Source organism: Falco cherrug, chromosome 12, assembly GCF_023634085.1.
Source record: "Falco cherrug isolate bFalChe1 chromosome 12, bFalChe1.pri, whole genome shotgun sequence".
NCBI classification, from domain to species: Eukaryota; Metazoa; Chordata; class Aves; order Falconiformes; family Falconidae; genus Falco; species Falco cherrug.
This window is the reverse complement of record NC_073708.1, coordinates 35,815,146-35,955,221: the sequence shown is the minus strand read 5'-3', so window position 1 is coordinate 35,955,221 and position 140,076 is coordinate 35,815,146. Positions and strand designations below refer to the sequence as shown.

At 50.0% G+C, this 140,076-nt stretch overlaps 3 protein-coding genes and 1 pseudogene across 3 annotated transcripts; 3 read left to right on the top strand and 1 right to left on the bottom strand.

Moving 5' to 3' along the window:
* The first annotated feature begins 222 nt into the window (after window positions 1-222).
* On the top strand, window positions 223-5,483 carry LOC129737234 (E3 ubiquitin-protein ligase RBBP6-like). The gene is made up of 3 exons (XM_055725314.1): window positions 223-552; window positions 2,783-2,882; window positions 5,426-5,483. Exons 1-3 carry the CDS (start codon window positions 387-389, stop codon window positions 5,481-5,483), a joined length of 324 nt encoding a protein of 107 aa, XP_055581289.1. The 5' UTR covers window positions 223-386.
* Window positions 5,484-46,845: 41,362 nt separating this feature from the next.
* LOC129737201 (hydrocephalus-inducing protein homolog) lies at window positions 46,846-114,672 on the top strand (annotated as a pseudogene).
* Window positions 114,673-118,906: 4,234 nt separating this feature from the next.
* Window positions 118,907-123,872, bottom strand: LOC129737200 (T-cell activation Rho GTPase-activating protein-like). Its single transcript, XM_055724973.1, has 9 exons — window positions 123,754-123,872; window positions 122,813-122,932; window positions 122,092-122,112; window positions 121,815-121,899; window positions 120,692-120,748; window positions 120,299-120,460; window positions 120,105-120,214; window positions 119,700-119,895; window positions 118,907-118,921 (listed from the first exon to the last, which is right to left on the bottom strand). Exons 1-9 carry the CDS (start codon window positions 123,870-123,872, stop codon window positions 118,907-118,909), a joined length of 885 nt encoding a protein of 294 aa, XP_055580948.1.
* Window positions 123,873-130,377: 6,505 nt separating this feature from the next.
* Window positions 130,378-133,157, top strand: LOC129737199 (E3 ubiquitin-protein ligase RBBP6-like). The gene is made up of 3 exons (XM_055724972.1): window positions 130,378-130,707; window positions 132,940-133,039; window positions 133,148-133,157. Exons 1-3 carry the CDS (start codon window positions 130,542-130,544, stop codon window positions 133,155-133,157), a joined length of 276 nt encoding a protein of 91 aa, XP_055580947.1. The 5' UTR covers window positions 130,378-130,541.
* The last annotated feature ends 6,919 nt before the right edge of the window (window positions 133,158-140,076 follow it).

The following is a 140,076-nucleotide window of genomic DNA, read 5'->3' as shown; positions in this document are numbered from 1 at the left end:
CAGGCCGTGACAGCCTGGGGGGTGACAGGGCACGGGGCGGTGACAGGCTGGGGGACAGCAGGGACACCGGCGGCCCAGGCGGGGCTGATGAAGGCCCCTCCCCCAGGGGCGCTGAGTGGCCCCCTGAGCCCCTCTGTCACAATGCGGAGCCGCCTGGGTTGCCATAGCGAGCAGCTTGGCCTGGCAGCGCTGGTGCGAGGAGGGAGCGGAGGCCGAGCCAGGGCCTGTCCCCATCGTCCTCCCACCGGGGCTGCGAGGAGGAGCCGGCGGGCTCAGCCCGCGCTGCTGGCCCCAGCCCCTCGGTGGGCCCTGACCTGCTGTGGGGGCCGCGAGGCCAGCTGCTGCGTGAGGTGCCATCGCGGAGCGGGCACCGCCTGGCCCCGGCCATGTCGTGTGTCCACTACAAGTTCTCCTCCAGGCTGAACTCCGATGTGGTCACCTTTCACGGCCCCCACATCTCCCTGCGCGACCTCAGGCGCCAGATCATGGGCCGCGAGAGGCTGAAGGCGACCCACTGCGACCTGCAGGTCACCAACGCCCAGACCATGGAAGGTGCGTGGGGGCGGCGGGCGCGGGGACCGGGGACCGGCCGGCTGGCGATGGCGCAGGCGGCCAGTGAGGCGGTTGGGCCACGGCCGGCAGCGGTGACTTGTGCTGGGGCCTCAGAGCTGCTCTTCCGTGGATGTGCGCTGGCAGCTGCCGTCAGGGCTGTGTGCGCAGCCAGGCACAGCAGCGTACGGGGTCCGTGTGCGACACCGCGCGTGGAAGAGGTTTGGTTTCTGGGAACCCTTCTAGGTAAAACGATAAGGGAATGTGGGACAATGCCTTGTCATCACAGACCTGCCAGATTTCTTTGAAAGCCGGCAGAGAAGGCTGAACATGATAGAAAAGGAGTGGGTGGCTAATTTAAAGGGGAAAAAAAAGTGGGTTTGGTGACTGAAATTTGTCTTCAGCTACTTTTACTCCACCGCATTGGAAAAGCGGTGCTTGGCTGCTGCAGAAACTGCTCAGTAGCAACGTTTTGGATCAAGGGTGTATCTGTGAGTGAGAATCTATGCAGACCCTGGAAAGCCATCTTGTAGACGAGTGTTCTGTCTAAAGTATACTTGGCATTTCTTGCTAATACAGCTTCTTTGCTGCACCATGCTACACATTCATTCAGATGCTGTTGAGCATCATTTCTTCATTTCTTTCAAACGGTGCATTTTTGTCGTGGTACTGCGTGTTAAACGGTGTCAGGGCAGTACTGAAGTTTTATGGCAGATCAGTTATGGTGAATATACCTAGAAATGTTCTTAGAGAAACCCTAAGTTCTTTTGAATCTGAGAAATGGTGCTTGATTCTCAGAGACGGTAATGGTTTTGTATTACTTAGTGTGCTGTTTCAGTTTGGTAATCTACCGTCTGGCAAAGCTTGCATGTGATTAAAGACTTTGGAATATGACTTGTCAGAAATACAAAGACTTGGAAACCATCTCCATTCCTTAAACATTCAAATTTTATCGGTTGGGGTTTTTTTTCTTTTTTCCTGTGGTTCTGTGACATTCCCACAACAGTCTTGTCTTTACAATGTGTACTCATAGGATTTTTTCCTCTTCCTCTTTGATGTATTAAAACTTAAACAGAATAACATGCCTGCTGCGGTAACTGTAACTTTGGCCCCAGCCTTTCAAGTGGTTGGACCTAAAGACACTGTTTACCTACAGATAGGTAAAGTAGGTTCAGGAGAGTATCTGTGAGCAGACTTAACAGCACGGTGTTAGGGGTCTTGGGGGTGTTACGGGATCGCGTGTCATATACAGCAGTAGAGACAAACATGCAGGTAGAGGCAGACGTACAGGTTGTGACACAGATGCTTACTGGAACTTTTGTAAGGGTGTTTTCCCCGTGAAAATGCAAAAATTCCCCAGCGGTTGTCAGAGCAAAGCTAAGGAATACATTTCGGTGTCATTTATGTGTATGCCAGATTTTGGGGTTTTATACATAACCGTGACTCTCCGTTTTTATTGGACAGCATCTACGTGCTTAAAGTCACCTTCAGAAGATGAAGGAAAGAACTAGGCCTGGATGTCCTGCCTAAAGGGGGTTCTTGGAGATCCTCCCTGTGGAGATATGGTAGTGGGTTTTATAACTTTGTGCAGGAGTCCTGACTAAATGTTGGCATGATCTTGGAAAGACCCTTCAGTGAACCTTGAGTGAAGATGGCCAACTTGTTCAGAGTTTTCCGAGCCGCGTGATCACGGAAATCTCGTAATAGAAGCAATGCTAATAGAAGCTAAAAGTAAACAGGATTTTACACATCACTGGGGGGAAAAAAAAGAGATGGTGGACTCTTTTTGAAGATGGTGGGAAGGCAAAATGGATGGTTGGGATGTGTTTTAAAAGGTGGGAGGCGGGGTGGGGGTGTCCTCTTCCGTGCTCGCTATTATAGAGACATGTTCTAGGGTTTTGTAAGCTAACAGGAGCAAAAGCAATGAAAGTTAGATCAGGAAAGAGCCTCATGTTTTAGCAGACTCTGCTTTAGTGACTTTAGAGACCATTTTGCTGTTGGCATTGAAACGATTCAAAACAAATGGAAAAGATTTTGCTGCTTGTGTTTGACTATCAGACCTAAAGATTTCTGGAAAGGTACCGTGAGTGTGTGGACATGATAAAAGCATGACGCTGTGTGTAAAATGTTGCTTTTCTATCCGTAAAGGGTTCCCTGAAGTGCTATGTCATGACATATTAATATCACTCTTACGAACTGACTGATGCTTTCTCTGTATTGATGTTGTTTTCAGAATACACAGATGACAATGCCCTGATTCCAAGGCACTCATCGGTAACTGTTAGGAGAGTCCCTGTTAGAGGAGTTAAAGCTACCGGCAAGACAGACCTTGGGTAAGTAGCCATAACGCGTTGTGTTCTTTGGGAGGGGTTTCAGTGTGTTCACCTTCTTTGTGGCTGTTGGTTTACGGAGGCATTCCGGTTGTCTCTTTCTTGTTAAAGCTGCTGTTAAATTGTGTTGTGACAGGGCAGATTTGAATGTATCTGTCCCAAAGCAGACTTAGATTTTTCAGCCCGCTGGGACGTGGCATTCAAAGTCCAACAGTGGTAGCTGTTCAGACGTTTGAATTGGGTTTGTTCTTGGGGTTGGTTTTTCTGAGAGTCAAGTTCTCCATCCTGTTTCCTCTATGCAGAGAGATTCCTTATTTTATGCTTTTGCTTGTATTGCTTTTAGAGTAAACGGAGAGACACATTGCAGTGTGAACTGGTAATTGGTTCCCATCTGCCAGCAGTCCGAGTCCCAGTGTTTGACTGCTTCCTTTGTTTGGGGGCGGGGGGGCAGGGTATTCTTACACCCCAGAGGGGTGGGGGTGGCGGGGCTGCATGCTGTCTCCAGAGGAAAGACTGAGAGTGGCCAGCTGGCAAACCGTGCGAACAAGAAGTTTCATTCTTAAGTGATTCCTATTAGTTTCCTAAAGACAGTGCCTGTGTCGGGCAAGAGAAAAAGAGCAACGTCCTAGAGCGTATTGCCTTTTGTGCCAGGACGGTGAAGGAGCAGTTGATCTTTTCCAAACCTGAAGCTCAGAAAGCAGTTGGGCACATTCCCAAATGTTGGTAGTTACCTTTCTAAGTTTGATTTCACCCTAAGCTGCTCTCTGTGCTCCAGGTATTACTGCTGTATTCCTCAGATTTATGGAGGACAGAGATCTGATTACAATTGCAGATATTCAAATGTAAGCCTGACTACAGCATTGTTGCTGTCATCGATGTATTCGTCCAGTCCAGTTCTGTATCAGCTGCATCAGCATGGTTTGAATGGTCATGTTTTCCAGCCTTCTTCAAGACAGACCTCTCCTCCACCATTAGTAGATATTATTGACTTGTGGTTATGCCGTGTCTTTCTAATGTTAGTTCTCAATAAATAAAGTATACCGGCGAGTTTCAGCGTGTCTCAAACAAACAGTACAGCAGCATCCTAGTACCCATGAAGCATCTGCAAGCAAACCCCCCTGAATTTATGTGGCTCTCCTGTAAGCTTTGGGCATATTAGTGCTTTCAGGCACTACCAAGAGTTTCTGGATGCCACAGCGCTGTGCTGCTAAGCATGGCCTTGTTTGGGGGGTTAATTTAGATCGGGATGCTTAGTGCTGTCTTGTCAATATAGCCTCCATTTCTGGTTGGATGACACCCTCTCCTGGTGTTGGAATGCTGCCCTAAAATGAGAGGCTAGGTGCCACTAGCATCAAAGATCCAAGAAGCACCTGCACGTGGGGATAAGGGATGAATGCCGCTGCTCTGCTAAAGTTGCAAATGGATCAGGCAGGTCAGCTTTCTATTCCTTCAGCTGGAACCATTGTGGAAACAACTGGTAGAGTTGTTAATGTTTGGGAATGGTGAATGCATGCTGTCATGGTGGAGAGGCCTTCAGGAATGCGTTAGTCACCTTGTAGTATCTTCCTCAAGGCAAGTGGATGAAGAAACCATGGTGTGGTAATCTAAAGCTTTTCCTCGCGCTTCCTCATCTTCAGGAGGTACGTGGCTGTACTTGCGAGCCTGGTGGTGGTGTAGCAGTGGCAGGAAGTATGAGCCTTTCTATTTGTGCAGGACTTGCACAGCAGCCTTTGGGTTGCCTCTGCTCGTGGGACGCTTTGGATGAGGTATGAATTGTTTGTTAACTAGATGGGCGGTTGCATGTTTGATTCATGAGTAGCATGCAGGTACAGACCAACGAGTATGTGGAATCTCGGCAAGGGCTTGTGTGTCATAAGTGTTCCCTAAAATATTGTAGCATGTTCAAGATGATCTTAAAGGAAGTTCTGGTAATCAAGACTTTTTTTCTTATTTTTTTAACACAGGCCTCCTCGATCTCAGAAAATCCTAGGAACTGCTTTCAGGTGATGTTTCTACTGCTATTTGTAGTCACTTTAGGCTAAGTATGGTAGGTACCTGAACACAGTGCTTGGGCTTCCACCAAGAAACACTTTTCTACAGACAACTGTTCTCGTTTTGTCAGAGGAGTGTAGAAACCAAAGTGCTCTATCTGGTACCTATTTGTGGTAGTGGGGCTATACAGATTGCCTGAAGGTGCCTTCGTATTTGGATGGCTGACTATTTAAGAACAGAAAAATGTAGCACAGTCTTCACAGTTTTGGTACTTAGAGAGCAGAAAGAAAATATCTGAGGACTTCTTCTTGCACTGCTGTATTCTGTATCTTAGAGTCATTGGGGGCAAAGAAGGAATGGGATTTTGGGTTTTATTTCAATTGCACTGAATGCACCAGGAGAGCACACTTTATGTATAGAAATAAATTTCCGTATTCATAAGACTGCCAGTACACAATGTTTTGATGTTCAGGTTTTATAAACTGTTTTCCCTGCTTTATGTTGGTTACGAGTGCTTTATTTTAAGTTCTGATCATCTTTCTTTCTTCTTCTAGAAGTCGAACTGGGCCAGCGAGTAGAACATCAAAAGAGGTATGTAAAAACACAAGCTGAAACTTTTTTCTACATGCTGCACCTAAGTCTAAGAAATGTAGCCTCGTACTAATTTTTTAATATATATAAAAATATATAAAATATATATGGTTTATATATAATATTTATAATATATATATCTCAAACATATTTTCCAGTGAAACATAGTGTATGCTGTAAATCCAATGTATTTGATTCAGCATAGTGAAAACTGAGCAATGCCAACATTTGCGCGGTTCTAATGTGAATAATGGTATTTGTGCCTAGTAACGCATTGCATTTCGTACTGAATAGGCTAGAATATTTCTTGTGTGACTGTGTGTTGTACCGATAATGTATGCTCATTTTTAGAGCTTGTAGGTTCAAGGTTTGCACCACTGAACTTGGTGCCACTCTTCAGTACGCCACCACTTTGAATTTACATTTGGAAAAGGGGCAGCATTTTTCTTCCGGTCAGAAAACACTGTTGTTCTGCTGCTAAGACATGAATAAGTAACTCGAGGAGACACTTGACTAGTAATGGCCTAGATCTCCACTTGGCCCTTGGGGGGTATGCTACGTGCAACGATGCATTTCAAAATAGCCCTCATAGTACAAACATTACTTTGTGGTGGTGGTTGGTTTTCATCTGTAAGTATAACTGCTTGTTCTTCACTAGAATGGAGTGAGGCATTACATGAGCTCTAGGTCACTGGATCTGATCACTTTGTAAGCTCTTAGGATAACTTAATCGAGAAATTCGTGAACTTGGGGTCTAATTAAAGTAAATGAAAGACAGCGCAAAAACTATACTGCATTCATGAATCATACTTGTGTGCATTTAGTAAATGATGAGCTATTAACTGATTAATTTATAAACTGCACTGACAATGTTTCCTGTAGTGACACTTCCTACTCAAATAAACGGAAATAATTTTTTTAGATCCTTTCGAGCTGCAAATGGACAGCTTCCTTAACCCTCCGTCTTTTAAGCAGTTGTGAGCATTTGACAAGGGTCCCCCTCTGAGGTATTCTGAGCAATAGGTTGATCTCAGGAGGGGTTGGTTGCTTTAGTTTCTTCTCATTAACAACGTAGGCATACTTAAGCTGTTTAAGGTTTGGACTTTGTTTTGAACAAGTATAAATTCCACTGGCTTGGAGGTGGCTCTTCCAGTGACACTCAGAGGATATAGCGCAGGCTTTCATACAGCAGTAGGGGTGAACTATTGCTCTGTTTTGATTGTAGAACTTGAGTATGTGTTTAATTTTTCTGAATAGATTGGCGACCCTTCCGCACCTCTTTCTCTGGCCCAGCTTATTAAGGTATGCTTAGATGTACTTGCTTGTGAAATCGTGTTAAAAAGAAAGGGGTGGGTGTGGGTGTGTATCCTTGTATTTTCAAACCTTACACTGTGCTCTCTAGCTGGATAACTGCTGTAATATGAGCAAAACATTAATTGTTAATAATTCAGAGTGTTTCTCCTAACTTTAAAATATTACTTTGATACTATCCTGTAGAGAGTAGTTCCCAGCTTGGGAAGATGGAAGGGGAGCACCTTATTGGCCTCAGTGTAATGCTGCAGTGTTACTCATCTGCAAGACACAAAGAAGCAGCACTTCAGAAGCTGTTTACCATTTTTCATACGTCCCGCTCATTGTTCATTGGAAACTAACACCATTTTTACAGCAGGATTTAATTGGCTGTAAGTCATGGACATTTCTAGGGCCTTTGCAACAGCCGGAACAGACGTGTTTCTGGAACATGGACGATTGCATGGCTGTTTTTGAAGTTTTAGTCATTACAGTTACAGATCCATTCTTTGAATGGTGCGGGACTGCTTGAATTGTGGCATACAGATAGAGGACGACGCAACCTAGTTTGTTTACATGCAGACTGTGAAAAGTGTGCAAGTGCACCTAATTGTTGATAGGACTGTGCCAGTGTTTATGCGAGGCACATCAGCAGACGTGAGCGCCTGAAAGCATATTTTGTAATGGAACTGCTTGTATTTTGTGCTCAGCAACGTGTAACGTTGTCTGGGGAAACACTAGTGATTGCACTTGGTGAAGAGGCGTAGTGCTAGCCACAGAAGTGATTAAAAGCATAGTCTTTAAAGTTACAAAGACTAGAGAAGGCAGGGCCTAACGCAGAGGAGCTAGTTCTTTCCTCTGAAAATGAAGGCCAGAGCTCATGTCCAAGAGAAAGAAATCCTTCCCACTGGGAACGTCTTCCCTCGCTCGCTGCATTTATTTATTTTCTTAATAAATTTAATTGTGTTAATTAACATTTTGCGGCAGGGTGGGGGTGGGGGTGGAGGTGTGTGCAGAATTAGTTTGGGAAGCAGCCACCAAAAGACATTGGTCTCCCTCAGGGCTGTCCCTTGGTTCTGTAAAGTCATGTGAAATTTACTCTAAAATGTGGAAAACTGTCCAAGCTTTTGAGAAATTCAAAGATTTCAGAAATACGGAGATAGGTAACAAAGCAGCTCCGAACTGTTACCCTAGCCTCTTTAGTGCAGGCTGGCACAGGAGGCAATGTGTAGTAAGAACTTTTCTGCTTTGTTATGACTATGTATTGAATGCCATATTTGAATGGTGGTCTGTTCCTAGAAATGTGTTGTGGGTTTTGGATGTGTTTTGTAAACCATTTGGGTTCAGACAAATCAGTCAAGTGTCTATAAAAGTTCTCTGCAAATGTTACTGGAAATGATTTCATAGATGGAGATCTGGATTATGTTCCTGCGTATATGGAACAGCTAGATGAAGTAACATGTGGAAACTAGTTGGTTGCTTTCGTGAGTGAATGCATGTAAAAAGGAAAACATGAGCAGTTGGTCTGTAGGATAGGTGCTTGAAGTTCCAAATAATTTACAGTCACCCCCTTTGACCCTGCTTGTATCTGGACTAGTGTGTAATAGAAACATTTGAAGAAGTACTGTGTAAAAAAAACCATCTGGCTTCCATAGTTCGAAGATCTAGTTCTGCGTAAGGTTTATATTACAATTTGCGTGTTAAAAGGACAGTGCCAACTGGAAAAAAATTGTAGTTCAGTCACTTCCTATGAAGAAGCGAGTGGCGGTGGGGGAGGGGGCGGAACCGTGCGGTTTGGACTGCCTACAGCACATGATGGTCAGATGTCTGCTGAAAAGAATCTTTTCTCTTGCTGAGGGATTATAGAAAGCTTGATTCCTTTTAATGCTTCTGGGTCTGAAGCTGAATTTCAGCAAGCAAAACCAACTGCCACGACTCTGAAGTTGTGTGTCCTTTTGACACTGCAGAATGTAAATACTGCTACTTGCACACATCTTTCTCAGTTAAATGTACCGTGGCTAGCTTCTTTGACTAGTCTGGAGCTTAAAGACCAGCTTCAAAATGCTGGCTGGTGGGCTTTTTTCTACACATAGCTTCAGTCCGCTTGGACAAAACTTGGATTGGCTTCACAAGTCTTTATGTAAGGTACAAAGAGAGCCTATTTGTAGCCTAATGTGTGTGTCAAATAACCATTACCTGTTAAACAGACTGCCAACCTGGCTGAAGCCAATGCTTCCGAAGAGGATAAGATAAAGGCGATGATGATACAGTCCTGCCATGAATACGATCCATCCAAGTAAGTATCAAATGTGATCTTCAAAGGTTATGGAAGAAGTATGGAGATGTTTCTTTTAAGAAGAGAGACACATGCATACCTTTTCCTTTTTTTCCCCAAACCTTCTAGTTACTTGAGGGAACCCTTGGATCTGCCTCCACCATCATCCAGTTGCTATTGCTGTGGAAAACCTGGCCACTATGCCAAGAACTGCCCGGTAAATAGGGTAAGATTGGGGCAGGCCTCTGGTGTTACCGAGCTTTTAGGGTTTTTTACCTTGGCATTTATGTGACAAAGACATGAACACTCCCAGTAAGAATTGTTTCTCTCGGGGCGAAATGTTACATGGCAATGTTGCAAAGCCCTCCCAAATTCAAGGGAAACTTGGAATTCTAAATGTGAAACTTTTTTTTTCTCTAGGTCACAGACATTAAAGATGTCCATAGATCTTTCTCAGTGAACTTTCATACATATTTGTATCTATTTCAATAGTACTGGAAATGTTCCTGGTTCTAACTCTTTCTAATGACAGTTCAAAGTTGTTGGTATTTCCTCTAAAAACAAGAGGTTTCTGTCGACCCCGTCTATTGAGTATCTGTCAGTTTTAACTACAGAAGCCTCTGGCTGAATATTCATGCCGTTTAACATCAGTCCCTGAATGTACGTGCAGGAGGGATGAATTCAGCCTTCCTATATAGATGTGAATGTAAGTTTCCATGGGGGCTGATTTGGAGACCCTGAATTAAGCTCTCACACGTTGCCCAGGGGCTTTGGAGGGGGAACAGGTTTGTGTCTCTGCTCTGAGCGGACGGTGAGCAAAGGGCTGTTTCACCCTGAAGGGTCCTGAAGTTAAGCCAAAGAATGACGACTGGGTTCAAAACTCTGCTCAAACCTGTGGTACGTCCTGGCTATGCTCGTTGGGGAAAGCAGGAGTTTGAGTCGAGCAGCCATTATGTTAGGTAAAAGGAGGGGATTAAAGGCTTTCGCTGCTTAAAATTATCTCTGAAACGTCATTTTAAGTGTGCGTCTGAAGAGGAGAGATGTCTGCATTTCTGTTCTCAACAGGACAAAAATGTGGAGCCTGTTTGCAGAATTAAAAGGAGCACCGGAATTCCAAGGAGTTTCCTGGTGGAGGTGAAGGATCCCAACACAAAAGGTGCCATGCTGACAAAGGCTGGGAAATATGCAATACCAACTATTAATGCGTAAGTATGGAATTAATCGGACCGACCAAAATGCGAATGAGAGCAACCATGCGTAAATGTCTGAGTGGCAATGCAGCCGAGGTGGCCAGCCTCTAATTACGAGGGAGGAAGCACTACCGTCGTATCTTAACCTTAAAATCTGCAATACTTTCCCATATTGAAATAGAGTAGTCCTACTGTTCATGCCCCGGGAAGCTGGCTGACCTTGGGGTATGCTAAGAACCTGTATTTCTGCAAGGCATTTCAGTAGTGTTTCCAGCTGGCATCATTCTCTCTGAATGCTCATTTTGCTTCTGGTTTATGTTTCAAAGGCTTCTTGCAAAATTTAACAAATAGCCCTTGGACTGAGATTTCCTCCTCCTCTGACTTTTAACAAATCTCATGTGTGAAACGGGCTGAAGTGTTCCTGTTGCTATAAACTAAGAAATTACTGCTGTGTGCTGACAGGAGTGGCTGTTGGAAAGTGCACTCGGTAGCACTTCCCTTTTTCTGTCATGGATCTCCTGTTGTAGAAGCTGTAGCACAGACTTCTTTCATTTACAAAATGAAATTACTTGGGGACGAACTTTACCCTGATCCAGCAATTTGCACTTACCCTCTGGCAAAGGAGAGGTGGGATTCCTTTCCCCTGCTCTCTAGCTGTCAAGCAATTATTTTTCTAGTCTGAGCTCATTTCGTAGTTGATCCAACGGATGGGAGAGTTCTGCAGAAGGAAAAATGTTCCCCCCTCCTTCTTCTTCTGATAGTGTGGCTCTAGAGAAGTCATTTAGCGTAAATGCCTACGTTGTAGAAAGCCAATGTGGAGTGAGAAGACTTCCATCTATTACCTTTGTTTGATAAAATCCAAAGCTTGGAAAATTTTTCCTTTCCCATCTTTCACTTTTTTCTTTTTCCTTCCCCACCTGCCCTCCAGGGAAGCTTATGCTAGAGAGAAAAAGGAAAAGCCACCCTTTTTACCAGAGGAGCCCTCCTCCTCCTCCGCAGACAGGCCTGTTCCAAACGAGTTGTTATGTCCCATTTGTAAAGATCCAGTGACGGATGCAGCGCTTATTCCATGCTGTGGAGCAAGTTATTGTGACGAATGTAAGTGCGTAATGTAATGTAAGGAGTAAACTCCCCTCCCGTGTTTTTTAATCCAAAACACCACATCAGATCTTCTGAAAGCAGGAATAGGAGATCACCTGTGCTACCAGGTCTATTTCATACTTCAGTACGCCCGGAGTAGGAAAGGCCTCTTCTCCTTAATGGGGGGGGAAAAAAAAAACAAACCCAAAGGCCAAAGAGCTTTTTTCCCTTTCTGTGTATCTAATCAAATCTTCTTCACATGCGGAAGGTCGAGTACGAGAAGAGTGCATAATTGTGCAGGTGAATACAGTATTAGATATGGAATGCACGTAGTTTGTCCACAGCTCTTTCTCTCATACACAACTATAGAGCCAGCTCTGGTGACTGACTCTGGTCCGCCACAAACAGGCAGTCGGGCATTTAATCTACATTCTTTGCCACAGGAGTTGGTTAAACCTTCAAAACTCGAACCGACTCATGGCTTTTTGAGATGTGCTTTGTTCATTAGCCTTGATGTTGGTGGCTTCTTGCTGTACTCGGTAGTAGAAAAAAGACTAGTCCAAACATCAGGACACAGCCCACTCTATGGTCTTCAGCTGTTACAACAGGGAAATGTCAAAACTGTATAGCGATTTGCTGCATACTGGGCATTTTTTACACTAATGAACATTTATAGCTTCATGCTCTCCATTCAAGACCATATCCAGCCATTAATCGTCTGTGTGTTCTTATAATTGATGAGAACCCCAAAGAGTTCCCTACTTTGGCTGAAACCTATTTTGACGCTTCTAATTACACACAGGTATTAGAACAGCTTTACTGGAATCGGAGGAACATACTTGCCCGGCGTGTCATCAGACAGGTGTTTCTCCTGACACTTTAGTTGCCAACAACTTCCTGCGCCAGGTAACGTGGTGACTTTTTCATCAACTGTTTGTAAGGAAAGTCTGTTTGTAAAAAGCTGAAAGGGAGGAAATTATTGACATCTCCTTAAAGAAGGATAAACTGAATAAGGCTGCATTTACTTTTCAAATGCATTGTCTGTTGTTACAGAAGCTGACAACTCTTTAGAGATAATCAGGCAAACTCAGGTCAAACTTTTGTCTAAACATGCTTGCCTGCCTCTCAGATTCGCTGTTAACACTGAAGTCCTTTAACTACAGATACTCTGAGCTACCAGTCCTTAATAGCAGTGTTTCATGTGATGTGTTCCTATCTCTGTGTGCTGCTTTACTCTAGGCTTGATAGCATGTACAGGACTGTACAAGTCATTTTACCCTGTGGAGGCTTTTCTTCATCTATTGTCATCATAATCTGACACTTTGATCTTTTTGTCCATGTTCTTCTGCCTCTAGGCTGTGAACAACTTCCACAATGGAACCGGCTACACAACAGGGCTCCATAAGGAGATTCAGCAGCAGCAGCGACAGCCGCCGTCACCGCCTGCACGACCACTTGTGACTGTGACACCTGCTGCTCAGGTGACTGCCACCAAACTTTCTAAATCTTCCTCTCTGTCAGTCAGCGGTCTGTTAAGTTTTATTTCAACATATGCTTTTGAAATACAGTATTTATTAGAGCTTATTTTCCAACTGTTTGCATTTATTCACAAGGGCTTTCCGGTTCCTGTAGCAAGACAACCGGCAGTGCCATGTCTTCTGGGCCCCCAAGAGCTAAAAATACCCACACCTGGTGAGTGACCGTAACTTTAGAATTTCTTCTAAAAAAATTATCTTCAGATGAACTGAATGGGATTTATTTCTTTTTCCTCTCCCCACTCCAAAAGGTCATCCGATGAGAGCCAGTGCGGTTCGCTCAGCAGGTGGCAGACCAGGCTGGGGACTGTAAGTATTTCACAGAAATTCAGTCTCTGACGACTTGTAACCTGTTAAACCAGGCTGTAACACCTACATTACTTCTACAGTAGCTGATTTATAATGAAATGCGTATGCACAGATAGCTGTGGAGAATACAAGTGGCAATTCATTTTTAAGTGGCTCAGCTTGAGTTGGCTCTAACAAAGGGGATCTGTGCTTGCAGTAAAACGATTACAAATAAAACTCCAGTATGTGACCCAAAAGTAGACTCTGAAAAAGAAACGCTTTTGGAGGAAACCGTAAGTATATATCAAAATTAAACATAACGACAGGATGAGGTGCAAAGCCACCCTTTCGAATTACTTACTGGCTGGATAGGGCTGAAGAAACTGATTTCCCAATTGAAGTCAGCCTCCAACATTTGATTCTTAATGACTTAGTGATGGAGCAAATTGTTGGAAGAGTCAGTGCTGTTTTTTTATGACCATTTTGAATTTCTTTAGTCTAGTCATCTCAAATAGTCAAGCTGCTTTCTCTCCGTTGGAGAGAGAGGAATCTGTTTTTGCTGTTATTGCCCTACCAGTTAGTTCTTCCTTTTGGTATGTATTTGTTATGGATAGATTATAAGTGTGCATCGTGTTTATAAAATCTTAAAGATAAATCAAAAGAAAACACAGCAATCCGTCCCAGAGATACCTAAAATTCTCAGGTTCAGTAAGCAAGGAAAGAACAGTTCAGGGACAAGACCAGGCCAAACAGATCATCACGAGGCAACAACCTAGGTAGTTTGTGGGGAAGAACTGAAAGGAAGTTGGAGAGAAGCTTGGTTAATATCTGTGCAGTACTTTGAAGCTCGGAAGTGTGAAGTAGGAGGTGTATCGAGGAGTGGCAGAGGAGCCGTGGGCACCTGGCACCTGGGAGATAGGAGTCTCCTTTAAGCATGGGCAGCCTCTGCCCACAGTCACAAAGCTGAATGTAGGGGGAGAAGCCTGAGGCAACTACTTGGGGTGAGGATGTGGAAGGCAAGTGTGAGGATCCAGAAATGAGGGTAGGCTCAAATGGACAGGAAGCTGCCAGAAAAATGCTCAGGTTGAGAACAAGAAGGGCTCGCCACCGTGCTCCCGCTTCATTCACATTCCTCTTTAAAATCAGGGCAGAGTGTGACAGTGACACGCGGGTTTGGGTTTCTCTGGGAGTTCAAATGGAGGACATCCACGTAGCACACGTACCCAGAGGACTCAGGCCCCGACACTGCCATCATCAACAGCAGCCTCTGTACCTGTGCCTCCACCTCCCTTGCATCCTCCCCCACCCCAGGCGCTTCCTTTCCCGCTGGCGGTACCACCACCACCACTACCTCCTCAGTGTCCACCTGGTCAGCCTCCATCTGCTGGGTATACCCCCGCCCCGCTCCAGAATATCCCCCAGCTCCTGCAAACATGTCATCAGCCAACAGCACGGCCAGCGACTCATTCAAATACCCTCCCAGCGACACCAGCACTTTCTTTATAGAATCACAGGGTCATTTAGGTTTAGTTGGAAAAGACCTTTAAGATCATTGAGTCCAGCAGTTAACCTAAACCTACAAAGTCTGCCATTACAGCAGGTCCCTAAGCGCCACCTCTACATTTCTTTTAATACACCCAGGGATGGTGACCCAACCGCTTCCTTGGGCAGCCTGTTCCAACGCTTGACAAACCTTTTGGTGAAGGAATTTTCCCGAATATCCCATCTCAAGCTCCTGTGGCGCAACTTGAGGCCATTTCCTTTCCTCCTATCAATTGTTACCTGGGAAAAAAAGAGACCGACCCCCACCTCACTACAGCTGCCTCTCAGGTAGTTGCAGGGAGCAGTGAGGTCTCCCCTCAGCCTCCTTTTCTCCAGGTTAACCAACCCCAGTTCCCTCAGCTGCTCCTCACAGGACTTGTGCTCCAGAGCCTTCAGCAGCTTTGTTGCTCTTCTCTGGACACGCTGCAGCACCTCAGTGTCTTTCTTGTAGTGAGGGGCCCAAAACCGAACACAGTGTTGGAGGTGCAGCCTCACCAGGGCTGAGTACAGAGGGACAATCCCTTCCCTGGTCCTGCTGGCCACCGTATTTCAGGCAGAAGCCAGGATGCCGTTGGCCTCCCTTGTCTAGGGAGGAGTTTTACGGGAACAATGGAGACTTCAAAAGGAGTAAGTGTTTGGCTCCAGGAAGTTGCACGGGTTTGCGCTTTGGTATTTCGTTAGCACCTTGGACTGCAGTTACACTAAAGTGCATCTGGCAGAAGCAAAAATGGCATCGTGTTTTATCCAACAGACCTTTTCATTGCAGATGGTAAATGTGCAAAACTCAAGCAAGACAAATGGAGTTGTAGAACTTTCCCTGAATCCTGGGGGAATTCTAAACTCGTTTTGCTTGACTAGGATGTTCGTGTTTGGCATTACATGCAGTAAACATTTTCTCATCTTGGCCGTGTTTTGTATTTTGGTGTCTGTTTGGAATAAATATCCAACTATAATTGTAATAATGGTCAAACTGATTTTAACAGGGAAGAGAAAAAGCCCAGACCCGAAGTGTTCACAAACACTTCTTCTATGGAATTGGTGGCACGTGAGGAGTTTCAGGAGGAGCGCAGGCATTCATTTCCCAGGTAATTGCGTTGCATGTCCCTAACGGAGAAGCAGATTGTCTAGAAGAATCAGGAGGAGTTCCAGTCCACCTCTCTATCCTGAGGTGGGTTGGATGGTTCAAGGGACGAGCAGTGATGGGAGCTCCACATGTAGGTCACTAGCTCAAAGATGGCAGGGATTACAGGAGACTGATAGTTATAACTGGGCAGCAGTTGAGAAGGAACGGGTGTCTCTTTTGCCAAAGCTTCTCTGTAGTGACATCCTTCGCCTCCTGACAGCCCTGAGGAGGCTAGAAACTGGACAGGTGTGGATTCCTGTGCCTCCGTGCTCTGACTGTAACTGTTACCTCAAAGCACTTTGGAGGAGATACGTGAGAGGAATTGCCTTTGTTGCCTCTGTCGTCTAATCTCGCACAGACGGATTGCAACCTGGACTGCAAACTGGCGCCTTTTGCTCAGATTCTGCTGACATCCTTAAATTTTTCTTACAAATTAAAAGATCAGACTTGCGTAAGGAAATCTTAAGTTGGAGGAGGAATGAACATACGTGGAATAACTCGTGAAGAAAAATCTAAAGATAGCTGCTGTCTTCTGTCCTTAAAAAGCCCTTGGGCAGGAATCTGAAGAGCTCTCTGTAGTAATGCTGTCAGTATCTTTCCCAGAGTAGTGGCATTCCGTCAGCTTACTGGAGACTGAGTTTAGAAGCTTTTAGCTAGGATTTTTCTTGAAATGCAGTCACCGGCCTTGGTTGGAGCTAGAGGTATGTGCAGAATTTGGCTACCACTGGCTAGAAGTGGGGCATTTTGCATGCTGTACAAATTGCCAAATACGTAGTGAAGTTAAATAGACTAAGCTGGCATTTTCAAATGGAGCTTTACTGCCTCCAGGCTAAACCCTGCTTTTCTGACAGTTGATACTGCGCTGTAGCCATTAAGACTCACTTGTTTTGCATCTTACGGCAGCAAGAGTGATTTGCGCTGCAGGTGGATGCTGGGTAGTGAGACATCTGCATGTCCATGTACCAGCAGAGACCAGTAGACACCCCTGAAATCCATCCATAGCTAGGGCAGTCCATGCGATAGAAGTGAGTGGGAACAGACCCTTCCTGCGTGTTTTTACACTACCACAGCAGCAGCCGTTCTGGCTCGTAAGCAGAAACCTTTACACGCCGCCATGCTCTTCGGTTTGCAGCAGCAGTATATCAGCAGCTGAAAGAAGCTTTGACATAAGCGTATGGAGAGGAAAAAACCCCAAACCCAAACAAATTTGGGAGAAAAAAAAATGGTGTGAGTGACTGTTTTGAATTAACTTCATTCATTTCCTTTGTGTTGCGTTTTGTTTTTTAAGGTCCAGGTCTCCCTATGCCAGTTCTTCTCGCTCTAGAAGTTCGCATACCTACTGCAAGTCAAGATCAGGTCCTTCCCACCCTCGCTGCTGCTCTCAATCATCTAGTCATGCCCCCTCTCATTCCTACCCACGATCAGCACCATATCCAAGAAGAGGCAGAGAGAAGAGTCGGGGCTGTCATTCTAGGTCAAGGTCACGTGGTTATCCCCGCTCAAGGTCAAGGTCACATGGCTCTCCCCGCTCGTGCTAGTGGACTCACCCTTTCTCTCGTCTTCCTTAACTGAACATTTTTGGAAAAAATACTGCAGATACAGAATTTAAATAAAAGCTATTTTATGAAGCATTACAAAAGATGACAGTGTGCACCGCGCCCGTTGCGACTGGACTGCGCCCTTTTTTCCTCTTGGCACTGGTTCTACCAGAGGAAGCCCCGTCAGACAGAGTGAATAAAAGCCAGTTACAAAAGGAACCATCATTAATACCATGGAGGAGTACAACAAGGACAACACTGCGACACCCTGAGATGTCCCCTTCCTGCGCTGTCCCTGCGGTGCAGGCAGCCAAGTGCCACTCGGCAGAGCCCCAGCATCTCCCCCAGGCTGCCTTGGGACAGGAGGGGACAGCAGGTGGGGACAGCCTGGGTGTGACAAGAGGGGACAGCTGGTAGTAACAGGCCTGGGGGGTGACAGGAGAGACAGCTGGTGGGGACAGCCTGGTGGGTGACAGGAGGGGACAACTGTTGGGGACAGCCTGGGGGTGACGGGAAGGGTCAGCGGCTGGGGACAGCTTGGGGGTGACAGGAGGGGACAGCAGGCAGTAGCAGCATGGGGGTGACAGGAGGGGACAGCAGGCCATGACAGCCTGGGGGGTGACAGGACGGGACAGCAGGCTTTGACAGCCTAGGGGGTGACAGGAGGGAACAGCAGGCCTTGACAGCCTGGGGGGTGACAGGAGGGGACAACAGGCAGTGACAGCCTGGGGGGTGACAGGAGGGGACAGCAGGCCGTGACAGCCTGGGGGTTACAGGAGGGGACAGCAGGCCGTGACAGCCTGGGGGTTACAGGAGGGGACAGCAAGCCGTGACAGCCTGGGGGGTGACAGGGCACGGGGCGGTGATGTGCCCAGGGCTGTTGGGAGAGCCCCCACAGGCGCAAGGGCTGACAGGTGACGCAGGATGGTGAAGGCCCCAGGGGGTGACAGCAGGGACACCGCAGCCCTGGGGGGTGACAGGGCACGGGGCGGTGACAGGCTGGGGGACAGCAGGGACACCGGCGGCCCAGGCGGGGCTGATGAAGGCCCCTCCCCCAGGGGCGCTGAGTGGCCCCCTGAGCCCCTCTGTCACAATGCGGAGCCGCCTGGGTTGCCATAGCGAGCAGCTTGGCCTGGCAGCGCTGGTGCGAGGAGGGAGCGGAGGCCGAGCCAGGGCCTGTCCCCATCGTCCTCCCACCGGGGCTGCGAGGAGGAGCCGGCGGGCTCAGCCCGCGCTGCTGGCCCCAGCCCCTCGGTGGGCCCTGACCTGCTGTGGGGGCCGCGAGGCCAGCTGCTGCGTGAGGTGCCATCGCGGAGCGGGCACCGCCTGGCCCCGGCCATGTCGTGTGTCCACTACAAGTTCTCCTCCAGGCTGAACTCCGATGTGGTCACCTTTCACGGCCCCCACATCTCCCTGCGCGACCTCAGGCGCCAGATCATGGGCCGCGAGAGGCTGAAGGCGACCCACTGCGACCTGCAGGTCACCAACGCCCAGACCATGGAAGGTGCGTGGGGGCGGCGGGCGCGGGGACCGGGGACCGGCCGGCTGGCGATGGCGCAGGCGGCCAGTGAGGCGGTTGGGCCACGGCCGGCAGCGGTGACTTGTGCTGGGGCCTCAGAGCTGCTCTTCCGTGGATGTGCGCTGGCAGCTGCCGTCAGGGCTGTGTGCGCAGCCAGGCACAGCAGCGTACGGGGTCCGTGTGCGACACCGCGCGTGGAAGAGGTTTGGTTTCTGGGAACCCTTCTAGGTAAAACGATAAGGGAATGTGGGACAATGCCTTGTCATCACAGACCTGCCAGATTTCTTTGAAAGCCGGCAGAGAAGGCTGAACATGATAGAAAAGGAGTGGGTGGCTAATTTAAAGGGGAAAAAAAAGTGGGTTTGGTGACTGAAATTTGTCTTCAGCTACTTTTACTCCACCGCATTGGAAAAGCGGTGCTTGGCTGCTGCAGAAACTGCTCAGTAGCAACGTTTTGGATCAAGGGTGTATCTGTGAGTGAGAATCTATGCAGACCCTGGAAAGCCATCTTGTAGACGAGTGTTCTGTCTAAAGTATACTTGGCATTTCTTGCTAATACAGCTTCTTTGCTGCACCATGCTACACATTCATTCAGATGCTGTTGAGCATCATTTCTTCATTTCTTTCAAACGGTGCATTTTTGTCGTGGTACTGCGTGTTAAACGGTGTCAGGGCAGTACTGAAGTTTTATGGCAGATCAGTTATGGTGAATATACCTAGAAATGTTCTTAGAGAAACCCTAAGTTCTTTTGAATCTGAGAAATGGTGCTTGATTCTCAGAGACGGTAATGGTTTTGTATTACTTAGTGTGCTGTTTCAGTTTGGTAATCTACCGTCTGGCAAAGCTTGCATGTGATTAAAGACTTTGGAATATGACTTGTCAGAAATACAAAGACTTGGAAACCATCTCCATTCCTTAAACATTCAAATTTTATCGGTTGGGGTTTTTTTTCTTTTTTCCTGTGGTTCTGTGACATTCCCACAACAGTCTTGTCTTTACAATGTGTACTCATAGGATTTTTTCCTCTTCCTCTTTGATGTATTAAAACTTAAACAGAATAACATGCCTGCTGCGGTAACTGTAACTTTGGCCCCAGCCTTTCAAGTGGTTGGACCTAAAGACACTGTTTACCTACAGATAGGTAAAGTAGGTTCAGGAGAGTATCTGTGAGCAGACTTAACAGCACGGTGTTAGGGGTCTTGGGGGTGTTACGGGATCGCGTGTCATATACAGCAGTAGAGACAAACATGCAGGTAGAGGCAGACGTACAGGTTGTGACACAGATGCTTACTGGAACTTTTGTAAGGGTGTTTTCCCCGTGAAAATGCAAAAATTCCCCAGCGGTTGTCAGAGCAAAGCTAAGGAATACATTTCGGTGTCATTTATGTGTATGCCAGATTTTGGGGTTTTATACATAACCGTGACTCTCCGTTTTTATTGGACAGCATCTACGTGCTTAAAGTCACCTTCAGAAGATGAAGGAAAGAACTAGGCCTGGATGTCCTGCCTAAAGGGGGTTCTTGGAGATCCTCCCTGTGGAGATATGGTAGTGGGTTTTATAACTTTGTGCAGGAGTCCTGACTAAATGTTGGCATGATCTTGGAAAGACCCTTCAGTGAACCTTGAGTGAAGATGGCCAACTTGTTCAGAGTTTTCCGAGCCGCGTGATCACGGAAATCTCGTAATAGAAGCAATGCTAATAGAAGCTAAAAGTAAACAGGATTTTACACATCACTGGGGGGAAAAAAAAGAGATGGTGGACTCTTTTTGAAGATGGTGGGAAGGCAAAATGGATGGTTGGGATGTGTTTTAAAAGGTGGGAGGCGGGGTGGGGGTGTCCTCTTCCGTGCTCGCTATTATAGAGACATGTTCTAGGGTTTTGTAAGCTAACAGGAGCAAAAGCAATGAAAGTTAGATCAGGAAAGAGCCTCATGTTTTAGCAGACTCTGCTTTAGTGACTTTAGAGACCATTTTGCTGTTGGCATTGAAACGATTCAAAACAAATGGAAAAGATTTTGCTGCTTGTGTTTGACTATCAGACCTAAAGATTTCTGGAAAGGTACCGTGAGTGTGTGGACATGATAAAAGCATGACGCTGTGTGTAAAATGTTGCTTTTCTATCCGTAAAGGGTTCCCTGAAGTGCTATGTCATGACATACTAATATCACTCTTACGAACTGACTGATGCTTTCTCTGTATTGATGTTGTTTTCAGAATACACAGATGACAATGCCCTGATTCCAAGGCACTCATCGGTAACTGTTAGGAGAGTCCCTGTTAGAGGAGTTAAAGCTACCGGCAAGACAGACCTTGGGTAAGTAGCCATAACGCGTTGTGTTCTTTGGGAGGGGTTTCAGTGTGTTCACCTTCTTTGTGGCTGTTGGTTTACGGAGGCATTCCGGTTGTCTCTTTCTTGTTAAAGCTGCTGTTAAATTGTGTTGTGACAGGGCAGATTTGAATGTATCTGTCCCAAAGCAGACTTAGATTTTTCAGCCCGCTGGGACGTGGCATTCAAAGTCCAACAGTGGTAGCTGTTCAGACGTTTGAATTGGGTTTGTTCTTGGGGTTGGTTTTTCTGAGAGTCAAGTTCTCCATCCTGTTTCCTCTATGCAGAGAGATTCCTTATTTTATGCTTTTGCTTGTATTGCTTTTAGAGTAAACGGAGAGACACATTGCAGTGTGAACTGGTAATTGGTTCCCATCTGCCAGCAGTCCGAGTCCCAGTGTTTGACTGCTTCCTTTGTTTGGGGGCGGGGGGGCAGGGTATTCTTACACCCCAGAGGGGTGGGGGTGGCGGGGCTGCATGCTGTCTCCAGAGGAAAGACTGAGAGTGGCCAGCTGGCAAACCGTGCGAACAAGAAGTTTCATTCTTAAGTGATTCCTATTAGTTTCCTAAAGACAGTGCCTGTGTCGGGCAAGAGAAAAAGAGCAACGTCCTAGAGCGTATTGCCTTTTGTGCCAGGACGGTGAAGGAGCAGTTGATCTTTTCCAAACCTGAAGCTCAGAAAGCAGTTGGGCACATTCCCAAATGTTGGTAGTTACCTTTCTAAGTTTGATTTCACCCTAAGCTGCTCTCTGTGCTCCAGGTATTACTGCTGTATTCCTCAGATTTATGGAGGACAGAGAATCTGATTACAATTGCAGATATTCAAATGTAAGCCTGACTACAGCATTGTTGCTGTCATCGATGTATTCGTCCAGTCCAGTTCTGTATCAGCTGCGTCAGCATGGTTTGAATGGTCATGTTTTCCAGCCTTCTTCAAGACAGACCTCTCCTCCACCATTAGTAGATATTATTGACTTGTGGTTTTGCCGTGTCTTTCTAATGTTAGTTCTCAATAAATAAAGTATACTGGCGAGTTACAGCGTGTCTCTAAGACTTATCTCTAAGACTTAACCTTGAGACATAACCATAAGTCTTAACCTAAAGACCTAACCTTAAGACTTAACCCTAAGACTCAACCCTAAGACCTAATGGGTAGAAGCTCCTGATCTGGCTCCGGTCAATCTGGGATCATCACTGGGAACCACGGAACTTGGCCAGCACAAGGTCTGTGAGGTAGCAGGTTAAATGAGGCAGAGGAGAAGCCCACCACTCTGATGAGCTGGGTTCTTGGCACCAAGGTACCTCTGTGACATTTTCACTGTGCTGCAGTGTAAAGACGGCCTGTGATTTTCAAAAACTGAAGATCAGTCTTTAAAATGCAATTCCTTTATAGAACTCCTTAGACTACTCCTTTTTTTATAAAAATGAGAAATCAGGGGTTAGTCATGCTTTTTATGCTATCTAAAGGCTTTAATCAGCAGTGCCTCCCCTGTCCATGCAGAGGAGGTCATGTCCATCTTTTTTCAGATTTTCTGTAGCTGGAAGAAGTGTTTTTGCCAGCCACCACAGACAAGTTTTCCTAAAAGGCATAATCTGTCCATTTAAGTGTTCCTTCAGCCTGATAATGATTTAAAAACTGTGCCTGCTGGTCTGAACCTGGATTTCATGTTCTAGTTCCCTCCTAACCAAATAAATAGAATGTTCTTTGCTGTAGATGCCCCATTGCAACGGGGTCTTCAGGAAGGGATTCTGCATCCAGCCCATCATAAATAATCACGCAGAATTCCAGAGAATATTTTAAGACCAACACGCTCTGCACTGATATACGTCTTCACCACTGTCATCTACAGTGGTGAAGATGACAATGAGGAGTACAATGAAGAGGAAGAGAAATGTAAACAGTTTTTTTCTCTTTTTTTGCAAGGAAGAAGAATGAGGGGCTTTTCAACGCTTGCAATGCACTGCGTGAACGATTTCTTAGAAAGAGCATTACAATTCTAGGAAAGACTTGTCAACAAGTTTTTTGAAATAGTTTCCTAATCTTCAAAATATTGGAGCTGGTAGTCACCAGCTGTGGCTGACGCACCATTTTCTGACTCCTGTGAAATGCCTAACTGTCTGTTTCCATAGTGGTATCATTCCCATACCTCCTTTTCCTTAAATAGAGTTTAAAATGGGGTCCACAAATCAGATGATGCGGTCCACAATTCAGATGGCCATCAAAGAGTCTTCAAAATTTCTCAAAATTCAGGTACTTCTTTTCTGGGAAACATACTCTTTGCGACTTTAACAGAACGTGTATGTGTATGTATGTGTAGGTATTTACAAAGAGGCATTTTGTAAAACATTAGTTAAAACGTTGACTGTCTCTCACTTAGAGGTGAGAGATTCCGGGGGAAGGAATGGATTGCACATTCCCAGCGAGTGAAAGCGAGAGAACACCTTGCTCCCGCGCGTTCCCTCCGTAAATGCCTGTGCTAGTTCTCAGGCGGCCCCAAGCTGCTTTTCACATCCCCCCTGCCCTTCAGGCTGGCTGGCAGGGCTGCCGGTTAGCGCTCCCTCACCGCCTTTCAGGCTGAGCACGCCTGTCAACAAGACAAACAGGAGGGCTTTGCTAACCTTAGTATCCTCAACGGAGACGGGGAAGGAGCACTCGCGTCACCAGCTCTGCTGGCAGGCATCACAGGGCAGCAGGTCTGGGCAGAGGTTTTGTGTCGAGCCCTCCCTGGGGACACGTTGATCCCAAAGGTTTCCTTTTGGGTGTCAAAGGGCGATTGTTTTGAAAAGGAGTGCTGAGGATGGTTTTGGAATCATTTAAGATCAACAAAGAGCAGCTTCTGAGTACGTGTTGGACCTGCAGTTCCACTGCACTTGGCAATAGCTGCTGTTAAGGACTCCTTTTCCTGGCCAGGAGCAGAGCTTGTGGGCAGACAAAAACCAACAGAAAATCCAGTACCAACAGAAAATCCTTAAATCCCTTGCTAAGGGATTATCAAAAGCTTGATTCCTTTTAGTGCTTCTGGGTCTGAAGCTGAATTTCAGCAAGCAAAAGCATCTGCCACAACTCTTAAGTTGTGTGTCCTTTTAATGCCGCAAAACATAACTAATGCTACTTGCATGCATCCCAGTTAAATGTACCGTGGCTAGCTTCTTCAACCAGTCTGGAGCTTAAAGGCCAGCTTCAAAATGCTGGTGGTGTGCTTTTTTCTACACATAGCTTCAGTCCGCTTGGAAGAAAACTGGATTGGTTAAACAAGTCTTTATGTAAGGTACAAAGAGAGCCTATTTGTAGCCTAACATGAGTGTCAAATAATCAGTACCTGTTAAACAGACTGACAACCTGGCTGAAGACAGTGCTACCAAAGAGGATAAGGTACAGGCTATGATGGTACAGTCTTGCTGTGAATACAACCCAGTCAAGGAAGTGTCAGGTATGTTCCTTGAAGGTTATGGGAACATTGTAGAGATGTTTGTTTTAAGAAGAGAGATGCATGCATACCTTTTCCTTTTTTTTTTTTTCTTTTTCAAAAAACTTCTAGTTACATGAAAGACCCCTGGGATCCACCTCCACCATAGTACATTTGCTTTCGTTTTGGAAAACCTGGCCACCATAAGGTTAAGTCTTAGGTTGAAGTCTCATTGTTGAGACCTAGGCATAAGTCTTGGAGCTAAGTCTTAATGTTAGAGTCTTAGGGTTAAGTCCTAAGTTTAAGTCTCAGGGTTAATTCTTAAGTTTAAGCCTTACGGATTGAGTCCTAGGGTTAAGTCTTAAGTTTAAGTCTTAAGTTTAGGTCTAAGGGTTAAGCCTTAGGGTCAAGTCTTGGGGATAAGTCTCAGGGTTATGTCTTAGAGTTAAGTCTCAGTGTTAAGTCTTATGGATAAGACTTAGGGTTAATTTGTAGGGTTAAGTTTTAGTGTTAAGCCTTAGGGTTAAATCTTATTGTTAAGCCTTAAGGTTAATTCTTAGGGTTAAGTCTCAGGGTTAAGATTTAGGGTTAAGTCTTAAAGGTTAAATCTCACAGTTAAGTCTCAAGGTTAATTCTTAAGGTTAAATCTTATGGTTAAGTCTTAGGGTTAAGTATTAAGGTTAAAACTTAAGGTTAAATCTTAGGGTTAAGTTTAGGGTTAAGTCTTAGGGATAACTGTTAGGGTTAAGTCTTAGGGCTAAGTCTTAGGGTTAACTGTTAGGGTTAAGACACAGGGTTAAGTCCCATGGTTATATCTTAGTGTTAAGTCTTAGGGTTAAATCTTACCTTTAAGTCTCAGGGTTAAGTCTTAAGGTTAAATCTTAATTTAAGTCTTAGTGTAAAGTCTCAGGGTTGAGTCTTAAGGTTAAGTCATAAGGTTAAATCTTAAGGTTAAGTCTTTGGTTTAAGTTTTACGGTTAAGTCATAGGGTTAAGTCTTATACTTTAAATCTCACGGTTAATTCTCAAGGTTAACTTATAAGGTTAAGTCTTAGGGTTAATTCTTGTAGTTAAGTCTGGGGATAAGTCTAAGGGTTAAGTCTCAAGGTTAAGTCAGGTTTAAGTCTCAGTGTTAAGTCTTAGGTTTAAGTTTTAGGGTTAAATATTAAGGTGAAGTCTTAAATGTAAGTGTTAGTGTTAAGTCTAAGGGTTAAGTCTTAAGGTTAAGTTTTAAATTTAACTCTTAAGGTTAAGTCTTAAGGTTAAATCTTAAGGTTAAGTCTTAGGGTTAAGTCTCAGGGTTAAGTCTTAAGGTTAAATCTTTAAGGTTAACTATTCAGGTTAATACTTACGGTTAAATCTTAAGGTAAAATCTTAAGGACAAGTTTTAGGGTTAAATCTTAGGGTTAACTCTCAGAGTTAAGACTTAACATTAAGTCTTAAGTTTGAGCCTTATGAATAAGTCTTAGGGCTAAGTCTGAACGGTGAGCCTTAGGGTTAAGTCTTAGGGTTCAGTATTAAGATTAAGTCTGAAGGTTAAGTCTTAGGGTTCACTCTTATGGTTCAGTCTTAGGGTTAAGTCTGAAGGCAAAATCTTAAAGGTTAAATCTCAGGGTTAAGTTTTGCGGTTAAGTCATAGGATTACATCTTATGGTAAAGTCTCACGGTTAAGTCTCATGGTTAACTCTTAAGGTTAAGTTTTAGGATTAAGTCTTAGGGATAAGTCTTAGGGTTAAGTCTCAGAGTTAAGTCTCAAGGATAAGTTCCAGGGTTATGTCTTAGGGTTAAGTCTCAGGGTTAAGTCTTAAGATTAAGTCCTAGGCTTAAGTCTTAAGTTTATGTCTTAAGGTTAAGTCTTGGGTTAAGTCATAGGGTTCAGACGTAGGGTTGAGTCTTAAGTTTCATCCTTTAAGGTTAACCCTTCACCTTAATTCTTAAGGTTAAATCTTAAGGTTAAGTTTTAGGGTTAAGTCTTAGGGTTAATTCTCAGGCTTAAGTCTTAAAGTTAAGTCTTAAGGTTGAGCCATAAGTATAAATCATAGGGTTAAGTCTTAAGGTTAAGTCTATAGGGTTAAGTCTTTAGTGTATATCTTATGGATTGAGACTCAGGGTTAAGTCTTTAGGTTAAGTCTTAAGTTTAAGTCTTATGGATGAGTCTTAGGGTTAAGTCAAAAGTTTAATTCTTAAGTTTAAGTGTTAGGGTTAACTCTTAGAGTTAAGTCTTGGGGATAAGTCTTAGGGTTAAGTCTTAAAGTTAAGTCTTAAGGTTGAGTCCTAGGGTTAAAACTTAATGTTAAGTCTTGGGTTCAGTATTAGGGTTAAGTTTTACGGTTAAGTCTTAGGGTTAAGTAGTCTTAAAGGTTATATCTCAGGGTTAAGTCTTAGGGTTAAGTTTTAAGGTTAGATCTTAGGGTTAAATCTTAGGATAGAGCCTTAAGGTTGAGTCTTAAGGTTAAATCTTAAAGATAAGTCTTAGGGTTAATACCCAGGGTTAAGTCTAAACGTTATATCTTTAAGTTTGAGCCTTAAGGTTAGGTCTTAGGGTTAAATCTTAGGTTTAAGTCTTAAAGGTTGAGTCTTAGGGTTAAGTCTTAGGCATATAGTCTTAGGTCTCAGTCTTAAGGTTAAGTCTTAAATTAAAGTCTTAAGGTTACGTCCTAGGGTTAAGTCTTAGTGTTAAGTCTTAGGGTAAAGTCTTAACATTAAGTTTTAAATTTAAGTCTTAAGGTTAAGTCTCAGGGTTAAGTCATAGGTTAATACTTAGTGGTAAGTCTTAGGGTTATGTTTTAAGGTTAAGTCTTAGGGTGAAGTCTCGGTGTTGAGTCTTAGGGTTAAGTCCTAAATTTAAGTCTTAGGGTTAAGACTTAAGGTTAAGTCTTAAGGTTGAGTCTTAGGGTTAAGTCTTAGGGTTACTATTATTACCGGGAACAGAGGTGTATTTCTCAAGTTCTTGCAACTTAGTCTTCTGCAAGATTGATCGATAGATAGATAGTCAGACGGACAGAAAAATTACGCAATAGCTGCCGTAAATGGTTCAGAGATTTGTTTCCATCAGGGTAGGGCGCAGAACTTCCTACAGTGGTTATCTACTTCCTCATGCGGCCAAGAACTCCATCGTGTTTGCCATCACTGCTACCAGTTGCTCTGTTCCTTGCTTCTTTGGGCAACTTTGGAGCCTTTGCTGTGGAAACAGGCTGGTGTGATGAAATTTAGCACATAGGAATACTTCATGGTTTGCTGGCTCTTCAGCAGGGGTTTCCTTCCTCCACTCCCTGCCCAGCTCCACCCCTGTTCTCTTCATTCCTCTGTCCCTCTCCTGTCCCTCTCCTGCCACCACACCGCCCCATCTCACCCCCCTCTGCTGCTCGAAATATTAAGGGAACTAGACCTGTATTGAAAAAAGTGGGGTTTCTCTTTCCTCTCCTGAGGATTTACCACCCAGAGCAGGCTCAGGTTCTGATCCTGCCAACTGCTCCCCAGCGCCTGGATGCTTGCTCTGGGAAACAAGGACAGCTGCTCTAATTCTTTTGCAGGCACAATCTTTGTTTAAATTCTAGTTGAAATGAAATAAAGAGCTGTCATCAGTCCCACCTGTGGCACAGAGAGACACCTGTGTTTCATGCACATGTCTGCACAGAAACACACACAGAGGGAAAAAAGCCCAGAACCGCTTTGTGCAAGGAAGTACGTAAACTCTCCCTATCAGCATTGCTGCTTTGAGCAATTGAATTGTTCTACAGTCAACTGACAAGCCGACACGCTGCCCATCAAATGAGAACCAGAATGTATGCCATTTGCAAGATGGGGCAGCAATAAGCTTTCGACCACTTTCCAGCAAGATCATGTCAAGCAAGGTGGTGTACTCATGGATTTTCTCCTCTGCAAAGCCATGAAGAAAACATGAACCGCACTCCCCAAAGGCAAAGGAGCAAACTGAGGGAGAGCAGCTCATCGGTGCCTTTCAGAGCTTCAACAGTCTGGAGAAATGGGAAAAAAACCCCATACAAAGAGAAACAGCAGCCAAGAAGCACTTTTATAAAATGCATATTGGGGCCTGTTCCAGACCTCAGAATGACTTTCAATGTTGCTTTGCATGACTATTAGACCAAGGCCTAAAGTGGAGTGATAGCTTCTGCTTGCTGGGGCATGAGAAGATCACTCAAATGAGCGACACAGTAACAAGTAAACACCAAAGGCAACAGCGGAGCTTACCATTTCCCTCCACTGGCGACCAGCTGTGCAGTAAACCAGCTTAACCAGCCTCCCTAAGGATGGCTCTAAAGTCACTGAAAAGGAAAAAAAGAAGGTAAGTTCCTAGCCTGGAATGCAAAGGCACCATCTTGGCTCCCAGGCAGGTGGCACTGATGGCCCAGCAGGGTCATGTCCCCACGTTCCAGGAAAGATAAAAAAAGTGCAGTGTTGCCTTCACAGGCACACGGTGACCTGGGTCAGGAACGGCACGGCGGCCGACCCCTGGCCGCGCGGTCCATTAGCTCACAGACACCAATGTGGTGGATGGCAAATGGCGTTTATTGCTGAACAGCGTGACACTATATAGCCTAGTTTTACACTGTCACTTCCGTTTGCTTACATCATAAACTAAAGCTGTTGGCTACATGGAGGGGGGCCCTGTGTTTCCGTACAGCGCGAGATCTTCTGGTCGCCAGGCCCTACCTAGCAACAGTGCAGGACGTGTTTGTGGGGTGGGTTTGATGCATCCTTTCCGTTTGGTGAAAGCCTGAGGAAGGATGTACCCCACGGTAGGACCGGTGGCACTTTAGACCTGAGGTTAAAAAAGTGCTGCACATCAGTGACACTGCCCAAGCTGCTTTCACCACCAAACAATAAAAGATTTGCTTTCTCCAGTATGGTGGGAATGATGCCATAAAGTCGGTCATGGAGAGAAACCCTCTAAGCCTTGCTTGCAAGTTTCAGAAGGCAGGCATTCTTTATGGCAGTGCTGGGAGCACGGGGGAATGTTTCCTCTGAGCGTGCTCACCCAGTTACTCGAGGGCACGCGCTATGGACAGCAGAGCACTTGCACACTCATAGCGCATTACACATGCATTTTCAGTCAGGCACAGGATGGGTTACAAGTTTCTTGCTTTAATACAAACAAGCACACACCCTCAGACAGCACTGCTGAGGTTTTTTACTAGCTCCCCATGCTCCCCAAGCGGGGCCTTGCCCTCTCTCGGGGGCTATCTGAGTCAGAGGTCGCGATCTCCCCCCACAACAATTACCTCTGCCCGACTTCCAACCAACATTCTGCGGATCGCAGCACTCTATCGGCTTGTCTCCTCCTGTGGCCACAACGTCCTCACCCGGAGGCTCTTTCTGCATCACTGAAGAGAACGGAGATCTTTTCCCCATCCATTCTTTGTTCCCCATCCTTCCCAAGGCTGACTCCCTGGATGAGAGGTCCCTTAATTTGTCACTTCTAACAGCTTTAGAGAGTCAGCTTGGCCTAACCTTTGTGCGCAGGTGTGTTTAACGTAGAGCTAAACACACCAAATCAGTGTGGTAACTGGGGAGCTCAGACATCTTGTCCCTTTGCCGAGCCAGCAGCCTTCCCTTAACAGAATCCCTGGACATAAACGTATATACAGTGGAATCTATACGGTGGCATCAAACGTCCGCCCAGACACCACATCCGTCCCTAAAATCCTTCCCCCCAAACAACCCTGAAAGACTTCCCTTGACCCCCTCCTCCACCCTGGCTGTTCCTGAAGTCATCCCCCACCTCCACCTCCCCGCCCTGTCCCTAAAACCTTTTCCCCCAGACCCTGGTCCAGCCCTCCCCCACCCTCGGCCCGTCCCTAAAATCCTTCCCCCAACCCCCCGGTTCTTCCCTAAAGGCCTCCATCAACCCCCCGTCCGTCCCTAAAACCCTTCCCCCAGGCCCCCCAATCTGTTCTCTAAATAACACACACCCTCACCCCCCCCCACGCCCCCCACCCCCGGTTTATCAATACACACACCCCCACCTCCCCCCACCCCCCACCCCCCCCACACCCACTCCCACAAACACACATCCTTGCCCCACCCCCACACACCCCGCTCCATCCCTAAACACCTTCATCCATTCCCACCCGTCCGTCCCTAAACCCCTTCCCCCCGCCCCCTCCCCTGCCCCCGTCCCTCTGTCCCTGGCACGGCCCAACTGCCCAGCACCACCAGACCACTCTGGCCCAAACACCGTAAGGCAATGGTTCCCACCTGCCAATAGCAAGTCGAGGAACATTTTTTCTTCTTAAATAGAGAGAGTTTTACTTCATACGATGCCGACTACGCCAGATTATGTTTTGCTGACTGACTGGATACACAGCAAAGCTGAACTCTACATCAAATATAATCAAATCTATCAAATATATCAAATGATGGAATATATCAAACGCAGTTTCTTATATTACAATAAAAGAAAATAGCATGCAATATGATAAAAGGAACCAGTAGCAGTTACTGTGAGCAATATGAGAAAAGAGCAACAGAAGCGAAACATCCAATTGTTATTCCAAAGTGTTAACATGCCTAAGGAAAGGAGACATCACCAATTCCCACCCCAATTCCCTTCGGCTGGGAGCCCCCTTGCAGCTGGTGCCAGGAGTCTCTCGGGAACTGGGAAATTCCCCTGGAGAAGGTGCCAGGCAGGAATTCTCTTGCTGCTTCCCACCGTGCATGGTAGCCATGTGAGGCACAGCGCAAGGGTTCTGCTCCCTGCTTTCTGTGGTGAGAAAATTGACACAGCACTTTAGAACTCATACAGAAGCAAAAAACATGGCTTGGGAAAGTGCAGTGCTGCTCCCCTGGAGAGGGTTCCAGGCAGGAATTCTCTTGCTGCTTCTCACCCTGCCCTGGCAGCCATGTGAGGCACAGCACAAAAGTTCTGCTCCCTGCTTTGCGTGGTGAGAAAACTGACCTCTCACATTTGCAATCATGCAGAGCCGAAAAAACCCTCACTGTGGGTAAAGTGCAGCACGGCTCCCCTGGAGAAGGTGCCAGGAAGGAATTCTCTTGCTGCTTCTCACTCTGTCCTTGCAGCCATGTGAGGCACAGCACAAATGTTCTGCTCCCTAATTTCTGTGATCTGAAAATTAACCCCTCACATTTTCAATCATATAGAGCCAAAAAACCCTCACCTTGACAAGTGCAGCACGGCTCCCCTGGAGAAGGTGCCAGGCAGGAATTCTCTTGCTGTTTGTCACCCTGCCCTGGCAGCCATGTGAGGCACAGCACAAAAGTGCTGCTCCCTGCTTTCTAAAGTCAGCAAAATTGACCGTTCACAGTTGTACTCGTGTTGAGACAAGACTTTCTTACTCAAAAGCAAAACCCAAGAAACCACGTACCCCTGGGAACCCCCTTGTCCTTCCGTGTGGCTGGTGACTTCCCATGGCTCTTCCGCAAGGCAGGACAGATAACCACGAATTTGGAAGCCCACGTTAGTTCAAGTACACTTAGTCCTCTGACAGTCACTACTTAGGGGCCAGCGGTCCTCTCACCCCTCCACAGATCTGCCTGTTAGTCCTCTAGCAGTCATTCTCCATGGAGGGACCACAAGTCCTCCACACCTACCCACCAGCTCACCAGAAATGAGTCAGACCACGCCAGAAGTGACACTGCCTGACCTGCAGGAGATCTATTAGACCAGTATCGATGGTTTCAAGACAGAAAAGCCCACCACCATCCACCAGCACAGCAGAAAAACCACCAGAAGAAACATCATACACAAACCAAAGGCCCCCATCCAAACCCCACAAAGGCAAAATAGCTGAAAAAAGGCACTCTCCACAAAAAAAAACCCACCACACAGATCACAAGATAAGATAAAAATGCCATAACCCCAGGAACACAGGGCCAACAAACACAGATTCTGTCCATAACAGTAACACACTTTGACACTAACTCGCTTGACCTCTGACATACTTGACCTTGTTGCCCCCAAACCACAGCACATCGTAGCCCTAAGGCAAGACAAAACGGAGCACAAAGTCCCTGAAGATCTCCGCCAGGGCAAAAGCAAAGCACAGAGCCACACAGGAGGGTGGGGTTGGAAGGGACCCGTGGAGGTCCTCTGGGCCAAGCCCTCTGCTCCAGCACGCTCGCCTCGAGCAGGTTGCTGAGAACTGTGTGCCCTTGGCCTTTGAAGATCCCCAAGGACAGAGACTGCACAACCTCCTTGGGCAACCTCTGCCAGCATTTGATCGCCCCGAGGGGGAAAATTTGCCATTTCTATCTCTCCTTTCACTGTACCACATTCCAGAACAGCCATGAGATGACAAGCTCAGGCTTGAAAGCCAGTGCTGTGGCTGGCCTGAAATTCTGTCCCCCTTTTTTTCATCCACTAGTAGCTAAAGGAGGACAAAGAAGGATTTCTTTCAAAGGAGAACTTCTCTTTTCCTCTGTCCTTCTTCTCTACCAGTGATCTGGATTCTGAGTGCTGTGCCACTGTCCTAATGGCTGGGATAGGGATACTTCTTGTAGGACAGGGAGGAGGTGACAGTGGAGATGATCAGGCTGGGGAAGCTGAAGGAAAACGCAAGCAACTGGAGTTGCCTGGAGCAAGAGTGGCCAGCTTCCGAGCTAGGTCACCTCGTGTCCTCAGCTCCCATGCAGGAGCTGAACCACACACATGGACTGCAAAGCAGTGTGACCCATAGAAAAAAGTTTGCTTGGCTCGGGATCGCCCAGGGGCATTTAACTGCAATTCCGCCCTTGTCAGCAGGAAGGAAACATGCCCTGCAAGCACACACTGAGGCACGACACCTTGCCCGGGGCTAAAGGGTACCTCAGGAGACCTACATGGGACCCCCCAGCACCTGGATTGCTGGCTGGAGGATGGGTAGGTCAAAGGACCCTGATGGGAGCCCTGCAGGCTCTCATACATTGGACCAACGGGCACCTTCCCTTGTCATACAGAGCATCCTCTCAGATGCTCTGGACAGTTTCTGGTAGATCTCTGGAGAAGAGCTTCTCCCCAGGCCTCTCCCATGGGCTTGCTCACCCCCGGAGCCCTTCCCAAGCACAGCCCCAGCAGGTGGATGCAACCGGCGTTGCAGGGAAGAACAAGCAGCAGGCACCACAGTCAGCACTGCGGGAAAGCTGGGACCCCAGACACCCACCCAGGCTCTCCAATCCCAGCCTGGCCCACAAGAGTGCCTTTATCTCCCTTTCCCAGAAGTGCTGAATTCCCCTTCCAGCATTAGCCACTGGACCCACGCTGCTTCTTGCTGCAGTGTACAACAGCCACAAGAGAATTTGCTAGATGTCTCTGATTTCCTGCATTTTTCCTGAACAGGGCGGGTGTGTAACTCTCTGAATCACTTCTGTTTGAAGCAAGGCATTGCTTAGGGTCAACAGTGAAACGAGACACGGGCCATCAAAAGCTGACTACTTTTCCCCTTCTTTGCCATGGTCACGGCCTACCCCACAGACTCGCCCCTGGCCGTGTCGGCCACCGGCTGGGTGAAGGTCATGGCTAACCGGGCAGGGGCTCCTGTGTGGCGCTCATCCAGCCCTGATTGCCAAGGGTGAAGCCTTAGCACCCAGGTGGAATAAAGCCTTCCCAAGCAAGGGTGGTGCTCCAGGGGCACCACAATTCCTGCCGAAGCTCACCACACATTTCATTTCCCTGTGGCGCCTGGCAGGACACGAGCGGCTCTTGACTGCTGCTAGTCCCCCCGTCTTTTGGTAAAAATGGAAGTTTTTCCTCCTGCTGGGCCTGCTCCAGTTCCAGCGCCTTGGGGCCTGAGGCCTGGCACGGCCTGTGTGCCAGAGGCCTTCCGACCGCTAGGCCGGCCTCCACCAAGAGGAGTCTGCCTCAGGCCACAACGGTCACCTCTAGGAAAAACGGCTTCTTTTATCGAGCAGGACCCTGTCCAAACCCCAGGGCAAAGCGCTGGCCGCAGGCGCAGGGAGGTGGCCCTTGCCCCCTGCCCTGTCCTGCGCGGGGCTCCCCGGGGCGAGGCAGGCCCGGCCATACTGGAGAGGGCCCCAGCCCCGCCCCGCAGGCCCCGCCCACTTTCCGTTGGGCTCAGACCGTTGGTCACGGGGAGCCCACGGCCACCACAGGCAGCAGGGCAGAGCCGTGCTGGCACGCAGCGGCGCTGGCAGGAGGCAGCCTCTGGCCCAGCAGCGCTGCCACAGCACCAGCACCCCGCTTCCCAGCCTCGCCGTCGCCGGCTGGGCCCCCTCCTCGCTGCACGGCCAGGGCCCTCCTCTCCCGGGCAGGATGGGCCAGGCCAGCTGCTGCTGCGGCTCCAGGTGGGCTCCCCCCGGGCTCGGGGACACGCGGGCACAGCTGGGCCACGCAGCACTGGCGTTGCTCACGCCCGCCGCTCTCTGCTCTGCAGGGAGGCTCTCAGCGATGCCGAGCCGGTGCTGAGCGCGGACGTGCGGCTGACGCGGGGCCGCAAGAGGAGCGAGAGGCGCCTTCTGCTCCTCCACGAGGAACTGGTGGTCGCCAAGTTGCGGTAAGACCCTCAGAGCCCAGATCCTTGCCCCCAGCCCCGGCCCAGGGACACCCTGGCACCAGCCCCAGGCCCCGGCCCCTCGGTGCTGGAGGCACCAATGTCCGTCCCAAGGGCAGGTGGGGGACAGGGCTCTGCGCGTGGGGACCCAGCCCAAGGAGCCCCCCTCCAGCTCAGTGCCCGCCTCTGCTCTCTGCAGACATGGCACCAGCCTGCGCCCACAGCTCCGCCTGGCGCTGGACCAGCTGTGGGTGCTCAGCAGCGGGAAGGAGGCTGCGGGGCAGGATGGACAGGAGGAGGAGGAAGGCACCGATGAGGACAGCACCTCTGTCATCCTCGCCTGGCCCACCGGCTCCTGCATCGCCACTTTTGGGTGAGTCGTGGTCGGGCAGCAGAGGTTCCCAGCCGTGCCCACGCCATCCCATGAACACAGGCCTCTGCCTTGCGTGCAGAGCTGGGCAGGGAGCAGGCAGCCCGGTGGCAGGGAGGGAGGGATGTGGGATGTTTCCCCATCCTGCATCCCCTGGTCACCTTTTGGTCCCCAGAAGGGAAGGGCAAATGCAGCCGCTCAGGCAGGACAGAGCGACCCAGGGCTTGGACAGCACCTCTATCCTGCCCCACAGCACAGGGCTGTGCAGGCACCCACCTTTGCCCAGGGCTGGGGGCAGCACGGCCTGACGCTCTCTCTCCTCTCTATCTGCAGATCCCAGGCACTGAAGGAGCTGTGGGTGGCCACGCTGCTGGGGTAAGCCGGGGGGATGCTCCAGGAGAAGCTGGATGGACGGGGGAACACAGCCCCCAGCTGGGGAAGGTGCCCCCGTGGCTGCGAGCAGCTCTCGGGCACAGCTGCCTGACAAGAGACAAGAGACGGCTTGGGGCTCACCCAGCTCTCTCCCTCTCCCTTCCCGGTGCACAGGACACCAGAAGGACGCAAGGGAGCCCGCGTCACCCATCTGACATCCATCAAGCTCCTGGAGAGGGAGCTGAGCCGCCGCCACGCCGTGAGTGTCTCTCTGCTCTGGGCCCTGTCCCCAAGCACTGCTCCTGCAGCCGAGCAGCAGAGCCATGGCTGCTCACCTTCTTCCCCTCCTTCTCTCCTGCCCAGTGGAGGACACTGTGCACCAGGAGCCTGGAGAGGCTGATGGAGGCACAGGCAGAGGTGAGAATGGCTGCCTTGCACCTGCCTCTGGCTGCGCCGGGATGCGCAGGGACTGGGGTGAGCTTGTGCGGGAGGGACAGAGGGTCTGATGGTGCCACTCAGGGAGCAGAGAGTTTTGGGAAGCCAGCAGCACGCCAGCACGTTCTGACTGGTGACACTGGGAGGAACCCTGCCACATGGGGAAGAGAGCCCGGGAGGGCAGAGGGTCCCAGCTCTGCCGCGCTCAGGCTGCTGGTGGCCCTTTCTGCTGCGGGGCTGCTCTCCAAGCACAGCCCGATTCTTGGTTCTTGCAGGCTCATCCCAAGCAAGGGCCTGCGACGGCCCCATCTGCAAACGCAGGGGGACTTTGCCCCACACCAGGTGAGTTTGGGAAAGCAAGGCAACCTCCTGCAATGCTGTGCTCACTTGTCCCGAGTGTCGCCATGCAGGCTGGGCAGCCCACGGAAGGACGTCACCTGGACGGACAAGGACAACTGCTGGGCAGTGCCTGCTGGATATGCTTCTGCGGGGACACGGAGCCTCTGCTGCTGCCCGCAGCTTGCAGGAGGGCAGGGCGAAGGCTGGCACAGGCTGACCCCGTGGCACGATGGCTCTCAAGAGCCTCTAAGTCAACACCTCCGAGCCACAGCCGCGGTTCCAGCTGCTGCCTCCCTGCCCATCCTGCCGCACCACACAGCACCGTGCTGCCGGCAGGGCAGCGCAGGGCAGGGCAGGCGCTGGGACCGCTGGCCTGGGGTCTCCATTGGTGGTGTCTTACTCTGTTTTCCTCTGCAGCAGGAGGGAGCAGCAGCGGGAGCAGCACCAGCCGGAGGAGGATGGGGCTGCCCTGGCCCTTCGCCCTGCGGCGCACCCCGGCCGCTACCCAGGCGCCAGGGCAGGCGGGCTCCAGCTGCAGCAGGGTGCTCTTTGGGCAGCCCCTGGCAGCCCTCTGTGGGGAGGACAACACGCTGCCCCGGCCCATCCAGGTAAGCCAGCCTGGACAGACAGGGTCCCCAGCCCTCCCTCCGGCTGCTCTGGAGAGGGCCTGCGTGTCCCCAGCAGCTGCGGGGACAGGGCACTGGGCTCTGCACCCCCAGAACCTGCTTCTGGTCCCAGACCCTTTGTGGCGCTTAGGCAACCACGTCTGGGGCAGAGCTCTGGTCCTTGCCACCGCTTGGTTCTTCAGCCAAGCAAGTGGCCTCCTGCCTCTCCTGCAGGAGCTGCTGGCTGTCCTGCGCCAGCAAGGACCAGCAACGGAGGGGATATTCCGCAGAGCTGCCGGTGGGACAGAACTTCGGCAGCTGCGCGAGGCCCTGGACCGCGGCAAGGACATCGACGTAGGAAGCCAGCCTGCGCTGCTGCTGGCCGTCATCTTGAAGGTGAGCACTTCTGACGTGCAGCTGGAGGAGCTCCTGGCTGGCCTGCAGCGTTCAAAGGCTCACCTGCAGCCCTTGGCATTGCAGGACTTCCTGCGAAGCATCCCCACCAAGCTCCTCGTCGTCGACCTCTACGAGGACTGGATGGCAGCCATGGAGAGGGCCAGCAAGCAGGCCAAGGTGGAGGAGCTGAAAGCGTAAGTGTGGGCAGCAGCCTGCCTGGTGAGCAGGGACCGGGAGAGTTCTGGGACCTGCCTGCAAAGGCACGGGCTCCTCAGAAAGCTGTCTTTTCGGGCAGCTGCAAAGCTGTGCAACACGGCCGCTGGCTCCCACCCGCCTGGGGCCAGCTGCAGGGACGGCTGTGGGCACCCTCTGCTTCATCAGCCTTGTCTTCCTCTTCCCTCAGGGTGGCCAACAAGTTGCCTGCGGCCAACCTCCTCCTCCTGAAGCGGCTGATGGCCCTGCTGCAGCACATCGGCCACAACGCAGCCACCAGCAGAATGAGCTGCAGCAACCTGGCCATCTGCGTCGGGCCCAACCTGCTGAGCCCACCCAACGAGGACCTGCTCCCGCTGCAGGCCATGCTGGCGGTGACCGAGAAGGTACGCCCTACCCAGCAGCCAGTGCTGCCTTCCCGGCCCATCGGAGCTTGGCTGTTGCGAGGTCCCTGGCTGCCTCCTCCCTTGGGCCAGTGCTGGTGGGCTGGGTGCCTGGAAGAGCAACCCCCAGCCGCAGCCGCCTGCGCAGGCGAAGGGTCAGCAGTGGGAAAGGCTGCTTGACACGTCTGCAGGCACCTGGCTTGAGACCAAGGCTTTGATGTCTGCAGGTGAACGTGCTGGTGGAGTTCCTCATTGAAAACTGCGGGGACATCTTTGGGGAGGAGGTGGCCGGCCTCTCCCCTCCATCAGCCGAGGAGGTGCCAGCACCCATGGACCGGGGCACAGGTAGGAGGCGGGACTGAGGCTTGTCACAGACACTGGGGCTTGGGATGCCAGAAACCTCAACGCTGACGAGACAAGTGGTGTAGGGCTCGGCTGGGCTTTGCTTAGGTGTTCTTGACTTCCAAGAAGTCGCGCTGCTGCACATGCTTTTGCTTTCCAGAGCTGCGGTGCGAAGAGCAAAGTGGCCCTGCAGGCACAGCAGAGACCCAGCGTCCAGCAAAAGCCTTTCTGGATGCAGCCGCCTCTCTGCTGGGCATCGACAGCGGAGCTGGGGGAGACACAGGGGCAGGGCCCAAAGCGGCAGAGGTACGGCAGCTCCACAGACGCTGGGGCAACATGTCTCAGGTGGGACAGTAATTTCCCAGGAGGCCAAGCAGCCGCTGGGCCTCCTCCTGGCAGCCGCTCTCTTGTGCCTTTGGGGTTCCTCCTCTTCCCCCAGAGTGGTGCGTGTTAAGGAAAACTGGAAAGGCTGTTTCTGGAATGCACTTCATTAAGTGTGATCTGCTTCATCAAACAAAACATAGCTACAAAATACCCACAAAAGGACAGAAAGGAGTAGCTGCCACCTTGAGAGGGCTTTTGCTCAAATCCTACTCCGTCGCAGCTTCATCAAGTCTAGGCTGCGTTGGCTGGACTGTGCAAAATGTGCACGATGCAAACCAGCATCTCCTCTGTAGAGCTCATACAGCAATTTGGCAGTCAGGCCCTCACTACCCCAGGCTGTCACTTGCCACCCGTTACCTCCCAAGTTTCTGGTTTAGGCACCTCCAGATTTGCCTCCAGGCACCCCCGAGGGCACGGCAGAGTCCCTGGCACGCCTGCCACAACTGACCAGCCTGCCCCAGGAAACCAGGTAGGAAGAGCTCCCCTTGCCTGACCTGAGAGCTCGCTGCAGGGGCTTGGGGCTTTCCCCATCTCATCACGCTGTGGGACGGAAAGGTTTGCAGGCTCCCAGCAGGAGAAGGAAAAGTCAAGGAAAAGGAAGAGAAAAGAAGCCTGGGCAGAGGAGAGGGACAGCCAAGCACAAATAAAAAGGAGAAGAGAGGAAATGACTTTGTGGACCCAAACCTGAGAAAATGCAGGAAGCTGCAGCACGTCAGGAAGGCCAGGTGCGTACCACGCGCTGCTGCCCATCTTTCCCAGCCCTGAACACGGCCCTAAGTCAGCCCAGCTGGCTGGCAAGGGCCGGCGAGGGCTGGTGCTGAGCAGGGTTTGGGATGAGCCCCACGGCAGCTCCCCGGGGGCTCCCCGTCGAGCCCTGCTGCGCGGCACAGGGGCACTGTCAGCATCCCTGCGCACGCACAGCTCCCTAGGGACATCACCCCTGGGGAGAAGGCACCGGAGCCGGCCTCGAGTGGAGGCCAGCAAGAGCTGTCCCTTCTGGGCCATGAGGAATTCCTCGGAAACAGCGTCCCCCAAAGAGGGGGGAACCAAATCCTGCCTCTTCCTGCCTCTGGGGGCTTATCAGAGCTTTCTGACTCTGTCGTTGCAGGTGCCGACTGATTTTCACCGGCTGCACAGCTGTGACTCCTGGGCCCCTGCAGCTGCTGTTGACAATAAAAGAATCTTTTCCCTCTCCTGACTGTGTCTGCCATAGGGTCTTGTGGAGTGGGGAGCGCTTGTGCTGGGGTGGACCCTCGGGGAGGAGATTGGGATGGTCCCTTGCCCCAGCACCCTTTCCAGCGGGCATCGGGGCTGAGCTGAGGGGCTTTAGGAGGAAAAGCAAAGCACAGAGCCACACAGGAGGGGGGGTTGGAAGGGACCCGTGGAGGTCCTCTGGGCCAAGCCCTCTGCTCCAGCACGCTCGCCTCGAGCAGGTTGCTGAGAACTGTGTGCCCTTGGCCTTTGAAGATCCCCAAGGACAGAGACTGCACAACCTCCTTGGGCAACCTCTGCCAGCATTTGACCGCCCTGAGGGGGAAAATTTGCCATTTCAGTCTCTCCTTTCACTGTACCACATTCCAGAACAGCCACGACATGACCAGCTCAGGCTTGAAACCAAGTGCTGTGGCCAGCCTTCAGGGCCAGCAGGGACCGGGGGCGAGGGGAAGTGTTTTAGGGACGGACCGTGGGGGCCGGAGGGAGGGATTTGAGGGACGGACGCCGAGGAAGGCCTCATCCCTGCAGCGATGGCTCAGGCCCAGGGCAGGGCTCTTCTCTGGGTGCCACGGGGTCGATTGCAAAGGACCGGGCCGCCCCACGCAGGGAGCAGGTGCGTGCCGGGGTGCCAGGGGCCCTGCCTGGCTGTTCCCAGCCCAGCCCCGGCTGGGGCCAGCCCTGCGCTGCAGCCCTGGGGCCGAGGCGCAAGGAGCCGGGCATTGCTGAGGGTGCTGCACCCTGCCGGGCCCCGCCGCCGGCTGCCGGCTGCCCTGGGCTGCCCCTCGCTCCCCCAGCTCTGCCTGCTGCCAGCGCCGGGGGCACCGCCACGGGGCTTGCCCCCTGCCCACAGCTGCCCTGACCCACAGCTGCAGCTGTACGTGGTGCCCACATCGCACAGCTGGGGCGGGGGGTGGCAGGTCTCTCTGGTGGCAGCCTGGGACTGGGGGCAAAGCCAAGCCCATCCCTCGCTTGTGATCTTTGTCCCCAGGGAGAGCCAGTGCAGACGTGTGCTGCGCTGGGGAGTGTCCCGCGGGGAGGTGACGGCCGACTGCAGAGCAGCACTGAGACCCGCGCGACAGCAACGGCAGCCGGTGGCCGCAGAGCAGCCCAGGGGAGCTGGTTCCCTCGACGGGCCCCAAAGCAGCCTTCCTCAGCCCCTGCTTTTGGTGACGTGTGGAGCAGCGCAGGGATGTCTCTCAGGCTTCCAGGCCTGAGGAGGCTTTCCTCCTCAGGGGCACTGTCAGAAATCCTGCTCCCAGGATTAAAGCACCCCTCCCCCCATGGATCCGAGGCTGTGTGTCCAGCCCCCTGGAGCTGGGTACAGGTGCCCTGAGCAGTCCCTCAGGGAGGATGGGGCCACCTGCCTGGTGGCTCTGACACAGAAATGATGAGCTGAAGCCCTGTGGTGGTGGAGGGCTGGCTCAAAGCCTCCGAGTGCCTCAGCCTCTCTGCCCAGGAGCGTTTATCTCAGGCCCTTTTCCAGGGTGTGAAGACGCATGGCGGTGTTGTCCTGGTGCCTCCATCTTGATCTCTCTTGAAGGTTGTGATACTTGAGGTCAGGGAGCACCTGAAAGCCCTGGCGGAGATCTCCAGGGACTTTGTGTTCCATTTTGTGTTGCCTTAGGGCTACAGTGTGCTGGGGTTTGGCGGCAACAAGGTTATGGTATGCCAGAGGTCAAGCGAGTTAGTGTCAAAGTGTGTTATTGTTATGGACAGAATCTGTGTTTGTTGGCCCTGTGTTCCTGGGGTTATGGCATTTTTATCTTATCTTGTGATCTGTGTGGTGTTTTTTTTTGTGGAGAGTGCCTTTTTCAGCTTTTTTTTCCTTTGTACAGTACGGATGGGTGCCTTTGGTTTCTGTACGAAGTTTCTTCTGGTGGTTTTTCTGCTGTGCTGGTGGATGGTGGTGTTTTTTCTGTCTTGAAACCATCGTTACTGGTCTAATAGATCTCCTGCAGGTCAGGCAGTGTCACTTCTGGCGTGGTCTGACTCATTTCTGGTGAGCTGGTGGGTAGGTGTGGAGGACTTGTGGTCCCTCCATGGAGAATGACTGCTAGAGGACTAACAGGCAGATCTGTGGAGGGGTGAGAGGACCGCTGGCCCCTAAGTAGTGACTGTCAGAGGACTAAGTGTACTTGAACTAACGTGGGCTTCCAAATTCGTGGTTATCTGTCCTGCCTTGTGGAAGAGCCATGGGAAGTCACCAGCCACACGGAATGACAAGGGGGTTCCCAGGGGTACGTGGTTTCTTGGGTTTTGCTTTTGAGTAAGAAAGTCCTATCTCTACATCAGTGCAACTGTGGACAGTCAATTTTGCTGACTTTGGAAATTAGGGAGCAGCACTTTTGTGCTGTGCCTCACATGGCTGCCAGGGCAGGGTGAGAAACAGCAAGAGAATTCCTGCCTGGCACCTTCTCCAGGGGAGCAGTGCTGCACTTGTCAAGGTGAGCCCTGGTTCTGCATGAGTGCAGGTGGTTTTGGTCAATGTTCTCACCACAGAAAGCAGGGAGCAGAACTTTAGTGCTGACTCACATGGCTGCCCGGGCAGGGTGAGAAGCAGCAAGAGAATTCCTTTCTGGCATGTTCTCCAGGGGGGCAGGGCTGCACTTTCCCAAGATGATTTTTATTGGCTCTTAACGACTGCAACTCTGAAGGGTCAATGTTCTCACCACAGAAAGCAGGGAGCAGCACTTTTCTGCTGTGCCTCACATGGCTGCCCGGGCAGGGTGAGAAGCAGCAAGAGAATTCCTGCCTGGCACCTTCTCCAGGGGAGCAGCGCTGCACTTTGCTGAGGTGAGCTCTGGTTCTGCATGAGTGCAAAATGCTTGGGTCAAATTTCTTACCACTGAAAGCGGGGAGCAGAACTTTTGTGCTGTGCCTCACATGGCTGCCAGGGCAGGGTGAGAAGCAGCAAGAGAATTCCTGCCTGGCACCTTCTCCAGGGGAGCACTGCTGCACTTTCCCAAGATATATTTTTTCTTTTGGCTCTGCATGAGTGCAAAAACTTTGGGTCCATTTTCTCATCACAGAAAGCAGGGAGAAGAACTTTTGTGCTGTTCCTCACATGGCTGCAAGTGCAGGGTAGAGAACAGCAAGAGAATTTTTTCCTGGTACCTTCTTTATGGGAGGAGTGCTGTACTTTCCCAAGGTGATTTTTTGGGCTTTTAACCATTGCAACTCTGAAGGATCAATTTTATCACCACAGAAAGCAGAGATCAGAACTTTTGTGCTGTGCCTCACATGGCTGCCAGGGCAGGGCGAGAAGCAGCAAGAGAATTCCTGCCTGGCATCTTCTCCAGGTAAGCAGCGCTGTGCTTTAAGGTGATTTTTTTTTTCTGTGCATGATTGCCACTGAAAAGAGGTCAGTTTTCTCACCACAGGAAGCAGGGAGCAGAACTTTTGTGCTGTGCCTCACATGGCTGCCACAGCAGGGCGAGAAGCAGCAAGAGAATTCCTGCCTGGCACCTTCTCCAGGGGAGCTGTGCTGCACTTTCCCAAGATATATCTTTTTCTTTTGGCTCTACAGGAGTGCAAAAACTTTGGTTCCATTTTCTCACCACAGAAAGCAAGGAGCAGAACTTTTGTGCTGTGCCTCGCATGGCTGCCAGGGCAGGGTGAGAACAGCAAGAAAATTTTGTCCTGGTACCTTCTTTATGGGAGGAGTGCTGCACTTTCCCAAGGTGCCTTTTTTGGGCTCTTAACGGTTGCAGCTTTGAAGGGTCAGTTTTGCTCACCACAGGAAGCAGGGAGCAGAACTTTTGTGCTGTGCCTCACATGGCTGCCAGGGCAGGGTGAGAAGCAGCAAGAGAATTCCTTCCCGGCACCTTCTCCAGGGGGGAACAGTGCTGCACTTATGTCAAGGTCAGCTCTGGTGCTGCATGAGTGCAAAATTTTGGGGTCAATTTTATCACCACGCAAAGCAGGGAGCAGAACTTTAGTGCTGTGCCTCACATGGCTGCCAGGGCAGGGTGAGAAGCAGCAAGAGAATTCCTGCCTGGCACCTTCTCCAGGGGGACAGTGCAGCACTTTGCCAAGGTGACTCTTTGGGGCTCTGCATGATTGCCAATGTAAAGGCGTCCAGTTTCTCACCACAGAGAGAAGGGTGCCGAACTTTTCTGCTGTGCCTGACGTGGCTGCAAGGACATGGTGAGAAGATCCCAGGTAGGAATTCTCTTGCTGTTTCCCACCGTGCCCTGGCAGCCATGAGAGGAACAGCACAAAAGTTCTGCTCCATGCATTCTGTTCTGAGAAATTTGACCTCTCATACTTGGAATCATTCACAGAACAAAAAAATCACCTTGGGAAAGCACAGCGCTGCTCCCCTGGAGAAGGTGCCAGGCAGGAATTCTCTTGCTGCTTCTCACCCTGCCCTGGCAGCCATGTGAGGCACAGCACAAAAGCAGAGCAGTACATAGTAGTAGGTACTGGAGTAAAGGGAGCGTGGGGGAGGAGGCTGGAGCTTGGCACCCTGCTCTGGCACATGTGGGTTTCCTGAGACACGTCAGGAATTGTACCCCAGCCCTGGGTATATTTCCTCATTGCTTTTCTGAGGTGATGGTAGCTGTTGTGTCCTGGCGCAGCTGGTTCCCCTGCCCAGGGTTGGGGCGTTCATGCTCTGAACCCACAGTCGAGGTGCCCGAGCCGTCTGTGCCCTGAGCCTGGAGCAGAGGGGCAGTTGCAGTCTGTCCTTAATTTCTGGGGGGGGGTGAAGGGCTCTCTGAGGTGGGGAAGATGGAGCTCCCCGTGCAGCAGCCAGGGGTGGTGGCTGGAGGTGGGCTGTGTTGCGGTTGCTGTTTTGTCCTGCCCCCGCAGGAGAATGTGGCTGCTTTCTTAGTTCTGCTGCTTTCCTCCTAATGCAGGAGGCTGGTCCCTGCAGGCTCCAGGGAAGTGGGGCTGTGGAAGTGCCTAACTCTGGGGCTAGAGGGTAGGGGAAGCTGCTGGACTGGTATGGGGGCATGCAGACTGGAAGCCCTCTGGAAATAACTGGTGTGGGCATGATGAGCAGGATTAGTTTCAAGTGAAGTGAAATTACAGTTAGAAAATTGAAACAAATAATCCAGTTACTCTCAAGACCCAGTAATAAAGCACTGATACCCAGATTAGTGTTGTATCATCCCCATTAGATTTCTCTCTTAACGAATAGTTATTTCTGGCTTTCAATCCGAGCTCCAGCTGCAGCATGCCCTTGTGTCCGTAGGACCGTGCTGTTCTCTCATGTTCCGGGCAAGGACAAAAGGAAATGGCAACCCTGTTGTTCCCTGAAACTATGAAGGGCCTGGTACCGTGAACATGCGCAATGCTGTAGCTGTTTCGGGAGTAATGAGCTGAAAGTATTGCCTCGTTTGCAGGATGTGGGTCAAACTTGAGGGGAAGGGAATGGTGGTCTTTGCATAGAATGGTGTCTAGCTGTGTACAGCAAGTCCACATGAAGAAAAATGATGTGGAACAGGAGGAAGCAGGAGGGGGTAGGATCTGTGATTTTTTACTTATTGTCAGGATGTAAAATAATTTTAGGGTAGAGCTGGGTTTGAGGCCACTGGTCTTTCAAGTCCCAGAAAAAAAAAGAGGTGGGGACATCCATCTGTTCCTTGGTCCAGTTAGCCAGAAAGGGAGGGGAAACGGTTTCTCGTCCAAAGTAGTGCTTAGTAAATGCTGTACATACTCACCTTTGACTTTTGTCGGTGCTTGAGACCCACTTTCTGGGGGTGTTTTCTTTCCCTTTCTTGCACACCCACTTTTTGAGAGACAGATGGGGAGGTTGTCAGCAGGCTGGTGATAGAAGAAGGATGGCCCATGGACCTGTCAAGCCATGCTGCCTGCAGGACAAGGATGCTTGAGAGGAACTGCCATTAGGATAGCCTGAAGTGGCCAAGCTGTCACATCTGTTGTATTTCTATTTGAGCTAATTGCTCATGCGACTTTAATGGTTTCATGCTTTTATTTCTGCTGCTACAGCTTTTCATGCCTGTAGGGAGCCTAGAGTTTGGGTGTTAGTAAGTGAAAAATAAGGCCCTCATTCTCCATGGAGAAAGGCTCTTGGGCATGGTAATTTCATGCCTGGAAGGAGTCATATTTGCTGGATAAGTTTTGTAACCTAACCAAATTAGCTTTGAGAAACCATAGTTGTTAATCAGAGTGTTGAACTCTATGGTCCCTTAGTTAAAAACATCACCAACCTCCTTGCACAAAGGATGGGCGTTTGGTTTGCAAAGTAGGAGAGCAGTCTGATTTTGATGCTTGGGGCAGCAGCGATCCCTGGGTTTAAGGTTGTTCATAATAGTCTGAGCACTTAGTAGGGTCAGGCACAAAGTCACATCGGGTCAGCTGTTTTTGCAAAATGAAGCAGTGAAGTGACATTGTTCCCACCAAAAAACTTTTAAAGAGTAATAAAGGACAGTTTGGGTATTAATAGAGATTTGGATAATAATTCCAGCAAATAGTTCCAAAATACATGGAAGAGGGGGAGAAGATGAGAAGTGGCCGCAGTCTTTGATGTGTGTTTGTGGCTTGTGGGACTGCGCCCACAGCAAAAGGCTGTTTTGGAGTGTTTGTTCTGGGCTTTTACTTCTATCAGTCTTAACTCTGCCACTGAAATATGGTCTAGTTATGAAACAGGGTGGGGATGCCGGCTGCTCTCCAGTTATGAAGGAGCCACAGCCCGGAGACACAGCTGTCTCCTTTGGGTCTGCCATGGAAGGGGATGCTGGATTTTCCAAGTCCCGTTGCTGTTCCTTGCAGGTCAACTGAGGCATGGCCACTGGAAAGCCCCGCTGGTTCACGGGGTCCTCCAGGATGGCTGGTAGATTCACGAGCCAAGTGGTAGTGCCTCGTAAGCCGAAGCTAGCCAGAGGGACAGAGAAGCCTGCAACTGTAAGTACCTGCTGCGGCCAGGTAGGAGCTGTGTAAGGCTGGAAACTGCCCCCGCGTCCTTCCTCTACCTGCCCCTCCTGTTGTCTGGCAGCACTGTGAAGCTGGACACCACCTCCCCGTCTCTCTGCTGCCATGCTTCTGTCGGAGGTGGTGACCATGGTGCGGTAGGGGATGGACTGTGTGCTGCTTCAGGGGAAGTCCAGAGTTGTGTCTGGATGTGCCACTGGAGCCATTTAAATGAACGTACCGGGCATTGCACCGGAATAGCTGAAGCGTGAGCGTGTGCTTCTCTCCGCCCCCTTTGTGTGGGCAGTAACGTTTTGTCACCTCGGGATGCTTGCCAGCGCTGCTCTGACCATACCTGCCCTCCAGGCAGCTGGGCACGTGGTGGGCTGCTCAAACTCTGCCTGAAGGTTTCGAGAGGTATGGCTGGTCCCAGATGGAACGGGTTCCAAAACAGTTGTTCTGTCCCGTATCCCGTGTGGAGCACAGATCCAGCGCTGCAGACAGCAGCGGAGTCAGGGCAATTCCTCCTCCCCATCCTCAGACAGCCCTTTGCTGACCAGAGCTCACTTGGCTGAAGATGACCTGGTGCTGAAGCTCTGTCGAGGAGATACCTTTGCATACTTCTGTGGAGGGGTCTCGGAGGCCCAAACAGAGAAAACAAGTGCTAATTCAAAAGAGATAACTAAAACTTGGAGCCATTCCTCTCCACCTCAGTCTTGGCACAACACTGCTTTTCTGCTTTCCTGACTCACCCAGCAGTGACATCTCCACATGTGTGGTGGTTGTGAGCGTTGTGCAAGGGTGGAGTTAAGGGATTTCTGGTAACTCCTCCCAACCTTTTTCAAAGGTCACTGGCTCACTCCGGCCAAACTGGAAAGGAAACAAATGCCCGAAGAGCAAAACCCCCAACATGTCACATCAAATCACGAAGGAGAAGCTAACGGGACAAAGCTACTTGTTTGGAGCATGTGTATTGCGCTCTCTATCATTAATTTACTAATGGTAAATATTTCAACAGGTAGTTATGGGACTTCCAGGACTATCCTAGCGGCTATGATCACAAATTATTCATCGGTGGCTCTTGAAGAAGAAAAGCCTTTCTGAATAAAGGCAGTTCTGTAGCTCTTGCTGGTGTTTTGCATTTCAGCTGACTCCCTCTGCCCTCCTGAAGGAGATGTCTCTTACCACCAAGCAGAGGCTGGCCAGCACTCGGGAGATGCGGCGACCCCAGATTATCCAGATTCTAGACATGAGCGAAGCCTCCCATCGTAAGGTAGCCTTTTCTTGCCCTTTTCCTTGCTGTTTGATGTGACGTTTGAAGAGAGCGCGTGCTTGTGACAGGCTTGCCTCCAGCTTATCTAAATGCCTTGGTGACTAAGTCCTGTTGTTGTTTCAGACTGCTGCTGGTGTGGAGTTCCTTCTGCTGGGGGAAAGGTAAAACATTTTTCCCCAGTGAGATGTTGAAGTCCTGACCTGCGCTAAGCCCATATAAACAACCTCTGTTGAAGTTGGTGGCTTTTGCTGGAGATGAGCTACTGCGGCTAAAGCATGATACTGGGGGAAGGCTGGGGCGGGCCACAAGGATGCAAGCTTGCAATTTCCCACCTTCCTGCTGAAATAGCCAGCCCTTGGTTTGGTGTAGTCTCTGTCGAACACTTGGGGTCATAGGATGCCCTCAGTGGTGGCAGCGTTGGCCTTTGAGGGCTGAGGGCCTACGGTAACTACTCAAGGTGTAGCTAAAGCAATTGCATGAATGCTTTGGGTTGGAACAACGAGTGGGACCCGTACAGGGTGTTAGATTTTTCAGGCTGCCAGGTACACAGGGGAATGGCCCTGGGCAGAGGGGAGTGGGTGTGCTTTATCTGGATCAATGTTTATTTACACGTGTGTTTAAAGCTGCTTTTCTTACAGATCTGCTTAGTATAACACACGTTCCAAAGGGGTAGATGACTGAGGTAGGCTGTTGAGTGGAAAACTGCCAGCGAGAGACCTGTAGCAAATTGGTTAAGGATTGCCCTAGACAGCGCGTGAGGTTGGGAACGCCTCGGACGAGCGCACACAGAACTGGCCGTGTGCTGTGGCCGCTGGCTTCAGCACGGCCCTGACTCCTGTGGAGAAGCAGGAGACGTGCCTGTGTCTTGTGAGTGTGAAGAGTTCAGCTGGAAGGGGGGAGACAAAGCAGGGAGGAGTTTTCTCAAAGTAACGCCTCGGCGCTGTAAGCATTTGCTGTTTCTGTATGTTTTCAGACCTGCTGCTGTAGTGGTATTAAAGAAAATGGCAATAATAGAATATAATGAAGCATCCATTTAAAGCTCGTGGGAAAAGGAGATGCCAAGTCCAGCTTTACTCAGATTGCCCAGTGATGCTGGGAAAGTACCTGGAACTTACCACCTCATCTGTCGCTTTCTTAACGGCGGTGTTCCTTTCTGGCCTGTCTTCTCTTCTTCCTGGTTTCTGGGCTGTGTGTCAAAAAAGAGATTTGAGGATGTGTTGGGCTCGGTCTCTGTGTCTCAATGTAAAGATGATCCCCAAATTGTTTCCCATGGGGTCTCCTGTAAATTCTTGGCTTTCCCTTGCTCCACGAGTGCTTACAGCTCTTGCAGTGAGTGCTCTGGAGCTGTGTGACCGTGTTAGCCCAGGGCTCTGCCGGAGGTAAGTGCTGCCTTGCCTGTTGGAGAAGGAGACCTGGAGAAACACCTGCCAAAAGAGCTGCTCGCTTGAGCCTGCTCTAGTGTGGCCCAGAAACTTTTGATCTGCTCAGAACACAGGTGGGTGAGCTTCTGTTCCCCTAGCGTGAGCTGGGCAGGCGTACTCACCAAGGGACTGTCCTTCGCTGGAGGCCAGTGTTGTATTCTCTCACCGATGAGTCTTTCTCCCCGCGGCTGAAACTCTCTGCTCTCTTTTGCATCTCCAGTTCTCGGCAGTTGCCCTGGAACAGAGCTTGTTCCGGCCTTTCCCATCAGAGGTGGTATTTCAGAGCTACGTCCCCGATGAGGTCTATGAAGTGCCACTGATTCTGAGGAACGTGGACAAGGTAAGTGCTGGGATGTGGAAGTTTAACCCTGTGCTGGAACTGGAGAGCAGTGTCATCCGCGCGGTGCACAGCACAGCCAGTCGCCTGCTGCAGCACAGCGCATCCAGAATAAAACGTCTCACCGCCTTTATTTTGCAAGACGGTGGAAATCTTGCCGTGCTGAGGTTTCTCCCCCTGGTTTTGGCTGTGTGTTGGTGGTACCTAGCTGAAAGGAGCTTTTCTGGTCAGCACCTTTCCCCGTGGAAGCCCTGCACGGGTGGGAATGTTGGGGGCTGTACAGTTCTTCCCTGCCCTCGTGCTTTCCCTCGAGTGTGCACCGCGTCCTGGTGGCTCCGTGGTTAATCTCAGTTTCCACAGGGCACCTCTGCCTCTGGGTGAGCTGCACAGAGAGCTGAACGGGCTGTCAGAGCTCGGGGTGGGGTCTTCTCCACTTTATGCTGGAGTAAGTTATAATTAGTGGTAACAGCGCTTCAGGAAAGGTGTTTTGAAACAGCAGTGGAAGCAGGCTGATTTAGCAGCAGCAGCGGGAGGCCTTTAGGTGCCCCTTCAGGCTCCTGCTAAGCTTAATTGGGTTCTGCTCAGGTTTTCCTGAGACAACGTGATGCTCTGCTTCCCCTTTGGAGAGCCACGGCCTGTTTGGAGTAAAGTGCCCTCAAAGGTCTCCACCTTTACTTGAAAAAAACGATCATTTTGAGACTTCCCAAGAAAGTTGAGAATGGAAAAGTTGAAAAATGTCAGCAGTTTTGTTCCACTGTCAGGAGGGAAATTGGGACCTTTTGAACTTCAGCTGGGGAAACGTTTGCTGGAATGAGGCATGTGCCAAGGGCAAGCTGGTGGGAAAAGGCAGGAGGGAGGAAAGGAGCTGAGCTCGGTGTTCTCTCCCTGCGCACTTTCATACACGCAGGGGTTTCTCTTGATACATAGCAGTAAGTGCACGGGCAGTAGAGACAGGTCAGAAAGAGGGGTGTAATTAAGGATACTCTTCTGTAATGAAGAGGAAGGGGTATGCGTGAGGGCAGGGTGGGATGGGAAGATGGAAGTGTGCACAAGAGACGGTGAATTCGCCTCCTTTCCAAATTTCCCTGTTGGGGAGGGCAAACAGGTGGACAACAAAAAAAAGCTGTCGAGGCATATTGCAGGTGGAAGAACAGCAAGTCCAAGTATCTCCTGAGATAACAGGTTGTGACAGGGATATGGGTGAAAATGGAAGACCCTTTGGCAAGGAAGGATGCGGGTGTGCTCCCTCAGTTATTCCGGGAGAGTACTGCACCATTCCTGGTCTGGCATTTAACTTGGGAACATTGATAAGATGCAGCATGTGTGCCTGCACCCGGGGGATGCCACTGGTGTGATCTGCGCTGAATTTTGGGCAGTCTTTGCTGTAGGTATCCTCGTCCCTGATTAAAATGTGCCTCAGTCCTCACTTTCTCTCTTCCTACTCTCTGCTTCATTCCCACTGAGTCTTTGGCTTCACCTGCTCCATTATCCATGCAGCACTTCAAAATGTTTATCTTTGCCAAGTACCAGCCAACAGGCAAACAGTTAATTTGCTCTATTCATGCTTCCTCAAGTGGAAAAGATCATCTGCATTAACATTTCTGCCATTCCCAGTAAATGATAATAAACTTGTACTGTGTAAAGCTGCACCTTGGGATTTACGTGCCCTGTGAAGGGGGAGGCAATGTGTGAACTGTGGTTTTTTTCCCAAAACAATGTCGTTTTGAAGCTAGTTAGAGCTCAACCACTGGAGAGCATGGGTGTAAAAGTAAGATAAGCTCCAGGAAAATCTTTGGTATGTTTTAAATACAGAAAGACAGAGAGGATAATCCTGCGAGGGTGTTATATTCTAAATTGGTTGGCTTTTGGCGATGTCCTGGAGAAAAGCAACGTTGTGCTCCGTCTCAAGTTTTTCGTGCCAGTTTCCCACATTCCTCTGAATCATACTGAGTTACACTGCATGGTAGCCTGAAGTTGTCTGCCCCATAAAAATCCAGCTGACAGCAAAATATATTCCGCATAGAGGCTCTGTAATCGTGCAACTACAGAAGTGCTGTACTATATACTTCCTGCTCTTACCTGTGTTGTAAAAATTGCTTTTCTATTTTCAGGCTGTTCCTCAGCACCCTCAGATGTTCTGGGTGGCTTTTGCTGAAGGTCTGAGCCACACGTGCTCCCCTTCTAAGGGACATGGTGACCAAAATGCTTGTCTGCACTGTGAAGTTGGCTCCTGGAACTCGCCGCCCCAGGACATTGCTGGGTTCCAAGGGCGTTTGGAGAGTTCAGGACTGCCTTGGCCACGGGTTACCAGGCTCGGGTGGGTGGCGCAGAGTGAGCCTCCATTTTTTCCAAGCCTCATGTGGGGTTGTTGTTGATCCGTGAAGCTGCCCACCAGTCCAAATCACCTGCTTCAGACTTTGAGATTTGGCGCTCAGGGGTTGCTCTCTATGTGCTAGGAAAATGCCTGTGTGCTGTCTGTGTGCTGGTGGTGCCCCAGAGGGCAGAACCGTGCAGCAGGGTGCCTGCAGGGACTGCTGGGGGTGGGCAGGGGTCCCCAGGGATCTGGCTTGCCCGCGCTGGCAGCTGCCTGGCTACAGTCACAGGCAGCAGGAGCCTCCGGAGAGCAGAGGTTGGCTTTTAATAATGAAACCACCACCAGGCAGTGCCAGTCATGTATCTCGGGGCAGAAAATGCCTTTGAGGCCCCTAGTTGATAGGCACAGCCTGGGGGGTCGCCTGGCTTTCCATCACTTGGCCAGGTTGCTGGCTCTCATCCTCTGCATCAGCCTTTCCTTGTAGCATATTGTGCTTCTCCCTTGCTTCTTTCCAGCTCCCTTTGGATTTTCCCAGCCATCTCTCTGTTTCTGGGGTTGTCTCTTTGTCTTCCTGTGGTTCCTCCTTTTGCTCTTCATTTGCTGCTTTTATTCCCAGTAAGGCCACAGTATCTGTGGTCCCCTCTTGCTGGTCTGCCTACATGACTGTAGCACCGCAGCTTGACTGCCCCGCTCAAACCCAGCACGTTAAAGTGAATTTCTTCCTTCCGCCAGGATTAACACGTACTGTTTGGCGTTCAGATAATACATGCCCCTTCTAGGGGCATGTCTGCCTGGATGTGTACGGGCAGAAGCCAGCAGATTCTCTGGGCTTATTGAATACACGGGTGACTTGATTCAGATATTATACCGCCGTGCTGCTGGTGTCTTCCCTGCTTGGCCCTTCCTTCATCGCCCTGCTGCCTCTGGCCTCGAGCTGTTTTGCCCAGGCAGAAGGGATTAATGTTCACTCTTATGTGTTACGTGCATGTACCTCCAGAGCTAAAAGTGCTTTGTGAAGGTGGTATCACCAGGCCTCTTCTCCTCCTGTTCCCACAAGCTGCAAGATCATACTTTCCTCTCTTTTCTGCAGGTTCCTGGGCTGGTGAAGGTCATCTTGGAGAGCTCACCTTATTTCAAGCTGATCAGCCACCATGCTGTGTGCCGCAAGGTACTGCCTGGCATGCTTGCGACTTTCCGCATCGTTTTCTCCCCTGATGAGAACAAGGTGAGACTGGAGGTCCCGAGAGGTGTGTGCCTTCAGTGGGAGGTGAACCTGCGGGGCTGGGTTCAGAACAGGGCATCTGCTGTGGGTTTTGAGGCACTGTCCTGGTTTCGGTGGCATTGCACTGGATCTGCAGCTGGGGGAAACTTTTCCTGTGGTGAAGATGATGCTGTCATAGGCTGGAGGCTCTTCTATGCTTCAGACTGTGATTATCCTTTGGTGCTGGAACGTTTAATGCCATGTCTGTTGGCTTCAGGGATAAGAGTGCACTGTGTGGTGGGGTGGCCTCTCATGGTGTTGGTTTCTAGTATCTGACTATTGCTGCATAATTACGGGTTTGCTCTGATAATTATAAATACAAAAGCCTGTTTGCATAAATACAAACCTGTTGTTTGGAGGACCCAAAGCTGAGCCTGATCAGAGTGAGGACCACCACCTTTGAAAACTGGAGTTGCTTCTTGAATGCATATCGTGTTGGCCGCAGTAGTGAGACGGCGGAACGTTCTGTCTGAAGCCGGCACTTTTCTTGCACACCGGTCATAGCCCATGCCGTGCTGCGAGGTTTGCTCTAGGCTGTGGTCAGGCAGCCTGCAGCTGGTCACATCCTGGCTGGCAGCACCATGCGATGCCACCGCAGCAGGGACTGACGAGCTGTGCGTTCCCTCCCTGTGCTTTCCTGGGCGTTTTCAGGGGAAGGCGCACGTGGGACAGTAGGGAAATGGCAGGGAGGGGTGCTGGTAAGGTGTTTAGCCATCGCACCTCTCTACTCGATGTTAGGGGCTTAATTATGATGGAAAACGCTAGGGGAATGGCTAGATCCAGAGAGCTTTCCCCTTTCCCGTCTGGCAACCAGTTCCCTGCCTCACCCTGGGCTGGAGCGAAGGTGATGCTTTTTCATACCCTCTGTGTTCCAGCCTTGCCGCTGTGCTGCCCCTGAGGATACTTGCCCACCTGTGCTCCAGCTGTGATTCTAGGGGAGAAGATGCGCTGTGCTCGTGGCAGGGAGCCAGCCTGGCCCAGACACGCTGAGCTCCAGATGTCTTTAACCAGCAGGAGGCTGGTGTGCTGCAGAGGACTGAGGCATCTGGAGCGCACACAGGAGTGAAGGGGCAGGTAGCATCTGCAGGCAGAGTGTTAGCCTGGAGCCTTTGGGCAGTCACTCTGGTGTGGCTGTGCCTGCGTGCATGGGGCTGTGGTTGCTGTGTCAGCTGGCACCTATTCCCTGCCCCGTGTGCCATGCTTTTGCTCGGAGGTTGGAACATCGGTGCTGTGGCCCTGGCAAGTCTGGCACTGTGCCGTGATGTGAAGGGGCGGCGGTGTTACCTGGAGGCTTGCTAACGCAAAAGGGTTTAGTACCTGGCATGGAAGGGAGGAAGCCCTGCAGGGGAACACAGACAGACAGGCTGACTCTTTACACCAGCACTCTGCTGCCTCTTGGCACAGTTCTTTGCGTGACTTTGTGGGTGATGCAAGGTGAGGGGGTCGCTCTGAGCCAGCTGGTGTTTCTGTGCCAGGCCAGAGGTGCAGGCTCTCTTTGGGCACAGCTGTTCTCTCATCTTCTGTTTGCTGCTTAGATGTAGTTGAACACCCTGTCCTATCCTCAAACAGCATGGCTGTAGCAAACTAGAGAGGAAATGCCCTGTGGTGCCTGGCTCCCCATGCTTGTGAAATGATCTGTTGCTTTGCGGAGGGACTGAGAAATTGTTTTACGTCATTCGTATGGAAGGTTAAAATGATGTTGGCTTAGGGCAGTTCTCCATACTGCCCAAGTGACATAAGAGCTTAACCTCACCGAGGTAGGCTTTGCAGGGGACACTGCTTCCTTTAAAATGTGATTGACTAGTATTCATGAGCATTCATTTTTGGGATGGAAGTAAATCGGTTCCCATGAAGGGCAAAGAGCTGCTCTTCAACTACAGAGAAGCAGCAGAGCAACACATGAACATCACCCCAAATAGAAGTAGGGTGAGGTAACTCCCAGGAACACTCATGTCCAGTACTTTGTCCCTTGTCTTGCCCTTGAACTGGTGAGTGTGTGGCATTAGGGAGCTGTGCCAGCGAGGTCCTCTGCACAGCTTGAGCGACACCCTGGCGGTTTCTGCCGACCTGGGTTTTGTGCTCCTTGCAGGGCACTGGGAGAGGGATGTGGGCTGCTTGGTGAGGAGCACATGGGGACTCTACAGCAGAACCAGAATGTTGTATAAATCGAACTTTTTGTCTCGTGCTTGATGGAGTGTGAGTCAGGAAAGTGCCGGAGTGCTGTCGCTCAGCTAGAAATGCATCAGTAGCATGGTCAGGATGTGCAGAGCACCTTGAAAAGCCCTTAGCCAAGAGGCAGGCTTTGGGAGATGGTTCTGTAAAGCCACCTGTGTTGGGCTTGCAGTTGCTTGCCTGCAGAGTATCTGTGTGTTAGTTGTGGAAGGCTCAGGAGTGCTGCCTTTGAATAACTCCTACATCTCTGATACCGCATGATCCACAGGGACTGTGGGTAACCCAGTGAAGTGGGGTCTGGGTCTTCCTGATGAGGAGCCGGTTTGTGTCATTCTCTTGCTTTGAATCTGTTCTTCCCTGGAGTAAGTCTGACTTCAGTGAAGTCACTCCTGATTGAAAGGAGTAAAATTGTGCCTCAGCCCTAAGTAATAGGGCCATGTGAGTTGTTAGTGGCTGAAATGCCACGTAGCCCTTTCTTGGAAAATGAGCAGTTTCCTACTGTCTCGCAGTCATTTGGGAATGTGCCACGTGGTCAGACTGTCAGAAAAGGAATAGCTGACGCGCCTCTTGGTTTATTGGCACTCGTGTTATAAATGAACTGCTAATTTTTCTGCTGGGCAACATTTCCAGTTTGTTACTCTTGCTGCTTCTGATTTGCACGTTTCTGTTTTATGGCTCCATTGTACAGCGTGGGTGTTCTCGTGCCAGCCCCTGTTCCCGTGTGTTCTTGCGTTATGGTCTGACGGCCTCTGCTGAACTGGAAACCATTGTGGCACTGACCGGCAGATAAACAACAGACAGAAATACTTCCATTTGTGCGTCCTTCAGGCTTATTAGTAGTTTATTGTAAAGGAAGAAGGAAGCAAGAAGCACATAAAACCATAGCAGAGCTTATTCTGTGTTGTCCTCTTGCTCTTTTCACTGTAGCAGTGCACTGTTTTCAGGCAGTGCAAGTTCAGTCTGTGAGGTTTGTGGAATTCATTGCTGATGCTCAGTGGAGACTGAATTAATGCACATTGATTACTCTGAAATATGACAGGACGGTGAGTTATTGCATGACTGAAATGAAGTCCTTTAAAATTCAGCCCAGCCCTGCTAGATGTTTTGTTGTGCACAGAAGCTATTCCAAGAATACTTTTAAGATGACTCTTGTGAGGAGGAAAGGGGCAGAAGACCAAGGCAAATGGCGCGGCGCCACAGGAACCTGAAGCCAAGTGACTCATTTCAAAGACTCCTGCGAACCGGCGGCTGAGGGGGGCAGGCGCAGGGGCACCCCCTCTGCTGCGAACGGATCTTCATCCTCTGGTCTCTCCTCTGTTGTCACGGCCCTTATTTTCCAGCCTTTTTTTATATCAGGGTTTCAGCAGGAGCTTTCCCTGCTTGGCTTGCTGTGTTACCTCATGCTACAAGGATCTTTTCTTTGCAAGTTGGCTGCTGCAAGGAATTCAGTGAAGCATTTGGGATAGGTTATGCAGGGAAACTGACATCTGAGTTTGGGGTTCTGGGCAGTTAGGCTTGATATTGCTGCGACAGTAATTACTGTTAGCCTGAGTTTACAAAGAGCCTGAAACAACACCCAAGACGAGCAGCTGCTTCAGTCTCAGTGGGTGCCAGTTCAGACGCCAGTGGTGATACCTGGAAGGCCAGAGCTTGTAATTTACTGCTTGTCACAGGGGAGCACGAGAAGGGGAGCCATCGTACAACTGTCTGTATCTTCCGTGAAACTGAGAGGGGAGTTGTATGCAGGATGAAGTCGTGTTTTCATGAAAACCTATAGCCTGAAGCTGTGTCTAAACACAGCAAACTTTAAAGCATAGATGGGATGCAACCCCTCTGTCATCCAGGCACGTTTATTTAGAAACCTGGTCTTAAACAGTCTGCTAAGGGTTTGCAGTTGCGAAGCAGAACAACATTTTGAACTGGTCTCAACTGTGCCCCTAGGCTGCAAGCAAGTGCGTAGCAGGGTTAGTGCCCTGGTAACACGAGGCAGTGCTGAAGTAGAGACTTTGCAACCTGTTGCCCCCAAGGGAGGGCAATTCGGCTTTCAAAAGCTTAAGGGACCATGGGTTCACAGTGGCACAAACAGCCAGCTTCTGCCTAGCACCCCTCTTGCCTTGGGTTTCCCCCTTTTTGGGCTGGCGCTGCATTCAGCCTGGTGCAAGGTCCCACGTTGGTGGGGTGGTAGAGCGTGGCTGAAGGGTCAGCCCGCTCTGAAGTGCTGAGTCAAGCCTTGCACGGGATGCCATGTCCCACGGTGTCCCTGGAGAGGGGGCTTGGAGCATAATGTGCATCTGCATGAATGGCGAGAGGCATCTTTCTCTCTCAAGGTCGTGGTTGTCTCTGTGAAACCAAATCCTTGTTGCTTTAGCCTTGCCCTCAGGTCCCTGGAGAAATCCCTTGTGCATTGCTGTGCAGGTGGTCCCAGCGCCCCTCACCAGCAACGGAGCTGGGAAGGCTGCCTGTGCTTGCTTTTGGGGGGGGATTTATTTCTTGGGCTCTTAATTGCATTGCTGTTGATCCATTTGCTCCTTAGCAATGACAACACCTTGACAATTACTTCCTTTTACTTGCTCCAAGTAGCTCCAGTTGTTGAAGTTCCTTTTTTCTTTATCCTCCTGCTGATCTGAACTTGCATCCTCCTCTGCCTACCTGGCACCTGGAAGAGGGAGCTAAGTAAATATGGCATGCCAAGACTTAATAAGGCAGGTAGCTTTCAATTGGCTTTGCAATGCCTTTGTTACAGTAGTGTGGCCAAAAGAACAACAACAACAAAAGCAAATAACATTCTTCATTTGCTAATGAGTTTCTGAGGATCGAAACAGTGCAGGACGTGAAGTAGCCAGATAATAGGTGCTTTAAATTCATATGGGCTGCCCATAGCTTTTATTTTAGAGGGCTTAGGCTGCAAGATTGAGTACAAAATTGCTAACTCAGAACGACTTGCTGAAGATGAAACGCTTTCCTGAAATGCGGTATTAAATCATGCAGGTTGCTTGCTGCAGTTCCCTTCCTAGTATTTTACCTTCCAAATAGGAAAAGCAAAAGCCCTTCTGCAGTTTCTAGGGTGAATATTTGAGATGTCTAGAAAAGGAGATTATTCTTTTTGTCTTGGATGGGGCAGCATCTGTATTGACAAGCTTAAACCCCAGCTGAGCAGGTGGTAGGCGAGGTGCTGGGTGGTGGGTGAGGCGCTGGCTGTCAGCGCTTGCGTTAGAGCAATAGGTACGTGTCTGTGCCTGGGCTGGCTGCCTTAGGGCCCTTCCAGGAGGGGATGGGGACGGGAGCAGGAAATCCCAGCTGTGGGGGAGTCTGGATCGGTTCTGCTGAAGGGAGTTTGCTGCTGTATGCAATTCCTAAATCATTAAAATCCTAAAGCGCTTGCTGCTTCAACAGTGATAAAAATATCAAATTAATTAAAAGCACTGAGGAAAAAATCAGGGCAGCCAGTGAGTGACGAGAAGCAGAGTTTTTATCAGCTCATCCATAAGAGCGCTGCTGGGGGTAATGGCTCCTGGCCCTATGGCAGCAGATTTACCACTGATTTCAGTGGGGGCAAGGTGATAGTTCCAGCGCAGCGATGCCACGCCATACATCTGGAGACTGCTCTGCTCATCTCTACAGTAACATGATTTTGGTAATTTGATTTGCCTTCCTGCTGCTAAACGCCAGACAGCCGGGGCGCGGGGGGGATTGCCTGGCTCTGTTCTGCAGAAGGCAGTGGCTGGGACTGCACAGCCGGCTTTGCTCTGGTGGGGTGTCTGAGTGTCCCCCGTGTGCAGCTCCCGATGCCGCCTGCCTGGGGTGGGTGTGCTAACCAGGCACGCCGTCACTTACTCCTCTAGAACAGACCTTACAGAGGGGTGTGATTACGGCATCAGCCAGAGCTGTCTCCTGTGCCCCCTGAGGCTGGGTGAGATGTAAAGGGAAACGGAGTTCAGACACAGGAAGAACTAACACCCTTTAATTCTAGCGCAGAGGTGGCATAGGCTGCTGAGGGCAGGGGTGGAACTGTTAGCACTTCTAGGTACTTGTGAAACCTCTCGCAAAAACAGTTTGGGTCTGGAGCTGAGCCAGCTCTGGTGTGGGGAGATGGATCAGGTGGCTTTTGAAGGGTGCGTGTCCCCAGCCTTGGCCCTATAACGCTGTGAGAAGGGGCAGGAAATACAGCCGTACCCTGCACTGCCCTGACGCTGCCGCAATTACCGTGTCCAGCTTGTGAAGTATTTCACCGAAGACTGACCATTGACTATGCATGTGGTGAAGTCCTTTTGAAAGTGTACCTGAGCATCCCCTGCCAAGCTTCAACGAGGTCGCCGCGTTGCTGGCACTGGAGTTAGTGCTGTGGCACAGCTGGGTTCTCAGTGGTGCTTCCAATAGTCTGCAGTGGCGATCGAAGCAGGTTGCGTTAGTGCTGTGATCCCTTGCATGAAGAGACTGTTCTGGTGTCTCGGAATCAAAGCATCAGATAATTGTGGTGCTGCCAGCTTGCTGCAAAAGCAGGTGAATCAATGGGGTTGTTTCTCCTTTGCAAGTTAACGACCCTGTGCAAGTCATGCTACTGGAATGAAAGCTCATGAAGGTAAAAAGTACTGTTGCGTTACTGAATGATACTGCTACAGCCATAGAAAACAGCAGTTTTCCTTCTGCCGTGGGGAAAGTACTAAAAGCATTGTGCTGAGATTGTTTCTTTCCCCGCAGGATTATTTCCACGAGCTCATCTGCATCACAGAAAGGGGAGAAGTTTGTTGTGCCTCTCCGAGCTATAGGTGCCCGAGCTATCCTGGACTTCCCCGACCAGGTGAACTTCTCAGCCTGTCCAGTCAAGTACAGCACCCAGAAAACACTGCTGGTTCGCAACATCGGTAACGGGGCGGCCCGCTACTGCATCAGCCCTCAGAGGTAGGGAGCTCATCTCTTTTTGTGCAAAACACTGTTGTGTGATAATACAGTTGGTAAACAGCGACAAAAAGGAGCCAGAGCGTGTGAGCTGCTGTACTGCTGCCGTGGCTGGAAATGGGCAGGGCACGTGGGGTTTGCTGTTGATTATAGTGTTTGAAGCATGGCGCAGCCTCTGCTAAAACTCTGCAAGCTGCAGAGTGGAGTTTTATAGTGCAACGGTGTCTTCAGTGCACAGTCGTGCAAGACTGATTCTGTTAGATTGAACGAGCAAATGTAGGAAGGCAGCTGGACTGCCCTCGGGCTGTGTAAGATCCTGCGTGGCAGACGACAGCTCTAGGAGCTCAGTTCCTGAGGACCAAAGGCAGTGTTAAGAAATGGGCAAGCTCTGAGCTGGTGGAAGAGACATTTAAGAATTTATCATCAGCTTTACCAGCAGTTTGTCTATAGTAGCAAGTGCAATCAGAGATGATAGATCAAAGCAACTGGTATTGAGACCCTGACAAAAACCCTGTGGGGTCCAGAACCTGGTTTTCCAGTAGGTTTGATCTGGTCCCTGGGATCCACTATTCTTCATTAGAATGAGCTCTTAAGTGGAGATGAGCTGGCAGCGGCTTCAAACCTGCACTTTAGCCCCAAAGCAGAATGCCGATGGGCGCACAGGCAAAAGGTGCAGCAAATGCCTGGTGCGTGGGTTGGGAGCCTTTTCTAGAGCTTTGTCTCTCTCAGATCTCCTGGAAAGTGCTCTAGCATGCTGTAGTAGCTACCAGCAACCCCCTTGATCTTCAGTACCTTCTGAAATGGTTATGTGGCCCTATTGGCCAAATATACCCATTCCCTGGGAGGCCACAAGCACGTGGTATTTCGGCAGTCTCCTGGTCAAGCGCCTGATGTGTGCTGTGTCGTGGACAGCCTGTACTGTTCCTCTTGGTCTGAGAAGACAGTCACTGGTTTTCCAGTTTGCTGAACTGGAGAGGGTAATGCGTTTTGGAAACTGCACCTGCAAGGAAACCACTTCAGCTGGCTGGTAGTTAGCTCCGTGTTGCTTGGTCCCAGAGGTTTTGGTGTAGGAGCTGAGGTCCAGAATGCAGCAAAGACGTGCCATCTGCCTTAGTGCACCTGAGTTGCTTCGGTTTCTTCCCCAGGAAAACAGGGGTCAAGAGAAGGCTCTTTGCTCTTTCTCCTGGGAAATGCGAAGGTCCAAGAGGCTTCTACCAAAGCCTGGCAAGGCTGTTGAAGCAGGCTTCCAGGATGCTGTTCAAGCAGGCTGCTTCTTTTCACTGTGGAAATACATAGGCAGGAACTTGTAAATCCCTGTACAGCTTCCCTCTGGGATTTCCAGATCTACTTGTCACCACCAAAACAAGTACCCAGTCGTGTGTAGCATCTCTTGGCAATGTCCTTGCCAACTGTTCTGTCGCGTGATACGGCGTACGTTGAATCCTGCTTGATACGGATTTTATGCTGAACTTCACCAATTGAATGTTTCAGTCCTGACTTGCAACAAAGGGATGGGAAGCGTTACGAAAGCTTTATTTCAAACTACACAAGAAAGTACAATTCTGAATAACTGGATTGCGTGTGCGCAGAGATCAAAAGCTGGTAAGATTTCCCATGTCAGCCAAAGGCATCAGTCATCTCTTCCATTTCGTTATGAACTTTTGAAAGCCAGTCTGAAATTTCAAACTGATGATCTTTGAATATAAGCAGCGTTTTATTCTAATTAGGTCGCCCCCACTTTCATTCAGATTTCTTTTTTAAATACTCTGAGGTTCCTGTCTTTCTGCTCTTTTATTTTTTTTTGCTTTAAGTGTTCAGCGAAATGTCATAATGAATTCCTCATTGGGAACTTTCTTAAAGGTTGAGTTCCTCTAATGCCTGTGTGTCTACCATCTGCCTATATATATGCACAGATGTATAAGAAATAATATGAGAAATTTGGGGAACACGTGAAATGGAATTGGGCTGCTGGAGAAGATAAAATCCTAGAATAACTTTGGAAGAGACCTCTGGAGATCATGTGAGCAAACACAGTGCTCAAAGCAAGACCAGTGTCAAAGTTTGATCAGGTGTGCACTCAACACGAAAAGTAAGACCAAGTGATACCAGCCTTCGTCTTTCCTTCTCAAGGCTGTGCAAAGCCATTTATCCCAGCATCTCCCTGTATGTGCTGTGCTCCAGCCCCTAAGCTCCTCTTCTGTAGAAAGGCTTTCGTGCCCACCAGCCTGCACTGCCAGGGATTCTTCCATCCCAAATACAGGTTTTTGCATTTTCCATCCCTCGGCTGCATGCGGTTCTGCTGTGTCCCCTGAATAGCAGCCCAGCCCTCCAGTATCTCGACTGTACTCCCCCAAGCTTGTATCCTCCACTCAAAATCCGAGTGCTCCCCACTCTTGACCAGGTCACCACGTCCCCTTGCAGCCTGGGAGCAGAACAACCACGTTCTCCCTGCGCGATGAGGCCATGGTGTGCCAGGAGTGGTTTCTCCAGCCAGTGCTGGGGACTGCGCTGGGTGACAGTGGGTTCCCTGCTGCTTGTGCTGTGAGAAGTTGCTCAGGTGCCTGCCCCGAGGTCCCAGGTGAGCTCAGTGGCTCCAGCAGCCCCAGCAGAAAAGAACTGGCCTCCCAGCTGGCATGACAAGTTGGCTGGAGAGTCTCACCAATACACTGCTCCACAGGCGAGTAGGTCATTAGCTGTTAATTGTCTTTGAACAACTCTACTTACAGAGGCTTTCGCGGGAGAGACCGTTTTCCTCCTCCTGTCAGGGGATTAATTTCCCTGCGTTAGAGGCTGTGACCAAGGCTGCATCATTATTAACGACAGGGGAAGTTTTTAGTTTAATGTCATTGCATTCTTTTGAATGACTCCCGTAATGATTGTTCAGCATCACAAACACTTAAACCTGTGCTTTGGACATTAATGCGTGATGTTTCCTGTCCTGGAGAGCTTAATGTGTAGATACGAGACGCAGTATTTAAGAGTTATGGCATAGGTGGTAGGAGTGCCAGCCTTACAGACTTACATTCAGGACTGTTTTAGTCTCTTCCTATTTAGTGGAGAACTGAAGCAGCTTTAGTGTGTGCTTAACTTTTGCTGAGTACGGATGTAGTGTTGTGTTAAAGCCAACATCAATATCACGTAATAGTTTTGTGTGCCGCTATGTGTAAGCATGCGTGCACGTGAGAGGGGGAGGAGGCTTAGTGGAGTAGAAGGGAATGAGAGATCAAAGTTTGCGGACCATCAGCTGGCCTCTGTGTCCTTCATTCTCTCTCTGCACAACTGAGACTTCTTAGTTGCTGCAACTTCTGTCTTCTGGCCTGGGCGAATTCAGGCTCTTGCCCCTTTGCAAGGCAGCTGCAGGCGCCACAGTTTCCTAGTCCAATGCGCCGCTCGTATCACTTCTCTCTGCCTCCTTTCTCAAAATTCCCTTGGCATCAAGTGTAACCTACCAGCTTTCACCTTCAGTGCATTTTTCAGCCCATCTCCAATGCTAACCTTTCCTCTCGGTCAGTACTGCGAGCTCTGCTCTTGCAGCGGGTCACTTCATAAGGACATTCCTTGCCTCTTACAACTTTATCTAAGGACTTGTGTGGTGTATTTTACTCCACGGCAGAGCTCTCAAATGAATCCACGGGGCCAGTTCAGCATCCTTCTGCTGTTGCTTGTTCAGAACTCTCCCTTGCCGTGGTATCTACCAGAAAACATGGACACGTTTTGACTCCTCTTTCGTAAAGGGTGTGTGTGTGTGTGTGTGTGGGAACCCTGACACCAAAGCACTCCCCATTATGCAGCTTGGCTCTGTGCCTGTCCTCCCCCTGCATGCCCATACCCAGCTGTTCACTGCATAGTGTAGTAATAAAAAAAAATAACAATAGTATAAATATAAAAAGTCTTTTCCTCCCGTTCTCATTGTTAAGGCTGGTTAGTGAGTTTCTTCTCCACGGCATTCACGGAGATAAATGTCATTCCAGTACATTTCAGTTGAAAATGGTGCCTGGAAGCAGATCTCAGTGCAGCACTGCCTTTTCCTGACGTTACACTGTGCTGTGCTGTGCTATGGGTTAGAGAGGATCTGTCTGAGAAGGTCCATTTAGGAATGTCCCATTAAGCTCTGGAAGCTCAGGAAATGTTCCTACATGGCACAGTGCCAGGAGCCGCCTTGCATCCCTCCCTGCAGTACCCATTATACTACATGGAGGTGTGGGGCTGGAGAGTTACCATGGGATGTACAGGGATGTGACAACAGAGCCTACGTGCAGGGAAAGAGGGAAAGAGAGAGCTTGTGAGATGCTGGCTCTGTGCAGGATTTTTTCAGTATGGAGATGGAGTCTTGGATGCTTTGACCTAACAGACTGTGTTTACTGGAGTGGTTACAGTGCTCGACTTTGGCTTTTATACCATTACCAAAAAATTACGTATGCCAAGATTAAGTGATCTTTGGGGTTTTTTTCCTGCGATAGGTCTTAGTTGACAGAGGGGGCAATTCAATCACCAGTAATTTTACTGTCGGTCTTGGGGTTGGAGGCAGCTTTTAATGAAATCAATTCTCACAAACTCAGATGATTTTATAATGCAAATTAAGGCACCAGAGGAGTAAAGGGGTTTTGGTTGTAGAAGAGAAACATACCATGGGACGAAGTATGTTGCAGCCTCGTTGCACGCTGCACTGACTAAACGTATGGTTCCAGGAGGAAAGGCAGCGCGGTAGTCGGGAAAGCCTGAGCCACAGAACTGTCAGCGTTGTTCACTTGTCAGTTGGTTGCTAAATTGTCAGGAGTATTTTGCCCGTGGTATCCTCATGGGATTTAACTTTTGCCCACCTTGGGGAGCTGATGCCTGGTGAAAGCAAGCAAGATGTAAACGCCAAGGCAGATCACAATGAAATTGCTTACTAATCTGGTGTTGTTCCCTTTCTGAAGGGCAATTACGGGCAAGATCTCAGCAGGTTCTGCTGGGAAGGTCTCCCTCAGATTGGTGCGGCTAGATGAGTTTATACAAGCTGGGGATTGCAAGGCACCGTTGGGAGATCTGGACCTGTGAAAGTTTAGATGTTGTACAACAAAGCAAACGTACAAATGGACGTAGTTGAAAAGCATGTCAGAAGAAGAGCTATTAATAAACCTCCAAACCTTATCTTTCCTGTTTTGTCAGGAGCAGTAGTTATTCATTACAAGGGTAGATCTAACAGGACAAGAATTACCGTAAAGAACAGCTCACAATTAATGGCTAAAAGGCCAAAGTTGAGCCTGCCAGCTTCATCTGTTGGCAGTGGTTTCCGTGTGGCTATTAGTGTGTCAGGGACGTTTCCTTAGCATCTCTTATCTGTAGGCTGCAGGGAACAGCTTAGTGATGTGGACTGAAGTTCAGAGTTCAGGTGAAGCACGGACCTTACATCCCTCTGGGTCTTGGAGAAGCAGGTCTACGTGAGGGATACCAAGCTCCTGCTACATCAGGAACCAAGTTGTCCTGTGGGTACAGCGTGGGGTGGGAGGCAGGAGGTGCGGTGTCTGACTTGTGCTCTGTTTCTCCGTCCTGAGAATGAGTCCTGACCTCGGTGGGATCCTCCTCTCTGGTAATTTGAAGATGTGAAGGTATCTACTTTCTCGGGCATCCCCTGAAGTCATCCTCAGGAGTGTCATTCCCATCCCAGCTATCCGAGGGCAGGGGTATGCAGACATGGGGATGGAGTAGGAAGGGCATGGGATGGGAGGTAGTGCTGAAGTGTGGCCCTTACCCGGCAGCTTTTCTGTTCTGGCAATGTTTCTGGTAAAAACAACAAACTAAAAGAGGTGGGGGGGAATTTTTCTGTGCCTTTCCCACAGCAGGCAGTGATCCCCGCCAAGCACCAGCAGAGCCCTGCCCAGTATAACCAGGCACAACCCCCAGCGCAGGTGCAGGGCCATGTAGAGCAGCCCGGTTCTGAGGCTGGCGGCGCCTTGGCTTTCCTCCTCCCTCTCAAAAGCCTCAGGTCCAGCACGTGAACATTGCGGGCCCAATGCTTCCCCGTTAGTCACTGGCGATGTTCTTGCTAGTCGTGATGGGAGCAGGTCAGGCCTCCAATTGCATCAGTGTCTCCTTAATGAGCAGGAACTCCAGCAGTTTCATCAGCTGTCACTGCTTCCATGAGCGAAGCTCAGCTTGCGCATGGCTCCATTTTTTCTCATTATTTCTGTGGGCTGCACTCCCCAATCACTGTAAAACTCTGCAGAAAATATTTTTAAGGTGACAAATTGACCACCAGCAAAGCACTAAATCCAATAACTTTTGCTTTCTAAGTGAGGCTGTACAAGAGCCGCAAAGCCCAGCTGCTGTTATGCAGAAACATGTTGCATCTGACTTTTCCCTGAGCATTAAAGGACTGAATTATGTGTCTGTCAGCTGAGAGCTGTTTACCTGGCGACAAATCATAATTGCTCTTGTTAAATCTAAAGTACACCGACACATTTTCATACTATTTCCCACACATTGCACAGAATTTCTCTAGTAGGCCAAGCAAACAGTTACCAAGCCTGGATTACAACCCAGAGCCCCAGACTGCATTGCTTGTGAATACGCAGAAAACCTCCTGTTGAAGGTGCCTTGATATGCTCCTGCTAGCGGTGCTTCATTTAGCTAGAGATTTAATTGTTCAGGCTGTAAATGGGATACTCCTTTTGTGTCTTGTTTTCTTGTTTCTGTATCACTCTAATCTGCCTTTGCACTCGTACAGATTTTTCTTTGCTTAGAACAGCTTTCATTGAAATGCTGATAAAATGTGCCCTTTCTGAGGCAAACCCAGGATGCTTTCAAGGTAAAAAAAAAAAAAAAAAAGAAAGATAGATTAATTCTGCCATTAAAGTCTAATTATTCTCCGGTCATTCAAGAATAAACTTCTGTTCTCCCTGTCTGATTTCCAGGCTGTAATCTCACTGGGACAGGTATTGCCTTGACATTTGCATCTCTTGAGGTTTATAGGTGGCAGGAAAAGACGGATTCCTGAGGAACTCAGTGTCAAGTTGTGCATGCAAATAACTCTTGCCATCTCCGTGCCCTTCAAAAACCCTCCTCCGATCGTATCGCTAGCAGTCAGACTCTTGAGCCTTGCTGCAGAAAACTGGATGCAGGGTATGGGGGAGACGAGGTCATTTTATCGCTTAGGATCTTCTGAGGGCTGGAGCTCTTCAGGAGTTGGGTCGGTGGCTCAGTTCCTGGCCCTGTATGTTCTCTTTTTCTGCTGCTGACTGTGGTTTCTTGGCCCCTTGCTAATACAGGTGAGCTGGAGTGAGCTGGACGGCAGAAGGAACGTAGTCCCCAAAGGTCCCACAATAATCCTGATGTGCCTCTCCGTGTTGCAGCCCTTTCTCTGTTGATCCCTCTGCTGGGACTCTTGGGATTGGCGATGCCATGCAAGTAACGGTGGACTTCCACCCAGAGAAGACTGGTGATTATTCCAGGCCCCTGACAGTTCACTATGACACAGGTAAGGTCTGGGCACTGCATGGTGCCCAGTCTCTGCGTCCTTCAAAACAGAGACCTTTCAAAGCAGAAAAATGTTAAGCTTGCTTTGCAGACTACTTCTAAAACCTTTTCTTTCAAAACCTCTGTATGTTTCGGTGCTTAAGTGAGCAGGTAAGGGGCAAAGGCTGCGTGTGCCCTCGTTCTGTGTGGCTGTGTGCCGGTCTCTCCCTGGGGGATGCTGGTGTCGGCTGGGTGCTCTCCACCCAGCACCCCCCATGACTGCCATCTGCCATCATTCCCTGTTGTCCCGGTCACCTTAATTGCCTCTCCAGGTGTATCTCCCCTGTCCCGGCTTTGCCTCAAAGAAAAGTGACAAATAGTTGGTGTTTAGGGGGCTTCTAAAGTGCATCCCCTCAAGCAGGAATGAGGTTTTTTGGAATCCGGTTTTGCTGGGAGTTGCTGAGTCGGAGGCGGGAGGAACCTTGATTCTCCGTTACGGTGTGCATATGCACGTGTGAAGCTTCATTCCTTGGCGGTGCTATGTTTGAAGCGCGACGTGGGAATGCGTGCCTCTGTCAGACTCGCTCCAATGCCGCTGTCTCTTACACATCTGTCCCCTGCACTGCTTCTACGTTGTTTTGCCGCAGAGCCTTGTTCTTTCTTTTTGCCTTCTCCCACAGCTCACGACATCAGGACTAATGCAGCCAGGACTTGAGGGCTCTTGGGATTTGGCAGGAAGAGCTCGCTGCCTCCCGAGATAGGTGTAACATTTATATTAGGCTAGGAGAAGCTGAGGTCAGGCCACAGAAACACCATCAGCTTTACGCTTCACTGAAGAGTAAGCGGGGAATATCTTTAGGAAAAGGCGCCATGTTAGAATGCTTCTGTCGGCCTTGGCTCAGCAGGGGTATGTTGTGGTGCCGAACGAGGCGCTTCCTCAGTTGCGTGAAGGCACTTGGCGTGTGTTTCCTCTCGCCTGAGAGGGAGGTTTGGTTTGTCCCTGTTCCTCAGCGTTGGTCCTTGGAAGTGTGGTGTCCTAACCGAGGGGATACTGTGTGCTGCTTTAGCCCGGCAAAGAGCATTTTAGTTGTCTTGGGTTTGTGGAAGTTACAAATGCTCCTGTATCTTCCAAACACTTATGTAGCCTCACGACTTATTTCAGCTTTGTCTAATGTTTTCCAGTTATTGACATATTCACGGAGAATGGTTGATGCTCACTCAGAGGAGCTTATTGTTTTGGGTAACAGTTTCTAGGACGGGTGACTGAAATATCAGCTAGGGAAGCACAAAAACGTGCCTTATTTGTATGCCTATACAGAATCTATAGGATAAAATTCAGAGGGCTAGAATTTCTCTGGGGCAGATGAGCAGTGACAGTGGAGATTAGGGCCGTAGGGTTTATACTTTGTGACGGAACAGAGTGAGCGAATAATTAGGGCCAGGATCTTCGTGGCTTGCTTTGAAAAACCTGAGAGTCTTGTTCTTACTGAAACAGCTGGTTCCCCCATAGTCAATCTTTGCAAAAGTGATTTGTGTGGGTAGGCCACGGGGATAAACTCTCTGCTGGCTCTGAGATGGGTGTTTTCCCAGGAACACGTGCAGCTCCCTGGGAGATGAACCCAGGATTTCATTCCTGCCTGCCAGTACAATGTTGCAGTTATTTTGAAATAAACTACGAATTGCGAAGGAGAGCAAGGGGATAATGAAGGGATTATCTCTCTAGCTTTGAAGCGTACAGGTAAGTGAAAGGCTGCTGAGATGAATGGCTAAAGTGAAGCAGAAACGTGTAATCAATCAGTCTTTCGAGGTGTGGTGCAGAGTTTATTGCAGGAGTAGTGCAGAGCACCAGACAGCGTTCCCTGACCTCGCGTGGCGAGCCCTGGCTCATGTGTCCGGCACCACGGCAGGCTCCCTGTGACGCGCGTACAGAAAGCAGCCGGGTTGCTCTTTCAGAGCCACCAACAGAGTGTTTATTAAGAAACAGAAGTGCTAAGAGCAAAACAGCAGTTTAAGGTGTTGGGAGGCGTTTCCCTCGCTTGGCTGTGTATCAGTACTGACTTGCTCGCAGGCAGCAGTCGTTCTCAATGGATCACACCCTTCTTAGGGTGACTTACGCAGGATCAGGTGAACATTGCTTAAATTTCTGCTGAAGCTGGGTCAGATCTGTCCCTAGCATTGCTTAAGCAAGCATGGAGCTCTTCCATGTGAACAAGTCACAATTTTTCCCTTAGCGTATGATTTGGTTGATTTAAATTGTGTGTCTTTTGGGCTGGTTAGGAGCACAGGTACTGTCCCCTGGATAGACTGTGTGTGTGGTGGCGGTTCTGTTGCTACAAATTTATGGATGAGTGTGGAGAAAATGTTTGCTGCTATGAGCGTAATGATTTACAATGAAAACTTGTCCTTCAGTGCTTTACATGCCTAAACTCCTCCTTTTCGCCTGTGTACATGTGTCTGGGTGTGAAAAATCCCAGCTCGTACTGAAATGAGGGTGACTTGGGATGTTCTGGGCTCCAGCATATCCCTGTCCAGCACCTTAACATCAGATTATGGTACTTGAAAGGGTTTCTGAAACCTGCGTGCGAAGCACTCGTACAGCTTTGGAAAAGGTTTCAATACCACTGAAAGTCCTGTCGGTCACTTGGCCTTTCCCAGATGACGTTCAGCCCACCCTGTGTGGACCGTGTGGATGTGGGAAAATAAGTTTATGGAGGTAAGTCCTAGTCTCAACCAATCCAGTATTCATAAAGTTTCGATATTCTTTCAGCTGTCAAGTCCTGCTCAAGTGAGATGATGCCCAAGCTGCTTGCCCTGAGTGCTGCTGATTGTACACCAAACCCAGTTTGCTGCAGTAACAACATTTATTGCAGCCTGGCAGCGTAGCACCAGCTTGGTGTGGGAAGGTGAGCTTTGCTCAGGGACACGTGGCTGAGGAGATGCATGACGGGTTCCCAGAGGTGTGCCAGAGGTGCAAAGCAAATCCACCAGTCCAATGCCATCCAAAACAATAACGTCTACGGCAGGTGCTCCATGCAGGTGAAGAAGGCTGCCAGAGACAGGAGGTGCCGGCGAGATGCTTGGAGTTGTGGAAGGAGAATTGCTTCTCTACTCAGAGCTCCCTAAATGCTGACTCACATTAGGCTCCTGTCTCCAACGAGTACTAGTATAGTATGATGGGTGGTCTTCAAGGTGTAGGACCAGATCCTGTGCCTGTATGTGGGTGCCTCCAGTGCCCACTGGCCCTTGTGGCAAGGCGCTACAACACGCTTCTAGCCCAGGGGATCTGTGGTGCGGTATTGAAATTCCTCTGTGCAGTTTTTCCCCATCGGTTGCTGCATCCCTTGGCATCTCTTTGTCAGCACAGAAAACTTCAGTAATTAGCAAAGCACCACTGAGCTTGTGCGTGGCCGACGGACGCTATGTATTGAGATGCTTTTATTGCTGTCAGTAATAAAAGTAGTGATGCGGATGGCTCTCTTTCAGTAGCTCTGTGAGTCTAATGCAGAAGCAAAAGCCTGGGGCAGGATCTCACCCTCTTTGAGGGGGGAGATCAGAACCCATACCCATAGGAGTATTTTAGGAGACAGCACACCCAAGAGGAGGCAGCCCTCAAGCAGAACTGCCTATTCCATTACTCTTCTGTCTCCCCTTGGTTCAGAGCCCCAAAAAGCGGTTTCCCCAGAAGAGAGGTAACGTGTGTGGCTCAGGAGTAGTTCTCGGTGGTTTTAGTCCTGCTGGAAGCCTCCAGCCTTGTGCTAAAAGCCTGCTGAGGAACCGTCTAGGTGTTTGGCAGATGAATACCCTGTTTTCCCTCAACTTCCCACACAGCTTGCAGGAGGGCTGACAGCTGCTGAGCAGGAGCTGTGCTAAAGCAAATCTTGGCTTGTTTGCTGTGGATGGCAGACCCAGGCTCAGAGCATCCTTTGTGGTTCTGCACGCCCAGGGCACAGATGGGGGAGTTCAGCCTCGGCTCCTCAATTGCTTACTTCAAGGGCAGGTAGAAAGTGCGAGCAGGGTCTGATTCTGGCTCCGTGGTTGTTAATCAGAGTGAGTTTTCCTGCGCTGGCTCAGTTCCTGTCCCCGTAGGAAGTGGGTGAAGTCATGTCTCCCCTCCTGAGCCCTGGGCAGCAAAACTTGCTCTGTGCCAGATTCAGGTTATTCCTATATGGCAGGAGGGAGCAGCTAAATAGGCTTCTTCAGTGCAGCACGCTGGGAGCTGGATGTGGAGCGGAGCTTGCCTTGCCCTGGGTCAGGGAGGGGTCTGGCTGCCTTGTTCCCCCGCCGCTGAGCTTTGCTGCCTGGCCCTGGAAGCAGGGGGTCCCCAGCACCGTTTCCTCCCCATTGCTGCTTGCTAGGCGTGGGGCAAATGCCAGCAGCCTCGTAGAATCATAGAATGATGGAGGTTGGAAAAGACCTTGAAGATGACCAAGTCCAACTTAACCCCGGATTGCCAAGCCCACCACTAAACTGTGTCCCGAAGCACCACATCTGTGTGTTTGTCAAACGCGTCAGGGGTGGTGATTCCAGCCTGCAGCGTGGAGAAGCAAGCCCTGCCGGAGCCGTCTCCTCCCTGGCAGGCTCCCGCCAGCCCCCCAGTCCCGAAGGCTGGCCAGCAGCTGCTGCTTAGGCTGCCCGCACGCGGGGGGCTGCTGCAGGGGGGTTTGGTACTGAGCACCGGAGAGCTACTGGGATGTGTGGTTTGGGTTGGTCAGAAAGCGTGATGAGCTGGCCTCAGATCTTCCCCTTCCTCTAAGCCAGCACCAACACTTGCACGATAGACAAGATCTCCTTAGGGCAACGTAAGCATAAAAAATAATAACAAAAGAATTTCTTGGGTAGATCTGGAAGAACTGGCTGGGGATCACTGTATTTAGTGCGGCAGCAATGCTCAGGGTGGCAGGGGATGTCAGAAGAGGATCTGGGTCTTCTGCCCTACGCAGGACGGCCTGAGGCACTGCCCTGAGGTGCCTCTGCCCTTCTCGGTCTAACCACAGGCAGCTTCTCTGTGCTGCAGCAGCCTCTGGAGCTGTGAGTGATAACCGCCAGCTTGAGAAAGCACCGAGGTTTCATCACAAATGGGGGAAAATGAGGCATGAGATCACAGGAAAAATCAAGGCATATGAAACACGATTAATTAGGGAGCTGATGTGGAGCTCTTCAGTCACCTGTGGCACGACAGAGAGTTTGGTGTGGTGTGTTAGAGCCATTTGGGTTTGGTGAAGATGACGGTAACTACAGAACCGGGTGTGCTCGGCTGGCAGCAGGGCAAGCACAGCCTGTGCATCTCGGCCGCGGTGGGAAACTGTGGTAGGGGCTGCATCGCGTTGCAAATGGGCCGAGGGGAATTGTCAGGGGCGTTGCTGACTGCTCAGCTCCTGCACAGATCAGCATGGGGTTCCCAGCCGGGAATGTCGGTGTGTTGGGGTGCTGAATCCCTTTCTTCAGCTGAAATTGATGCTGGGCTTAGCTGGATCAGCTTACGTTGGTAAATGAGGCCACCTCTGCAAGGGCTTGGCGGTGTGTTAGTGGCCACTGTACACACGCAGGAAGCTCATTAAATCCCAGCCCTACGTGTTTATTGATGTTTGAGGCTGAACGAGTAACGGCAGCACGGATGTGCCATCACCTCTGGGCATCTCAGCTACTCGCAAGAGTAAAACATTACCTTGCTGTGATATTAGTCTGTGGTTTTGTGCAGACTTTGGAGAAGACAACCACCTCTGCATGCCTCTCTTCTCTTTCCTTTAAGAACCCCCTTTCTACCGAAGGTCCTGTCATCTTGCCAGGCTGGCACTACCATCAGTAGCTTCCAGGAACTTGTTTGAAAACAAAATGAAAATCCTATTGACTTAGCCTCTAGATCAAGCCTTTGTCTTTGTCTTTTCTCTCTGCAAACCCACGGATGGATGTGGATAGGCAGCAGGGTTTAGCTGAGGTTCAGCCCTTGCTGTGTTGCGTTTCACGTTCCTGAGATCACTCAGGTTGCTGAGCCCTCGCGGTTTGTGCTGACTCCAGCCGGAGCGGAGGAGGCTCAGGACTTGCCTGAGCAAACCCTCTGCCTCGCTGCATCTTGACCGGAGCTGTGCCTGTGTCGTGCAGGGTACCAGGGTGGGAATGCCAAAACCATTTCTGGTTTTAACCTTGGTCTGGTGTGAGCGTTCACAGCGGCTCTGATGTCGCAGTGTGTTCGGTTCCTATCGAGCTAAATTCACGGCAACAGCCCCATAGCTTCTGGTGGCCACCGCTGTGTGCCACTGCTGGTCAGGTCTGTAGCTCTTCATCGCCGCGCAATTCTCCGATCCTTCAACACCAGGCAGGCTGGTAGTGGCTTCTTACCAGTGCTGGGAGGTGGGGAAACCTTCTGCTTCCCTAAGCAGCAGCCTCTCTTGGCTCCAAAGCTTTACTGTAGTGCGTGAACTGATGTAATTATTTCCGTTTGTGTTTAGTGCTAGCAGATGCAGACAAACTTGTTTTGTTTGGTGAGTTTTTAAAGATCTTGTTTCCTGTGTTATCCTAAGGTGTAAGCCAGGCTCTGACGCCGTGGTTATTACAAGAGGCTGCTCCAGCTTTTCCTTGGACTGCCAGGCATTTAAGAACTTTGCAAAGGGATTTTCCTTTCTGCTTGCCTCAGGTCGTGGGTGCATGTTGTGCTTTTCTTCCTTCACTTGTGAGAATTCCCAGCAGGATTGGCTAGTTTCTGTTGGACTTTTATGTTCTTGTACGTCTGCTTCAAAGCGAGTGCAGGGTGGCATATACTGTAGGCAAAAAAAGGTGTAAATAGGAGTTTGTGCAATTATATGTTGACTTTGCATCTTAATCGTAGCAGTGCTGCAGCGGACTGAGGATTGGTAACTAATATGTTATACAAATAATTGGTTATATAGGCTTTTATGGTTCAAATCAATTAGATTGATGGGTGAGTATAATTGCTCTCCAAAGTGTTCCTTTATGTCAGATCAGCTAACAGTTAACAACTGTTTCCTGTCTTTGTTCCCCTTTTCCACAACTGCCTGTAACAATGATTTTTCTTTATATATACTGTTTTAGATAAGGTTGTTAAATTTCTTGCAAACAGAGTATGGCCTTCGCCCCTCTCTAGGGCCTTCTGTTTCAAAGCCGATGGTCTGTCGCTTTGAGGGTAGAAGAAGAGGAATTAAGTTTGTGCTTCATTTGCTTGATCGTTTTTTTTTTTGTTAGTCATGGCTTTATATCTCCCAAACTATGTAACACCCCTTCTGACAAAAAAGCTGCTAAAGCAACCCGTGGCGTTGACTGCATGAGCACGGCTTGGGGGTGGGTGCTCGGAGGGTTATTTGGAGTTAAAAGTCTCCTTTTGGCTCTTTTGTTCATCCCCAGAAGCAGACTTCCATGTGACGCCGCCTATCCCGTTCTTAGCCTGTGAAGGATTTCTGGGAGAATGTAGTTTTCATCTCTTTGCAGGGCATCCTGGACTGCAGCTTGTCTCTTCTATCATCAGTGGAAATCACTAGTATGTTCTTAGGTGCCATGAACCCTGGATGCGTTTTGGGGCAGAACTGACCATTCATTAGTCTCCTTTCCTGGTGGATCAATCAGCGTTTGCTGAGAAGCAGAAGAGTAGCTTGAAGGGTGATTGATTTATGAAGTGGCGTATTAAGCATGTCTTTGCCAGGCAATCAGAAGGAAGGTTCCTGCCCTGTCTTTCCCCGTGGGCCAAAAGCAATGTTTCAGTGATCAGCAACCCCAGCGTATCATGGCTGTAGTACCAATAATGATTATATATAGCCCACGGCATCCTGGATATGCGGCAGCGCTGTCTTGTGTTATCCAACAGTTTCGTTGTCCTTTCAGTCCATTCTGCGAGGCTCCTTCACACTGGGCAGCACAAAGGCTCTGTGCTGGCTCCCAGATATTCCTGCGCTGGAGTATTTCATCCCGTAAGAAAGCCAACAGCCCTTCCTAAGCACAGTGCGGAGGAGGTAATGGGGAATCCTTTGGGTGCTCCATTACAGGAGGATGCACAACAAGGAGCCTGGTGGAAAGCAAGGTGACTCCTAAGTGCAGGAGAGCCGTCTGAAGAGCCTGCGACCTGTCCCGTAGACGCTGTGGCTGGTCATTGCTCTCCATCTCCCTTTTCCTGCCCATCTGTTGTCTCACGGTGGCTTGCAGTGCTCTGGGGTAGCAGATCCTTTCCTTGCGATGGGCTGCATGGGCTCAGAGGGGGCTTTGCTGGGGGCTTTAGCTGTTGACAGCATCAGCTGTGGCAGCAGTGATGATTAGGGTGCCCTGAGCTTTGTTGTAGCCTGGGCAATGGTCCTGTAGAAACCCCTGTGCTGGCAGCAGTTATTTAATGGTGAGGTTTATAAACAAGCTGCTCCTAGGGCTGGAGTAACTAGCACGATGGTTTTAATGATGTCTGAAGGTAGCTCATGAGCACTGCCTCCGAGAAGCACTTAAAAATGACTGTCGCTGCCCTGTGTTTTGCTCTAGTGCTGGAAATACGAGCGTGGGGACTGACAGGTGGCCTTTGTCAGAGACCCAGCACACTTTGTAGGTGATGCCATTAGCTTCCTGACAGCAAAACAGCTCAGAGCAGCGCTCCTGGCTCTGACCGAGGTAGCTCTGTGGGAGGTGCAGCCAAAAGCATATGGTGGGGAGGGCTGGATCCAGCCGCAGGGGACTCCTCTCGCTTTCCAGAGATCGTTAGCCTGGTGAAGTGACTCCCTTCTCCGGTGGTGAAGTGGTACCAGCAGACCTTTGCATGCTGTTTGAAAAACCAGAATATGCTGGTGATGGTGAGGCAGTTGGGTATCGTGATAGTAGCAGGAGCAAAAGAACTGCTCAAAGGGTCGATGTGGAGGTACAATGACACTTCTGAGTGAAGAGCTCGGCTTTCGTTGCTTGCTTGTATTTTCAGTGAAAAAGCAGCAGGACCTGTCTCTTTTAGAAGAGGTGAGAGCCAGGCATAGTTTTCTGACAAACTGGGCAAATTAACTTAAACTTGCTTTCCCTGTTACCCAAATATTCTGAACCTGACTGTCATGCACTCCTAAAAAGGTTTAAAATCCAAATTCAGCGAGGAGGGAGTTACAGGGATAGAGGGAGAATATTACGGTGAGGACGAAAGGCAGCAGAGTGCTGTTTTGTTTCTCTTCAGTCTAATCCATCTGGCTACCAGCTTCCTAATATTTAGAGCAGTAATCGATGGAGAAAGGTACTGGCTGTTGAATGCTGGGAACGCATTCTTCATAAAACCTGAAATTTGTTTTGAAATCTTGTTCAAGGGTTTGCTTAATATTCGGAAAGATATTTTAGCTCTTCTGTAAATTCCCTCTCCTCCTGCACAACAGGCCCCCCAGAGGATGACCCAGTGCTGGGTTTCTTACTTTCAGATAGTTAAAAGTTACCATGATGTGCTGAGATACCGGTGGCCATAGCCATGCAGACGGATGCTGGAATAAAACACGGTGGTGTTCCCGCTGTCTCAGAGAGCATCGCTCAGGAGTGCACAGCCCAAAGCACCTGCTCTACTGCTGTGTAAGAAGCCTCTCTTTTAATTTCAAGTTCAGGTGTTGCTTTGTTCAGGTTGCAGAGTGAGCTGTGTCCTGCTGTCTCTGGGAAATACGTCAAAAGCATGTAAGAATGAGAGAGCTGACAGCCTGTAATAAGATCATCGTGTTGTGTAAGTAACGATAGGGCAGGTACGTCTGGATTCAGTAAATGTGCTTTCATGGCAGCAAAGCATCCCAAAGCACAGACCCATGGACATTACCCCATCAAGTGAAATACCTAGGGCTACATTGCTGGTACAGTACAGACATTGTTTTGTTGTTGTTTTTTTCTTTTCCTCCAGACTTATATAGTAAACCATCAAGAGTCTTAAATAAATGTCACATCTAATTTGGCACCCAGGCCATGAAGCCTGAAGCTGCCCTGGGCCAACCCTGACAGCTCTGCTCTGTGTCAGTTTATCTGCCTGGCAGAAAGACCTGCTGCTCCCTCCTGACTCGCTGGCGTCTGCACGCTCTCGTCTGTACCGGGAGGTTTGTGGGTTTACACAGTCAGCACGATGCCAGATCCTTCTCTCTGTGGTAGAAGGTGCTCCGGCAAAGCCCTCCAGCCTTCAGAAGCGTCCTCGGTGCCTGCAGCCGGGAGTGTAAGTGCTCTCCAGGAGAGCAGCAGTAGGGGATGCTTAGCAAAGCGTGTAGAAGCAGGCAGTGCATATGCTTTCTCCCTCGTGGGCCTTGGAGGCAGCATTTTTCTGTGCTGGAGGCTTTATTCACGTCTTTGTTTAATCGCTTCTGATGGTTTTACCTTCCAAGCCTTTGTCCAGTTGCTTTGTGGATTTATAGCGATGAGCGTCTGTAGGCACCTATGGCAGTACGTTCCAAAGGAAGGAATATTCCTAGGAAAAGTACTAGAACTACTTTTCTCTCATTTTAACTAATACCATTTCAGGCCCTCGGGTTCCTGTTTTACAACAAATTGTGACAATTTTTTCCTTGTTCACTTTTTCCCAGGCCATTCATACTTCTACAAACCTACCTATCTCCTGTGTGGTTTCTAGGTTGAGGAATCCTGTTCAGTCTTCGTATAGAAGCTGCTCTGTACTTTGGAGAAGGGCAGAAATTTCAAAGGCTTCAGCCTGGTTTTTAAGATCAGAACTATACCCATTATTTCAAGACCCACCTGGCCATGGGTTTAGACAGCGAGATCATGATAGTTTTCGTGGAGTTCATTTTGCAGTAGTTGAAGATGTCAACATCAGGCTAGACAGGAACTCCTTGACAGCTGGGAAGACCTACATCACGCTGTCAAACCACAGATCCGTGGTCATCCACAATCGGAGTAAAGTCATAGCCCACTCCAGTGGAAGGCTTTTGTTAGTCAAGAAGAGGAGGATCAGGAGAAGCTGAGGTTCATTGGGAAGATTCATTTCAGTAAGACACGCTGCCCAAGGGTAAAACTAACGTACGGCCTCAGAGGGATGTTGGTGCTTTTTTGAATGGCGTAGGACAAGTAAACCATCCACGACACCAGGGTGTCCCCCCCTGGGCTTCAGGGTAATGGAGCTCAGTGCTTCCCATTCCGGTTCCATCCATGTTCCAGCTCATGTTTTGGGGAGGAAAGGCTGCATTTCCTCGGAGAGCAAATTCCCATCTGTGGGAGCCCTAAGTCAGTGAGGCCAGGTCCCTGGGCTCGCAGAGGGTCTGTGAGGCTGAGGAAGGTGTCGGCACTCCTTACCTGGGACTGCGTTGAGCGGTAGCACCTAACAGCTGCAGGCAGCGTACCTGCTGTGATATTCACTGCAGTTTCTTCCCCTCCAGCTTTGATAAGATGGCAACCTTCTTCAGCCTTCTTGTCCAGTAGTGCGCAGGGCAGGGTGCTTTGCTGGCCCCGAACGTTGAGGCCATCCGGCTGTAGGATGCTGAATTGCCTTGCGCTGTCCCGGCTTCCAGCACAGCGAGGTATCCCTGCCCCTTCTCCGGGGCTCGGAGAGTTCGGAGGTGGAGGGTTCTGCGGGGAAGGCAGGGCAGCACAGGACTTGGAAGTGCCTTTGGGCGTCAGCACCTGTGTCTTCGTGGTGCTGAGAGGTGGGGCAGGCTCTCCACAGGGTGTCTCTGAAGCTTTGAAATTCCATTTGGGGCAGCAGGGAAACACTTCTAGCCCAAGGGGATGCACTGGAAAAGACACTTAGAAGCTGGGGTGATTTAGGGAGTCCTTGTGTGCCTTCTCAGAGTTGAATGGCTGTAGGTGTATAGGAGTTAGTCTGAACCCAGAGCTGGTCAGGAAACTGCCTTCAGCTGGAGAACTTTTTGAGGGCTTCTGAGCAAATAAAGTTCAGTGTAATTAGGTCAGAAATGCCTTGAAGGCCAAAACTAGTTTTCCACTCTTCTCTGTTTTTAATTGCGCAGTGTGTGACTTCTGTGCAAGATCAGTGTGTTAACAGAAAAAGTCTCATGACCTTCTCTTAGTACGTCCCTGCGCCATTCTTTTAGCATCTCTTCCCACCTGCCTATCTCAGATGGGACCCTGAGTGATCCTCTCTCCCCTCAGAAGCAACCAGGTTTCCCCACAGTTAACTTCAACCCAATTTTTTTCCAATGGCACTTGATCTTATGCCAGCTCGTGTTCTGTACTCTGAGCAGAGTGCTTTGTTCTTCCTTACTTGCAGTCTTAGGGGTGGTCATAGCTCCGAGGCCTCTGTGCTGCTGTAGCAGAAGCTTTTGAGATGTCAGAGCAGAGAGGACCTTTCCAATGGGAGGAGGCAGTTCAGCACCCTGCGCTTGGCTGTCACCCCAAAAGACCTGGATCATCACAAGGTCTACCCAGGGGTTTGCTCTGTCTCCCTCCTGCAGGACTTTCTGGGATTCAACAATGGAATTATTGTCTGTTGATGAAGGCTTAGTTGAGGGTTGCTCATCTCGGTGCCTGGAAGCCCCCCGCATGCACAGCGCTGTAGGTCAGCCGTGGAAAAACATTTCTCATGACACTCCACAGGGAGCAAGCCAAAGAAAGTATTTTTGGCACTGGTGACAGCATTTGCCCGAGGCTCTGTCTGCGTGCTGCTAGTAATGTCCATGGCTGTGTTTCCTTTCTAAATGCATTGGAATTTAGCTGGGTGGTGATTGCGGTCCTGTTTATACCACGTTGCCCTGATGTGCTGTGTATGGAGCCTTCCCCTCATCGCCCTCGAGTAGTCACCTGCTGGTCCTTGGTGGCCAGGGGACTGGAGCGTGAAGGGGGCACATCCACGTGCCAGCTGGGAAGCAAGTGCTCTGCAGCAGTGCTCCCTTCTCACCTCTCGGTTGCGAGCTTTAAACACTAGAATGATTGCTGCTACAACTACCGAGTGAGGGAGAGGTGACCTGTGTCAAAGCTCTGTGGAGAAGGCCAAAAAGAGAAAAATGTTGCAGTGGTTCAAGGCTGGATGTAAGGGTTTGCATTCAGAGATGCTGGTCCTGCCTTCGTTATTGGGTGATGCTAGGCAAAGTCCCTTCACCTCTCGGGGCCTCTGTCTTCATGCATATAAACCCATTAATTTCACTGAAGTGATGCAATGCCTGAAAGTCCGTGAGTTGGCTTTTCAAATGCTCTGGGATCCTCTGCTGGATGGCAGTGTAGGCAACGAAGCAGATCTAGTTTGCTTATCCCTGCCAGTCCAAAAGGGAAGGTAAAAAAGAGTGAGGCTGGTAACCTGCAGCTGAATCCCAGCTGCTCTCCCCTTGCCAGCGAAGCACTGCAGTGTGTGCTCCTTCATCTTCATCCATCTCCCCAGAGCACCTCTACGGGAGGAAAAGCCATCTGAGGGTGTTGGTGGGTTGTCCATTAGTCGTGGCAGTAGCTTTGAGCCAGGAGGCTCTCCTGAGGGCTGCTAGCTTTCAAAAACCTCCTCTTAGCTCGTGAGTGTGGCGTAAAACTACCTGCCGTGCCAGCGAACAAGTGATAACCTGATCTGCTTGGGACCCCGTGGCTTGGGGTCAGCCCCTTGCTGAGCTGCTCCTGCTGTTCCTCCCCCAGTGCGTGGCTGCTCCTGCGCTTACGCGACAGTCTCTGCAAATATGTTGTTTATTAAATGATCTGCTTGGTTTGTGTCTCCCCATGGCTGCAGGGGCTGTCTCAGGCTGCAGAAGCAGGAGGAGAATGAGAGGGATTCTTTTCTCAAGCAGCGTGCAATGGACCCCACGCTCCAAGAACGCCTTTCCCTTCTCTCCCGTGCCTTCCAGAACCAGAGGGCAAAGGTGCGAGAAGACTCTATGCTTTTCTCCAGTGATATTTTTGCCATTGAGCCGGTGGTAAGCGATAGCTGAGAACCTCTCTTCCTCCTCCTCCTCCTCCCTGAATGAGGTCACTTGGCAGATACCCGCGTCAGCGTCTTGATGTGCCGAGAGGGAAGACATGAGGTTTCTAGTGAGGCTGGGAGAGGTTGTTGCAAAAAGCGTTTCTAAACAGTGAGCTCCTGGCAGGCGGCGAGAGCCTGCCTAAAGCTGAGCTCTGCTGCAAGGGCTGTAAATTAAGGGCACTTCATAAGTGTCCTTACAGTGTTCAGGGGTACTGATTATTATATATAAGGGCAGGCCTTACACGTAGCGTATGGGGATTAACCATGGGCATTAGTTCACCTATTGAAGAATGAAAAGGTCCTCTATGGAAAGGAGGCCAAGTTCAGCCCGTTTAATCACGGAAAGACCAATCCCTTCATATAATCTGGATTTATACCATGTGTGACTCTCCCTCCCAGCATCGTCTGTGAGCCTGCACGCAAGGCTGGCAGCTTTAAACGAACTTTTTGAGTTTCATTGCAGACTTGGAGAAAACTTTTTGCTTTTGTGTTTGCGCAATCAAAACCTCATGTCCTTCAACGAAACAGAGCCCTGACTGAGTATTTGCATGGTCTGAGATGAAGAATGCCTGCTGCCTGAGCAATGCAAAATCCCTTCTCATCCTGTTGCAAACGCTAGAATAATCCGAGCCTCTTCTTTCTTTTATAGTAGGTGAAACTATTATTTTTTTTTTTTAAGGAAGGGGATCTTGTTCTCTTCTTGGTTACTCCTATAGCCCGAATGAGGCTGAGAGCCCCCCATGTGAGCACAGCTGCAGTTTCACACCACTGCAGCTGAGAGCAGCATGATGGGACCAAGAGCCTGTGTCAGAGCAGCGGGGGTATTGCAGAGAGCGGGAGCCGATCGCCTGAGCTGTGCCAGCTGGTTTTGGAGCATGTCGCAGGGCTCCTGCTTCATTACAACTGGGCTAGGTCTCCATAACGAGCTTAACCTGCTCTTGGGCTCCTGAAGTGCATTAGGGTGAGGTCCAGCAGCCTGGCTGCCCGCTGAGTCCTGGTGCTCCGTGTAGCGCTGTACGGACCCAGAGTGTAGCCTGGCCTCAAGTCTTGAGTGGAAACCTTTCCTGAATGGCTGTGTTGATGTTACAGTTTGCTTAGGACTGGGTGTAAGTGGGATACTACAGGAGTCGTTCCCCTCCTGTCCTGTACAGCGTTATCAATCTTTAGATTTCCATTAATTCCATGATTTATGGACCAATGGGTTTCACATTCATAGTTTTGCTGATGTCTGTCTTCCCCCCTGGCGTACGGGTGTCTTCACATCAAATGTTAGTCTTTTTTCCTATCAAATGTAAAATCTAAAAATCCACTGCTGCTGACTTCCACAACCTTCTCCCCGGTGAGAGTCCCGTAACTTGTAGCGTGGACAGAGACCCTTCTTGCAGCGCCGTGTAAATCTGCTGGAAGGGCCCCACCAGAGCTGGGACCTTGCTGCCTCGGACCTTCTGGCCAAAAGCGGCGGCTGCTCTTCTCACCTATCACCTGTGGTGCCTGGGAGCACCCTATAGAAAGAATCAAACCCTTGGAACAAGTGGCTGGAGGTTTCCAGAGGTTAGGAGGCCGCTGGAGGGACGATAGCCTTGGAAAGGCTCTCTGGGCAGGGTGGCTTTGCAGGGTTTGTGCAGCAGCTTTGCTGTGTAAGCGGGCCGTTAGCTGCCAGGGGTTGCTCTCAGTGGAAGCTGCAGCAGGCTGTTTCAGCCTGTATAAGGTTGACTTGCTGATGAAAATAATAAGAGAAAAGAGGAGGAGCGGTTTTGCAGTCAGCCTGTGACCATGAACGTTTTGAGCAGCCGTCCAAGCCTGTGGGAAACAAGCTGTTCTGTAACTCTGACTTCCTGAGTGCATCTCGAAGTTGATTTATTTTTGCAAAGACGCATGGTATGTCAGCAGAAGCATCTGTGGTAGAAGCCCAGGTGGCTCTCAAAGGACAAAGTCCTTGCTTTTTGCTGCACCTTCCCCACCACAGCTTAGCTGTAAGTCACAGTACAGACACGTGGGAGCTGACTCCTTGGAAATGGAAACCAGAGGAAAGGGAGGAAAAGGATTTGTAATCATTGCTCTTACCTTGACAAGTCATCACTGTCTTGTCATTGCCTGGTAGCGACTCCTCAGTGCCACGTGTCAGCTCTGAGCCGATGGAGGTGGTCTTCAAGATGTGCAGGTTACGCAAGTGCTACTGCTGTTGGTGCAGAGGTTGGGCCAGGAGATAACAGCGATATTTGTTCCTGCAAACGTCCACCTCAGCTGAGGTGCCCAGCTGGTCCCCATCCAAATGAGAGGGGACTGCAGAGCACTTTGGTTTTTGGCAGAAGGCGCCATCTCCAGTGGGAGCTATGGTCCATCCCTCCGCTCGCTGTGGGTTCGGTTATTGATGGGAAGGGGCAGATACTGGCTTTGGCGCTGCCTTTTCCCTGAGTGCCCTGAACTAACAGGATGCACTTTGGGGAGTCACTTCAGTACTTGTGTTGCCAGCTCTGCCTTTGGGGGTTTTGGTGTGCTTTGAGCAGTGATTTCCTTTCCATGGATCACCTTCTCCCTCCACCAAACAAAGCAGGCCGACAGTTGGTGGTGCCCCACTTTCCAAGACCAGCTTTTTCCTTTTCAGGCTGGTGGAGGTTGAGGAGATTCGCATTATTTAGGGGCTGAGGGAGGGGAAATAGGATCTGCATCTATTTATGGTTGGTCTCCTTATTGAGGTCACTTCTGTAGCGGTGAGTCATGGTGTGCCGTCCCCTCGGGTATCACGTTGGCATATGCTGTAGCAAAGCCAGGGCACAACAGCAGGAGTTTTTGTGCTGGATCATCATACATCCACCGTCTGTATTTTATGCCACCTGCCAGCTGCAGCCTGCCTGAGGCTGACATTAAGCCAGAAGTGTTGCAATATCGTGTTCACAGCACTGCATAGTTGCATTTCTGTCCTGGCAAGCATCCACGGTAGTTTTCCATGATCTGACTCAACTGCCATCTTACGGAGAATATGCTAGCCGCGGCAGACCGCTGGCTCCTGCCGTGTCCTAGGGCTGGTACGCCTATGTAGCAGTAGCCCGCAAGGGTGAGTAGTGAAGTGTATCCTTTTAACCAGCAATTCTTTCTTCCCCGTGGGGTAGCAGGAATGTGAGGAACCTTTCCAACAGCCTATTTTCATTTCCCAGGAGAAATAGGTCACAATATTTTCCAGTTTTATGGTCTGACATACAGCAGTAATGAAGGGAGAAATGACAAAGGTTTCCCAAAACAGTCATGTCCTTCACAATTTTTTTTTAGCCACAGAATAGTAGAATAATGTGTAACTGATGATTTCTTCTTGCCCTCTCCCTTTGAGTCAAACAGTCTGGCGTGCAGCTTCACTGACAATACAGGGAAGCTGATTGTGGCCGTACTGCCTGAAGTTTCTGTCCAAATACGTTGAATCCTGGAGAATGGTGATTTCATGTCAGAAGCTCAAGAGGTTTGAGTCTGTTAACTGCTGGTGCAGGTTTTCTTGGGAGTGAGGATATGAGTGCAAGGCTCCATCAATAATGCTGCGTTAGGATTGTTGCAGAGAGCTGTGCGGGTGCATATGAACGGATGGGTTGTGTTGCTCGTCCGTAGGCTTGTCTCCTCTGATGCCTTAGAGCAGTCTCATCTGACTGTGCCTTGGGATCCAGCAGCACCCTGGATGTAGGGAGATATGTCCCTTACCAGGATCTTATTGCACCACTGACTGGCTTCCTGGAGCATGGCAGGACATCTGGTGAGTTATACAGCGTACAGAGAGATGCCAGCAACACTGCAGCGATCACCGTGGTCTCGGTGGTGTTGGGCAAATCATCCCGCTGGGGCCTCGGCCGCTGGGAATAACACCTGCAGGGACCCATCGCCACTCCCTCGCTGTTTGAAGATTTACGCTTGCAGGGTTCTCCCAGGTTCTTGCTGAAGCTGGATTTTTTTTGTGCAGCGGAAGTTCACCATTTTGGTGTTCGGTTTGGGTTATTTTGAGCCAGGATCACATTCTAGTGTCAGAGAAATGCCACGTGGGCACTGACCCAGCTCCGGTTCCGCTTCCGACAGCAGCGGTGATGCAGGAGCGGGAGGAGGCCAGGACAACTAGGGCTTTGTGTCATGGGCAATGTCTCATACCCCCTGTGGAGACCTGCAGGCAGCTGGAGCAGATTGCAAAGCCCTGATATTCCTCTTCTGCCAGTTGTTGCCTGCAAGCAGAGGGAGGCTTGGACAGTGAGCCCTGGCCGGGGTAGCCAGCCCTGACGGGACCTTGCCTTTGTTTGTGAGCTGGTTTACAGATCTCTTCTGCAATGATGAAGGCAGGCATGGTTTTCTTTCTTTCTGTCTTTGTAACTAAGAATGGAAAAATCCATTTGACTTGCTAAATCTCTTCTGATCCGAGAAGACGTGTTCACATGGCTGTAGTGACACAGGGATATAAGGGAAGGTTTGGAGGGAAACCGTATCTTTTCTTTAGGTCAGCTGGCACTTCTGAAGAGATCCTTGATATGCCGAAGCCAGCCAGTTTAGTTCCTTTATTATAGCCCTAATTAAAAAAAAAAAAAAAAAAAAAAGGCAAGCCTTTACCGGGTGCTAGTTAAGGTAAGGGACTTAATTTTTTTCACAGCTGCTTCCAAAGTCTTACACATTTTGTAAGTGTTGTTTGCTCCTTGCTCGTCATTGATGCTCTAAATAAAGGCTTACAGGGCTGTGGTTGAAAACAAGAAATGTAACGTTTGAAGGTAAATGGTTTGTTGTCTCCTGTCTTAGGAGGGAGATGTCTGGCCAAATTCTTCAGTTGAAATTTACGTGATCTTCAGACCCCGAGAAGCCAGAGTGTATCAACAGTCTGCTGCGACATCTCAGGTACAGCTCCTTTCTCCTCCTCCTGCTACCCACAGCAAAGGCGAGGCACAAATACTCTTCCAGCCCAGTTGGTTCCCACGGAATTCCTAGGAAGAGCCGGTGGTCAGCAGGGCAGTGCCAGCACCTTCCTGCTGTCCCCGTGGCTCCCAGCTGGTCTGTGCAGAGCCAGGGCTTAGCGCGCCTGGCTCCGACCGCTGATCCCAGAGCAGCCAAAGCAGCGAGCTTTCATACCATGCATTCGTTGTGCTGCAAGGTGTTTGTAAAGGCAGAGAGGTACACAGCAGAAGAGCTTTGGTGGACGAGCACTAAGCCCCTATAGACCTCCAGGATGAGCCTTTATTACGTGGATGCACCATCGGGCTCCTGAGGCGGTAGGAGCTGAGTGAAACGTGCTCCCTGCCCCTGGGTCACCTCCCGCTCTCCAGGCGCTGCCAGACCGTAGTGGCTGAGCCCTGCTGAGCGCAGGGTGTCTGTGAACGTACCACACGTGTGCTGCTGTCCCTGCGTGGGAATCGTCACCTCGTGGCTCAAGTCTATGCTTCATCTGGGTCGCGTGTTACAGGGCTCGCTGCCCTCAGCAGGGTGAGCACCCTCCCCAGAAGTCAGAGTGCGAGCAGCCTGCTAGACAAGCTTTGTGCTCCTCCCGGCTGACAGAAGTGCTGTCAGGTCTTTTTCTGGGAGCGGTTATCACTGACCCACCGAGTTACGCCGCCTTTGCCCTTACAGAGGTGATGGCCTTGCTGTGCTGGCACGGGGCAGGGAATGCCTGCAGCAAGCTCCGTGGTTCAGGTTACCTTGTCCTTCCTCTCCGTCCGTGTGGTGCTGCTTGAGGTGTTTTTCAGGAGTGGGAGGTCCCTGTCAGATTTCCATCCAGGGAACGCTCTGGTTTTCCCCATCTAAGAGGAAGGAGGTGCGAGGCCCGTGGTCCCCAGCAGCCAGGCTCCCGTTCTGGAGGGTGCTGAGATCACTAACCCAGCTGCTTCGAGCCATTCCTTACTGCTCCAAGCTGACAGATACAAAGGCCATGAAACAGCTTTTTATTGATACGGTAATTGCGCAGGGTTTACTTGGCAGATGCCACCTACAGTAATTAACCAGGGCTCGTGTTAACAAACCGCCTTCCTGGCCGCCAGCTGCAGTTGTTGGAGCTGTGGAAGGAAAGGGTTGATTTAAAAAGTTGCTCCCAAGGGAATCCTGGCTCAGCGCTGTGCTCCTGGCCCTGGGATTTTTGCTGTGGTGGTGGGGCTGTCCATCACTTTGCTGCAGGGATCTCCAGGGGTTGTGCCTGGAGAGCTTTTGTTGTTGTTGTGGCAGAGAAATAGGAAAATTACTTACATGCAACCTGGGAGTTACAGGAAACAGAGCTGGGCAAGCGATCGGTGTTTAGAAAGAGGAGCCTGCTCTGGAAAAACCCTCGTGGTCCCTCAGGAGATCTGAACTCTTCCATGGGCCCCTTGGGAGAGGACCTCAAGGAGGTCACCTACCCCCCATCCCTCACAAAACAGAGCTGAGCCGCTGTATCGTCAGGGTGGAGACTGTCCCAGGGTGCAAAAAGAGTTTAAAGAAGAAACCCGTGATCTTTAACTAGGGAGTCATTAATTTTGCTTCTTGACGACTCTGAGCAGTGTGACTGCCTTCCTCGTGCATTTGCATGCCAGTCACAGATCCCTTTGGAGGACGATTTGCAGACAGCGTGTGCCCCTTGCAGGGAATATTTAGTAGCTTTGCCCTAGTGCAGCACTGTGAAATTGCAGTTGGATCTCGAGCCCCACGGGGAAGTGGCTGGCCTCCATGTGTGTTTTTGCAGTTGCCTCCATAAATTGCTTAGCCGAACGCTTCTGGATCAGGTGATTTACAGAACTCATCAGCACTGTGCAACTTGCAAAGCCAGCGGTTAAGAAGTGGTTTGAAATTTGTTTTGTTTAAGCTCAAAATGAACTTTCTTAGTTATTCATGCAAATAAAGCCATGGCTCTTGAGTGCTGGAAGGAAGCACGTGGTGGGGGGGCTCAATCACCTAAAATTCTTTTTTTGTTGTTTTTTTCTGGATGTGGAAATGTACTGGGTTACATCTGATTTCTTCCAAAACCCATTTCTAAGCCGCTTTTGCAGGGAGAAGCAAAATCCTAAGTGCTGATCCCTCCTTCACTTGCCGTGTCCTACATCGTGTAAAGCTGGATCTCTGTGTTGATGTGGTTGGTTGAGAATCACGTTCAAAACCAACCTCAAAACCCGGGGACGTTCCGTGGGCAAAAAGATGAGTGCCAGAAAGCAGCAGAAGTTAGGGACTTGGGAAACAGTTCTGTGCTGTTGGGCCACCCACACCCCTGTTTCTTTGAATGCCGAGTTGTAATCCCTCCATGATGTGCCAAGGTGTTAACCCGACTGAGATCCGAATTCTCACTCCACAGAACCAGGTGTGGCTTTGGGACTGAGGACAAGGAGGCTGCGGCCCCTCCATGCCCTGGTCCATGTGCTCTGGGACATGCTGTGGTGGGGGCATCACACGGTCCCAGCCCGGGGTACCCAGGCCTTGGCCAGCGGCTGGGTGCTCCTGGAAGCCCCAGCTGCTAGCGAGGAGCGGGACATACTCTCTTTTTTCTTTCTTTTTCTCTCGGCTGTCCTGAATGGTCTGTATTTTACTCTGCTCCTCCTCCTTTCAGGAGAGCACTCTCTGAGGTTCACCTGGAAGGAGAGAGCGTAAAACTCCCAGGGTTTCCTAAAGTTCCAGCATCAATGGTGGGGCAGAAGAAAGGATAGCTTCCGCAGACCTTCCAGGAGAGGCTGAGGGCCTGCTGCAGAAGGGAAAGAATGGCCACTGATTTTTTTTGATGATAGTGGCCGTGGGGCATGCCTCACCCATGATTATGGGCAAAACTTGTCCCTTGGAAATCTTTGTCATTTCCTAAGAGCTTTGATGGTTTAGAACATCAAGTTTTTAATGAAAATTAGGCCACATGTGATGCAAGATGGAAAAATCTTCTGAACAGCGAGCACCCAGTACTGCCTCTTTTCGGGTGTCTGTGCAATAGAAGTACACAGCCCTCTGATGCGTGCCTGAGCTGTGAAGTGTAACTCATCTCTGCTGTCAGCTGGGCTGCGGCTGGATCCACTGAAAAACCACTGAATTCAGCAAAAGCTCCCTAGCTCTTCCTTTCTGGCTTTGGATGTGATCAAACATCCCCGTGCCACGGTTGCAAGCCCAAAGTCAGGGATCACTGAAAAGGCTGTTCCAGGAGGGTTTTTTCCGAGTTGTGATCTAGTCACACGTGGGCTGCTCTTTGCAGTAAGAAGTTGGTTTGGACATTCTGGAATGGCTAAGCAGCAGACTTTTATAAAAAAAGAAATCAACTTTCAGTCCCTAAGCTTTAGTTAATGGTGGGTGTCACACAAAAGGAGCTCAAAGGATAGAGGAATAGTTTTGCACAAAAGCCACAGTGACGGTTGTGTACAACTTCTGGGGCTATCTTCTGCTCCTTGTGCTACTCGCTTTCCGTACAAGAGTAGAATGGGATGGCAGTGTTACCGAAATCTCGGAATGAAGAACTTACCGACACCAATGTGATGTAGATAAGCAGACATTTCTTTATGGACGGCCGGGTGCGTGAGTGAGTCCCCTCACGATCGACGCACACCATGGTTCAAAATCATACACCTTGTATAGAACTCATTCATACATATTCATTAAATATCCATGCATAATCGTAAGATTTCCCATAAATCATTAACATACTCTCCTCCCATATCCGATTCTGCGCAGTAAAGGTTAGAAAGGTCCGGAAATGGGTCTGGGGTACGATTTGGGTAGGTGGTATGTGAGTCGGTGGTCTCGATCTCCCCCTGCCGGAATTACCTGCCACTTGAGGTAACTGTTTCTTGGCCGGCAACTATGGGTTGCTTCACTCGACTCTTCCCAGTTCACATAAATTCTCATTTTGACATTTTAGTACATCCTCCTAGGTTACATATAAACAATCATCTCAAATCTTAAGTCTGTTATCTAAGTTCTAAACATTCCTACTAGGTGATTCTGACCAATTCCTCCGGCCTTGGTACGGGGCTGTACAGAGGGTTTTCTATAGCCGCTTTTTACTATAACTATAAGTTTCATTAAAATATATTTTCTTATCCTCTTATATTTCTATTACATGATTGATTTTATAAAATCAAATAATCAATCAAAAAAAGTCAATCTTAACTTATTAGCAAATCTAGAACATTTCCCCATCCTCTTATATTTCTATTACATGATTGATTTTATAAAATCAAATAATCAATCAAATGAAGTCAATCAATCTTAACTTATTAGCAAATCTATAACATTTCCCCCCTTTGAAAGTGTTGAAAATCATTATTTCAATACTTTCACATTATTTACATATCATTTGTTTCAACATATTTTGGTGGTGGCTATACCTTGGTGGACTGGTTGATACTTCTCTCATGATCATACGATTGATTGCAATTCTATTGGTAAACTGCTTCTTCAAACATGCATATACCAACATGATCATCAAAAAGACAATCAGTAACAGAAACAAAGTTTTGATTAGGGATTGTATCCAAGAGCTCAAGTTCCTTCCTAATTTGTTAAAAATTTTCCCTAACCAGTCTTCTGACATATCTTCTTGAATTGATTCTGTTTCTTTTTCAATTTTATCTAATAAATCCAAATCATGTTCCACATCTTGTGTGACATTTGAAATGGGGATGCAACAGTGGTCCAGTTTATCGTTGAGATATCCACATACTCCATGTTCTTTAAGTAGGAGCATATCTAGTGCCATTCTATTTTGTAAAGTCATTCTAGAGGTCGCCTGTAATTGTATATTCAATTCCTTAAACCCCTTTTTGGTAACGTTTGCTAATTTTTCCACTTGACCCGTTAACTTATAAAGCCATGCTCTGTTTCTATATGATGCTATAGGATTTAAAAGTGATTCAATTGCCCAGCCAGTTTTCACTCCTATAGATGGTTCATTCCAAGTATCATCATTTGTCTCAGATCTCTTTGTTCGTTTCAGTTCTAAATTTTCTAGAGATCCTCTAAACGGTGATTTCTTCCAAATCGGACACAATGTTGGCACGCCTAAAGTTATTTGTTTCACTTTACCATCTAATGGTAGATGAGTTGTCCAGGTTCCATCACTCAATGCCCAAATTAAATGTCCTGGACTTTGAATAGTAGATTTTCTACAACTAAACATAATTCCTCTTCTGGGTATATAGGCGCTAGATAGATTGAGAGTATTCTTAAGACCTCGACAAAAACAACCATATTTTAAAGCGGCAGCCAAAGGAGGGATTCTTTGAATTATTAAGTCTGCATTGCTGCAATCATACACTTTTTCACATTTCCACCATGGCACTATTTTATTCTCCTTTTCTCCCAATGAAGTTGATCTATCATTGACCCAGGGTAATACTGAAAACACTTTTCCATCCCAGGTAAAACACCAAGGAGTTTTTGCCATATACTGAAAATGGGAATATAAGGTCATAGACCAAACCGAATCCCAAACTATTTCCTTTTCCTGTAGGGTTCGATTCTTTTTCTCACATTTTGTCTCGGTTATCCATACACTGGTGTTTGTTGTAGCCATTTTAGGCTAGTAACACCATCCCTTGTTCCCTAAATCTCCATATAATCCCGGTTTAGCTACAAATCATCCTTTACATTCCCAAATGGTTGAATATACTGGTGATTCTTCCCCAACTTTAACCTTTTGCAATTCCCAAGTTTCCCTAGGTTCTTGTTTACAATCCATTGTCTCATTTTCATATTCTAATTTGGTCAGATTCATGGTTAAGATTCCCCATGGAATAGATTCACCTACTGCCCTCGGTATTGGTAAACAAGCAGTGACCTGCATAACATTTTGTAAATTGGCAAATCCTTTAATCAATCCTACCATCAAATTTTCCTCAGCCGTTTGTTTGGGAATTTCAATCACTTGTTCTGTCTCTATTTGTCTTCCATTCCTGTCCACCAAGTCAGCCCATGATCCTGCCAACACTACCAACCCAAATGGAATCCAAAGAACGATCATAACCTGATATGAAAAATTAGACATTTTTCAAAGTCAAATTTAAAGTCTTTGGGTCACGGTTGATAATCTTCCATGGAATAGGTGCTTTCTTCACTCGAGTATAATGGATCCAAGCATCCGATTCTGCTATCTTGATAGCCGTAAAAGTGGTTAACAGTATCTGGAAAGGTGCTTTCCAACGTTCCTGTAAAGGTTCAGAGGTCCAGGTCTTCACATAGACATAATCTCCTGGTTGGAAATCATGCACTGAATTTTCCAGGGATAAAGGTCTATTCCAAATTACTGCACTCCGAATTGCAGCCGGAGTTTTTCCTAGAGAAAGCAAATAGTTATATACATCCTGCTTTCCTTTTACATGTACGTTTGGATTTGGTTCTGGAGACTCATATGGTTTTCCATATAATAATTCATAAGGACTGAGTGAGGTTCCACTCTTTGGCTGTACCCTGATACGTAATAATGCCAGTGGAAGCGCCTGAGGCCACTTTAGACTGGTTTCTTGACAAATTTTACTTATTTGTCGTTTCAAAGTTTGATTCATCCTTTCCACTTTCCCACTAGATTGGGGTCTCCAAGATAAATGTAGGTCACAATTAATACCCAATACTTTGCTAACACTTTGGACTACTTCAGCAACAAAGTGTGGACCTCTGTCAGAAGAAATTCCAATAGGAACTCCAAATCTCGGAATTATTTCTTGTAATAACCACTTCACCACTTCTTTTGCTTGTGTAGTGCGACAGGGAAGGGCTTCTGGCCATCCTGTAAAAGTATCAACCCTTACCAGGATGTACTGGTACCCATTCTGTCTATAGGTAACTCTGAAAATTCTACTTGCCAATAATCTCCAGGTTCTACACCAGATTTCAGTCTACCCATTTGAACCTTTTTCTTAATCACTGGATTATTTTTCAAACATACTTCACACTTTGCAGTTACCATTTTAGCTATTCCCAACATCTTAACTGATATTACTTGTTTTCGTAAAGATGTTACTAAGGCTTCTGCTCCCCAGTGACATTCCTGATGTCTCGTTTGAATTCTCTCTCTCATCACAAGAGGTGGAATTACTACCTGTCCATTAGGAGTTACCCACCATCCCGCTAAGTTTTTCTTAGCATTTAATAACGGACTCAATTTGTCATCTTCCTCTGAATATCTCGGGTTTTCCCTAGGAAGGGTTACTGTTTTAGAAGGAATTATTGCCATTTGCAATGCTTGTTTCTTTGCTACCTTTTTTGCTGTTCTATCAGCTAAATTATTCCCAGCTATTATTTTTGTATTCCCAATCTGGTGTGCCTTACAGTGCATGATTGCTACTTGATCTGGCCTTTGAACTGCTTGCAATAATCATAAAATTTCTGTTTGATGCTTAATGTTTGATCCTTGAGAGGACAATAACCCCCTCTCTTTCCACAAAGCTCCATGGACATGCGCTACCCCAAAGGCATATTTTGAATCAGTCCAGATATTTACTTTCTTGTCTTTGCTTATCTCTAAGGCTCGAATTAAAGCGATGAGTTCCGCCTTTTGGGCTGATATGGTACTCGCCAATGCTCCTGCTTCTATAACTGTAGTCTCTGTTGTTACCGCATATCCGGCGTATCGGACTCCTTGTTCCATGAAGCTGCTTCCATCACTATACAGTTCCCAGTCTGGTCGCTCCAGTGGTACATCCTTCAGATCTTCATGACTGGAATAAACATACTCGATGGCAGCCAAGCAATCATGTTCCAGTCGTCCTTCTTCCTGTATGGAACTTAAAAATACTGCAGGATTTACCAGGTTAGTTGTCTTTAGAATCACATCATCCTGTTCAGTCAATACCACCTGGTACTTCATCATTTGGCTGGGAGACAGCCAGTGTCCCCCCTTCTGTTCTAAGACAGTTATCACCATGTGTGGGGCATAGACTGTTATTGTTCTTCCCAAAGTCAATTTCCGAGCTTCTTGTATGAGCATCACTGTTGCTGCCACTGCTCAAAGGCAGTTTGGCCACCCTCTACTCACTGTGTCCAGTTGTTTAGAGAAATATCCGACTGGTCGTTTCCAGCTTCCTATCCTCGGGGTTAACACGCCCAGTGCAAGGTGTTGCCTTTCATGAACAAACAACTGGAAATCTTTGGTTGGATCCGGCAGTCCCAAGGCAGGTGCAGACATTGAGCCACGTTTCAACTCTACAAAAGCCTTTTGTTGTTGTGGGCCCCATGCAAAGGGAGAGTTCTTTTGGGCCTCGTACAGCGGTTTAGCTATTAGCCCATAGTTCATGATCCAAAGGCGACACCACCCAGTCATTCCCAAAAATGCTCTGAGTTCATGAATATTTCTCGGCTCAGGTATACCACAAATAGCTTCTTTGCGATCTTTTCCTAATTGTCGTTGTCCTTTTGAAATCTCAAAGCCCAGATATATCACAGTCTGGCAGGCTGTCTGGGCTTTCTTCCTGGACACTTCGTATCCATTTAGTCCCAGGAAATTCAAGAGGTCGATAGTCACCTGTATACAGGTAAGTCTTTCTTCTGTAGCAATCAATATATCATCCACATATTGTAAAAGTAAATGCCCAGCTCTTGATTTATCCTGTTTCCACATTTCAAGTTCCTTTGCTAATTGATTTCCAAAGATAGTTGGACTGTTTCTAAATCCTTGGGGTAATCTAGTCCATGTCAACTGCATCTTTCGCCCGGTTTGAGGATTTTCCCATTCAAAAGCAAACAGTTTTCTGCTTTCTTTTTCCAAAGGTATACAAAAGAAAGCATCTTTTAAATCAAGCACTGTAAACCGTTGATAAGTGTCCCTTAATGCTGTTAACAGTGTATAAGGGTTTGCTACTACAGGATAAATGTCCTTAACTAGTTGATTTACTGCTCTCAAATCTTGTACCAGCCTATATTCACCCGAGGGTTTTCTGACTGGTAAAATAGGAGTCTTATACTCAGATTCACATTCTTCCAAAATGTTATACTCCAAAAATTTATCACTCAATTTCTTCAATTCCTGTCTCACTTCTGATTTGATTGGATATTGTTTAATTCTCACTGTTCCTGCGCCTTCCTTCAAATCTATTTTAACAGGCTCTGCTAGTTTCGATTTACCAGGAATATCTGTTTCCCATACAGTAGGGATCACTGCCAAATCCACCTCCGGTGGAATTTCTTGTTCCTTTACTCTTTCGTGTATCATCAAGATTTCTCCCGTTTTTGACTCGGGTATTTTCAAGAAAAGTTCTCCTTCATCAAAAACAATTTGTGCATTTAATTTAGACAACAAATCTCTTCCTAACAAGGGTATCGGACATTCTGGTACATAGAAAAATTCATGTGTAATTATCTTATTTCCAAATTTCAAATCTAGGTGTTGTAGGAATGGCCTGGTTCTCTTCTTTCCCTGTTGCTCCTATTATATTGGCTGGTTTTGTTCCTATTTTTCCTTTACATGTATTTAATACCGAAAATGTCGCTCCTGTATCTACTAAAAATTTAACTTCTTTATCTCCCAGCTAAATTTTAACCAGAGGTTCAGCTGGGTTCCCTCCGGTCCCCTTCAGTCGTCTAAAATCATTATCTTGGCAAGGTCGTGAGAAACACTCTTGTTTCTAGGGCAATCCTTTTTCCAATGTCCTTCCTCTCTACACAAAGCACACTGATTTACTCCTAAGGGGGTATTAAATTTCCGATGGCCACAGTGCATACAACCTCCCCTCCCATTAAATCCTCATCCTCTTCCTCTGCCCCTTCCTCTGTCTACCGTTCCTGTCATTACTGCCAATAAATCTGTTCTCCTTGATTTTCTTTCTTCTCTTTCTCTGTTGTTATATACCCTCCATGCGACTTCCAGCATTGTATTCAAACTCCTTGAATTCTCTCCCTCCAGTTTCTGGAGTTTTTTCCTTATATCTGGTGCCGATTGCCCCATAAAAATCAAAGCCAGTTGCATTTGTGCTGCCTCTGTTTCCACTCTCAAATCAGTATGTTTTCTGGCAGCTTCCTTTAATCGTTCCCAAAATGCTGAGGGAGATTCATTTTTATCTTGTCTTACTTCATATAATTTAGACCAATTCAGAGATTTAGGCATGGCATGTCTAATCCCATATAAAACCCATTTCTGATACCGTCTCAGTCTTTCTCTATGTGTTACATTATTTGGATCCCACTGCGGATCCCCAGATGGAAAATTCTGTTCTATTGTTCCACCTGTAATTCCACTCATCACATCCAACTCTGCCTGAGCTTTACCAGCTTTTGATACCGTTTGCTTCTCTGTATCATCTAACACATTATCCAGGATCACCTGTAAATCATTCCAGTCTGGATTCTGTGTTCTAGTTATAGTATCTGCCACCTTGCCCACTTTTTCAGGATCTTCTCTATAATTTCCTGCTGCCTGCTTCCAAGTCATCAAATCCATAGCTGTAAAAGGTACTTTCACATAGACCGGTCCATCACTACCAACTCCCTGTCGCAGGGGAGCTATAGTCTGTGTCTGTTGCCGAGTTCTCCGTGAAACAGGAGTATGAATTACAATCTCCGATAATCTCTCTTCCACATCTCCTGTTCCACTGCTATCCGGTTCAATCGCCTGTTCTCGTGCCCTAGATTCTCGACCCTGATTCCTTTCTCTCCTAAGAGGGGATATATCTAATTCTGGTCCATCATCACTCTCAGTGACAATCTTTTTCTTTAAACAACCTTTCCCGATCTCACAAGTTGAGCAACACCTTTTTACTTTCTTGTTATCAGCAGTTACAGCCATCACAAAATTATCTCCATCAGTTAACTTGCATTCATCCTGCCAGTCTTTTCTCTGTCTCAGGTAAAAGAACAAATCCACATATGGCATTTCACTCCATTTCCCTTCCCTTTTACAGTATAACATTAACTGCAGAATAGTATTATAATTCAGTGTTCCATTTATGGGCCACTTTTCCTGATTTTCCAATGTATACAGAGGCCACCAATTATTACAATACTCAATCATCTGGCTTTTTGGCAAATCCTCATATAAATCTCCCCAATGTGCCAATAAACATCCCAATGGAGAGTTTTTCGGGATTTTATCATTTACAGCAAGATTACGCATGCTTTTACTTTTAAACAACCGAGTTAACTTAGATGCCATGGTATAATCACTCACAGTACAATACACAATTATTCAACTCTGTCTCCCCGATCCGCGGATCCACGCTCCACACTCGCTTTCGTGCTTAATTGCACGTCTCACCCTTACAGCCACACTCACACTTTTCCACAATTGTTACTTTAAACAAAGACATAAAACACAATATTATACACTTCTTAATTTTCTTCTCGATACACAGACACAATAAACAATTCTGTATCAGAAGAAAAACCCCTCCTAACTTCTTGTTAGAGGCACTACCTTAGAGAACACTAGAGCATGTAGGTTCTCTTGTTTCCACTTTTGTCCAACCCTGCAATAGCTTTCGCTTATGTCTTACGGGCAGGCGCCTAGGCTTCCTCTTCCACAAGGATCCTTATAGTCCAACCCTGCGCAGCTCTCACCGCGTCTGACAGGCAGACTTACTCAGTGAGACTCAAACCCACTGGTGGGTCTCCAACCCACTCCTTACCATACACTTATTATAGTGGGACTCCTACCCACTTACTACAATTACAAGAAGAAGTGTCTTACCAAAATCCAGGGAACGTCGCGAAGAGCCTTACGGATCGGGGATCGATGGGTATCCCCGAGAAATCCTCGGTGCCGGCTGGAACCGATCAGGTCCCCGACTCCTCCGGTCTCCTTCAGCGAGGTCCCATCTGGGTCGCCAAAACTGTTACCGAAATCTCGGAATGAAGAACTTATCAACACCAATGTGATGTAGATAAGCAGACATTTCTTTATGGACGGCCGGGTGCGTGAGTGAGTCCCCTCACGATCGACGCACACCATGGTTCAAAATCATACACCTTGTATAGAACTCATTCATACATATTCATTAAATATCCATGCATAATCGTAAGATTTCCCATAAATCATTAACATACTCTCCTCTCGTACCCGATTCTGCGCAGTAAAGGTTAGAAAGGTCCGGAAATGGGTCTGGGGTACGATTTGGGTAGGTGGTATGTGAGTCGGTGGTCTCGATCTCCCCCTGCCGGAATTACCTGCCACTTGAGGTAACTGTTTCTTGGCCGGCAACTATGGGTTGCTTCACTCGACTCTCCCCAGTTCACATAAATTCTCATTTTGACATTTTAGTACATCCTCCTAGGTTACATATAAACAATCATCTCAAATCTTAAGTCTGTTATCTAAGTTCTAAACATTCCTACTAGGTGATTCTGACCAATTCCTCCGGCCTTGGTACGGGGCTGTACAGAGGGTTTTCTATAGCCGCTTTTTACTATAACTATAAGTTTCATTAAAATATATTTTCTTATCCTCTTATATTTCTATTACATGATTGATTTTATAAAATCAAATAATCAATCAAATAAAGTCAATCAATCTTAACTTATTAGCAAATCTATAACAGCAGGGGGACCTAAGCCAAAACCTGAGCTAGAATTCAGGCACTTTAGGCTGCTCCAGTGGTTCAAGAAAGGCTTCAGACTGAAAGATCCCGCACTATGCCATCTTAGCAGACTTAAGGAAGAAACTCAGCATCCTGGAGTTCAGCTGTAAGCCTTGTGGTCTCAGTTGCCTTTGCAGCAAGGGATATGTGTGTTAGCAGTACACTTAGAGCTTATCTGGTTTCAGTAGCGAGGAGGCTGGTTTTCCGTAACTGCTCAGTATGCTTCAGGTGGGGCGTCTTTACAAAGCTGAGCTCTTGGTTTGATGGTGGGAACAGGTGAGTGCTGCTCTCTGGAGACCGTAAAGCCCCGTCTTAACAAGGCGCTGCTGCAGGCGGTGAGCCCTGGAGCACCCCGGTACGGAGCCCTACGTTAGGCGCAGGTGGTGGCTGAGATGCTCTGCCTGCTTGAGGCAGCGCTCGGGTGCGCGTGTCGCTGTCAGCAGGCTGCTGGGGTATCGCTGTCAGCAGGCTGCTCTGCCTTGCTTGGGCTCATACTTCTCAGCTCCCGTGCAGTCGTCTCCGATTGCAGCGATACAGACAGCAGATTTTTCTCTCCGGCTCTGTTTTGTGAGCTTTGTGCCTTCTCTGAATGGATTTCAAAGCTCGTTTAAGTGCATGGGAAGGAATTCAGAAATCATGTTTTATATGCAGCATCACTTTCTGAGGGTGCAAACTGATCGCTAAGTTACAAACCAGCCCAAGGGCTCCGTCAGAAGTTAGAAACCAGCCGCAAAGTTGATGTGCTGAGGGAAGAGAAGGGTCCCGTATCTTCTCGCGGAGCATCTAGTGCTGGTGCCACCCAGCCCGGAGTCGGGGACTGGCTCTGAGGCTGCCTGGAAAATCCAGGCGAACCGAAGGAATTCTGTACTGACATGGCAACCTCTCCCCAGGCCGTGAGACCAGGCTGCCCCTGCGCATCAAAGGGAGCGGCATAGGGCCCCAGCTGCGCTTCAGCTTTGACCAGCTGGACATCGGGAAGGTTTTTGTTGCATCAGCCCCCAGCTACGAGGTGAGCAGTGGGGCTTGCTGGGGTTGGGGTGGATCCTGATGGCCCCTGGGGCAGCAGTGAGCTTTGTGCACCTGCTGGATTTCTGGCAACACAGGCAGTTATGTGCACGCATTATTTGATGTAAGTTAAATGTGGGAGTTTTTGCAGAATCTGGATAGTTTTGATGGGGTCTGAAAGGTGTGTATGTTGTCCACAAAGCCCCGATCCCTGCGTTTTGGCAACCTCCCTTTGAGACCAGCTGGGAGGCTTCATGCAGAAAATCCAGCCCTTGACACATGAAAGCAACACCGGGTCAAAAAGGTCAGGATCCAGAGGCTTTTGTTTCAGCCCTAGATGCACTGCGCCCTGGTACCCTGGCGGTTAAAAAGCAGCTGGAACAAAGGTGTTGTGTTCCGACTCGAGTCCGTTGCAAACACCTTTCAGTGAAGCGCAACTTGCTGGATCCTGGCGCCGGAGGGAAGCCGGGCAGCCTCCCCGCGCAGAGCTGCCCGCGCAGGCACCGGGAGCGCTGTCCCTGCTGAGCAGCCTCCTGCCACCCTTCAGACCTGGTGCCCCTCTGGCTCTATGAACAGAGCAGGGCAGTTCTGGAAATGAAGCAAAGGAGCTTTCTGGGTATTTGCCTCCCCCCGCCGATGGTGGCAAGTTTTCTCAAAAAAAAACCAACCAAAAAAACCCCCAAGATACAGCAACTGGAGGCGGTAGAAAATGAGGCAGTACATGGTGCCAGACACTTTCAAAAGCTTGACTATTGCAGGGAAGGACACGTTAAGGTGTTTTCTTGCCAAAATATTGTGCACTGTATGTATGCATTTTTTAATGCTGATTCTTTATTGATTCTATATATATCAATGTGTTGGTTTCATTACTGGAGAAAATGTGAATAAGTAGATGATACTCCAAGTGCTGTATTAAGTAGCCAGACTGGAGGTAAACTTCCGTGTAGGATCCCTAAGTGCAATTTGTAATTAAGGTGTAAAACATATGAGTAGTTTCCAAGTTACCAGTGCAGAATTTGAATACAGGAATGTTTTCAACAGCAGCTGCAAAATTAAAAAAATAAGGGCTGTACCTCTGCTTCTGTCTCAGTTTTTCTGACAGGTTTTGCGAGGACAAAACTTAGGGAAAATAACTGCCAAGCAGGTAGATAAGTCCACAGAAATGGCCGGATTTCACCTGCAGCCTTCGGAAACTGTAGAGCTTTGCTTTGGGTAGGTTTGGTGACCACCAGTGTGCTGATACTCACAGGCAGGTGTGGGCATTTCTTGCTGAATCTCAGCAAATGCTGCAGGATTGTGTAGCTTGTTGGAACAGTAAATAATGGTAAATTAGTAGATGATGGCTGTGAATATTTATGAAAGAGATTCTTTAGAGCAGGTGGAGCTGCTATGCCCCTCACTCTCATCCTTTCTTGACATGTCTGGTTGAGCAAAGACAAAGAGACTCTCAGATCAAAGAAAAGAACAAAATGCGCCTCACTGACGTACCCTAGCAGAGTCGGGGAGTGCTGCTGAAGCTGGTTATGGGGCTGTCCCAAGGTATTTTCTACATCCAGTAAACTTGCTGGCTGTAACGGGAGCTGAATGTGTTTTGCCCTTGGCAGGACTGGGCTCATCTGGAGCGGGAGCAGTTAGGTGACGATTCGCTGTAATGCTGCGACCGCCCTTTGCTGCTCTTTGGGGCAGGTCTGCATCGCCTTGGTGATGCTGACCACATCCTCAGCCCTGCAAGTCCAAGCGGACTGCTCTGTGTCAGTGGAATAAACCCAGAGTGACTCTGTTTATGTGAAGTTATCACTGGGGTTTTTTGCATGCAAAAACCCAAAGGCAGAAACTGTCCTGTTGTGTTTTCTTTGGCTTCAGCCAAGCAGCAGCACACAGCATCTTCTGCCTTTTGTAGAAGTTTAATTAGAAAACAAGTCAGCCTTCTGTAAGGAAAGAAGATTCCTCATGTATTTCCATTTTGCTTTCTTGCTGCTGCAGGTGATCCTGTTTAACAAAGGAGTCATTGATGCCCCCTCCAAGTTGGTCCTTCCGGCGACCGCTCTGGGCTCCTGCTTCTCCTTTCTCCCCCAGGAGGGCATCGTTTTACCAGATGTCCTCCAAGTCATCCAGATCTCCTTCAGTTCCACCGCCCTGGGGCAGTTCACAGAAGGATTCCGGTTCAGTGTGGATGGGTCCCCTGAGCCCGTGACCTTGACCGTCAGGTGAGGAGGGTTACAGGAGCCTGGGGGGTGCCTCCACAGTAATTCCCACTGCAGACTCCTCTCCTCGAGATGGCATCTGCCTCCTTGCTTTCTGTCTTGCCTTTGTTCCAAGGACCCCTGTCCAGCCCTTATCTCTCATTCTCCAGCCCCACAACTCAAGCTGTTTGTTTCAAATGCTTTTGAGATGCCCACCCACCGGGGCAAGCCGAGCCTCCCTCTTCAGGGGGGGTTGTGCACTGGATTTAGTTCTCCAGGGAGGGAAAAACTCCCAGTTCTTTTGAGTGGAGATGAGCTGGCTGGTGGGACATGGGGCTGCAGAGGAAGGAACAGCGGTGGGAGTGCAGGTGGTTCCTCTCCTACCTTGTGCTCCTTCCTGCTCTGCGAGGACCCCGATCTCCCTTCAGAAGCACTATTGGAAGATGTGGCTGTTGCCATAAAGACTGCCCTCTTCCCCCGTTCTCTTGCAAGCTGCGCTGTTACCGGCTGTAGCGCACAGGGCTCTGGGCTGGCTGCTTGGCCGAGCCCTCTGGGCAGTCCTTCAGGTCTGACTTCCTTGAGCACAGCTCCTGTGTGCTCAGCAGAAACGGCAGTTATTTCCCCCCTCGCTGCAAGGCTCACCCTTGGCAGTTTCCCAGTGTGAGACCCAGTTGTGGCTGGTTTGGAGGCAGTTTTCTGTTGTCTTTTGGCAAGTGCTATTACGGAAAGCATGTCTGCTCCCTTTGCTCCATCCAGAGTAGGATGCTGGGGCTTGGCAGGTTAAGTCTGATTATGTGAGGTCCTTGGAGAGGGAACCTCATTGCCAGAAGGGATTTGCTACCTAACTTGTTCTCAGGAACGGATTCAGCTCCAGGAATCGAGAATTAGCATGGGATTGAAACTCCTGAAAGTCAGATTTTGAGTGCTTTTTGATTGTGCAGTCAGAAGATGCCCAAACCATAGGTGATCACTCTTTGCTTGGAAACAGACCTGACGAGGTCCTGAACGCTTGTTCTTTTGCTCTTTAGAAAGGGATGCTGGAACTGGGACACCACGGGTGAGTGCAGGTCCCTCCTGCGGGAGGCTGGGGTCTGTTCATGTGTACGAGAGACCCGGTGGCAGTCCTGTGAATAAAACTAGGAGGCACGGGTCACTGTGCTCCTTGATCTGTATTTGTTTTTTTCAGCAAGAGGCAGAGCTGGCATTGATTGGCATCAACCATGAAATTAATGAATGTTGTGCAGCTTCAAGTGCTGATTTCAGTGGATGTTGGTGAGTTTGGGAGTTTGGAACCTCTCTGAATTTAGGGATGGGCGGGCTGGTGTGGTGGCTTCAGGACACTCATGTTTGGTGGTGCAAATAGTCTTGCTCTTGGATGTGTCAGCCGGTGCACTGGTGACAAGCTGATACTTTCCTCCAAGATTCCGCCATCCACTGTGTAGAACTTGTGCTGCGTTTCTCAGTAGATGTCTGGGGCTCCTGTGGATTCGTGCCTCAAAATCCTGCACGCATAATGGTAGTGTGGAATAAGGTCTGAGGAAGATGTCCATCTAGCCCGTGGAAAGGCCAGTTCCAGCAAAGAGATACCAAAGCAGGGAACCTGTGGCTGAGAGGGCTAGTTACAATGAACCTGCTTCTGCATGGACAGCTCTGCCCGTCACATGACAGATGGGGAAACTGAGGCACAGAGCCATCACTTGTTCAGGGTCCTTCACTGGGCCAGCAGCAACCTGGGGGTGTACCCTGCCTGCCCTGGTGCCCTGAGCCACCTCAGCAGCTGCCACCTGCTGACCACGTTGCTTTGGCTGCCCCTGTGCACAGGGATGCTGTGCCGAGCGCAGGGGTGACGGGTTGATTTGAAACCCACCGTGCTGCTGAGACCAGCTTCTATCCGTCCCGGTGGTAACGAAAGCCGAACACTTTGCAGTTCTTTTTAACCAAGCCAGTTCCTCCTCTGCCTTTGTCCTTACAGGGGCTGTGTCATCGGACCGACTTTCCCTTTCCATGTACCTTCCCTCCATTCGGCGACGTCTCCTTTGGTGAGTGTGCCCTGGGCTTGGACCGCTGGTGGGGAGGTCTGTGCCTTACTGAAATGAAGCGCTTTGGGAGCGTCTGTCACTTGTGTTCCTCCACAGCAGCCTTCAGGGTGTTAGAACCAGGGCTGCCGCTTGCTCAGGTGGTATTTTGCTGCCGTGAGATCAAACAGGACCAAAGGAATAGAAAGTCAGGATTTTCCTGGTGCCCTCAGAGCCTGCTCAGCCCCAACCTCCCAATCCTTGGCGGCAGAATGATGGTGAAAGCCCTTGTCCCAGAAGGGCCCAGGGGATGGGGCTGCAGGAGAAGGGAGTTGGAGCCACACGCTAGCCTGTGGCTGCTCAGGGTGAACGTTCCTGTTGCAAGGCGAGGACACCACTTACCCACTTGACCTTTAGTGTGAGCTGTTAATTTGTGCTGTGAGGGCTCCTCGTTATCACCTGCCCGGTAATAAGCCCAGGCAGTAGCTCGGCATTGGTTTGGGCAGTGATGTCTCCAGAGATGTGGGCTCCTTCTCCTTCCCCAGCCGAAGCACTGCTCCACTGACGGAGCCGGTGGCTGAGCACCCAGAGCATCTCCACTGAAATGCAGATTCTGATTCTCCATCTCGAGTCTCAGAGAAAAGGCTTTGTACTGAGATGATCTAAAGTTTACATGTGAAATCAATTGGGGATTGATTGAAGGGCCGTGATCATTCTGTGCCCAGGATGCCTCTGTGGTTTCATGCGGTTCGTGGACTTTCTAGGAAATCTCAGTACTTTCCCTGAGCCACTTCCCCCTCTCCCTGCATCACCACTCGGCCACTTCTCTGCTTCCTTTTGAATAAATAGACCCACAAGAAACGCACCGGCAGAAATGCGGTTGTGTAATAGGAGGTTCATCCTACTTTAATCTGATTTCATTAACAAGGCCTTTTCAGCTGAAGGCAGCTATTGTATTTTTGCTTCTTGTCACTGTGCTGCTGGCTGTTGTCTGCATCTGGTGACTTCGGTCCCATTTGGGGCTGTGCAGTGGGTCAGTCGGTGCATGTCCTTTCTGTGCCCCACCCCCGCCTCCCTGCCGGAGTAATTGCTGGCGGTGGGCAATGGTCACTGCTGCTGGGCACAGAGGAACTATCTGCTGTGTCTGCAGGTGGTTTTCCTCCCTGTCTTTATTCAAATAGCACTTGGTAAGCAGGGCATGGGAGGTGTCTTCTGGCAGAGCTGGTGTCCGCTCCAGACCAAGCTGCGGGCTGGTGTCCTGCCTCTGCAGAACAGCCACCCCCTCACCCAGTGTGGTTGTACCACTGGTTTTCCGTTGTGGAAAGCAAGTGTCAGAGCTGAAGTGATGTCAGGCTTTGTGGGCAGTAATCAAAGGCAGTGTGGATGTGATGTCCCCGTTTGTTAGGTAAGGTGAGACACAGTTCCTGCTCATTTCTAAGGAAGCATCAGGTTTGCCTGCAGTGAGGTGGGCCGAGTTGTCATGTGCTCAGTCTGGTTGCCCAGAAACAGGAGATGCCTTAAGGGTCCTGCCTAGAGAAACTGCATTAGAGTGCAATGCATCATGTTGTAGTGCCCGGTCTCATCCTTTCTTTTCCTTACATGACAATGCCCTACTTTCATATATTGAAAACTGGGGGAATGTTCATGGAGTTAATGGGGGATTTTACAGACTGAATTTTCAGAATAAATGCTCTGTCTGGGTGCACACTGATCAGTGAGAAAGAGTTGGGGCTGGTTTGGGGGCAGGTGAGAGAGCTCCTCACAGGTAGAGACAGCTCTTCAGCACCAACGGCACTGCCCATTGCCAAGGAAGCAAGCTGTGCCATCCATGGAAAAAGCAACTTCAGTCACAACTCACTCCTCCCTGAGCTTCTCCATTACCTCTCATTCACACTGAAAAGAGATAAACAACAAGCACCGGTCTATCCTAACAGGAGAGTCACACCAGGAATCACGGGATAGCCGGGGACTTGACTGATATTTGTCTCACCTTCCCAGGCTTTCCTCGCACCCTGCCGTGTCGCCTCACTAACACCTCCTTGGTTCCCATGACTTTCAACCTTCGCATCCCTGGCGAAGGCTCAGGACAGCGCAGCGTCACCAGTTTTGCTCAGATATCAGACAACACTTGCCCGTCCTGGAGAAAGGGAGCCCAACATCACATCAAGCCAACTGAATTCACCATAATGCCCTGCAAGGGGACCATCCGCTCCCAAGGAGCCCTGGGGATCCAGGTATGGCACGAGCCCGGCCATACGTGCTTCAGCAGGTGGAGCTGAAGCTTCACTGGTGCGCAGGAGGGCTGTAGTGCTGCTGGCTTTGGGCATAACGCAAGTAAGAGATCGGTGTTCGTGTTAGGTTTTTGTGAGCTGGGGTACTCTGGGGCGGAGCACCGTTTTGTTTCCAAAGTTGTAAGCCAAGGATCGTGTACCCTACGGTGAAGCACAGAAGCCATGCGTGTGTGTCTGAGCTGCTTAGAGCAATTTGATTTAAAGTGGGCCGAGGAAGGATGGGGACAGAAGGTGACTGTTAAAAGAAAGATGTCATTGCATAAAGCAGTTTGCTATTCTTCCCGGTCTTATCTTTCCTCTCGTGTGGAGCAGAATGGTTGCATCCACTGCAGCGAGGACTGGAAAAGCTCCAGCAGCCATGAGCTGCACAGCTGCTGCTGGGCCACGTTTTGCCCTCGGCTTCCCACTGTAAAGCTGGACTCATTCTGTGAAAGTCAACAGATTTCCTCTGGATTTATGCTGTTGTAGTCGAGAGTAAAAATTGGTCCCAGTGGCAAGTAGAACATGAATTGTGCTTTAATTTAGCTTACATATGCCCTGGTATGCAAGGCGTACTTAATAAATCGGATATCGCCAGAAGAGTTTTGTTACTCGGAAAGACAGTGGTCTACACGTGGACCAGCAGGAGAACTAAGGCAAAATATCGCTCCCTTTCCTGACCGTGGGTGAGAGCCAGAGGACACCATGCGTGGCTGATGGCTTCTGGCAGTGATTAAGTATCTGACGCTCTTCTCCTCTACCAGGTCACCCTGTGTTCCAACACGGTGGGGCGATACGAGCTGGCGCTGGTGGTGGGCGTGGATGGTGTTGGCCAGGAGGTGTTGGCGTGCCTCTCACAGCCAGGTACCGGCGCTTTCCTTGCAGCTGGCCACCTTTCCCCGCGTACCCATGCCCAGCACGCTGCCTGGCGTGGGGTGTCCTGGCTTCAGCTCCAAATGAGAAATGTTGCTTAACGAGCTAGTTCTGCCCAGCTCGCTGTGAGCACAGCCGTGCTTTGAAAGCAGCCCATGTTGAGAGGCACCTGTGCTCAGTGCTCAGGGCCATGCCTCTGTCTTTTTTTTTTTGGTTTATTTTATTTTTAAGGGAGCAGTGATTATATTCACTATTGGCCTGTTGTCTGGGACGTGAGGAGTAATGAATCTCCAAAGGACTGCCCCTGCTTCTCCCTGCAAGCGGTGGGCTTGTGCTGGGTTGGCCCAAAATGCAGCATTTGTTTGGAAGGCGGCGAGCAGCCTGCTGAAAGCTGGGGTCTGGCTCAGTTAATGAAGGCGTGTGCAAATGGGAAAGGGGCTTACGGCAGGAGTGGTGAGGGGAAACTAGTCCTTGGTGTGGCAGGTGAGCTCAGGTTTCTCTGGTTCTCTTGAGCATGAACGTTCCCAGACTTAAGCCAAAAGCTGCAGCGTCGTTCAATGCCGTTGCGCCGCAGCGGGTGCCAGTTTAATGACGAGAGGGACGCAGTTGCTGGTGCTGTTCCCTCTCCCCGGCAGAGTCACCCACTGGGTGCCTGGGCTGCAATTTTGTAAAACGAGTGGGAATGGGAAGAGTCAGTGTGTGGGCTGGTGTGTGGAGGACCCAGGCAGCTGCAGGAGCTGGGAGAGGCTGGTCACCCAGCGCGAGAGGCAGGCGGTGCTGGTGCCCTCCATCGCGGGGGCAAGCGGCTGAGGTTTCAGGCAGGGCGAGAGCGGTACGGGAGAGGAGGGAGTTGCTTTTACTGAGATGCGGGAGTCTTGTTTTCCTTGAGCTTTGGGGAGCGCTGGTCCTCAGCGGGAAGGCTCCCGCAGAGCTCGTGCCTTGCTGGGACTGTGGGAGGGTCCTTGCCGGCCTCCTGGGGCAAGGGAGGGGCAAAGCTTGATGAGAGAGCACTGGGGCAGGGCACTGGGCAGCCTCTGCCACGGGAGTCTGGGGCTGCCCCTCCTTTACAAGAGGCTGTTGAGTAAGAAGAAGTTAGAGGTGATCGATTGCCGTAGAGGTAGGAAATGTCTATCTGGCAGAGACAAATGCCTTGTGTCTGTTTCATGCTGTTTGGGGAGTAAACAACTTCTACATTCTCTCAGTGTCTCTAATTCCCTTTGGTCATCTCTTCACCCGGATGTGTCGTTCCTCCACTGCCCGTGCTCAGCCCTGTTCTGACATTTGGACGGTGCTTTCTGAAGTTCCCTTGCGAGTGGATGCTGACCCTTGTGAACGACAGCGATCTTCCAGGCTGCTGTGGAGTCCTTCCTCAGGCTTGGCGTCGTGTTCGCCTCCTGCCCTCAAACGTCGTTATCGAGGGGTTTGTTAGGAAAAAAACGGGGTTTGGATAAGACCTTTGCTGTTTTATATTCAAACCTAAAGTTTTGGAGAGAACGGGAAGCTACCTGAATATGAACTTCAGGAGCGGTTTGAACTCTTCAGAAAGCAGTTTCGGTTCTAGTCTTTGGGGTGCTTTCATGCAGGAGAACTTGGAGGGTTGTGAAAAGCTGCTGCAAGGAGGCCGCCAGCACCGGAGTGGGCGTTTGCGAGTGCAGCAGCTTTTGGACCCTGTGAGGATGCTAATTAGGCCCATACAAATCTTGCTCCTTGTGTTGTGCCTTTCTGCTTTCTCCTAGGGATTTTTAAAAATGTGGGTGAATTGCCGTTGTGGTGGATGTTAAGAAGCTTGGAGTTTCCTCAGAGGTCACTCTGAAGTTGTCTTTGATTCTGTCCCTTATAGGAGCACAAGGAGGATGCTGCTGTGTGGTACTCCAGCCCTGTGCCGTGTGGGATTATCCAGCCTCACAGCTCGGTAGAGATCCCGTTGACGCTGGAAGCCCAGGCGATAGGAAGGCAGGACACTGTGGCTAGTGTCTCAGTGTTTGGGAATGAAAGATCCCCGCTGGTGAGTGCTAGGCGAGATGCGTGCCTTTGTGTGACTCATCTTGGTGGGCATAAAGTGTACAGGGGTTCTGCCAGGGAAAAGGAGAACGTGACAATACGTGGCTGGTGCGGACACGGAAAGAAGGGATTCATGGCATAAGTAGCAGCTAATGCCTAGAGAAGGGTGGTGTCCTCTTAGGTGGAAATCTAAGTGTCTGAGATGGTGTTTAATTACGGACGTGTGAGGCGGGATAACAAGCCCAGTCTGAAACCCAGAGCAATTCCTGGGTCTCTCGCTCTCCTGCGTTACGAGATGAGCAGCAACCGCTGCTTCATTAGAACTCTTGTTCGGGAGCGCACGGGGACATCGCTGAATACCACTAAAGCAAGAGCGGTGTAAGAGACCGTGCTGAAATGATGATTTCTGTAAAGCTGGATTTAAGCTTTCCTGAAAGTCAGGTCCATCCCGCCTGAGAAATATCCATCATATCTCTTTGCCAAAAGCCCCAGCCAAAGACGCATGAGACTCCACACTGCTTGCATCTGGAGCACAAGCTTTTTTTTCTTTTCTTTTTTTTTCCCTACCAAGCTTGAAAAGGGGTGAGGCAAAGCATTCCTGGACTAAAGGCTCCTACAGGACATTTGCATTCAGGCATATACAGCAGCAACAACAAAGTGCAGGCAAGAGAACGTTGTATCTGGTGTCCTGGCTTCCACTGGCTGAAATCGAGAACAAATTTAGTTAATTAAACTTTAATTTAAAAGGATACTAACTTTTGAAGCAGCTGTTTTAAAATGTCTTGTCCTCTCTCTGAGCACGGAAGGGGATATCAGAGGATTCCCGAGAACGTGAAGCTTTCTGTAACAGAAAGGAAGGCTGACATTTTGAAAACAATTGCAGGGATATAAACTTTTTATAAACCGAATTGAAACGATGATGCCAAATCCCTTGGATGCCACTGGTCATCTCAACCCTGGCTGCTGGGGATGTGCATGTAAACCAGTCAACAGCAAGGCCAGGCAATGCAGGCTTTGCAGGGAAGTCTCACGTTTGACAAAACAGTTGCTTGCAAACAGAAGGCATGCTTCCCCGAAAGAGGAGGGTTTCTCCCCACTGGAATAACCAGTTGTTTAAATGTCAGCTGGATTTTGAACTACAGGTACCTTGAAAAGCTTTTACGCTTGGGCTAACAATTTATAAATTGAAAGTTGACCTTACCTTAATCTTTTCTGTTTGGACGTGAACGTGTCAATGTTTTGCCCAAAGGGCGAGCATTTCAGCTGGAGAAGCGTAGCTGTGCCTAAAGAAAGGACTAGATGCGTTGCATTTTCTATAGGTCTGTCTTCTGGTTGCAGTGCAGTTCCAGTAGTTCCCTGGTAGCTGACGCACCCAAAGCTTTCTGGGCTGGCAGAAGAGCTGGCTGTCTTGTTACGTGTCCTGCGCTGGTGGCAGATCCTACCCGTACGGCTGCAAGTCTGACCTTGGGAATCGCTGCAGTGTGTTCCAGTAGAACTTCAAAGCTCGTTCTTGCCTTAGGCTGGGGTGCCCAGTGTCGATGCCTGGTCTTTACCACCGTTTCAGGCAGAACGTGGTACAGATCTTTCATCCAGGCTGTGCAGAGTCCCTCCACAGCTCCGTTGTCGGGTATTTTGTTTGCAGGTGAACGCGTGCCAGCTCCAGTCTGGCGTGTGTCATCTGCATGAAGGAGCTGGTAAATCCCAGCGCTGGCGTTACTGGTGGCAGAGCTGCCATCGCTTGTTGCTGCCTTTCCCTGTGCCATGTTGCCTGTAACGCTGTTGCATGGCATTTTCCTTGTCCCTTTTAGAACCCTGTAGATGAAGGGGTAGCGTTTCTGAAGCCCTCTCCTTGGTGGTGAGGATGCGTGGTGTTAGTACACAGGCTGACAGAAGGCAGCTCTCCTGGGCATCCTCCAGATGTTGTTCCGCTCATCCCCAAAGGGCTCTGCCCTGCCTTTGCTGCTGCTGTCCCGCTGTCACCGGGAAGCTGAGCTGGCTGGCGAGGCGCAGCTCTTCCCTGCAGCTCCTCCTTCCCGGGAGCTTTGGGCAGCATCGCCCAGACATGCATCATCGTGCATGGCTTCAGTTCCTTATTTTGGAGGCCCCAGCCTTGGTAGGTGAGGTTTTTGGCTCTTAGTTGCACGCAGCAGTGCCCTGCCAAGGGATGAGCATTTCTGGATGCTGCTGCTTCTGGCTGAGTTGGGCTGGTGATTCTGACAGCGGTCAATACCACTTCCTTGAGCCAGACATCATTAAAGGTTTTACATCGTGGAAGCTGGTTTCTTTTTCGGTTAAATCGTACTCTGTGCCCTCCAGTGAATCATACGGCGTCTGGTCAGTGTTGGGAGTTCTATGCATTCAGATCCTGTTGAAGTGTTGAGGTGTTTGGAACCAGTGAAATCCACCGCAAGAGTGCACAAATTCTCGTTGTTTTTAATGATGTGGGAAGGTGGTTTAGCAAAGGGATCTGTGTTCCTCCTCCAGTAGTCTGTGCCAGTTCTGCAAGGAGAAAGCTTTTGGTTCTGACTGTCAAGAGAAAAAACACCACTTGAATGATGTAATGAATAATTAATGCCTGTTATTCATGCCATACCAGGAATACACATAAGCACACATCAGAGGCCATAACTTGCACGATCTCTGCTCTGAAGAGCCTGCTTCGCTTCTGGCTTGTGCTGGTTTTCAGAGGTGCATTTTTGGGAATGTCAGAGAAGTAACTGTCCAAGTGTCGCTGTGCAGCAGCAGCGGTCAGGGAGGTTTGGGGCAAGGCTGAGCGGCAGAAGGAGCGGGAGCAGGCACAAGGCAGAGAAAGGAGAGCTAACTGTGGAGGAGGTCTGGAAAGGAGAGCGTGGGACCCAGGGTTTCTCTGTCCCCTGAGAACGGGAGCTTGTGGCTTTCAGATGGGGTCACTCCCGAGCCTGCACTTGCCCCAGGCCTTCTGTTTCAGCCTTGCAACACTGAAAACTTCCAACAGCCGTACTTATCGCCCAGTCGAGGAGGACACTTAGAGCTGTCTCATATTTTTTAACTTCCCCTGCTTTTCTTTTTTCTTTCCTACCTGCTTCCTGGAGCAGAATATCTGTTTAGTGAGCATTGGAGAAGAACGGGTTGTCTACGTGCATCTGAGTGAGATAAATTCCAGCAGTATTGAAGTCCTACAAGATGCGTCCAAAACTCTCCACCTCTCCAATCAGGCTGTCATCCCTGCTTCCTTCTGTGTAGAGATGGTAAGTATCTGTGGGACTATTTCCCAATGAAAATTGACTGGTCTGTAGCAGCCTGTGGCCTGATTTTTACATGCAACGTTCCCATATTGCTGTCTCGGAGAGAAAGCAAGATATTCCGTCCCAACGCAGCGAGAGGAGCCTGGCTCTGGGGGCAGTTTTAGCTGGGGCACCCCTCAGTAAAATAGACAGCTTGCATAGATGTTTGTGCAGAAATGAGTCTGGATCATCTTTACAAGTTTTCCCTCTGTTTTCTGGACGGTATTTAACGGAGAGTCGTGTCTTTGGAGCTCTGAGATCAAGAGGCCCCTGTGGCCCTTTGCTCCTGGACGGGCATGGATTTCCCGACGCTTTCCCCATTAGGTCTGCGTTTGCTTTGTGTCAGACTGCTGTTTGTGACAGAGTCTGGGGTGTGAAGTTTGTCCTCAGCCTGCCTGTGGTGAGGTGAGTTTCACACCTGCTGGGGGCCCAACCAGCTGTGGTGTTGCACAAAAATATAACGGTAAGGGTTGTGTAGCTACAGAGCGTGTGGGCTCCGTCGCGTTGCAGGGCATCTCCGGAGGCCAGCCGCAGGGAAAGGCCGTTGAACTGATGGAGGCTGCAGCTGACAAGCTGCGTGGCAGGTGGCAGGAGGCGGTTGGGTCGCTGCCCTGGCAGGGGGGGGCAGGGCTGGTGCAGCCAGGGAGGGCTCCTGTGCGGACGCTGGGTGGGATGTGCCGCTCACTGGAGGTGGGATCTGTGAGGGGCTTAAAAACAGGGTTGGGAGGAGGTTTGTTCTGCTCCACGCTAGGTGGGCTGGATTTGTGGAGCTGGTTCACCCAGGCCTGGCTCTGTGGGCTTGGTTGGGTCTGCGGGTAAAGCATCAGGCAGCGTGCGAGAGGCCAGGCTCAGCCTCCTGGGCCAAGGGGGAGGGGGGCGAATTTCCTCCTTGCTGCTTTTCCAGCTGTTTGGGGGACAACAGTAACCTCCAAGTGGGGGAGGGATTCCCAGGGCAGCTTTCTTTGAATCCACCATGAAAACCCGCTTTCCACCTGTGGCGAGAGCAAGCCACCAGGGATGGCTGGTACTGGTGTTGAAATGATGGGTTTGCATGCCTGTCGCAGGCAGTGACCCGCAGAGCTGTTCGGGTCCTGCTGCCCCGGTGCAATGCCTCCCTCCTCCCCGGGCAGCTCGCGGTGTAGCCGGGGGGCTTGCAGGGTACATCTGCCCCTCCGTTGCCTCAGGGCCCTAACCCATGGGACTGGGCAATAAAGCCTGTCGTGCTTCACCGCCATCTCTGCCAGTCCTGGGGCTGATCAGTCACTAGAGCAGTAATACGAGGCGGCTCAGGGACGGTTTCTTTCCCTGCAATAAAGACGGGCTCTGCTTGAGCAGTGGCTTGGACCAGATGATCTCCAGAGGTCTCGCCAGCCCCAGCCGCTCTGTGACTCTGTGTGTGTGATGATCCCCCCTGCTGACTCCACGGGGCTGAGTTCCCCCATGGTGCGCATCTCTGCTTTTCAGGGCAGCTGCTGCTCTCATGGAGACGTGCCAGGAGGCAGGTCCTGGGAACCTGCTCCATCAGCCGCTTCACCAAAGGCTCTTCAGACAGACTCCGGGCACGGTGCTGCTGAGGCTGCCTGATGGGAGCAGCGCGGGCGTGGGCGAGATGTGCCCGAGCTGCGCCCTGGCCCTCAGCAGCTGCCTGCTCTGCCGCTCTTTTGCTGCCCCAGTTGAAGTTTTGCCCTTGGCTGCCTTACGCTGCCTGGCAGCTCCTTGACGGGAAGCAGAGGGGACTGAATAATTGTGGAGATAAAGCCTGAGATGCAGTCGGGTGTCAGGGTGACGTGCACGTGTCCACCTGAGAGCGGAGCAGGCTGCGCTGTGCCTTAGCCCAGCTGATGGGTGACACGGGCATCCTTCATTCCCCCGTGTCCCTGAACCCAAGCCTTGTGTCCTCTAAAGCGCCAAAGCCGCTGCTCTGGTTCCTGCTTGGAGGTTGCTGCAGGGTGGTGAGCCATCATTTCCCTGTCTCCCGTTTGTTGGCCAATCTGCAAACGGTGGCTGTGAGGCTCAGAGATCATGGTCTCCACTTGAAAGGGCGAGTTATCGACTGAAATTTTCACAGGAGCGTTGCATCGGGAATGTTATGCAGACTGACGGACAGCCTGACAAACTGAATGAGGTTAATTTAAGGGGCGGCAACAGGGCAAACGAAAGGCTGGTGTCTCGTTTGAAACAGAAAAGGAAAATGCTGTAATGCAGGTGGCCGTGCTGCCACCCCGGTGGTACTCTTAACCCTCGAGTGATAATTGCTCTTCCTGTTAAGGCAAGCTTGCTGCTGGCGTTGTGGGAGACAAGATCATTACCTGAGCAAGCCAGCATGATTTGTGGTGAACTTCACTTTGGGATAGTGACTTCAGGAATTCCTTGCAGTCCCCCTCAGGCACCAGCTTCCCTGTACCCCTCTCCTCTCTGCTGGGTGAGTTGTGTCTGTTCTATTCTCAGTTGCAGGGAGCAGCAGGGAGGGAGTATCTCTGCCACCAGAAGAAAATAAGTAAAAACCCGCCAAATCTGTGTGTTGAGACGGGGCTTTTTGGGTTGGAAGAGGGGTGTAGGGACTGCATACCTGCATCCTCGGTTGGCTTATCCCTGCTTGCCAGGCTGTCTGCAGATCTGCGACCCTTGGGACCAGTGTGTCGTCCTGTGCTCACACTGTCAAATCCTGTGTCTGTCGGGTGTGCTTTTCCCTGTCAGATTGCTTTCCCAGCTGCCAGGCAGCCCAGCGTGTTAGGGAATCCTCTGGATCCAGCAAGGGGAGGATTTGTGTCTGTCTTGGGTAAAAAAAGACTGGAGGAATGAGTCAACATGAAGGAGCTGTTGCAGCTTAGCTGGGGGCTGATGTAACCTGCTGACAAAAGTGGCTGTTTCTCCTCCTTGCTCCATTGTCATCTTCTTTTCCTGCCTCCCTAAGTGCCTGATTTTTGCCGTATTGACAAGTGCCAAAGGCTTGTTATGGACTGATGGAAGTGTTTGCTCTCCCTGCAGAAAGGAAAAAGCACCATTCTTAGGTCATTTCCTACTTGTTCTTTGTCATGCTGTCTTCTCGGAGATGTTTTATGTGGCTGCTAAGGCTGACATCTCTTGGCATCACAGAAGGCAGCTGCATGTCACATCTCTGTGATCAGGAAAGAAGAGACAGGCCTAGGGTGTAAGTTTTCTTAATCAGTGGCAGCTTTTTTCTGCCTGCATAACCCCCGTGCTGGGTCTGTTATGTGCTGCCACAGGGCGCAAATGGTTTCCCAGCGCCTTGTAACGAGGGAGGAGGCAGAAGACCTTCCTTGGGATTTCCTCTTCTCATGACAGTCGTAATGCGGGGTCCTGTCTCCTTCAGCCTGGTCCCTGACCTCCCTGATCCAGAGCCCTGTGCTCCAGGTGAAGCTCGCTGCTGCCTGGTTTCCAGCAGCGGTCGTACAGCCAGCTGCTTCGTCTTCAGGAGGGTGCCTGGTGGCTCAGTGCAGATCCCCTTCGGCGTTCCCAGGGATGCGCTGCTGTCACATTCAACTGGAGCTGACCTTGCAGAAGAGACCAAGTTTTGTTTGTTTTTTAAAAAAAGAAAAAAAGCTGTAACTATTTGTCTTGTCACTGGGATTCACTGCAGATAACTGATTTTTCAGGCAATGTATAAAGGCTCTTGGTCAGGTGTGGTGTAAGCAAGGGCAGAACACGCAGTTCCCATTCCCATACTGGCTTCTCCCCTCTAGCACACAATTTTTTTCATTTACTAATTTAATTGTTTATTACCTCAAGCCTTTGGCGACACTGCCTTTATTAACAAAACGGCCATATGGAGAGACAGCAAAACACGGAGGAGATAAACTTAAAAACAGTGCCGATGAGGGGATGCTGCTTTAGTGATTCTGTTCCTTGTTCTGGCTGACGGGCAATTCTGTTGCTCTCTGAGCAAACCGTGCAGGCTGGGGGCAGTGAAGGCTTTGAAGAGCATGTCAGCATTGACTGCAGTTCTCCCCAGCTGCTCTCACTGAAGTCGGAGCAGACTTGAATTGGCAAGAGGGTGGTTTTTAAATCTACTGCAAATTACCACCCCCACCCCCACCCCCGCCCCCCAAAGCAGCTGAATAATTAGCCAGCGGGTCAGTGTTTGCTCCTAGTGAGACAGAGGCAGACAGTGCTGTGCCCTTCAAATGGTATCTGCAGTGCTATTTAGAAATTAGGGTTAAATTAACCTTCCAGGGTACGGGCAGCGCTAGCCCTGCATATGTGGCCTCTTCCAAGGTGAGCAGAACTTTTGAAGATGCGTAGGCTTAACTCTTTCCAGAGCTGTCCCACCAGAGCCTCATGGTGCTCCAACAGCTGACCTTTAGAAGTAAACCCTTGGTTTGGGTTTAAAGGCTGTGCTGCTTATACAGCAGTACCAGTTTCTGATTTCCACCCAGTTTGGTTTTGCCAGAGCTGTAGGGAGCTTGTCATGTCGTGGCTGTTCTGGAAAATGGTACAGTGAAAGGAGAGATAGAAATGGCAAATTTTTCCCCTCAGGGCGATCAAATGCTGGCAGAGGTTGCCCAAGGAGGTTGTGGAGTCTCTGTCCTTGGAGATCTTCAAAGGCCAAGGGCACACAGTTCTCAGCAACCTGCTCGAGGCGAGCGTGCTGGAGCAGAGGGCTTGGCCCAGAGGACCTCCACGGGTCCCTTCCAACCCCCCCTCCTGTGTGGCTCTGTGCTTTGCTTTTCCTCCTAAAGCCCCTCAGCTCAGCCCCGATGCCCGCTGGAAAGGGTGCTGGGGCAAGGGACCATCCCAATCTCCTCCCCGAGGGTCCACCCCAGCACAAGCGCTCCCCACTCCACAAGACCCTATGGCAGACACAGTCAGGAGAGGGAAAAGATTCTTTTATTGTCAACAGCAGCTGCAGGGGCCCAGGAGTCACAGCTGTTCAGCCGGTGAAAATCAGTCGGCACCTGCAACGACAGAGTCAGAAAGCTCTGATAAGCCCCCAGAGGCAGGAAGAGGCAGGATTTGGTTCCCCCCTCTTTGGGGGACGCTGTTTCCGAGGAATTCCTCATGGCCCAGAAGGGACAGCTCTTGCTGGCCTCCACTCGAGGCCGGCTCCGGTGCCTTCTCCCCAGGGGTGATGTCCCTAGGGAGCTGTGCGTGCGCAGGGATGCTGACAGTGCCCCTGTGCCGCGCAGCAGGGCTCGACGGGGAGCCCCCGGGGAGCTGCCGTGGGGCTCATCCCAAACCCTGCTCAGCACCAGCCCTCGCCGGCCCTTGCCAGCCAGCTGGGCTGACTTAGGGCCGTGTTCAGGGCTGGGAAAGATGGGCAGCAGCGCGTGGTACGCACCTGGCCTTCCTGACGTGCTGCAGCTTCCTGCATTTTCTCAGGTTTGGGTCCACAAAATCACTTCCTCTCTTCTCCTTTTTATTTGTGCTTGGCTGTCCCTCTCCTCTGCCCAGGCTTCTTTTCTCTTCCTTTTCCTTGACTTTTCCTTCTCCTGCTGGGAGCCTGCAAACCTTTCCATCCCACAGCGTGATGAGATGGGGAAAGCCCCAAGCCCCTGCAGCGAGCTCTCAGGTCAGGCAAGGGGAGCTCTTCCTACCTGGTTTCCTGGGGCAGGCTGGTCAGTTGTGGCAGGCGTGCCAGGGACTCTGCCGTGCCCTCGGGGGTGCCTGGAGGCAAATCTGGAGGTGCCTAAACCAGAAACTTGGGAGGTAACGGGTGGCAAGTGACAGCCTGGGGTAGTGAGGGCCTGACTGCCAAATTGCTGTATGAGCTCTACAGAGGAGATGCTGGTTTGCATCGTGCACATTTTGCACAGTCCAGCCAACGCAGCCTAGACTTGATGAAGCTGCGACGGAGTAGGATTTGAGCAAAAGCCCTCTCAAGGTGGCAGCTACTCCTTTCTGTCCTTTTGTGGGTATTTTGTAGGTATGTTTTGTTTGATGAAGCAGATCATACTTAATGAAGTGCATTCCAGAAACAGCCTTTCCAGTTTTCCTTAGCACGCACCACTCTGGGGGGAGAGGAGGAACCCCAAAGGCACAAGAGAGCGGCTGCCAGGAGGAGGCCCAGCGGCTGCTTGGCCTCCTGGGAAATTACTGTCCCACTTGAGACATGTTGCCCCAGCGTCTGTGGAGCTGCCGTACCTCTGCCGCTTTGGGCCCTGCCCCTGTGTCTCCCCCAGCTCCGCTGTCGATGCCCAGCAGAGAGGCGGCTGCATCCAGAAAGGCTTTTGCCGGACGCTGGGTCTCTGCTGTGCCTGCAGGGCCACTTTGCTCTTCGCACCGCAGCTCTGGAAAGCAAAAGCACGTGCAGCAGCGCGACTTCTTGGAAGTCAAGAACACCTAAGCAAAGCCCAGCCGAGCCCTACACCACTTGTCTCGTCAGCGTTGAGGTTTCTGGCATCCCAAGCCCCAGTGTCTGTGACAGGCCTCAGTCCCGCCTCCTACCTGTGCCCCGGTCCATGGGTGCTGGCACCTCCTCGGCTGATGGAGGGGAGAGGCCGGCCACCTCCTCCCCAAAGATGTCCCCGCAGTTTTCAATGAGGAACTCCACCAGCACGTTCACCTGCAGACATCAAAGCCTTGGTCTCAAGCCAGGTGCCTGCAGACGTGTCAAGCAGCCTTTCCCACTGCTGACCCTTCGCCTGCGCAGGCGGCTGCGGCTGGGGGTTGCTCTTCCAGGCACCCAGCCCACCAGCACTGGCCCAAGGGAGGAGGCAGCCAGGGACCTCGCAACAGCCAAGCTCCGATGGGCCGGGAAGGCAGCACTGGCTGCTGGGTAGGGCGTACCTTCTCGGTCACCGCCAGCATGGCCTGCAGCGGGAGCAGGTCCTCGTTGGGTGGGCTCAGCAGGTTGGGCCCGACGCAGATGGCCAGGTTGCTGCAGCTCATTCTGCTGGTGGCTGCGTTGTGGCCGATGTGCTGCAGCAGGGCCATCAGCCGCTTCAGGAGGAGGAGGTTGGCCGCAGGCAACTTGTCGGCCACCCTGAGGGAAGAGGAAGACAAGGCTGATGAAGCAGAGGGTGCCCACAGCCGTCCCTGCAGCTGGCCCCAGGCGGGTGGGAGCCAGCGGCCGTGTTGCACAGCTTTGCAGCTGCCCGAAAAGACAGCTTTCTGAGGAGCCCGTGCCTTTGCAGGCAGGTCCCAGAACTCTCCCGGTCCCTGCTCACCAGGCAGGCTGCTGCCCACACTTACGCTTTCAGCTCCTCCACCTTGGCCTGCTTGCTGGCCCTCTCCATGGCTGCCATCCAGTCCTCGTAGAGGTCGACGACGAGGAGCTTGGTGGGGATGCTTCGCAGGAAGTCCTGCAATGCCAAGGGCCGCAGGTGAGCCTTTGAATGCTGCAGGCCAGCCAGGAGCTCCTCCAGCTGCAGGTCAGAAGCGCTCACCTTCAAGATGACGGCCAGCAGCAGCGCAGGCTGGCTTCCTACGTCGATGTCCTTGCCGCGGTCCAGGGCCTCGCGCAGCTGCCGAAGTTCTGTCCCACCGGCAGCTCTGCGGAATATCCCCTCCGTTGCTGGTCCTTGCTGGCGCAGGACAGCCAGCAGCTCCTGCAGGAGAGGCAGGAGGCCACTTGCTTGGCTGAAGAACCAAGCGGTGGCAAGGACCAGAGCTCTGCCCCAGACGTGGTTGCCTAAGCACCACAAAGGGTCTGGGACCAGAAGCAGGTTCTGGGGGTGCAGAGCCCAGTGCCCTGTCCCCGCAGCTGCTGGGGACACGCAGGCCCTCTCCAGAGCAGCCGGAGGGAGGGCTGGGGACCCCGTCTGTCCAGGCTGGCTTACCTGGATGGGCCGGGGCAGCGTGTTGTCCTCCCCACAGAGGGCTGCCAGGGGCTGCCCAAAGAGCACCCTGCTGCAGCTGGAGCCCGCTTGTCCTGGCACCTGGGCAGCGGCCGGGGTGCGCCGCAGGGCGAAGGGCCAGGGCAGCCCCATCCTCCTCCTGCTGGTGCTGCTCCCGCTGCTGCTCCCTCCTGCTGCAGAGGAAAACAGAGTAAGACACCACCAATGGAGACCCCAGGCCAGCGGTCCCAGCGCCTGCCCTGCCCTGCGCTGCCCTGCCGGCAGCACGGTGCTGTGTGGTGCGGCAGGATGGGCAGGGAGGCAGCAGCTGGAACCGCGGCTGTGGCTCGGAGGTGTTGACTTAGAGGCTCTTGAGAGCCATCGTGCCACGGGGTCAGCCTGTGCCAGCCTTCGCCCTGCCCTCCTGCAAGCTGCGGGCAGCAGCAGAGGCTCCGTGTCCCCGCAGAAGCATATCCAGCAGGCACTGCCCAGCAGTTGTCCTTGTCCGTCCAGGTGACATCCTTCCATGGGCTGCCCAACCTGCATGGCGACACTCGGGACAAGTGAGCACAGCATTGCAGGAGGTTGCCTTGCTTTCCCAAACTCACCTGGTGCGGGGCAAAGTCCCCCTGCGTTTGCAGATGGGGCCGTCGCAGGCCCTTGCTTGGGATGAGCCTGCAAGAACCAAGAATCGGGCTGTGCTTGGAGAGCAGCCCCGCAGCAGAAAGGGCCACCAGCAGCCTGAGCGCGGCAGAGCTGGGACCCTCTGCCCTCCCGGGCTCTCTTCCCCATGTGGCAGGGTTCCTCCCAGTGTCACCAGTCAGAACGTGCTGGCGTGCTGCTGGCTTCCCAAAACTCTCTGCTCCCTGAGTGGCACCATCAGACCCTCTGTCCCTCCCGCACAAGCTCACCCCAGTCCCTGCGCATCCCGGCGCAGCCAGAGGCAGGTGCAAGGCAGCCATTCTCACCTCTGCCTGTGCCTCCATCAGCCTCTCCAGGCTCCTGGCGCGCAGTGTCCTCCACTGGGCAGGAGAGAAGGAGGGGAAGAAGGTGAGCAGCCATGGCTCTGCTGCTCGGCTGCAGGAGCAGTGCTTGGGGACAGGGCCCAGAGCAGAGAGACACTCACGGCGTGGCGGCGGCTCAGCTCCCTCTCCAGGAGCTTGATGGATGTCAGATGGGTGACGCGGGCTCCCGTGCGTCCTTCTGGTGTCCTGTGCACCGGGAAGGGAGAGGGAGAGAGCTGGGTGAGCCCCAAGCCGTCTCTTGTCTCTTGTCAGGCAGCTGTGCCCGAGAGCTGCTCCCAGCCACGGGGGCACCTTCCCCAGCTGGGGGCTGTGTTCCCCCGTCCATCCAGCTTCTCCTGGAGCATCCCCCCGGCTTACCCCAGCAGCGTGGCCACCCACAGCTCCTTCAGTGCCTGGGATCTGCAGATAGAGAGGAGAGAGAGCGTCAGGCCGTGCTGCCCCCAGCCCTGGGCAAAGGTGGGTGCCTGCACAGCCCTGTGCTGTGGGGCAGGATAGAGGTGCTGTCCAAGCCCTGGGTCGCTCTGTCCTGCCTGAGCGGCTGCATTTGCCTTTCCCTTCTGGGGACCAAAAGGTGACCAGGGGATGCAGAATGGGGAAACATCCCACATCCCTCCCTCCCTGCCACCGGGCTGCCTGCTCCCTGCCCAGCTCTGCACGCAAGGCAGAGGCCTGTGTTCATGGGATGGCGTGGGCACGGCTGGGAAGCTCTCCTGCCCGACCACGACTCACCCAAAAGTGGCGATGCAGGAGCCGGTGGGCCAGGCGAGGATGACAGAGGTGCTGTCCTCATCGGTGCCTTCCTCCTCCTCCTGTCCATCCTGCCCCGCAGCCTCCTTCCCGCTGCTGAGCACCCACAGCTGGTCCAGCGCCAGGCGGAGCTGTGGGCGCAGGCTGGTGCCATGTCTGCAGAGAGCAGAGGCGGGCACTGAGCTGGAGGGGGGCTCCTTGGGCTGGGTCCCCACGCACAGAGCCCTGTCCCCCACCTGCCCTTGGGACGGACATTGGTGCCTCCAGCACCGAGGGGCCGGGGCCTGGGGCTGGTGCCAGGGTGTCCCTGGGCCGGGGCTGGGGGCAAGGATCTGGGCTCTGAGGGTCTTACCGCAACTTGGCGACCACCAGTTCCTCGTGGAGGAGCAGAAGGCGCCTCTCGCTCCTCTTGCGGCCCCGCGTCAGCCGCACGTCCGCGCTCAGCACCGGCTCGGCGTCGCTGAGAGCCTCCCTGCAGAGCAGAGAGCGGCGGGCGTGAGCAACGCCAGTGCTGCGTGGCCCAGCTGTGCCCGCGTGTCCCCGAGCCCGGGGGGAGCCCACCTGGAGCCGCAGCAGCAGCTGGCCTGGCCCATCCTGCCCGGGAGAGGAGGGCCCTGGCCGTGCAGCGAGGAGGGGGCCCAGCCGGCGACGGCGAGGCTGGGAAGCGGGGTGCTGGTGCTGTGGCAGCGCTGCTGAGCCAGAGGCTGCCTCCTGCCAGCGCCGCTGCGTGCCAGCACGGCTCTGCCCTGCTGCCTGTGGTGGCCGTGGGCTCCCCGTGACCAACGGTCTGAGCCCAACGGAAAGTGGGCGGGGCCTGCGGGGCGGGGCTGGGGCCCTCTCCAGTATGGCCGGGCCTGCCTCGCCCCGGGGAGCCCCCGCAGGACAGGGCAGGGGGCAAGGGCCACCTCCCTGCGCCTGCGGCCAGCGCTTTGCCCTGGGGTTTGGACAGGGTCCTGCTCGATAAAAGAAGCCGTTTTTCCTAGAGGTGACCGTTGTGGCCTGAGGCAGACTCCTCTTGGTGGAGGCCGGCCTAGCGGTCGGAAGGCCTCTGGCACACAGGCCGTGCCAGGCCTCAGGCCCCAAGGCGCTGGAACTGGAGCAGGCCCAGCAGGAGGAAAAACTTCCATTTTTACCAAAAGACGGGGGGACTAGCAGCAGTCAAGAGCCGCTCGTGTCCTGCCAGGCGCCACAGGGAAATGAAATGTGTGGTGAGCTTCGGCAGGAATTGTGGTGCCCCTGGAGCACCACCCTTGCTTGGGAAGGCTTTATTCCACCTGGGTGCTAAGGCTTCACCCTTGGCAATCAGGGCTGGATGAGCGCCACACAGGAGCCCCTGCCCGGTTAGCCATGACCTTCACCCAGCCGGTGGCCGACAGGGCCAGGGGCGAGTCTGTGGGGTAGGCCGTGACCATGGCAAAGAAGGGGAAAAGTAGTCAGCTTTTGATGGCCCGTGTCTCGTTTCACTGTTGACCCTAAGCAATGCCTTGCTTCAAACAGAAGTGATTCAGAGAGTTACACACCCGCCCTGTTCAGGAAAAATGCAGGAAATCAGAGACATCTAGCAAATTCTCTTGTGGCTGTTGTACACTGCAGCAAGAAGCAGCGTGGGTCCAGTGGCTAATGCTGGAAGGGGAATTCAGCACTTCTGGGAAAGGGAGATAAAGGCACTCTTGTGGGCCAGGCTGGGATTGGAGAGCCTGGGTGGGTGTCTGGGGTCCCAGCTTTCCCGCAGTGCTGACTGTGGTGCCTGCTGCTTGTTCTTCCCTGCAACGCCGGTTGCATCCACCTGCTGGGGCTGTGCTTGGGAAGGGCTCCGGGGGTGAGCAAGCCCATGGGAGAGGCCTGAGGAGAAGCTCTTCTCCAGAGATCTACCAGAAACTGTCCAGAGCATCCGAGAGGATGCTCTGTATGACAAGGGAAGGTGCCCGTTGGTCCAATGTATGAGAGCCTGCAGGGCTCCCATCAGGGTCCTTTGACCTACCCATCCTCCAGCCAGCAATCCAGGTGCTGGGGGGTCCCATGTAGGTCTCCTGAGGTACCCTTTAGCCCCGGGCAAGGTGTCGTGCCTCAGTGTGTGCTTGCAGGGCATGTTTCCTTCCTGCTGACAAGGGCGGAATTGCAGTTAAATGCCCCTGGGCGATCCCGAGCCAAGCAAACTTTTTTCTATGGGTCACACTGCTTTGCAGTCCATGTGTGTGGTTCAGCTCCTGCATGGGAGCTGAGGACACGAGGTGACCTAGCTCGGAAGCTGGCCACTCTTGCTCCAGGCAACTCCAGTTGCTTGCGTTTTCCTTCAGCTTCCCCAGCCTGATCATCTCCACTGTCACCTCCTCCCTGTCCTACAAGAAGTATCCCTATCCCAGCCATTAGGACAGTGGCACAGCACTCAGAATCCAGATCACTGGTAGAGAAGAAGGACAGAGGAAAAGAGAAGTTCTCCTTTGAAAGAAATCCTTCTTTGTCCTCCTTTAGCTACTAGTGGATGAAAAAAAGGGGGACAGAATTTCAGGCCAGCCACAGCACTGGCTTTCAAGCCTGAGCTTGTCATCTCATGGCTGTTCTGGAATGCGGTACAGTGAAAGGAGAGATAGAAATGGCAAATTTTCCCCCTCGGGGCGATCAAATGCTGGCAGAGGTTGCCCAAGGAGGTTGTGCAGTCTCTGTCCTTGGGGATCTTCAAAGGCCAAGGGCACACAGTTCTCAGCAACCTGCTCGAGGCGAGCGTGCTGGAGCAGAGGGCTTGGCCCAGAGGACCTCCACGGGTCCCTTCCAACCCCACCCTCCTGTGTGTCTCTGTGCTTTGCTTTTGCCCTGGCAGAGATCTTCAGGGACTTTGTGCTCCGTTTTGTCTTGCCTTAGGGCTACGATGTGCTGTGGTTTGGGGGCAACAAGGTCAAGTATGTCAGAGGTCAAGCGAGTTAGTGTCAAAGTGTGTTACTGTTATGGACAGAATCTGTGTTTGTTGGCCCTGTGTTCCTGGGGTTATGGCATTTTTATCTTATCTTGTGATCTGTGTGGTGGGTTTTTTTTGTGGAGAGTGTCTTTTTTCAGCTATTTTGCCTTTGTGGGGTACGGATGGGTGCCTTTGGTTTGTGTATGATGTTTCTTCTCGTTGTTTTTCTGCTGTGCTGGTGGATGGTGGTGGGCTTTTCTGTCTTGAAACCATCGATACTGGTCTAATAGATCTCCTGCAGGTCAGGCAGTGTCACTTCTGGCGTGGTCTGACTATTTTCTGGTGAGCTGGTGGGTAGGTGTGGAGGACTTGTGGTCCCTCCATGGAGAATGACTGCTAGAGGACTAACAGGCAGATCTGTGGAGGGGTGAGAGGACCGCTGGCCCCTAAGTAGTGACTGTCAGAGGACTAAGTGTACTTGAACTAACGTGGGCTTCCAAATTCGTGGTTATCTGTCCTGCCTTGTGGAAGAGCCATGGGAAGTCACCAGCCACACGGAAGGACAAGGGGGTTCCCAAGGCTACGTGGTTTCTTGGGTTTTGCTTTTGAGTAAGAAAGTCTTGTCTCAACATGAGTACAACTGTGAACGGTCAATTTTGCTGACTTTAGAAAGCAGGGAGCAGCACTTTTGTGCTGTGCCTCACATGGCTGCCAGGGCAGGGTGAGAAACAGCAAGAGAATTCCTTCCTGTCACTTCTCCAGGGGAGCCGTGCTGCACTTGTCAAGGTGAGGCTTTTTTTGGCTCTATATGATTGAAAATGTGAGGGGTTAATTTTCTCACCACAGAAATTAGGGAGCAGAACATTTGTGCTGTGCCTCACATGGCTGCAAGGACAGAGTGAGAAGCAGCAAGAGAATTCCTTTTTGGCATCTTCTCCAGGGGAGCAGTGCTGCACTTACCAATAGTGAGGGTTTTTTCGGCTCTGCATGATTGCAAACGTGAGAGGTCAGTTTTGTCACCACAGAAAGCAGGGAGCAGAACTTTTGTGCTGCGCCTCACATGGCTGCCCAGGCACGGTGAGAAACAGCAAGAGAATTCCTTTCTGGCATGTTCTCCAGGGGGGCAGGGCTGCACTTTCCCAAGATGATTTTTATTGGCTCTTAACGACTGCAACTCTGAAGGGTCAATGTTCTCACCACAGAAAGCAGGGAGCAGCACTTTTCTGCTGTGCCTCACATGGCTGCCCGGGCAGGGTGAGAAGCAGCAACAGAATTCCTTCATGACACCTTCTCCAGGGGAGCAGTGCTGCACTTTGACAGGGTGAGCTCTGGTTCTGCATGAGTGCACAAGGTTTTGGTCAATTTTCTCAGAACAGAAAGCAGGGAGCAGAACTCTTGTGCTGTGCCTCACATGGCTGCCCGGGCAGGGTGAGAAGCAGCAAGAGAATTCCTGCCTGGCACCTTCTCCAGGGAGCACTGCTGCACTTTGTCAAGGCGAGTTTTTTGGGCTGTGCATTATTGCCACTGAAAAGAGGTCAGTTTTCTCAGCACAGAAAGCAGGGAGCAGCACATTTGTGCTGTGCCTCACATGGCTGCAAGGGCAGGGTGAGAAGCAGCAAGAGAATTCCTGCCTGGAACCCTCTCCAGGGGAGCAGCACTGCACATTCCCAAGCCATGTTTTTTGCTTCTGTATGAGTTCTAAAGTGCTGTGTCAATTTTCTCACCACAGAAAGCAGGGAGCAGAACCCTTGCGCTGTGCCTCACATGGCTACCATGCACGGTGGGAAGCAGCAAGAGAATTCCTTCCTGGCACCTTCTCCAGGGGAATTTCCCAGTTCCCGAGAGACTCCTGGCACCAGCTGCAAGGGGGCTCCCAGCCGAAGGGAATTGGGGTGGGAATTGGTGATGTCTCCTTTCCTTAGGCATGTTAACACTTTGGAATAACAATTGGATGCTTCGCTTCTGTTGCTCTTTTCTCATATTGCTCACAGTAACTGCTACTGGTTCCTTTTATCATATTGCATGCTATTTTCTTTTATTGTAATATAAGAAACTGCGTTTGATATATTCCATCATTTGATATATTTGATAGATTTGATTATATTTGATGTAGAGTTCAGCTTTGCTGTGTATCCAGTCAGTCAGCAAAACATAATCTGGCGTAGTCGGCATCGTATGAAGTAAAACTCTCTCTATTTAAGAAGAAAAAATGTTCCTCGACTTGCTATTGGCAGGTGGGAACCATTGCCTTACGGTGTTTGGGCCAGAGTGGTCTGGTGGTGCTGGGCAGTTGGGCCGTGCCAGGGACAGAGGGACGGGGGCAGGGGAGGGGGCGGGGGGAAGGGGTTTAGGGACGGACGGGTGGGAATGGATGAAGGTGTTTAGGGATGGAGCGGGGTGTGTGGGGGTGGGGCAAGGATGTGTGTTTGTGGGAGTGGGTGTGGGGGGGGGTGGGGGGTGGGGGGAGGTGTGTGTGTGTGTATTGATAAACCGGGGGTGGGGGCGTGGGGGGGGTTGAGGGTGTGTGCGTTATTTAGAGAACAGATTGGGGGGCCTGGGGGAAGGGTTTTAGGGACGGACGGGGGGTTAATGGAGGCCTTTAGGGAAGAACCGGGGGGTTGGGGGAAGGATTTTAGGGACGGGCCGAGGGTGGGGGAGGGCTGGACCAGGGTCTGGGGGAAAAGGTTTTAGGGACAGGGCGGGGAGGTGGAGGTGGGGGATGACTTCAGGAACAGCCAGGGTGGAGGAGGGGGTCAAGGGAAGTCTTTCAGGGTTGTTTGGGGGGAAGGATTTTAGGGACGGATGTGGTGTCTGGGCGGACGTTTGATGCCACCGTATAGATTCCACTGTATATACGTTTATGTCCAGGGATTCTGTTAAGGGAAGGCTGCTGGCTCGGCAAAGGGACAAGATGTCTGAGCTCCCCAGTTACCACACTGATTTGGTGTGTTAAGCGCTACGTTAAACACACCTGCGCACAAAGGTTAGGCCAAGCTGACTCTCTAAAGCTGTTAGAAGTGACAAATTAAGGGACCTCTCATCCAGGGAGTCAGCCTTGGGAAGGATGGGGAACAAAGAATGGATGGGGAAAAGATCTCCGTTCTCTTCAGTGATGCAGAAAGAGCCTCTGGGGGAGGACGTTGTGGCCACAGGAGGAGACAAGCCGATAGAGTGCTGCGATCCGCAGAATGTTGGTTGGAAGTCGGGCAGAGGTAATTGTTGTGGGGGGAGATCGCGACCTCTGACTCAGATAGCCCCCGAGAGAGGGCAAGGCCCCGCTTGGGGAGCATGGGGAGCTAGTAAAAAACCTCAGCAGTGCTGTCTGAGGGTGTGTGCTCATTTGTATTAAAGCAAGAAACTTGTAACCCATCCTGTGCCTGACTGAAAATGCATGTGTAATGCGCTATGAGTGTGCAAGTGCTCTGCTGTCCATAGTGCGTGCCCTCGAGTAACTGGGTGAGCACGCTCAGAGGAAACATTCCCCCGTGCTCCCAGCACTGCCATAAAGAATGCCTGCCTTCTGAAACTTGCAAGCAAGGCTTAGAGGGTTTCTCTCCATGACCGACTTTATGGCATCATTCCCACCATACTGGAGAAAGCAAATCTTTTATTGTTTGGTGGTGAAAGCAGCTTGGGCAGTGTCACTGATGTGCAGCACTTTTTTAACCTCAGGTCTAAAGTGCCACCGGTCCCACCGTGGGATACATCCTTCCTCAGGCTTTCACCAAACGGAAAGGATGCATCAAACCCACCCCACAAACACGTCCTGCCCTTTTTTTATCTTTCCTGGAACGTGGGGACATGACCCTGCTGGGCCATCAGTGCCACCTGCCTGGGAGCCAAGGTGGTGCCTTTGCATTCCAGGCTAGGAACTTACCTTCTTTTTTTCCTTTTCAGTGACTTTAGAGCCATCCTTAGGGAGGCTGGTTAAGCTGGTTTATGTACAGCTGGTCACCAGTGGAGGGAAATGGTAAGCTCCGCTGTTGCCTTTGGTGTTTACTTGTTACTGTGTCGCTCATTTGAGGGATCTTCTCATGCCCCGGCAAGCAGAAGCTATCACTCCACTTTAGGCCTTGGTCTAATAGTCATGCAAAGCAACATTGAAAGTCATTCTGAGGTCTGGAACAGGCCCCAATATGCATTTTATAAAAGTGCTTCTTGGCTGCTGTTTCTCTTTGTATGGGTTTTTTTCCCATTTCCCCAGACTGCTGAAGCTCTGAAAGGCGCCGATGAGCTGCTCTCCCTCAGTTTGCTCCTTTGCCTTTGGGGAGTGCGGTTCATGTTTTCTTCATGGCTTTGCAGAGGAGAAAATCCATGAGTACACCACCTTGGTTTTTTCACCTAAGCTAATTTCAGAAACTGCCTCCTTTAACTTAAACATGAAACTCTTCTTCACCTCTTTGTGCACTTGTAGAAAAGCAGGGTGGGGTGGGGGGTGGGGGTGTCTTCAGGAAGTGCCTGCAAAAGAGCCTTTGGGAGATCCTGTCCCTTGACTCACATGTGGGGTAGTGAAGAGTCTGAGAAAGTCATGGGTGTTTTGGTGTTCACCTAAGCAGGTTTTCGTTTTGGTTTTTTTCTTTTTTCTTTTTTATCTTATGTAGCTTATGTCACCAGGTAGTGACAGCCTGGGGATGACAGGAGGGGACAGCAGGCAGTGGCAGTGTGGAGTGTGACCAGAGGGGACAGTAGGCAGGGACAGGCCTGGGGGTTACCGGAGGGGACAGCAGGCAGTGACAGCCTGGGTGGTGACAGGAGGGGACAGCAGGCCATGACAGCCTGGGAGGTGACAGGAGGGGACAGCAGGGACACCGGAGCCCTGGGGGGTGACAGGGCACGGGGCGGTGACAGGCTGGGGGACAGCAGGGACACCGGCGGCCCAGGCGGGGCTGATGAAGGCCCCTCCCCCAGGGGCGCTGAGTGGCCCCCTGAGCCCCTCTGTCACAATGCGGAGCCGCCTGGGTTGCCATAGCGAGCAGCTTGGCCTGGCAGCGCTGGTGCGAGGAGGGAGCGGAGGCCGAGCCAGGGCCTGTCCCCATCGTCCTCCCACCGGGGCTGCGAGGAGGAGCCGGCGGGCTCAGCCCGCGCTGCTGGCCCCAGCCCCTCGGTGGGCCCTGACCTGCTGTGGGGGCCGCGAGGCCAGCTGCTGCGTGAGGTGCCATCGCGGAGCGGGCACCGCCTGGCCCCGGCCATGTCGTGTGTCCACTACAAGTTCTCCTCCAGGCTGAACTCCGATGTGGTCACCTTTCACGGCCCCCACATCTCCCTGCGCGACCTCAGGCGCCAGATCATGGGCCGCGAGAGGCTGAAGGCGACCCACTGCGACCTGCAGGTCACCAACGCCCAGACCATGGAAGGTGCGTGGGGGCGGCGGGCGCGGGGACCGGGGACCGGCCGGCTGGCGATGGTGCAGGCGGCCAGTGAGGCGGTTGGGCCACGGCCGGCAGCGGTGACTTGTGCTGGGGCCTCAGAGCTGCTCTTCTGTGGTTGTGCGCTGGCAGCTGCCGTCAGGGCTGTGTGCGCAGCCAGGCACAGCAGCGTACGGGGTCCGTGTGCGACACCGCGCGTGGAAGAGGTTGGGTTTCTGGGAACCCTTCTAGCTAAAACGATAAGGGAATGTGGGACAATGCCTTGTCATCACAGACCTGCCAGATTTCTTTGAAAGCCGGCAGAGAAGGCTGAACATGATAGAAAAGGAGTGGGTGGCTAATTTAAAGGGGAAAAAAAAGTGGGTTTGGTGACTGAAATTTGTCTTCAGCTACTTTTACTCCACCGCGTTGGAAAAGCGGTGCTTGGCTGCTGCAGAAACTGCTCAGTAGCAACGTTTTGGATCAAGAGTGTATCTGTGAGTGAGAATCTATGCAGACCCTGGAAAGCCATCTTGTAGACGAGTGTTCTGTCTAAAGTATACTTGGCATTTCTTGCTAATACAGCTTCTTTGCTGCACCATGCTACACATTCATTCAGATGCTATTGAGCATCATTTCTTCATTTCTTTCAAACGGTGCATTTTTGTCGTGGTACTGCGTGTTAAACGGTGTCAGGGCAGTACTGAAGTTTTATGGCAGATCAGTTATGGTGAATATACCTAGAAATGTTCTTAGAGAAACCCTAAGTTCTTTTGAATCTGAGAAGTGGTGCTTGATTCTCAGAGACGGTAATGGTTTTGTATTACTGAGTGTGCTGTTTCAGTTTGGTAATCTACCGTCTGGCAAAGCTTGCATGTGATTAAAGACTTTGGAATATGACTTGTCAGAAATACAAAGACTTGGAAACCGTCTCCATTCCTTAAACATTCAAATTTTATCGGTTGGGGTTTTTTTTCTTTTTTCCTGTGGTTCTGTGACATTCCCACAACAGTCTTGTCGTTACAATGTGTACTCATAGGATTTTTTCCTCTCCCTGTTTGATGTATTAAAACTTAAACAGAATAACATGCCTGCTGCGGTAACTGTAACTTTGGCTCCAGCCTTTCAAGTGGTTGGACCTAAACACGCTGTTTACCTACAGATAGGTAAAGTAGGTTCAGGAGAGTATCTGTGAGGAGACTTAACAGCACGGTGTTAGGGGTCTTGGGGGTGTTACGGGATCGCGTGTCATATACAGCAGTAGAGACAGACATGCAGGTAGAGGCAGACGTACAGGTTGTGACACAGATGCTTACTGGAACTTTTGTAAGGGTGTTTTCCCCGTGAAAATGCAAAAAATTCCCCAGCGGTTGTCAGAGCAAAGCTAAGGAATACATTTCGGTGTCATTTATGTGTATGCCAGATATTGGGGTTTTATACGTAACCGTGACTTTCCGTTTTTATTGGACAGCATCTACGTGCTTAAAGTCACCTTCAGAAGATGAAGGAAAGAACTAGGCCTGGATGCTCTGCCTAAAGGGGGTTCTTGGAGATCCTCCCTGTGGAGATATGGTAGTGGGTTTTATAACTTTGTGCAGGAGTCCTGACTAAATGTTGGCATGATCTTGGAAAGACCCTTCAGTGAACCTTGAGTGAAGATGGCCAACTTGTTCAGAGTTTTCTGAGCCGCGTGATCACGGAAATCTCGTAATAGAAGCAATGCTAATAGAAGCTAAAAGTAAACAGGATTTTACACATCACTGGGGGGAAAAAAAAAGAGATGGTGGACTCTTTTTGAAGATGGAGGGAAGGCAAAATGGATGGTTGGGATGTGTTTTAAAAGGTGGGAGGCGGGGTGGGGGTGTCCTCTTCCGTGCTCGCTATTATAGAGACATGTTCTAGGGTTTTGTAAGCTAACAGGAGCAAAAGCAATGAAAGTTAGATCAGGAAAGAGCCTCATGTTTTAGCAGACTCTGCTTTAGTGACTTTAGAGACCATTTTGCTGTTGGCATTGAAACGATTCAAAACAAATGGAAAAGATTTTGCTGCTTGTGTTTGACTATCAGACCTGAAGATTTCTGGAAAGGTACCGTGAGTGTGTGGACATGATAAAAGCATGACGCTGTGTGTAAAATGTTGCTTTTCTATCCGTAAAGGGTTCCCTGAAGTGCTATGTCATGACATATTAATATCACTCTTACGAACTGACTGATGCTTTCTCTGTATTGATGTTGTTTTCAGAATACACAGATGACAATGCCCTGATTCCAAGGCACTCATCGGTAACTGTTAGGAGAGTCCCTGTTAGAGGAGTTAAAGCTACCGGCAAGACAGACCTTGGGTAAGTAGCCATAACGCGTTGTGTTCTTTGGGAGGGGTTTCAGTGTGTTCACCTTCTTTGTGGCTGTTGGTTTACGGAGGCATTCCGGTTGTCTCTTTCTTGTTAAAGCTGCTGTTAAATTGTGTTGTGACAGGGCAGATTTGAATGTATCTGTCCCAAAGCAGACTTAGATTTTTCAGCCCGCTGGGACGTGGCATTCAAAGTCCAACAGTGGTAGCTGTTCAGACGTTTGAATTGGGTTTGTTCTTGGGGTTGGTTTTTCTGAGAGTCAAGTTCTCCATCCTGTTTCCTCTATGCAGAGAGATTCCTTATTTTATGCTTTTGCTTGTATTGCTTTTAGAGTAAACGGAGAGACACATTGCAGTGTGAACTGGTAATTGGTTCCCATCTGCCAGCAGTCCGAGTCCCAGTGTTTGACTGCTTCCTTTGTTTGGGGGCGGGGGGGCAGGGTATTCTTACACCCCAGAGGGGTGGGGGTGGCGGGGCTGCATGCTGTCTCCAGAGGAAAGACTGAGAGTGGCCAGCTGGCAAACCGTGCGAACAAGAAGTTTCATTCTTAAGTGATTCCTATTAGTTTCCTAAAGACAGTGCCTGTGTCGGGCAAGAGAAAAAGAGCAACGTCCTAAAGTGTATTGCCTTTTGTGCCAGGACTGTTGCGACGGAGGGAAGACACAGTCACTCAGTATGAGTGATCAGCAGACTTCGTTTATTGTACCTTACAGTCACCTTTTATGCCTTCTTATAATTAGCTCATACATATTACAAAAGTTAAGCTCAGTATTGGTTAGTTGCCTAAATACCAAGCCCACCCCTAGTTTCTCTTCTGTAGTTTTCTGTTCCCACCTGCAACATTCTTTTCCCACCAAAATCTTCCTGTTATCGTGTAACAAGGACAGCCAAAGACAGTGTATTTTGCTTTACTTCAGATAAGCTGAGAGCGATGTGCATTTTTGTCCAGCCAGCTGGACTATGTCTATGAGACCTTTTTCAGCTAGCCAGTTATCCACAATTCTCCCGTTTTTATTTTGGGCGACATAGGCCTGGTTGACCATTTTCAATAACAGCGTTTTAACACAGGAAAATACACAGCCAACTTATAAAATCTCAGTTCAGAAGTATAATTCCAGAAATACTTGAAAAATAAAGTTAGCTTGAAGCTTTAATTTAGATGCTCTTTCTGTTCCAGTGATATAAAAAGTTTAAAAACTTCAAAGGTAATTTTAAAGTTCTGAACATGGACTAATGCAAGCTCAAAACCCAAAAAGAAACCAAACTGATGTTTGACTAGGACTATTTGCAAATATTTTAGTGGAAAATCCCTGACCATTAACAATTTTCTGTCCAAATAACAACTGCCCTTATGCAACCAACCAGTCCATACATTTTCTGAAGAATTCCTCATTGATATCAAAGAATTAACAAAGGGGAAAAATTAGTTCTAAGCTATATACATTCATAAGGGGATTTTTCAATAGTTGCGTACAGATTTACACACTAAGCCATAATGGCTTGTAGGTGATACACACAAGAAGAGTACGTTGCTTATCTGTCTGAATGTCTATGCTAAATTTGACAACTATGCCACAAGCCAAGCCTACATGGGTGCTGTGTGTTATGCAGGTTCCTTAACAAACAGAAGTATAATAGACAAATTCCCAAGATCTAGTCCCCAACCTAATTATATTATTTTGTAGCCAATTAAGGAAAATAACACAAATGTGCATATCTACATGTGCACACACCTTTTAGTTCAGAACCGATCTGTGATAAAAGGCCTTAGCCTTATGGCATCATCGAATCTTAACGAGTACAGTAATTAAAAATGCAGTCTTAATGTAAGTGCGATTTATGCTGACATTCCCTCAAATGCTACACGTGAGTATTTCTCACTCAACTGCCTCAAGTTAAAATAGTAGTATTTGTTAATATGTATTAAAAAATCATTAATTCTCTACAATAGCAGTTGACTTCCATAACACTATGTAAGCAAAAGAGGCTTAAGATGGGTTTTTTGAATACTGACAATTTATTTTAGACTGTCTAAACTCAGGTCTTGAAAGATTTCACTCTGCCAGACGTAGAAACACTGTTGCACTCCAGTTGTGATATCCCTTTTCCCAAGTTGTCACATGCACATCTCGCTCAAGCAACATTGTTGTCAAAGTTTCTCTCTGCTACATAAAAGCATATTGCACTTGCAGATATAAAAGACAGCAGCCTTACTTAGATTATTACCTTATTACCTCATAACTCTTAGTATACCTTGTATCTCTGATTTCATCACTTCAAAAATTCACCAGAAGCAGATAAAACCACAGCCTCAGACTACTGCTGATTCAAATAAAGGCATTCTCTTCAGATATGCCTAATGCTTACAAATAGTGTTGGCTGGTTTTGATCAAGAAACTATTATTACAATAACGATCAAAAATAATAATCCCGTTTGCAAAATGCCTTTAAGCCAGCCTCCTAGTCCCAGCCAATTTCCACATTCAGAATACAGCATAAATACAGAATACAGAATAAATTATCTCCATCAAGGCAAAAAGGCTTCTTTTTAAACACAGAGATGTTTGCTAGTTCAAAGCAGAAACGCATTTCTTGTAGGTGACATCTGAAGCATTTTTTTTTTTTTTTTTTTTTTTTGGTGGGTTTCTAATCAAGTCCATATTTTTCCTTGAGAAGCTTAAGCTGTTCCTCTTGTTTCAGGAGTGTTTCCAACTCTGATTTGTCGAATAGGTCCGTATTTCCCAAAGATATCATACATTTCCTCCGCTGTGATTTTATACGGCAGGTTCCGAATATAAAGGATCCGATTGACCTCTGGGGGCAGCCAGATGTCAGCTCGCTTGGCCGCTTGCATCGCCATGGCGCCGATCGGAGGGGGGGGGGGGTGCAGCCTCGGAGAGAAACCGCGGCCGGGACGGGGCCTGCCGGGCTGCGCCGCCGCTCGGCGCTGCCGCGGGGGTCCCGGATACTATCCCATACGCTAATAACCCGAGTAATTCCTTTTTACAATCTATGTCCCGAACGCTCCGCTTTTCTAAAAAGCATATGAGCGAATCATACGTTGCTTGTCTCTCCATACCTTCGTCAGCACTGTTGCAGCCTTTGCGAGACTTCGGCGACGCGTGGCCGGCGGGACCCTCTGTAGGTGCTCCCGGGCGCGGGGACTGTGCCCTTCCGCCTCCTGCGCTGCTTTCAGCACCGGTACCCGAATCTCCGTCGAGCCGTGGCTCGCAGGTTCAGCCCTCTCTAGGGTCCCTGTTCGGGCGCCATTTGTCGCGACGGAGGGAAGACACAGTCACTCAGTATGAGTGATCAGCAGACTTTGTTTATTGTACCTTACAGTCACCTTTTATGCCTTCTTATAATTAGCTCATACATATTACAAAAGTTAAGCTCAGTATTGGTTAGTTGCCTAAATACCAAGCCCACCCCTAGTTTCTCTTCTGTAGTTTTCTGTTCCCACCTGCAACATTCTTTTCCCACCAAAATCTTCCTGTTATCATGTAACAAGGACAGCCAAAGACAGTGTATTTTGCTTTACTTCAGATAAGCTGAGAGCGATGTGCATTTTTGTCCAGCCAGCTGGACTATGTCTATGTGACCCTTTTCAGCTAGCCAGTTATCCACACAGGACGGTGAAGGAGCAGTTGATCTTTTCCAAACCTGAAGCTCAGAAAGCAGTTGGGCACATTCCCAAATGTTGGTAGTTACCTTTCTAAATTTGTTTTCAGCCTAAGCTGCTCTCTGTGCTCCAGGTATTGCTGCTGTATTCCTCAGATTTATGGAGGACAGAGAATCTGATTACAATTGCAGATATTCAAATGTAAGCCTGACTACAGCATTGTTGCTGTCATCGATGTATTCGTCCAGTCCAGTTCTGTATCAGCTGCGTCAGCATGGTTTGAATGGTCATGTTTTCCAGCCTTCTTCAAGACAGACCTCTCCTCCACCATTAGTAGATATTATTGACTTGTGGTTATGCCGTGTCTTTCTAATGTTAGTTCTCAATAAATAAAGTATACCGGCGAGTTTCAGCATGTGTCTAATCTCTAAGACTTAACCTTGAGACATAACCATAAGTCTTAACCTAAAGACCTAACCTTAAGACTTAACCCTAAGACTCAACCCTAAGACCTAATGGGTAGAAGCTCCTGATCTGGCTCCGGTCAATCTGGGATCATCACTGGGAACCACGGAACTTGGCCAGCACAAGGTCTGTGAGGTAGCAGGTTAAATGAGGCAGAGGAGAAGCCCACCACTCTGATGAGCTGGGTTCTTGGCACCAAGGTACCTCTGTGACATTTTCACTGTGCTGCAGTGTAAAGACGGCCTGTGATTTTCAAAAACTGAAGATCAGTCTTTAAAATGCAATTCCTTGGACAATAATAACATTGTGTCAGGTAAATACATACACCCCTCACCAACGGAGTTTTGGTTTTTTTCTTTGTACCTTTGCTGCTTCTGCAGAAGCCAGTAGTGCAGAGGGCTGAGGGTACAGCTACACAGAGTGGCTTCTGTTCTGTGAGCTCTAACTAGACGTGCAATGGACAGCCATTAAGATTGGGAAAGCTCACAAAAAGCTTAAAAACAGATAAACCACAACATTTCTTTCTTTTTTATAGAACTCCTTAGACTACTCCTTTTTTTATAAAAATGAGAAATCAGGGGTTAGTCATGCTTTTTATGCTATCTAAAGGCTTTAATCAGCAGTGCTTCCCCTGTCCATGCAGAGGAGGTCATGTCCATCTTTTTTCAGATTTTCTGTAGCTGGAAGAAGTGTTTTTGCCAGCCACCACAGACAAGTTTTCCTAAAAGGCATAATCTGTCCATTTAAGTGTTCCTTCAGCCTGATAATGATTTAAAAACTGTGCCTGCTGGTCTGAACCTGGATTTCATGTTCTAGTTCCCTCCTAACCAAATAAATAGAATGTTCTTTGCTGTAGATGCCCCATTGCAACGGGGTCTCCAGGAAGGGATTCTGCATCCAGCCCATCATAAATAATCACGCAGAATTCCAGAGAATATTTTAAGACCAACACGCTCTGCACTGATATACGTCTTCACCACTGTCATCTACAGTGGTGAAGATGACAATGAGGAGTACAATGAAGAGGAAGAGAACTGTAAACAGTTTTTTTCTCTTTTTTTGCAAGGAAGAAGAATGAGGGGCTTTTCAACTCTTGCAATGCACTGCGTGAACGATTTCTTAGAAAGAGCATTACAATTCTAGGAAAGACTTGTCAACAAGTTTTTGAAATAGTTTCCTAATCTTCAAAATATTGGAGCTGGTAGTCACCAGCTGTGGCTGACGCACCATTTTCTGACTCCTGTGAAATGCCTAACTGTCTGTTTCCATAGTGGTATCATTCCCATACCTCCTTTTCCTTAAATAGAGTTTAAAATGGGGTCCACAAATCAGATGATGCGGTCCACAATTCAGATGGCCATCAAAGAGTCTTCAAAATTTCTCAAAATTCAGGTACTTCTTTTCTGGGAAACATACTCTTTGCTACTTTAACAGAACGTGTATGTGTATGTATGTGTAGGTATTTACAAAGAGGCATTTTGTAAAACATTAGTTAAAACGTTGACTGTCTCTCACTTAGAGGTGAGAGATTCCGGGGGAAGGAATGGATTGCACATTCCCAGCGAGTGAAAGCGAGAGAACACCCTGCTCCCGCGCGTTCCCTCCGTAAATGCCTGTGCTAGTTCTCAGGCGGCCCCAAGCTGCTTTTCACATCCCCCCTGCCCTTCAGGCTGGCTGGCAGGGCTGCCGGTTAGCGCTCCCTCACCGCCTTTCAGGCTGAGCACGCCTGTCAACAAGACAAACAGGAGGGCTTTGCTAACCTTAGTATCCTCAACGGAGACGGGGAAGGAGCACTCGCGTCACCAGCTCTGCTGGCAGGCATCACAGGGCAGCAGGTCTGGGCAGAGGTTTTGTGTCGAGCCCTCCCTGGGGACACGTTGATCCCAAAGGTTTCCTTTTGGGTGTCAAAGGGCGATTGTTTTGAAAAGGAGTGCTGAGGATGGTTTTGGAATCATTTAAGATCAACAAAGAGCAGCTTCTGAGTACGTGTTGGACCTGCAGTTCCACTGCACTTGGCAATAGCTGCTGTTAAGGACTCCTTTTCCTGGCCAGGAGCAGAGCTTGTGGGCAGACAAAAACCAACAGAAAATCCAGTACCAACAGAAAATTCTTAAATCCCTTGCTAAGGGATTATCAAAAGCTTGATTCCTTTTAGTGCTTCTGGGTCTGAAGCTGAATTTCAGCAAGCAAAAGCATCTGCCACAACTCTTAAGTTGTGTGTCCTTTTAATGCCGCAAAACATAACTAATGCTACTTGCATGCATCCCAGTTAAATGTACCGTGGCTAGCTTCTTCAACCAGTCTGGAGCTTAAAGGCCAGCTTCAAAATGCTGGTGGTGTGCTTTTTTCTACACATAGCTTCAGTCCGCTTGGAAGAAAACTGGATTGGTTAAACAAGTCTTTATGTAAGGTACAAAGAGAGCCTATTTGTAGCCTAACATGAGTGTCAAATAATCAGTACCTGTTAAACAGACTGACAACCTGGCTGAAGACAGTGCTACCAAAGAGGATAAGGTACAGGCTATGATGGTACAGTCTTGCTGTGAATACAACCCAGTCAAGGAAGTGTCAGGTATGTTCCTTGAAGGTTATGGGAACATTGTAGAGATGTTTGTTTTAAGAAGAGAGATGCATGCATATGTTTTGCTTTTTTTTTTTCCTTTTCAAAAAACTTCTAGTTACATGAAAGACCCCTGGGATCCACCTCCACCATAGTACATTTGCTTTCGTTTTGGAAAACCTGGCCACGATAGAAAGAACTGCCCAACAAAATGGGTAAGGTTGTGGGGCGCTTCTGGTGTTACTGAACCTTTTAGGGTTTTTACCTTGGCATTTATGCGACAAAGACATGAACACTCCCAGTAAGAATTGTTTCTCTTGGAGTGAAATACTGAGGTTACATGGCAATGTTGCAAAGCCCTTCCATATTCAAGGGAAGCCT

Bases quoted from the DNA above. Each gene is read 5' to 3' on its own strand.
- LOC129737234 (XM_055725314.1), top strand. From the start codon at position 387: ATGTCGTGTGTCCACTACAAGTTCTCCTCCAGGCTGAACTCCGATGTG. The intron at 553-2,782 runs GTGCGTGGGGGC...TGTTGTTTTCAG, and splicing joins CAACGCCCAGACCATGGAAG to AATACACAGATGACAATGCC. The intron at 2,883-5,425 runs GTAAGTAGCCAT...TTCTTCTTCTAG, and splicing joins ACCGGCAAGACAGACCTTGG to AAGTCGAACTGGGCCAGCGA.
- LOC129737200 (XM_055724973.1), bottom strand. From the start codon at position 123,872: ATGGTCACGGCCTACCCCACAGACTCGCCCCTGGCCCTGTCGGCCACC. The intron at 122,113-122,812 runs GTAAGACCCTCA...CTCTATCTGCAG, and splicing joins CTGGTGGTCGCCAAGTTGCG to ATCCCAGGCACTGAAGGAGC. The intron at 121,900-122,091 runs GTGGGTGGCCAC...CCCGGTGCACAG, and splicing joins TCCCAGGCACTGAAGGAGCT to GACACCAGAAGGACGCACGG.
- LOC129737199 (XM_055724972.1), top strand. From the start codon at position 130,542: ATGTCGTGTGTCCACTACAAGTTCTCCTCCAGGCTGAACTCCGATGTG. The intron at 130,708-132,939 runs GTGCGTGGGGGC...TGTTGTTTTCAG, and splicing joins CAACGCCCAGACCATGGAAG to AATACACAGATGACAATGCC.